Genomic DNA, 121896 nt, shown 5'->3' with positions numbered 1-121896 from the left:
TCCTTGGGTCAACTGAGAAAATAGTCAAGCTAATTACTTACTGTGTCTTATGGTTCAGATGGGAAACTCTAGTTGAGAAAGGCAGTCCCTGATACACAATCTCAGTATTTTTATAATATACATTTTTTAACGAGTGCATAATACCATCAACCAACACCGGAATCAGGAATCACAGGTTAATTCAACCATTCAGATCTCAACACTGGCTCTAGACTTCTTGAGCTAGAATTGAGGGGAGGAGAATAAAGGACATGTGTACTCTGAAAAACTCCCCAAAGGATTTTAATGAGAGCACCACTGTTCGACATCCTTATCAACCTCTCCCTCATCTCCACCCTGTCTAGACAGCCTCTAGGGTTCTTCCCATTGACAGCAGTCTGTGAGGCATCTAACTGGATGACTGTCAAGCCTAATATAAGAGTGTTGTGTAGGGCTTTCCCCAGGAGTAGTAAAGGCAATGAGTTTAATGAAGGCAGAGTTAAGGGGAACTTTCAAGAGCACTTGGTTCATCTATGGATGAACAGAAGTCTGGGATGTTAGGCACGTACGTATAAGGTTTCTAAATTAAAGAGAAGTTAGAATAAGCAGATAATCAGACAATCTTATCCAGAGCATTTCTACAGAGTTTGGAAGTTACGAGTGAGGTGAAGTAGAGGGAAGCAATGGCAAGCATGTTTTGGTTACTAAATTTGAAGTATAATATTAGTGACTGTCCCATAATTTTAGAATTTGGAAGGTTGTATGGAGAATTCTAGCTTAGTCTTGCAGGCAGGTCAAGGAGCAATATAAAGAAAGGAACTAATTACTGTCTTCTATGTGTTCAAATATTAAATCATTAACAAATATTTATTAAGAGGCAGAGACTACATTAGATTTTAGGGATATAACTGTTAACAAAACCTTCTTGGTCCCTGTCCATAGAGAGTTTGCTTAGAGTCTAATGAAGAGGACAGCTAATATGCCTTTACAACAAGGTTGATAGGAACGGTGCTGGGGGATCTGGAAGCATGATGTGACCTGGGGTCATTCACATGTGCACATGGGGAGTGTGGGGGCAGAAGGCTTTCTAGAATCCTCAGGATGTATGAACATTATCCAGGTAGCAAGGTGGATAAGGTGGGGTTGGAGACTTGAGAAGATGCAGTGGAGGGAGGCAGGAGAGCACTTGGGTCATCAAAGAAATGGAGAGTAGCACAGTCTTGTGGGTGTATGTTTTGGAGAGTGAGAAGCCATTGTTTGGGGAGGTGATGAGAGAGGAGTTGAAGACTAAGAAGAGACTAAATAATATATGACTTTGGAAAGATCCCTTGAGAATTATGGTCATCATCCCAGAGTTGGGATTCTTAAATTTTTGTGCCACAGGCCCCTTCAGCAGTCTGATGAAGCCTATGAACTCCTGCAAAGAATAATATTTTTAGTTGAATAAAAGAAAATACATGAGATTAAATGGAAAAGCAACCACAGTGAGATGCAGATATCAAAATATTAAAACCAACTTTGTGATATAGTGATACAAGTGCCTCTTTGTTAATGGCATTAAATAGGCTCTAGCAGTGGGTCTGATGACAATTTCAAAATTGTGCTTAGCATAAGAAATATTTCGAGATAATTGTAACAACTCTAATGTGAGAAAAAGGTGCGGGTTATGGTTTGTTGCCTTTATTCATAATTGAAGGAAATTCTAAGTTTCAGTTAGAAGTCTGTGAAAACTCTTTTGCCATCCAAACTCATGAGTACCCCAGGTAAGAACTGCTAATCCAGAGCACCAGAAACCATTTGAAGGTTATAAACAGAGGGTAAAATGATCTATTTTTTTTGAGTAGGCTTCACACACCCAGCGTGGAGCCCAATGTGGGGCTTGAACTCACGACCCTGAGATCAAGACCTGAGCTGAGATCAAGAGTGGGACTGAGCCACCTAGGCACCCCCCTGATTTATTTTATTTATTTATTTTTATTTTTATTAACATTTTTTTAATGTTTATTATTCTTGAGAGAGGGAGAGACAGGGCTGGAGTGGGGGAGAGAGAGGAGACACAGAATCTGAAGCAGGCTTCAGGCTCTGAGCTATCAGCACAGAACCTAACATGAGGCTTGAACTCACGAGCCATGAGATCATGATCTGAGCCCAAGTAGGACACTTAACTGACTGAGCCACCCGGGTGCCCCTCCCTGCCCCCAACCCCCAATTTATTTTAAACAGAGCTGTCTGCCTACATAGGAAGCTGCATGGAGTTGTTTGTTGTATTTAAGGATGTTGCAGAGAATGTCCTTACTCATGTTTTTCTAGCGTCCTCTTTGTGAGGACTCTGGTGGAAATGTTTTTACAGTGGTAGCTACACAGCTGTATGGGCTTGTCAGAAAAGGGTGAATTTTACTATATTATACTTCAATAAGCCAGACTAAAAAATGCAGTCAAATCAATGAATGCTCATGGTCAATTTGAAAAAAAAAAAAAAGTATCTGTGAAAAATTGGAGTGTGCACAGAGGCAGTTTGCTAAGTCCAGACTACACTTATCTGCTGTTGGAATATAGCTCTGATTGGTTTGACCTCTACTCTGTTCCTTCTTCTGCAGGGAGTTCTTGGGTCTCCTGAACATGTAAAGAAAAATCCCTTGGGTTTGCCAGAAGCATACTCATTCTTTATGGGTCTCTGGGGGGTCTTCCTTGCCACCTGAAGACTTTGAGGAAATCCACTGACAGCTGCTTTCTTTCAACATTATAGACAAAGGCATTGATATTTGGGACAATTGGTCAAAATGAGTCTACATGAAAAAGAATTTGCAAAGGGTTTAGCAAAATGGACGTCTGTGATTGGTCTGGGATGGGTGAAGGGAGAAGTGAAAATGTGATTCAATATTTAAAAAATAAATCTACACTTTGTTTCATTAAATGCTACTTATTTGCTGCCGCCAGTTGTGAAAAAAAATTTTTTTGAGGGAGGATTTGTTGGAAGTGTGGTCTAAATTCCCTTCCCATTCATTGCACTTCACCTCATGTGGCACACACCTTGCCCTGAACTAAACAGGGATATCCAGGAATACCTTGCCAAAATCCTGTTACTCTCACAAACATGATTTCTGGAATGTAAGACTCACACTCTTGGGAACTAATTCTATACTGGGATCAAGAGCTTGGTTTTGATTTTCTGAACCGAAAACAGGCACTTGTTGAACTCTTATTCTTACTACATTGCCTCTGTTTCTATTATAGGGAGCAAACTACAGATGTCCTTGCATTATCTACCCTCAAATAACAATGATGGTTGAGATCATACATGAGACCTTGGCATTCTGCTACCAGGCTCTATATTGGGCAGTTTCTAAAAATTTTGCTGAATAAGAGTGCGTAATACTTTTAATACATTCCAGGGAATGAAAAGCTTCTGAAACCTTTTTTAGCTTCTAAATCCAATTGTTTAAGAGTATTTCCAGGTAGATTTCCTGGAGATTACTTCTTTAAGGTTTACGATGGTTTACTCTAATGTTGCTGCCAATTGATATATTTGAATTTCAGAAAATGGGGCTTATGGAAGAGAGACTGGGAGAATGCACCTCAAGTTAGCCTGATGGTCTTCCATCCAATAGACACCTTGACCATAAGAGTACTATTCAGGAGCTTGCATAGGAATAAGGGAACTGGCCTTGGGGCAGGTGCAGAGCTTGCCTCTCAAAGAACAATATAAGATCCAGTCGGGCGCATGTGAGTGGGTATAAAGGATGAAATTGGTAAGATGGACTCTCTTTAAGAGAGAATACAGGTTATATTAAAACCTTTTTTTTTTTCTTCTTTGTAACCTTTTCCATTACACATTAGCCTCTCTCTGTGTGGCTTGCCTCAGGAATAAAAGGTGGGCAGAAGAAGTTACAGAGAGATCCTCCAGAGGGAATGGTCATCTCTGATTCTGCAGTCAGACCTCACCTTGAACACCAGCAACAAGATTTTTTGTAGTTGGTCATGGCAGATGTCTTGGTATTGTGACTTCCTCACCTGGTTCAACAACTTCCCTAGGGCTTATAGACATAGAGACCTCTCCAGGTCTTGGGTATTGGGGGATCCTGCATTAGTAACTAAGGGCAGTATCTGGGCAATGTCACCACTAAAGCAAGGCAAGGATCAGAAAAGATCTGCAGCTTATATACTTGTATTAGCATCCAGTAAAACCCCTCTCCTCCCTCATCACCGGAGAAAACTGAAGGGATGGAACTTCTCTTCATCCTAAACTGCTTTCCCAGACTCAAGTTGGATTCATGGGACTGGAGACTCAGAGCTGGAAAGGATCATAGGACTCACCTAGTCCAAGCCCTTCTAGAGCCCTTGTTTCATGAGATTTTTACCTCTGTACCTACTTTCAGTGCAATTTACCTGAGAATACCACCAGAGAATGATACTGAATTCCTTCCCCTAAGGAGAGGTCGTCCCCGGCAGTGGTACCAACAGCTGTAAACCCCAAAGTTGGGACAGTATTGACATGGCAATCACGAGGCTTCATAATTCATTCCAGGACACCCTGTGAATTGCTGTTGTTCGTGTCCCACCGTTCCTTCCATCTGGTATCTATTGTGACGACTCTTACCTGCCAGAACTCAGGACATTAGCTTATTTGGCTTTTCTCTTAGGCCTTCTTGCTGGTTTTTGACTGATGTAGGTGTGACTCTATCATTCTTGACCTATTCTGAAATCTTTTTTTCTTTTTTTTTTTTTAAAGATTTTATTTTTAAGTAATTCTACATCCAATGTGGGACTCAAACTCACAACCCCAAGATCAAGAGTCACATGCTCTTCTGACTGAGACAGCAAGGTGCCTCTATTCTGAAATCTACTTAATCCTTCTGGAGCCAAAATCATAAGTAACATGTGAGAAAAAAATCAGAAATGAAACAAATATATACAAACGAGTCTTTTGTTAATGTTATACTAACAGTGGTTTCTTCAAGTGTCTTATCTTGCAAGTTTATCTGAAGCATTGGTTTTTAGCATTCCAATCAAAACATTCCCAATTGGTGGTGTCATGCCAGTGAAAGGAGAGCTTCAGACTTCAACCATTTCCTGGAAACTGGTCTATACAAAGCTGAAGAAATAAGATATGATTGTTGGCAAAGATCAGTCTTTAAGCTTTTTCATTTGCTTCCTTCTTTTGAGTGTCAAGGGTTTATCCTGTCATTCAGCAGAATATGGAGACTTCATCTAAAATTGGAAAATGAAAATGATTTTTGAGGAAACTATTAGTTTTGCAAATAAGCCATAATTTCTTAGGTAAACAGTCTCTTATCTACTATATACATCATAATATTTCTACTAATTAACTACTAAGTATTTACAAATTTCATCCCACAAAAATGTAATGAGAAAATGCTTGTAAAGTGTAGCAAAAGTTCTCTTATAGCTAAATGATTTAAGACAACTAACACTGAAATAAGCTGTCAGAGGGGACTATGGATTTTCCATCCCTGGAAATCTTCAAGAGAAGGACTAAAACTCACTTGATTTATAACCTGTGTAGAGGAGTAATATTTTCTACCCCAAAATGTGTCTTTTTAGCATGTGGATTATTTTAGGATGATGATGATTATTATTTTTTTAATGTTTATTTATTTTTGAGAGAGACAGAGACAGAATGCTAGTGGGTTAGGGGCAGAGAGAGAGGGAGACACAGAATCCGAAGCAGGCTCCAGGCTCCGAGCCGTCAGCACAGAGCCCGATGTGGGGCTCGAACTCACAGAGCTATGAGATCATGACCTGAGCTGAAGTCAGACGCTCAGCCGACTGAGTCACCCAGGTGCCCCTAGGATGATTATTTTTAAGAAACAAAAGGCTCAGGAAGAAACTTTGACTTTCCGCCTGTCTAAAAGCATTTAGATAGAGGAACTGGTCCAGGAAGGGAGCTATCACCATAGATAACTACAGTATAATATGAACTAGGTATGGTAGACAGGGAGGAATGAACACTTTGTTTGTTAAAATTCTTCTCTGTGTCCCATCGTTTCCGTATGGTCCAGCAAACATTTACTTATGAAATGTTTACTCTTTTTCATCTTCCTGTGAATTGTCTTCATTCCTTTGAAGTCCCATACTCCTAGCCCCTTTTCCTTGGCTCAGAATGGCATATAAGCCTCAAGTGTCTGACTGTGAGCCTCAAATTCTAATGGCCTCTCTCTTAGTACTTCATTTAGTTAGTAATTATTTGGCTTTCTCCTATTCATCCGTTTCATGTCAATTTAATTCTTAGATTAGCCAAATGAATCTTGATGGGTAAAGTAAAAATTTTTCTCCCAACACCAGATAGAAATCTCGTGGGGCTCAGGGTCTCTCCAAGATTCTATTATTCTAGTATGTTCATCCGTATGTAAATTGGGGGTTTGAATCACCTGATGGTATTGAGGAGCAATAATAGATAAAATGCATCCTAAATCACATTTCGCATTTAAGATTGTGACTCACTTCTCAGGAGGGTATTATTATGCTGCTATTGATTGTAATTCATATACTACTTGAAGACTAATGTAAGTGACAATTAATCAAGAAGAATTGGAATTTGTGATGCGTGAACTAAAATAAATATTGACCAGTGACCAATGGTGAAAGTAGAGACAAAGAGAACAAGAGTGAGGCACAGGAATACTTCACCCTTTAGTGGCTTTTGATGGAAAGAACATAAAGCAGTTCAAATGAGGGAAGGTGTCTGCTTTCAATGCCCATAATGTCAGTGACCCACAGCAACATACAGACACACCCAGTGTTATGCACATGGAATTGTTCCAACAGATGTGTTTTCTCACTTCTCAGGCAGAACTTGAGCCCTTTTGAGTAACAGGTACCACATTTGCTTCATTAGGAGTGCCCCTGACCAGCAATGGAAAAGAAAGGGAACATACTGCAGTTTCAATTGTTGTGGGACTCAGGTTTTCTCTCAGCACTGCATATACACTTGGAGACATGGGAAGAAGATCTGTTGGAGAATGTGGCTCAGTTGAATCACTTCGGCTTAAAGAGATAACAAAGTACATATTGAAAAGGATTAAATGGCACTCATTTCTAGGGCTTCATCTATTTGTGACATGGAGATGCCTAATTCATTGTTTGAAATGAGAGCACTCAGCCTATTATGGAATATACAGCATATAGAAGGGCAACTTTATAATTCCAGTTATGGTAGACTATGGAGCATTCTGAAGAGTCGCTTTATGTATTAAAGAAAATGGGACATTGAGCATTGAAATGCTTTATTGTCAGGTATATGTACTCTGCTCTATCCTTCAATTTCCTGTAGAAAACCTTAGTTTTTAAAAAATAAATTCAATAATAGATATTTTACATGTGGCTAAGGTTACTTACATTGTTGAAATGGGGATAAATACAGATGGAACATAACCTTTGTCCCCCCTTTCTGTTGGTCTTGAGACTAGAAAAGAAAGGCAGGATAAAATGTTACCAATATTATTGATAAAATTATTAAAGAGTCTAGAAAAATATAAGTAATGTTAAAAAGAAGAGAGATAATATGATTGTTTAGCGATTCACAAAAATTTTTAGCTGAATAGATGAAACAGTATTTTAGAGAACCTGAAATGTGCCAGAAGAGAAAAACAAATCTCTTGATAGGCCTAATCTGACTTTGCATATTACTGTCTCCAAAATGCATGGGAAAAATTGAGAGTGAGCTATATTACCTATCTTCTATCTTCTATGTTATGTTTAAGTTTGATTGTAAAGACTGATTTATTTGTGTGCTGGAGGGATTTAAGGTAACTCTAGGGCAGCAGCAAGTCACCATCTAGGAGTTAACAACTGCAGGATATTTCACAAGATGGTGCTCGTAGATTTAGTGGCTATCCATGAACATTGTAATGGATCATATACGCTTTTATTAGAGACACAGAATGGTGAACTTACATTACAGTTACACAGCTAATTTTATTTATGTCCTGTCATGTATTTAACAAATATTTACCAATTGCTTATTTTGATCAGGTGTTATTTAAGCCCCTTTGCAACCAGGAAAGGCAGGCATGTCAAGACTTGTTATTGGTAGGCCAGCAGTAGTGGGGAATGAAGCACAGACCCCTTTGTCCCCTCCCTGCCAAATAACCATACAATCTGAGTTGTGCGATGATAGTAGGTAAAAAATATAAAGCTTGTAAACCCCAGGCTTCTTTTGCAGAAAACAAACTCGCCTAACTTGTGACAGCTTTCTAATCATTACTTCCTCATTATTTTTCTTCTCCCAAAGTCATAGAGGTGAAGTCAGCACCACTTCTATTTTAGGAAGGAGAAAACTCAAACTCTACAAGTGGCTGTAAGAGGCCACCATGCCATGGTTAAGTCCTGTCACAACTATTGATTACTAACTACTCTGCTGGAGTTGGACAGCCCCAGCCATCCCTCCTCAGAAACTGACACACTACTTCATTTCTAAGGCTTTGACCTCCATGTACCCCCTAGGTCTTATGATGATCAAAGTAAACATAAAAAGAAGAACTTTGTTTACTCCAGTATGAGGTCATTTTCCAAAATCTGGACAAAACAAGCAAACTGAAAGAAACTAACCTTCGCACGGCTGGGAGCTGTAGTGTTTACCGAAGGCTTTGTCTTTGGGAATGTCAGGATAAAGGAACTTCAGAGGGTTTTCAGGAATGTTTTCAGCCATAATAACCTTGTAGTCTCGAAGGATATCAGCAAATGGCAGAGCAGACAACCGGCCTTTATTGTAGGGTTCTACAGAGTGGAATCTCACTTCTCCTGGAAAAACAGAAAGGGTGAAGGACCTCTGGGTGGCTCAGTTGGTTAAGCATCCAGCTCTTGGTTTGGGCCCAGGTCATGATCTCATGGTTCGTGAGATCAAGTCCCACGTCATGCTCTATGCTGACAGTGTGAAACCTGCTTGGGATTCTCACATGCTGCTTCTCTTTCGCCCCTCCCCCATTCTCCCTCTCTCTCTTTCAAAATAAATAAACTTAAAAAAAAAGGGTGGGTGAGGGGAGGAATATTCAGGCTTCTGCAGGGCATTCTTTGCGGACATTCTTCCTACCCACGTTATCTTTATGTCACTGGCTATAAAACAATGCTAGCCCTTTTCTGCAGTGTGGATGGTACATATGGCCATATGATAGAGGACACCCACATAGGCTGTGAAAAATTCACGGTTCTCTCTTCTGGGACAACTGTAACAACTAATATTCAAGCTCACCGAACACATGAAAAACAGAACACACACTACACATTTCTGAAAACTGAAACACCAATAGTCAAAGTGAATACTAACTTCACATGAATAAACAAGAGTAAGCATGTACCATTTTCAGAATGGTCTACCCAGGTGAAAGTTATTCCTCCAAGGTGGCTTTCACTGAACCTTAACAAAAAGGTTCCAGGCATTTTATCCTTTAGCAAGAGTCGTTCCTTCTCTTTGCTAACAAAGCCCATGACATACCTAAAAATAGAACAATGCATAGTTTTATCTGATCAAACACTATGATTTATTACACTTGCATTTATTTCATCCACAAAGAACAGATTTGTACTGAGTGTAATAAAAGTCAATGAAATAGTCTTCTAAGATTAGATATCAGTACTCTGTGAAGACTGTAGGAAACCGAACCATTCCCACCACCCCCCCGACACTAAACATGTTTAAAAAGAAAAGAAAAAGAAGGGAAAAAAAAACCAGCATAAAAATAAGAACCTAATGAACTCTTATGGAAAATAGAACCTGTAACTCACCCATCGATCCAAAGAGGAAGAATGTGTTTCTTAATTAGATCTAATATTGCTTCAAGCCATGTCCAGAAGGTAAATGATTTACCAGGTAAGTGTTCCTAGTGGAATAAAAAAACATGTTAGGACAATGATTATTTCAATGGTAATAATCGAATATTATTTCAAATACTATTTCAATAGTAATTGATATAATAATTCAAGTTTCATTTTTCAATGAAATATTTCCTCTAAGTCAGACAATAGAGATAAAAAAATAACTGCATCCAGGAAACCCTTAAAACCCCAATTATACTATGGAGGCTTAAAAAGAAGCACTACTAAAAAATGATCTAAATGATATTCTTGTTCCCCTGTTTGTACCTTGCAGAACTTGGCCCAGGTGAGATGACCATCATTGTAGCTAGACTGGACTAAAATGAAAGAAAAGAATGAGATTTTTATTAAACAATTGAACTCTTCAGTATGGTGCTCAATTTAGATTTTGCCCAGCCCCTTTCAAGAATTTCTTAGGCACCTGCTATGGGTTTACAGTGTGCTTAATACTAGGAACAGTAAAGATGTAAGATACGAAATTTATCATCTAAGAAAAATTCTTTTTAGTGGAGGAGCTAAGATAGTTTTAGGAAGAGGGTGAGTTTTTAGGACCAGGTCCCCAGTGAATGAATAGGATATAAGTTATCACAGGAGGATGAATAAACCACTCCAGTAGTAAGAATAATGCAGGATGAGGCATAGTGGACATGAACATGGCTTAGGTAGGAGACAGTAAGAGCTGCCTAATGTTGGTTAATAAACATAAATTTATGTAAGTTAGATACAGCCAGATTACCAGGAGTCCTGATTATTGCCATGAAAAGAATGAACTAGAGATCCATTAGGCAATAAGGAGCCTTTGACTACTCTGATCCAGGGAAATGAAAGGATACACAAGTTTCTATCTACATTTTAAAGGAAATTATAACCCACAAGGATAATTTAATAATAATCTGAAAGGGTATGGCCACTATCTGTACTATATATTTAAAAACTTTATTCAGTCAACAAATATTTACTGAATGCCTACTATTGAATTTATAAACTAAAGTTCAAAAAGCATATTTACATTAACTAAATTTTTCAATATTCCCCAAAGGTCTGATTTATTTATTTATTTATTTATTTATTTTTTCAATAGTTCTGATTTATTTAAATACCTATTGATCACATAGTAGGTACAAGTGGCAACCCAGCATCACTTGCCAAATTACACACGATTTCACTGCTGTTGCTCAAATCCATCTTTGGCCCTACTTTAACTAGAAATGCATACAAATCCAATGCTAAATGTGTTCACCCAGACTTGTCAAAATGTAGATATCTTTTGAAATTCTTTTAGAAAAATCTTACACTATAGTCACTATATGAAGTATCAATGACTATTTTGCAAGTTTAAAAAATACTAGTCAAAACTGAAACTTTCTTGATACGGAGGATTAAGTATTGCATGGGTGGCTTTGAATTTCTAGTAAATTCCCTGGTCCTGGAATCAGCTATTGTCCAGTTGCTAATGACCATTGTGATATTAACGTGAAGGATCAAGGCACCATCAAGGCTTCACATCACACTCAGTGGAAATGGCACAGAAACACCCTGGAGACTGGAGAGTGGAATGGAAAGGAAGGGGCTTTGGACCTGGACAGACCTGGCCCGTGTCTTGGCTCTGCTGTGTACTAGCCACGCAGCCATGGCAAGTCACTTAACGTCTGAAACTAAGTACCCTCATCTATAAAATGTAGAAAACAATGAGATACCCTTTCTGAAGAAAGAAAACATAACATTTAGCTCTGTGCCTCACAATATGGTAGACAGTCAATAAATTATGACTATCATTATTATTATTATCGGTAGTAGTAATATCACCTTGTTCTCTAAAATACTTGAGTACCCAAAACAGAGGCCAAGTCTTCTACATCTACCAGCTCTCACCTGTAAGCTTCTCTGCCAACATATTGAGTTGATCTGAGTTAAGGCCACGACCTACATATGATGAAAACTGCCAGCTCATCACTTCCAGGAGTTGACTCAAAGTGGCAGATGGAGGATTATTAAAAAAAACCAAGTTCTGAAATAGAGTTTTTAATGATGATTATATTCATTAATTACATTGAGCACATTATAATTCAATATATAAAGTTCCTGTTTTAAACTCTTCATGCCAATCCAAGTTAATACAGAATATTGTCTCATCTCTCTTGTGCCTTTCATTTTTACTTATTTAGTTTTTTAAAGTTGGGGTATCTTTTGAACTGCTTTTTTTAAAAGGATTTATTTTATTTTTAGAGAGAGAGAGCATTAATGGGGGAGAGGGGCAGAGAGAGAGAGAAAGAGAGAGAGAATCCTAAGCAGGCTCCATGCTCAGCACAGAGCCAGATGCAGGACTCAATCCCACGACCCTGGGATCAGGAATTGAACTGACATCAAGAGTCAGGGGCTTAACCGACAGAGCCACCCAGGTGCACTTCTGTTGTGCTTTTTAATTGAACCAATTTTGTCTTTTCCTAAAGAGTTCCTTAATCTTTGAGTCCAATAACATATATGGCTCCATCTATCCTTGCAAGAATAATTGGGCATCTTTTAAATTTCCATAGACTATGGGCTATCAATTAACTCATATAAGTACTTAACATTGTCCAACAAGTCATCGGACAAATACTCTTTTCTGAACTAATAATCTTAAACAAAACCTATATCAAGTTATTAGTTTATCACGGGTTGGTACAAGTTACACCTTGAACAAACAAAGCATCCCACAGCACAAAAATGGTTAAGTCTCAGGCTAAAGAAGGTGACCCTACACTATGAATTCATAATTCACCTGAGTCCTGTTTTATGGATAATAAAGTAGTCTTTTCTTTTGATCTGGACAGCAGCATCTTCTGTGTGATTAACTGCAAACAAGATTGCTTGTACCAGGAACTGGGTCAACATTAATGAAAGAGAAGACTTTATCTCAGATTACTGGGAAGCAGAAGGTGTGAAAGCCAAAAAAGATGTCCGAAGGAGAGTAGCAGGGCAAGAATTAACTAACCTAGTGCAGTGCGGGGAGAAGGCCTTTGGTGAGCGGGAACTAAGCTGGGCAGCAAGAAAAAGAATCAATCCAACAGATTTCAGAAAATGGGACTGAAAGAAGACACAGCACCCAACACCAACAAAGAGTGGGAGATAGGAAGGGGAGGAATGGCGAGAGAGAGTTTCTGGAAAGGCAGTTTCCCCTGAACCAGAAAATTGTGTCTGGATAAATGACCAAAAAGCATAGAATATAATCAAGGTATAGGAGCTTGGGTTTTGAAGCAGAATAGAATAAAGAAGAGAACCAGAGTTCATTGTTATGCTGAACTCTAAGTAGGCTGTGCATCCAAGTTTTAGGAGCTATATATGATCTGCATCTCCAGATTCCTCATCCAGGAGCAGAGTAGAATCTGGGATGGTCAGGATGACAACTTTGGTGGCTTTCTTACAGAAGAAGGATGCTGAGGAAATCTTAGTGCAACAGTACTGTGCCAAGGACAAAGAAGTGACCCATCTTCCCTCCTACATCCTGGAGTTGAATGAAAAGCTCTGAATATGTGTAGCTTGCAACAGGAAATGGCATTTATTTCCAGGGGTGTAGGCTCTTCTTGGCTTTAAAGACCAGGCGGCTTCTCTAATGAGTCCTGTTCTCACTATTATCCTGAGAGGAAGCGAGGTACCATGTACCCCGTGCAGCCTTCCTCTCTACAGTTTATCTGTTTCCTCTCTACAGTTAATCTGTTTCAGATGCCAGGGCACCGGAGGATGAGAAAGAATAAGGCTGAGTCATTTTCCATGTTGTTTCCTTATTAGGCCCACTTTTAAAAAAGAGAAAGAACACTTAGAGCCAACTCATTATGTCTGTTCTTGTTGCTAGAACCCAAGGTAAAAAAAATTCTTCCCTTAAGAGTGAATATTTGCTTTGAATTAGGAAGAAATGTTATTTACGTTTGACCTATTTTCTCTAGACCTTGGTGGTTTCCAGGACAACAACACTGAGGTTTTGTAAGATGGAGCAAAGGGAAGGGCTGACTCATCTTTTTTGCCACTCCCTTCGCTGGTTGTCTTTATAAGAAGAGCATCTGTTTTGGGCTTGCTTTGTAACTTAGGGCCACTTTTTGATCTATTTTTCAAATAACCACCAGATGGCATTAAAACCCAACTTGAGCCTAGAATGGATTAAATCTATAATCAACCTGAAAATATTTATAATCCGAGGGTAGGTTAGGCAAGATTGGTTAATGTTCTAGTCACTTATTTGGAAGCCAATTTTCTACGTTTGTAGAAAAGTCTCTTTGGAGGTGTGGCCAAAAGTAAGGAGGTAAACACAGCAGTCAGATACTAAATTCTAGACCAAGAAGTCTCCCCAAGCCCAATTAACAGAGCCACAGGATGGGCTTAGAAGTCTCTGTGATGCACATAGTTGGAAGGTGACCAGACCCTCAGAAGAACAAATACCTGTCTGTCAGTTTTGCTAGTTGGAACCTTCCCAGAGTCCAAGCCCATCAGAATATATTGCTTTAAATATAACATGAGAGAGGATTCATACAACTAAGTATATTGGAGTTCTGGAATAAAATAACCCAAAAAGTCATGCCAAATTTCATATATATAGATATATGGATACATATTCAAAATTCATGTCTATCTATCTATCTATCTATCTATCTATATATATCTTTTGATGCATATGGGTTTTATTGACAATAAAACAAATCAAATATAATTAAAGGAGGAGAAATAGGAATAGAGACTCTACCTGGGAATCATTGGTTGACACATTGTACCAAATGATGGATGCCCAAGCATTAGGTAACTGACTGACATTGGAAATCATCACCACAGGTAATGAGCTGGTCTGGTTTAAAAAAAAAAAAAAAAAGCACTGTTATTACAGGTAGTTGCACCTTGCACTGATTTTATACTTGACTCTGTCCCCTGAAGGGCTATCTCAAGGCAGCTCCACTCCTTTAATCCTGGTGTCTACACTGCCTTGGATACTAAAATGACTTGTGAAGGTACGGGCACTTTCTGAGCATGTATGAGTCAAAGTACAGGGATGAATGGAGCCATAGAAACAGGAATTCTTTCAGACTGCTTGGTCAGTTAGGTTCTCCAATATCTTCCCTTGACATCATACAAATATTTATATTTTCTCTTATATATAGACTAAAATGCAGCTAATTAGAGGTTGTGTTGATTTTGCAACTGTCCTCTTAATAAGTTACTTTAAAGAATTTAATTTTAAATTTATCTCTGAAATGGTCAATATATTCAAGTTATGATCTGACAGTCTAATTAATGTCAGTACTAAATATGGGGCGTTTTAACTGCAGAAGATGGAGAGGTGAGCAATTCTGGAGAAACATAGCTGCCTGGTCTGCTGTGGAACTCACCCTAGTAGCACTGGTACAGAGTTTTCAACCTCATGGAATAAACAGGCTTTCACAGATAGTGTGTGGAACCAATCAGCCTACATTAGTCCCTTCCCCATAACAGGTTAGATCTTTGTAGACAGTAAAATACCCAGCTTAAGAGGTCACAGAAATAGAAGTTTAGGGAAAAGAGATGAGGAAGGCATTTATGGAAACATTTTACAAATTTACATTCATCAAGACAACAAAAGAAAGGCAGGACTTTAAAACAATACATCCCACAAATAAGATCGTATCTGGGGTGTGTAAAACCGTGTTTGTTCATTCATGCACTGGTTCGTTCATTTATTCGACAGATGTCGAACAGCTACTATGTGCTAGACATTGAGTAAGTCACTGGTAAGGAGTGACAAAGTCATGATGTCCTGCCTTCAAGTAGCTCAGAGTCAGTCATGTTCAATTTAATCCTCAGAATTTCTTTATTCCTTTTTTGAGCACAACGGTGACTGTTACAAGAGAATCAAATCAATGCACTGTTAAAGTTCCTATCATTTGTCTTTACTCATTACGCTAGAAAAACCTTCCTTCTGAGGGATTTTATGTAAAGGTTAAAATTTTGAAAATACATCACTATGTGACATAGTTTAAGGCTTTCCACTGAGTATTCATGACTCAGAACAGTCCAGAAAACGAACCAGCAAACATGCAATATGGGTAAGAAATTCAATCTGTATCAAATTGATAATGCCCATGAGATTTTATCATTTATATTTAACTAGAATAGTATACATTCTAACAGTAGAATGTTGACTAATTAGTAACTGACATAATGATTTTCCAAAGTAAAACAACAACAAAATAGAGAATGTACTAAAACCTATAAAAGACTCAGCTTTCATCTACAAATGACAACAAATTACTGAAAATATTATTAGCAAAGAGTTAATTGATACCTACCTCTAAATCTATGGTCAGGCCATAGAGGCAGATCTGTGTTTCAAAGGTTATAGAATGAAGCTCTTCAGTCACCATGTGACAGCCCTAAGGAAGAAAGAAGTAAGTTGTTATCTTCCAAATGCATTCCTGCTATCTATTAGTAGGCCTGCTTCTATACAAATTAATACATTCTTGAATGCCCTAAACATTCCCTATTATGGAACATTCCCTTTTATTATTTGAAGAAGTTATTTAGAGTATTATACAGAGTGAGAAATCTTCATTTCCACAAACAGAATGATTTTAAGTCTCCATAACAATTTAACTTCTGACTCAAAATTCCAGCATATTTTTATCAGTTTAAGTGCAGACAAATAATTATTTATTTTTAATTTTTAAAAATTAGTCCTTTCAACTTACAAACTATTAATAAAAGTGAGGCATATGTGTGTATATATAACAGAAACAAGTGAGTATCATAATTAATTTATTTAAAAAGAAAGCAAGATTTCCTTCTGGTTAAACATGGCAGGTGGAAAACATGTATTTTCCTCTGCTCCCTCCAGAAACTGCAATAAGTTTTGTTAACTTTTTAGTAAAGTAAAACTATAATCTAGATGCCCAATGAGAGGTGGGGGAGTATGGAGTGAGGGTGGCAATGAGGGGCAGTGTCTCTCAGAACAAGGGGTTGGAAGCATTGAGGCCCTGAGGCCAGAGAGTGAAGAGGGCTGAACAGGGGAGTAATTTTGAACACATGTAATGAGGTCCCCACCCCTCCCTGTCCCTGGAGTGGGACAGAAGGCTTACTGTCTAGAGTGGATGAATCAGAGGAACTAGAGAGGCTATCTGCATTTCAGATCCAAGGCCAAACTGAGGGAAGGGATAAGATACAATGCAGAAAAGAGGAAGATCCTGTAAAAGTCTATGAAGAAGTCTGTGCCCCTTTCTTTGACATCTCCAGGAAAGACATCTGGGAAGTGGACACGGTCAAGGAGACAACTTACAGACATTGCCTTTGGGGGCCCCCAATAAGACATTCAGGTCCTAATAATCACCCTTAAGTCTACAATTCCCAGCATGCACATAGAGCTTCCAGACTTTTAGTGCCTTTCTCCTAAATAGCAAACATTTGACAATCACCAAACATGACAAAACCTGTTACATGAATATTGATACAAAAATCAACAAGAAAGAACTCAGAGAAAAGAGATACTGCAAAAAAGCAAATGAAGAGTTTACAAAAAATGTATCAGGGTCAGTTTTATACATTAGCTTAACAAATAAATGGCATAAGAATGGGGCAAATCAACCAATCATAATGGGTGGACATCAGTTGGATACTGATTTGCACAAACCAACTGTAAAAAGATCTTTTTGAGAAAATGGAGAAATTTGAATAATGGAGTTTTATTAAGGAAAGATTTTAAGAAATTGCCATTTTTTTTTTTGTTTTTTTTGTGTGTTAAGTGTACTGTGGTTAAGGTTTTTAAAAACCTCTTATCCAGAAGTTTTGCCTACCAAAATATCAATGAGTAAGATGTTATCTTATCTGGAATTTAAGTACTCCAGAAAAAAAAGTGTGCATATAGGGGGAAAACAAATGAAATAAGACAGGCAAATGTTAATCATTGTTGAAGTTGAGTGATGTATAAATGGAAGGTTCATTGTATTTCTCTCTCTCCTTTTGTGTGTGTGTGTGTATTCACTAAAAAGCTCTTCAAGATGTTTAAAGCTCTTTATTAATATCCTTAAAGATGTAACAAATGTATTACATCAGTGAAACAAGACTAAGATTCTATCAAAAGGAACATTCAGAAAATAATAATTAATAATTAAAAATATAATAAGAGAAATAGACAAGTCAGCAGAAGGACTGGAAACAAGATGAAAGAAATGTCCCAGAAAGTAAAACAAAAAAAATGAAGAAATTAAAAAAAATAGGATAGAAAAGATAGTAAAGAATTAATACACAAACTCCAATAACAATCTAGCAGAAATTCCAGAAAACTAATAAAGAAAATGGAATAGAAAAAAGATCAAAAGTATAACCCAATGATAACACTCATACACTGCTGATGGGAGTTGGTAACATCACTTTACAGAATAATTTCTCAATATCTAGTAAAGTAGAAAATGCACTTCCTAGGATGATGGTGAAAGGAATTAAAAAAACCCAAAAAATAAAAAAATAATTGTGCACAGAATCATAGGGCAATCAGCCCAAATTAGAGCAAGTGATGGAGGATTCTCAGAGGGCTGTTGCCAAGAAAAAAGAAAAAAACAAAACTCAGATTGAGTTGTTTGGCCATATTGCAAAAAGTTTTCAAGTTTTGAAGAAGGGTTTTGGGCTATTTTAGTGACAGGTACATAAAATAAAGTGATGAAATAAAAAAAATTGAGGCAACTAATAAATCCAGGGAAAATTAAAAGTAATACAAGAATGGAAATACAATTATACTATGATATATGGTCAGCTGTTAATAATTTTTATATACTCATAGTAATGTAAACATTGAATATATTGACTAAGCCAAAATATATTATATAATGATACTGTGGGGGGAAATTTACATGTATGGAGATCTGGTATAAAAGAGCCATAGTTTAACCTTTTATAGAAAGAATTCAGGAGTCAGATATATAATTTAAAAAAAAAATCAAGAAATGGTAGGGGCGTCTGGGTAGTTCAGTCAGTTAAGAGTCCAACTCTTGATTTTCCTCAGGTCATGATCTCACTGTCATGAGATTGAGCCCTGCATTGGGTTCGGTGCCAGGCATGGAGCCTGCTTGAGATTCTCTCTCTCTCTCTTTCTCTTTCTCTCAAAAAATGCTAGTATGATGTTAGTATAATACTTCAACTCAAAAAATGATCACCTCTGAAAAGTGGGTTTAGAGTGGGAAAGAGTGGGACAGAGATTGCTGTTTTCCTTGATGAAATCTTACAGCACCTTGCTATGTTCCCAAGACCAGCAGCACTGTCATATAAAAGCTTGTTAGAAAAACAGGATCTTTGGCCTTATCCTAAGCCTACTGAATCAGATTCTGCATTTTAACAAGAACCTCGGGTGGAATTTGTGAGGCCACGAGTCTCAATGTGCTGTATCCACATTATGTTTAGTCTCAAAAGAGTTGTGGAAAATTTGGAGATGGTATAAAAGCCTTCAACAATTAAAAAAAAAAAAAAAGCCTGTGGGAACCTGTAAACAGAAGTGGAATTATTGAGACTAGAAACTCAGGGTAGGATTGGAGGCAGCAGAATCAGCTTTAGGAGAAATGATCTAATATTAAATATGTATTAATAACAAGTTGGAATCTTCTTGTATTAAGCTTCAAATAATAAAAATAGTTCTAATATGATGATATGAAGGACAATTACATGAAGAAGACTTTATTGACAATGAGGAATGTTAAACTTAGGATTTGTTCCTGAAAAGGAAGCAGAAAGTTAAAGACTCCTCTCTCCCTTGGGTTAGACCCGTGTGATATCTCACATTGTCTTCAGGTAGCTGGATTCATGGGATTGCTTCTTACTGGGTTACTAGAAATTATGTTAATGGAAATTTTGCTTACAAATCCCTTAGACCATCCCTAAAATTACTCCCAGGACATCCAACGCATGAAATAGCTACTTTCCCCCCAAACCTCTCCTGTCTTGAAATAAATAAATTGCTGTTTCTTCGGTTGAGCATGAGATGAAGGAGTCAGGTTGTGTTTAGGCACCAAGTTGAACAAAACCCACATTTTTTAAACAACAGAGAATCTCACTGCCCTATATAGGGTATTTACACTATGCAAACCCTGGGACAAACGAAGAATCCACAATTTCAGGTTCACTAACGGGTGCCTTTCACATTCTCACTAAGTTCAATGGCAGACAGGATGATATAAGCCTGCGTAGAACATTTAAGAGGCTTGAGGCAAGCACAGATGGAGACCCACATACCATATGTCTAAACATTTAACCATTATAAATCAAATTAACAAACTGATATATGATATAGCCTCCTGCCTTGACATCTAACCTTTCATATTACCTAACTGGCCAGGTTTCAACTCCTCAAAGTTCCACTGGAAAATGGTGGCCTGGAGAGAGGTGGGCCAATCTGGACCATTGCCCATTCCCTCCACCCCCACTTCCACCTCTGTGAGAAACCTCACTGACTAGCATGGCCCATTGGCCTCTGCTTGTGCCTAGAAATATTTGCATTGGTGGTGCCATCTGTGCTTGGGACTCTGGGAAAGCACCCTGCCTTGATCCCACAGACATCTTTCTCAGTAGGCGGGGGGGGCACAGCTGGCAGACAGCTAAAGGGAGCCTTTTTGAGTATGAGGTCCTATCCATCCCCTATACTAATAGCCTCTATAGTCTAATTTATACAATTAAATGTAAATATGATATAATTATTCATGATTATAGATGATTTCCTCAGATCTCTGTGTTATGGCACCTGTGTATTCACAATCCGAAGTGTGAGAAACCAGGACTCCACAGACAGAGCAATGACGCTTAGAGTTGTCCATTAACATTGGGAAAAGGCTTCGTGCTTTGGTTATTACTTTACTGAACTGGAATGTAGATGGTGAGAGGTTTCTTCAGTGATTCAAACTAATATCTAATGATTAATTAAAACCTCTGATGCCGTTGTGAGGCATACTGAGAATGAAATCCAGCAAGGAAGCTGACACACAATACACATGACTGGAGAGAAGTGCTCTGACAAAAGGAAGCGTCATTAAATTTCAAAGCTTGCATGGCCATCGGTCAAAGTCTTTATTACTTTATCAGTGTAGTCCAAGCCAGGGACGCTATTCAATTTCACATTCTCAGGGTCTATTCTTTATAGACTGGGGAAAACATTGTGGAGAACGTGCACCATTAATGGCTGTGTTAAAAGCCATCCTAATCAGCTGAGATGATTATGGATTTAAAACATCCATATTTATGATATTTATATTATATGGCACTGAAAATATAAATGGATTGACTTTATTGTACATGTAAAGAAAAGCACACACTGGATAATCTGCTAAGAAACTGGAAAAGTGGCAGAACAGCTTGACCAGGCTCCATCTGGAAAAAAAACACACAACCTCAGGAAAGGTAGGTATAGATGTCACCATATTCTTCTTTTCTCTGCTCAGTGACAAATAATACACCCTGGAAACCTAGTCTATGTTAACAAATAGCTATGGCTTTTGACTTGACAGGAAACCTCCGTTAAGAAAATATGACTGGGATAAAACTAATTTTCACCTAAATTCCTTGCTTATCTCTTAACAAGCCACAGTCTATGATAATGTTTCATGGGGAAGACTACGTGGAATAGAAAACAATCATCCATTCACCTAGAGTGTATTTGTTGACTACCTATCATGTGCTAGACACTGGCTTAGATGCTGGGAAACAATGATAAAAGGGGAAATGATGGTACAATCACAGGAGATACAGACCCCAATCACAGAATCATAAGAAATAGATGGAAAATCTCAGCCTCACATAGTAAAATAAGGGGACTGTGTGAGGGTGCCACATAAAAAGTTAACGTTTTTAGTGTTATCCTTGTACTGACGTCTCTTCTAAAAAGTGTTGCAACTTCTTAAATTGTTCAGAAGGAAATCAACTTCCTGTGACAATGCATGGGCTAGTTGGCGTGTGAGTAGTGGATCTGTGTCTGAGAACCCTGGACCTTGAAAGAACATCTGTTTGGCTATTCTGTTCAATGAAACTCAAGTCACCCAGGCTTTACTAATAGCTTCTTTGTGCTTCATGACTTTCCACCACATAAACAAAATTACCCAACACCTCAGTCTAAGACTAAAACTGTCATCTATCAGTTAAAGCCTACCAACAAAGAGCAAACTCAAGAGACTGCAATTCCAGCTTTCCTGTTCGAACAGTTTCCACATTTCAACAATCACTCTCTAGTCAGCATTTTGCCAGATAAGGACCTCTGGGAAAGTCTCCTTCCTGGGAATGTTTATCGTATAGGGATGAACTGATTCCTTCCAAGTTTGGCCACTTGGGAGGTGATGAAATTGTTTCTTCACAGTGGTTCTTCCAAGGAAAAGAACAAAGGTAGGAGAAAGAAGGAGTAATTGTTAACCTTGATTCTGTGACAGCGTGTCTGCAAATTTCCCAAGGGATGTTGTAAAGTTCCAAAGCAAATTATTGAAATTAAATTCATTTTTTTTCAAAAAAGTAAAGCTCCTACGCCATGTTGCGCTCTTGCAGATTATAGAACCTTAGTCAAAAAAGCTTCAGAAATTGTCTAACTCCAATGGTTTTCAAATGTTTTTTTAACCTTGAAACATATTCTTGAAAAGAAATTTTCCATCTGGGTTCCAGCCTGTAAAATATATAAAACAGAGCTATCTTGACTAAAACAGGGGTGGGGGACCCAGAGCTCCACCGTTCACCCCCCCACCCCCCAAAATCCGGAGGTGACTTCTAAGGTACCTCTCTGGTCCTTTTGGGACGGTATGGGTCTAATGCAACTTCCTCCCTTCACCCAGTCCTATAGCCAGGATCCCTGTACAACCAGACCGATCACCTCTTTTTGGATAATGTGAGTCAAAGAGGCATGGGGGTGCTAGGGAAGCCTGGAGTGGTGCCCCTGGGGAAACTATCATTCATGACATCTTGGTCTGTTCTCAATCATTCAGTAGTCATTCAGTCCAAGTTCTGATAACCACAAAAGCAGAACTGAGGGGCCCCATGTGTGCCCCGTGTGTGTGTGTGTGTGTGTGTGTGTGTGTGTGTGTGTGTCTGTGTGTGTCTGTGTATGCACGCGTGCCTATCAGACAGGGGGTGGGGACATGTGGGGTGGGAGTAGGAACCCGAGATATGTGATCCTATAAGAAGGGCACACACACATGGTGCTTTGAGGTTTCAGGGACCTGGGGCCAGAGAAGGATGTGCTCACGGGCCCTAGAAAAGGAACATCTGCAGCCGAGCACTTTGGCAGTGGGCAGAGAAGGATAAGGATCAGCAGTTTGTCCTGTCAGGTACCATCTTTACAGTCATTTCTCCACTCGTGTAAATACCCGTTCTTTACAAAGGGGCAGCCTGGAGGGCTGATCAGGAAGAGCCATAGCAGACATCTATCGCACAACACAGCACGTCACAGTTGATTCTCACACATACCATGTCATTTGGTCCTCTTAACAACCCTCTAAGTGCAGATCAACATGATGCCCATTTTACAGATTAGGAATTGGGAGTTAGTGAGGGTAAGTGGCTTGAGCCAGGTCAGTTGCCTACAGGGGGCAGACCCCAACATGGTGCTATCTCCATCCCCCCACTGATGCACGTTAAACATAAGGGAGAGGTCAAAAACAACATTTTCTGAGAAAGAATTCTTTTAAATTTCTTCTAAACTTTATAAGGATTCTGGCTGAGGTAGCTACGTGATTTCTGCGTGGGTGGGTACAGTGAGAACAGTAACAGCAGCGGCTGGAGTAGAGAAAGGATGAGATGCTCCTCACACACCTGCAAAGACCTCCCTTCTTGGAATCCCAGCAAACGGAGGGAACATGATGAGGTAAGGGGCAGGAGGAGGACAAAGATCAGTGCCAAGCGATAATGCTTCTCCCAGGGCAGATCTTCCGATCCCAGAGGCAGCATCGCCTAGTGGCCAAGAGCATGGATATGGGAGCAATGCTTTGAATCTTGGCCTGACCGTTCTGTGCCTCAGTTTCCCTAACTAAAATAAGTACACTAATAGCATCTGCTTCATAGCACTGTTGCAAGAATTACATAAATCAATGTCACTGAAGCTCTTAGTGCCCAGTATATAGTAAATGCCACAGGAGGATTTGTTACATAAGTTCTTATCGGGCTGTGAACTCCTGCTGCAGGTGCTCACAGATAAGGAACAACTACTATTTGAAATTTGAAAATGAGGTATCATATCCTACCTTCCTGTTTTCCTGACATTTTGATTACTACAATCTTTGGCCCTATGACTTTATGAACTCCATTTTATCACTAGATCTTCCCCAGGCTCTTTCCTGACTTCCTTTGATCACTCCTACTGCCTGGCCAACCCCTTGGGTTTTTTTTTGTTTTCTTTTTGGCCCATCTTTCTGAGCCCACTTGGTATATTTTGTGACTTCTCAGTTATTCCCGTAGTACATAAAACAACTTTCAGGTCTATGGTTTATTTTAAATGTACCTAGGAGTCATATTACAATTCCATCAACAGGGGGAGCTCAAGGAATAGCTTAAATCAAATTTTCTTGCTCTAGCAAACTTAGGGGGAAAAAAGGAAGAATACAATCATTCTGACACAACAGTACGATTTTGTTATTAATCCAAAAATAAGAGGAAATTCATTCGACATAATATAAGTAGACAGTGTTAATAAGACATTGCTTGGTTATCATACGGTAGTAGATGATATACTTAGATTTCTTCTCTAAGGAAACCGGGGTAAAGATTTTGATTTTACATTTATAAAGATGACAACGTATTGGAGAGTTGACTATTTAGATTTATTTCCATTTGATCTGTTTTACTTAAGAAAAGTTAAGAAGCATTGTGTTTCGTCTATTCACACTTAGCAAGTACTATTCAAGGATGTTATGCTGCTTGAAGTGTTTGCAGCTCGGTCCAGAATTCCAGTGAGATGTGTGAAATAGCTTTTTATTTATAATGTGCTAATGTGGTCAGAACAATAACTCTACTTTCCGGTTTACTAGAATATCCTTAAACTCAAAAGCTCTGCTCCTGTGGTATCTGGGTGGTAGAGACCCGTTTGCAGCTCTGGCTTAAGACAAGGCTTACCCTGGGAGGAAGGCTTAGTTCATCTTTGGTGTGGCTGTAATATTTGGCAAATGCTCTCTAAGCCATTAAGAGAATGAAGAATTTTTGGAAGAGAAAACGTAGTGTATTAAACCTGTTGTGGTCAATCATTGCGGTTTTGCGGGGAGAGCTAGATTGATTGCAGTTGAAAGCTGGATTTTATAAGGTGCTTTCTCCTTTCAAATAATTCAAAGAGATTTCTCATAGAGGCTGTGACTGACTGTAAAGCCAGGAGATTGAATCCATATCAACCACACCAGAGATAAGCCTCACTATTTTACAACTGCATTGTGTAGATGATCTTGCATATGCAGCATCTCTGAACAGAGAGCGTTGGGCATTATACCCTGATCTGTAAGAGGAAAAAATTTTCTCTATCAGATCATTTGCCAAAGGTCACATTTTCAGTCACTGTCAGAATACTCTCAAACCCAGGCTTTCTAATTCCAAATACGTTTTAGTTTTAGTATATTTAGTCCTAGCATCTAGTCCAACAAAACAGATGATCCCCAAGGCCACTTCCAACCCAGGATTTGCCCACTCTGTCATTTACTGACTCAAATGTAAATACTGGAATGGCATCATTTGTTCTGTTAATCAATTTCATCCAGTGGAACACAAACCTGAAGTAAAAAGGCAAGGTAACTGATACCATAAAATAACAGGGCTGTTTTTCACGTCTGATTTTCATATAATATGTCATGAAGTTTGAGACTTAACTCTTATCTGTGGAAAATAAGTGATTTTAAGATGTTTTATAATAAGGGAGAACTGACTAAAGACATTACAGCACACCTGTGAAATGCAATTCAGTGCAGGCACTTTAAGTGATGTTCTCTAGGAGTATTTAAGGTTATAGAAAGCTGTTCACCTTACATTGTTATGTGGGGAAAAAGCAGGTTATGAAACAATGTGTACATATATTGTAAAGTAATAGATACATAGATAAAGATCTAGAATGATGTGAACCAAAATGTTAAGTTTTTCTTTTAAAAGGGTATCATTATATGCAATTTCTATTTTCTCCTCTTTAAGACAAAACTTCTTAGACTGTTTGCACTTATCCAGCTTTACGTTTGTAACCAGAGAAACATGAATTTGACTTTACATAAAACTATAAAGGGCAGTTAAAAAGCTTTGTAAAAATAAGATATTATAGAGTTATTTCCTAAAAATAATTATCTTGTAGAAATCATTTTGTACCTCATTTCCTTTGCTTCCAGCACTGGACTTCATTTCCTTTGGTTGCTTTGCAAAAAAAGGAATAACAGCATTATCAATTAAATATCGAGTCGGTCATACCTATTGGAGTGATTTTCTGGGCCACAATTCTGCTTTCTAGAACAGTAACCCAGATGTCTTCTAATTACGGAAACCTGACACAGGTGCCCAGATTCAACAGAAAGAAGCTGACGGTTTCATCTCATGGGATGTCACTTTAGAAACTTTCACTAAGGGACGTGAGGAAGTTGGCATACTGTTAAGACTATGATTTTCAGCCCACGTTTTGGAAAGAGGAAATCACGCTGGTTTTTTAAAATCTACTCAGCATTCCTTTGTACCTGGAAAGCATCACCTGAGCTAAGCTGCAATGGTTCTCAATCCCTGTGAAACCAACACAGAGGATTGGGAAAACAAACAATGGGAGGTACTATGTGCCACAGGACACAGCAAGCTACTACATGGCGTTAGAGACTCAGGGACACAGAAATATTCATGATATAGATGACTTCATTTTTAAAAAGGCAGACAACAGTTTACATAGTGTCTACAGTCTGATCTCACTTAAAAAGTACATACACAAAAGTTAGAAAAGAATGAAAATGAAAGTAAAGATGTAAGAGTGTTATAAGGTAGTGAGATTACAGATGATTTTTAATTTTTTCATTTTTGCCTCTCTGGTTTTCTACATTTAGTTTTGTATTAAAAAGCAACTAGAAGTTATTATGCGGGGCGCCTGGGTGGCTCGGTTGGGTGAATGTCCGACTTCGGCTTAGGTCATGATCTCACAGTGAGTGAATTCGAGTTCCGCTTTGGGCTCGCTGCTGTGGACGCAGAACCCTTTTCGGATCCTCTGTTCCCCTCACTCTGCCCCTCCCCAGCCTCAAAAATAAAGTTTTTTTTTAAGTTATTATGCAAAAGATAATATATATATAAATGCTTTGTAACTAGAAGAGCACCTTAAAAAGTAAGATTTTATTTTATGTGTTATCTCTCCTGGAGTAAAGACCTAACCACTTTTTTGGTATGTTCCTTGTCCTTTCCACATGACCTGTTTTGAGAGATAGACATCTCTAAGTTAAGGTCTCTTACAGCTTTATTTATTAGCAAACATTGTCCATTATTGAAAATTTCTTAAGAATAGGAAATGAACCTATGTGAAAAGAGTATTAGTTATAAGGATGTATAATACATAACTCCTCCTTACATTTTATTTATTTATCAGTCTCACACTGGAGGGATTCAGTGAAAAAGAAATGTACCCTTCAATAGTACAGACCAAACAAAAACAAAATTAAAAATAAAAGCCAGCATACATTTGTATATGCAGATATCTATTAACCTAAATTTTATCTTTTAGAAATTAGACCCTTTGAAGCTCACTTAGTGGTACCCCAACATTCGGGTGAGGTCCTTTCTAAGTGCTAATCATGAGTATCATGCATCTGGCAAGAAAAGCAGTAGAGTCTTTGGGAATCTAAGAACTATACAAAGAATTAGAAAGAAAGCAGGAAGAGAACTCTAGGTTAAGAGGAAGTGGTATGAACAAGAAGCAGCAGGTTGAGGCTGGGTCAGAAGCTTTCTAGACATGCCAAGGCAAACTCTGTGCAACCGCCAGACCCAGGAACATCCTACCTGCCCACAAGCTACTCTAAAAATGAAAGCACCTTCGGCCAGACATGTTGTTGCTGGATATCATTTCGTGGGGACATTTAAAAAATGAAACCAGGAATTCCTATCCATTACAAGACCAATCATGTCTGTTATTATTTCCAAATATATTGACCAATTGCTGTATATACTCAGGTACTATCTCACCATTTTTGAGAACTTGGACTTCTGAGTTAAGTTACTGTGGTCTTTCTAACATTTTTAATTCTTCAATAATGGCATGTTTTATTTCTCAATGTGGCCCTTAATCTCACATAAGAAATGCCAGAAACCAAAATATATTTAATTATAAAGCCTATTCTTTTTTTTTTTTAGATATTTTTTTAAAGTTTTTATTTATTTTTGAGACAGAGAGAGACAGAGCATGAGCAGGGGAGGGGCAGAGAGAGAGGGAGACACAGAATCTGAAGCAAGCGCCAGGCTCTGAGCTGTCAGCACAGAGCCTGACGCGGGGCTTGAACTCACAGACTGTGAGATCATGACCTGAGCTGAAGTCGGATGCTTAACTGACTGAGCCCCCAGGCGCCCCATATAAGGCCTATTCTTAAGGATGTGTCTGATTTGGGAGGGGGAGTAGCTTGTGTAATTTTACTGTTGAACTCACCAAATGTCGAAATTCTACTGAGAGACTCCCGTTAGAAGATTCTTCAATGGACATGGCTTTGACATGAGTTCCACAAAGAACAAATCTTCGATTGCTAGACAGAAAACCTTAGCTATTTACATGGTCTCAGGTAAAATACATTTATGGGACCATCAAAAAATATATAAAATAAATGTCTTACCTTAGAGTTGAAACGTTCCTGTAAAACCAAGAAGATTCCTTAAAATGAGCTATGTTATGGATCTAGTAAAAACTTTCTTTGATACTTTAGAGAGTAGTATAATATAGTCATAAATTTTCATTTCAAGACTTTATAGTAAAATTTTTTAAAGAAATCTTCATTGGAGTTCTATTAAATGTTTGAACTTCAAAGTCAAATATTTGAAGTACATTGATATGTAATGTTAGAGAAATATATTTAAAAGTTTGAAATAATTCTATAGAATGAGGGAAGTTCTTTTTACAAAGTCTCACATTTTCATGTTTCAAAATGAAATTAGAAACTTACTTGTCAATAGATGCTTTCACCTTTACCTGATAGTTCAGTTCTGGCAATTTTATTAGTAGTCTGGAAAGACACATAAATAAGAATCAGAGCCAAAAATTAAAAGTGCTAAGAGCCTTTTTATATTTAAATATATAAATATATTGAATTTAGGTTATCTTCAGTTATATGTTAGTGTGATTCGTGGTTGAATCACTATATTGTACATCTGAAACTAATATAACACTGTAGGTTAACTATACTGGAATTAAAATAAAGTAAAAATAAATAAAAATAAAAATGTACAATTCCTCTTTAGTTTGTCATGTTACTAATATTGACACCAGCCATTTCCTATCGTATTGACAAACATTTGTGAAGTACTTCCATATTGCTTTAGTTGATATATGTTGGATAATACATTGGCTAGGTCAGAAAAATAGCTATATATTTTGGCTAAAGCTCAAATTTGGGTTAAGTGTATAAATATAAGAAAAACATTCCAGTGTATCAATATGGCTCCATTTTATTCTCATATCATAAAAAAATTGTAAGCTTGGTAAAACTAAAATGTTTTGATGATAACTGTTTTATGGCAAAAAGTCTGAGAAAGACCAGGCCTCTGGGATCTGAAAAATTCCAATTCAAATGTATTTGCAATCTTTAAGTACACTATGTAAGTCCCAGCTAAAATGTTCATAACTTAAAAAGATTTAATTCCAAACAAGTGATTAAAGATCAGAGTAAGAATTCCTTTAATTTCTTCTTCTGGTATCAGATCCTTTATTCTTTTGCTTTTCCCAATCGTTTGAGTCATAACCTCTAATATACCCTCTCTGTGGGTTCAGTCGATTTCAGAGATATTAATCCAATCACTCACTCACTCATCCCAATCATGCACTCATCCCAAAACTCATTCATTCACTCAGCATGTATTGAGCTCCTCATGTATGGCCAGGACAGCCCTAGAAGTGTGGACGTAGCTACACATAAAGGGAAGAGGTCCAGCTAAATATAATAGATGGAATATGGAAAATAGAAATAAGCAACTGATTGGCATTAGAGAAATATAATCATAGATGATAGACAGCTCAAACAAAAGTGTGGGTAGAATGTGACAAAGGCTCCTTAAAAATCCTGCATGAAGCACAGGTTTGGTGTTAGGGTTTGGAATATGATAAGTATGTAGTTGTTAGTAGTGAAGGGTGAGGAGGTCATATGAAATAGGGCAGCAAGTTTTCCCTCTCTGCCTTCCTATCATACTTCAGGAAGGGTCTGATCCACTGTGAGATGCTGATGACTAAAGGGAATCCCATGTCACTGCTCCTTTTGAAATAGGAGGCTGGAATTCTTTGGGAGGGAGGGGTTTTAGGGAAAAAGTTTGAATATTAGTAAAAGATCATCTATCAAGACAGTGAAGAACAGGGTACAGAGAAGGATAGGGAACCAACAGTCAGGTGGAAGAGGAAAGCAGGAACGTTGCTTTCAAATCAGGGACTAATGGTCTAGGCTCCTGGCAATCAGTTCAAACAACATGTAAGGTGATGCCCATTCAGGGAGCTTCTTCCACTCTGAACTCTTGGCTGAGAACATTCCCTAATCATCTCCCTTTTTGTTCCAGAGAGCATCTTAGACTTACCATTTCATCTCTGGGGGTATCTCAAGGAAAAGTAGGATGTCCACCACCCCTCTATCCTATTTCCCTTTAGTGTTACTGTCTTCTGGGTTATAGAAATGTAGGGATGAGGAATGAATGAACAACTTTTGAAAATCATGAAATTTTGAAAGGGAACCTGGCCTCTGCCTTTTGTTCTTGGTTCTTAAGTCTTCCTACAAAATTCACACAAAGGAAATGATTAAGAATTTCAAGTCAGGTATTTAAAATGCAAACTGAAGAAAAATGCCTTCCCTTTAAAAATGGAGTTCTGAGGTGATGGATGTTAACTAAACTTATTGTAGTAATCATTTTGCAACTTATGTAAGACAAGTCGTTACACTGTACATCTTAAACTTCTATAGTGTATGTCAGTTACATCTCAATAGATTTGAAATGAATAAAATAAAATAAAATAAAATAAAATAAAATAAAATAAAAATAAAGTTCCAATAGTGATGTGTGATCAGGGACCCTATTGTGGGGCCTTAAATCACTATCTACCATGGCATCATTACCTCTCGTATGGTAATCAGAGGTGACTTAGTGATTAGGAATTTAAAGCTTGGCGGCCTTGCAGATTGATGCATGATGAAAATCTTTGAAAGTTTGAGTTCGAATTCCTTATTTTAAGTGTCACTAGGGAAAATGATACGTCTTGGTTTCTCATGCTAATGGAAAGGATCAAATGCACAGACAAAGCAGCAATAACACAAAAGTCATATGTCTTTAAATCAGGTACATGGTAAGGATATATTGAAAATTAGAGCATTATGAGTTTTTGTGGAAAATCCTATAAGCTAGCTGCTGGGCAATCACAGGGGAAGAACATACCATCATATTTCATGGGTAAGATATTCAAAGCCTTTCATATTCTGTCCCCAATCTACTCAAGTCTACCTCTCCCTATTTCACATGCTTACAAAACAGACCCAGAAAGTCATTATTTCTGTCGTCTTGCTCTCCTACAATCCCACTGTCCTTCCTGTCTCTGCTCTTCCTGCAAGGTCCTTCCTCATAGGGACCACAAGGCTTTGCTAGCCTCTACCAAGTCAGCCTTTTCAGCCATTAATCCCATGATGCCTGACGTTGGGATTCCACACTGTCATGATAATACCCTTCAGGCCTTCATCATTATTGTCATATTCTTTACAAGCAGGGCCCTCATATTAACATTTCTGAGGGTATCTACCAAAGCTCAGTGCTGGGCATGCAGGAAGTGCTTAATAAAGAAGAGTTGAATGAAAGGCACTATGAGAGAAATGAGTTGTAATTAACGCAGTGGCCAAGGCTCCACAAACAAATGAAACGATAGAGCACATTCTGCCTACCTTAGCTTTACAGTGAACTGAATGAGAGTTTTAAGTACCATCGGTCTCTGAGGGTGGGTTGGCATGCATGGCTGTCGTTCAACCACAAATGAGCTAGATTAAAAGGAAATAAAGCACGTCTTGAAAACATTGAAAATATTGACAGGCTGAAAACCACAGAGAAACAGGATGCTGTCCTCTTAAAAGATCCAAATTTTCTACACTTAGAAGACATTCAAATGTCCATTAAGTTCAAATCTTTCCAAAGATTTCTCATAAATAGTTACCAGGAGATGGAAAAAATGCCTAAAGATTGTCCCTAAATAACAATGGTAAATAATTCTTAATTGTTATACTTGAGTCAAGAATAAAAGTCTATTTTTATCATACTAAACATAAAGGAAAAGTTAATTTCATGCCATCTTTGAACTGGATATTAGAATTTCCGGATATTAGAGTTTTTTTTTAGATGAGCTAATACACATAAACATGGTCTCCACCCTTCATTTCTTGGATATATACTTAAGAAGAAATCATTGAAATCTTGTTTTCTAAAATGTGAAAAATGAACTTCAGCTGGATGATGTGCTTGGCTCATGGAAAATTGAGTCAGCTCTTGGGAGAAGTGTTGAATAAATAGTGAGGAGCAGAAAGGCTTCTGGAACTCTCTGTAGCTTTATTCCCTTTACCCTGAGGCTCACTGTTTAACACTTGCCTACCCCCCCCCCCCCCCCATCACCTTAACACTAAAACCCCAGCCAGGGTGTCCTTACAACCCCACAAGACTGAGGCTTCCATGAGGCATTTAAATGAATAATACTTTACTTACTTCTTAAAAAGGTTGTAGATCAAGAAGGTGACTCTTTCTAGCAGATGGGCTCTTTGCATGGGGATGGGATCCCCTTCATATGTCATTTTAGTTGACTGCTCCTCTAATTTTTCCAATTGCCTTCTGAGTTGGAACAGACTTTCTGCCAACAGTGTAAAGCTATTGAACAACAAATGAAAATCAGCAGATAGTTTTCCCATTTAACAAGCTACCGTTTTAACTATTAAACACACTAGCAAATAATAAATTATTAAATAATTATTCAATTAATACAATCATTTACTTAATTCCATTACAAGTTAGTGACAGTTCTGTATGTTTATTTCCCGATTTAGTTTTTCCTGTAAGATGTATGATGCATGGGAAACGTTTTCAACGTTTTCTCATTTTTACCTATAGTTATAGACATCATTTACAAAATTTTGTCAACATCTGAAACCAAATCCCTTTTAATTTTTTTGTTTACAAGTCTGTTAAACATATATATGTTAAGGATATGGTACTCACTAACGGGTAGAGAAAGAGCAAATTTAAAACTTCAAAAATATATGATATGAAGAGTGTTATGCATAAGAATACTAGAGAAAAAAGACAGTATGAAATGAACTGCCTTCCCCACTCCAGTATGTATTTTTCAAATCCTAAGTATTAGCCAAAAATTATCAGTGTATCTGTCTGGAGAAGGTACATGCTTAGAGTTTTACTCACTATGTGGCGATCTCACCTCAGAAATGGAGGTGGGCTCTTGGGCCTGAAGTTTAAGAAAGAGAGAGGCTGAAATGGATACTGAAGGGACTGTCCACTCCCAAGGAGGCAGGATATCTGGACAGACTTGCTAAGTCTTTCTGGCCCTGACAGCAGCTCTTTCTACTTAGAAGTTTATTCCCCACTTAGTGCTATGAAAAGATCTGTCAACCCCCCACAGAATTTGGTGTAAGCACGTTTATCTGCTAAGTTCTTGATGGCTTCCTTTGTTGTTTATCTTGTTTTCAAAACAAGGGATTACAGTGAGGTTAGGGAATTAAAGCATCTCCCCAAGGAAAATCAGTATGTTTTAAAAAGAGCCCAATTCCTTACTCTTCTTGACAAGTGGGACTGGCAGGGTGCAAGTGGCCCCAGTTATGCCATATCTCCCTTGTATTGCTCTGTACCCTTTGAAAGCAATTTTAGATTTCAACTGAACATTTTCCTTCTTTTTCATTATTTTTTCTAAGTGCTCATTCGATCAGATAATTTTATTTGGCACTGATGAAGAAGAAAGCCCTATCCACATTTTTTTTTCGAATACAAAGGATATCTGTACATGATAGCCTATGTGTATACGGTAGGGGATGCCCTGTTGTATTAGCCGTTTGAGATATTTCATTTAAATACAAAAATAAATCACTTTGTTGAACACACAAAACTAACGTTGAACCCTGACTTCTTAAGATATACATTTAAAAACTAAGATATCTTTTTTTAAGCTTTTGAAGTTAGTGCTTCTTATGTCCTTATAGAAAGCTATATTTATTGCAGGTTTCAAAAATTCACTTGAGTCTTTTAAGATTAATATATTAGATGAGAAAAAGTAAGCATTTCTGATGCATTCTATAGACTTCTATAGATGCTTTGTTTTTGCCCCAAAGGAATAAAATTAAAAACACATAGGGGCGCCTGGGTGGCTCAGTCGGTTAAGCATCCAACTTTGGCTCAGGTCATGATCTTGAGGTCTGTCAGTTCAAGCCCCACGTGGGGCTCTGTGCTGACAGCTCTGAGCCTGGAGCCTGCTTCAGATTCTGTGTCTCCCTCTCTCTCTGCCTCTCCCCTGCTTGCATTCTGTCTGTCTGTCTCTCTCTCAAAAATAAATAAACATTAAAAAAAAACACATATACATCTCTGGCTGAGCTACACTGAAGCTTTGTACTTCCTGTGGTTTTCACTAGAAACTAAAGTCAATTCGTTTTACCAGTTTTGAAGCTGGTCGAGCCCATTGTGGAGCGGTCCTCCAATGCAGGCGATCTGCTGGCGCCTCTTCCAGTCCTGCAGCTCTTCCATCAGCATGCTGTTCATTAACAAGTCTGTTTCATTGACTATTTGTGTCATTTTACTGAGGGCTTCCTAAAAACAAAGGTGGCTACTGAAAAGATTTTCAGGAGACACAACCAAAGTCACTTATAATTCAACCTGTAAAACAATTTGTCTGACCTGGAAGATATAGGCTTGGTTACAATTCTCACTACATACTTTATGGAATACTACCTTATAGTTATCATAGCACTGCCTTTTCAAACTATTAAATTATCACAAATAACATCACAAAGAAAGAAGCATGAGCACAGTTAGCCATCTCATAATGTAATATCATTTAGTGTAAATATATTGAGTTTGTACCTCCTGTGACAATATTGAATCTTCTAGTCATACAGCCATTTCTCCATTATTTAAAAAGACACATTAAATTTATATTCTTATAAATATGTTTATTCATTTATTTTTAAATGCAATGACTAAAATTGGAGTCTTTCTGTATTAGTTTTTATTAGGACTTTATCTGAATTTAGGAAGAAGTATAGCTTTCAAAGGCTTAAGGATTAGAAGTTGTGAATTCCTATCCTGGTTCTGTGACAAGCTATGTGAATTTGGATAAACCACTTAATTTGCTGGAACTTTATATTTTGATCTATACAATCAGGTGAATGGACAGAATTATTTCCAAGGTTCCTTCTGTCCTTAAAATCTTATTTCTGAAGTAGAATAAGATAGCATGCATAAAACATATAGTATAGATTCATTATGCATAAAAGCATTAAGCTTATCTTGGATTAAATACTTGCATGCTTAAAATCTGATATCTAACTGTTAAAGTTTATAATTTAGGGTGAAAATAAATTTTACATTTATCTGTGCTCACACAAATTCCTGCACAAAAAACGAAGCCAAACTTTTAGAAATAAACTCTTGACTTATCAGTAACAGCTCAGATTTCAATGCATTTATTTTCAAGGAGAGATAGAAAGTTGAAATAGAAATGTTTCCCTTTTTAAAAAAATATTTCATTTTGTCAGAAAGGAGTTCTTCCTCTCCGTGAAAGGAGGTTAGATTGAATACGCTCAGTTGTCAATGAACTATCCTGAAATCTAAGAAATTACTTAGCATGAGGTCATTTTTCAGAGTAGAAACTGGAACATTGATTTTTCTATTAAAATTTTAGTAGTCATCAAATAATATTTTAATTATACATGTGTAGGAGAACCCACATCAGCATATTAAGTACAGAAACTAAGACAGTCATGTCTGAAATAGTGGCAAATAAAAATTGGGTAAAACATTCACCTTGAAATTAATGGTAGCTACAGTAAATGTACAGCATAAGCAAGATAAATAAACTCGCAAGAGGTCCAACTTTGTGAACTTAGCAAGAGAAGCATGGCAAACAGCATGGCACTTTTTCTAGAAACACTGCCATCTATTCATTCAGCTTAAATAGAACTGAAGGAATCCAAGAGTTTGATTCTTTTCAGTAGAATCAAATACAGGGAAAGGAGAAAAACGGGCAAAAGGCCAAATTAAAGTTCTTCACTAACCTTTCTCTTGAAGTCGAGACTGTTAAGCATTTCTTGCAGAGTCAAAACTTCCTGATTCATTAGGGCATTGTTCTTGTCCCCCTGATCTGTGAAGGAAAAGAGATGAGATGTGGAGTCCACTCCAAGGCAAAGGTCTCTGTCCTGAAAGCTACATCTGCTGCAATTCCCATCCTTAAGTCTTAAGATACAGAAGCCTAATGCGACTGTTAGAGATGAGCATGAAACTAAGTCCCTATCTGCTCATTTGCCAGGAAGGATCACCACCAAGTAAGCCAGTGAGCTCTCTATCATACAGACCTTGACGGAAGACCATTCTTCACACCCTGTTCCTTTTTGGGGCAGAGAGAGAGGTAAAAAAGTTTTTGAAATGTATTCCTTTTTAAGATACCTCTACATTGATAGTAACCCTAGCTGGTTGGCGTAAGTGGGAAAGGGGCCTGTCTTTGTGCCCATTAATCATATTTGACTCCTCCTGATGTCTTTACCCATCTGCCTCACTCTACTTGATACCCAGGAATTATGGAAAACTGCCTGAAGAGTTGCAGTTTTACCTACTTAGTCTCATGAACTAATAACAATGAAGTCCTTTGCTTTCCTTTTTGTCCTTTGCAGAATGGGCTTGCCTCACAGTAAAACTAGAAGCAGGAAAGAGTTACAAATTAAGAAAAATCTCTGACTGAAAAAAACCTGAGATGGTTTATCCTCTTAAATGGGAGATGTGCAATAAACGTTGTATTATTTAACTTGAACATTAAACTTTATTGGTATAGAGCAAGTGGTTATTTATAGTAACTGCTCTTGTGGTGAAAAGTGAAGGGTGGAAATGCCAATCTGACCTGTGTGATTGTGAAAAAGAGGCCCCAAAACAACGTGGGGCCCAATTTCTCTACAAAATAGCACTGACCTCCAGGAAATCATTCTTGGTTGTATTCACAAATTCGCTAACTCCTAGATCCCACATGTAGCAAAATCTTGCTTCTACAGCATTTTATTAACTCAAAATTCATTAGCTAATACTTTTCAGTCTTCACCAGCAAGATATAACTTGTGTTCATGTGTCTTTCATTTCACTTAAAACATTTCATTTCACCGGGTTCATGGGTGGCTCAGTTCAGCTAAGTGTCTGACTTTCCAGCTCAGGTCATGATCTTGTGCTTCATGAGTTTGAACCTGCATTGGGCTCTGCGCTGACAGCTTGGAGACTGGAGCCTGCTTCGAATTTTGTGTCTCCCTCCCTCTCTGCCCTTCCCCTGCCCGCGCTTTCTCTCTCTCTCTTTCTCTCAAAAATAAATAAACATTAAAAAAAACCATTTCATTTCACTTATAATCAACAAAGTGAATACTTGTTGATTTAAGTGATAGAATGATCAATTTGATTCTTCGTAATGCTCGTGAAGCACTGATAATATCAATATAACTCTAATTGTAATATGCTAAGATCAAAGCAATTCTATCGTTTAATGTATTTTGTTACATTCTACTTCTTTTTTAACAACTTTTTTTTAATTAAGTGGGCTTCATGCCCAACCTGGGGCTTGAACTCATGACTCTGACATCAACAGTCACATGCTCTACCTATTGAGCCACCCAGATGCCTCTACATTCTACTGCTTAAATTGGTGACTCACATATGAGATTTGGGATGAGACTGCATTCAATGGGCTGGAATGCTTGATTAAATTTGTATTTCTAAACCTTTTTAGGATCATGGACCCCTTTGATAATCTGATGAAATGCATGTTTGTGCCATTTTTTTCTGAAGGGAAAAATTATACATATAAGCAACTATGACTATTTTAAACATGACGTCATAGGAGCCAACACATCCTGAAGATGCCAGGAGAACACGTCACTTGTCACCTATGCCAAACAAGATTCCTATCCGAATATCTTTGCTTTTAAATCTTAGATGACAGTTAAGCATTTGGTCACAGTCATCCATAGTTCCTTCCAGAAGTTTTAAGCTAACATCTCAGTAGTTAAAAATGCTTCAGTAAATAAAAGATTTCTATCCGATTTGTTTTGAAAAATTATTTGAAAATAATTTCAGAATTACAAAAGAGTTGCGACAATAGTACAATTTCCATCTGTTCTTTATCCAGCTCCCTCTAATATCTTACATAAGTGTAGTACAATTACCAAAGCCTGCAAATTGTTTGGTACATCTGATTAGCTAATCTAGACCTAATTGGAATTTCCTCAGTTGTCCCACTAATGGCAGCACGCTTCGAATGATCAATCCGTTGTTACTTGTAAATTTTAGACCTTATAAATATTCTCATTCTTTCATTGCTTTTTTTCCTTTCCATTTTTTAAAAAACATCTAATTGTAAACAAACTCGGTGTTTAATCACAGAGATAATCAAATAATTGCAGTGTTCTTACATTCTGACATTCATACAATTATTGAAATTATGTCTTTGAAGATTTTTTATGATACAGGGAAATATTTAAATTAAAACTTCAGTTTAAAATGCAATACACAAAACTGTGTATTATTATTATTTTTGCAAATAAATAGATATGTATGTATTTGAATATATAGGGAAAAGGCTGGAAGGAAATATACTAACATTTTGACAGTGTTTATCTATAGATGGTGGAATTTTGTATGATCTTTAATTTTTTAATGCTTTTGTCTACTTCCCAAATTTCCTACAGTGAATCACATTTCTACTTACAATTAAAAACAATTTTTTTTTAAAGGAGGCTCTACGCCCTAGGTGGAGTTTGAACTCATGACCCTGAGATCAAGAGCCTCATGCTCTATTCACTCAGCCAGGCAGGCACCCTATATTTCTACTTACAACTTAAGAAATTATATTTAAAACATTCATTTAGGGATGATATTAGTAATTTCCTGATAATGCTAGGAACTATTATTACTTTTCTTAGTTGTGATAATGATATTTTGATTCTGATTTCTCTTGAGCTGTATAATTTACTTTGAATTGGTTGGTATACACACACACACACACACACACACACACACAGACACTCACACACAGAGAAAGAGAAAGAGGGAAAAGGAGGAAGCAAAATACTCTCCTGCACTCTCTCTTCAAAACAAAAACAAAAGCACTTCACTCAGGGAAGTAGATCAATTTATCAATTTTGTCAGTAAAGAAGAAGTCCTAGTCATGTTGTCTTTATGTCCCTAGGTCGAACTATAGACAAAATAAAAACTTACCCATTGTCTGAATTGTTTTATACCTGTAGTCAAATTCATCTTGCAGGTCTTCTAAATATTTGGTGTCTTGTTCTGTCATCTTTTTACAAAAGAAAACATAGTCTGTTGTTACATGTAAGCACATCAGGGAAATATCATCATCAGTATTTCAAAATACACTATTTGGGGCTTCAGTCATGTCCTAGACGAAGTGTGTACAATCTACATTTCTAAAGAGCTAATTCCCATGAAGTTTGAATAGCACTGGAAGAACCAGACAAAATGTTCTCTTCATTTTTTCTTCCTGATTGTTTGAAAATCTTTCAGCATCTTGCCTTTTATCTCTCAGTTCCAAATGATGCTACTAAATAACTTTTTTTTATTATTGGAGAATATGGATACCTTTTCCCTTTTAGTTCCCTACAACTCTGCGCTAATGTATCAGTTATCTTTTCACTGAAAGGCTCTATTCTAATCTGCTGTACTTTATGACAATTCAGCCTACAGTCCCTCTCTGCTTCTTAGAAAAATATCTATGCTTCCTCTATGTCTCCTGTTTGTTTATGTTTCAAGATTTCACTTTGCTTTTCTCCAAACGTGGTGATATCTTTCTGCTCAGACATAATAGGTATTAAGTGCCAAGGTCTGGGCTAATGGTTTTCCTTACATCATCTCATTTGTCCTCACAACAAGCCCGTCGGGGTGGTGGTTATCCTCACTTTTGCAGATGAAGATGCAGACATTACAGATGTGAAGGTTAGAGGCTTAGAATTTGGGGGGCGGGGAGCCCCAGTCTCCAGTACATTGAAGTTGAAAAGTTTCCCCCAAAGAAATCTTTTCTAATATGAACATAGTGTGTGAGAGATAGTTATCTTATTGACAAGTTACCCTATGATTTCTGTATGTACTAGCTTTGGGCACATAAGAAAAAGAAGCACAGTTAGGGCCACCTTGCTAATTTTTCATGAAACACTCACCTGCACACTATTTTTAATGGCAGTCACTTTGTGCTCCACATTCCTCTGCCTTTCTGAAACTGAAGAACTTTGTAAGGATTTCTCCAAAGGTCCCTAGAAAAAAGATGTCTTGAACTTTCAGTGATGTGGATAAAACAAGTTTATAACAAATAACAAATGTAGCATATGTAGCATACTTTGAACTGAGGCTTGGATCAGTATGATACGGAACATTCTACAGCTATTAAAAAGCATGCTTTAGAAAAATATTTAATGACATTTAAAGTAGCACTAAGTTGTTAAGAAAAAGAGCAAATTATAAAAACACCATGTGTTTGTGATCTCTAGTTCTTATATATGCATATGTATGTAGAAATATATGGATATATGCATAGACATGTGAACTTAAGTACACACACTAAAATGTTATCAGTATATAAGTGAAGTTACGGATGAGTTTATGGCTTAAACTTTTTTTCCTAACATTCTACAACAGACCTATTGTTACTTTCGAAATTCTATAAAATGAATACATGTAATTTAAAAATGAGTATAGTGGCTACGTTAAGTTGGACTTAAATTCAGAATTAGGGATGTTGAATCTGCTGGGATGAGATTTACTTTTACACCGGAACAAAAGGGAGCTCACTAAAGAATATCTGAAACTGTTAGCCTAGTTCAACAGAAAGGTGCTAACCAACTTTTCCAAGCACCATTTCTTGGCCATTCAAATAATCTAACATTGAGTGTTCCTCAGATATAAAGAAACTGAGTGTGTTCCTTTGGTATCAAAGTATACAGATACCCAGAGATGAGAGAACATCAGCAACCCGTTTACCTTATAGCTGGGCCAGGAGCTACGGTTAGAAAGGCTGATGACCTGACCAAGCAAATCGGGTGGAACCTCAAGTAGAGCCGATGCGGTTGGCTGGCAGTCAAGTGTTCTTTCAACTACACCACATTCTTCAGATTGGAAAATATTTATAAAGTTCCTTCTCTCTCATTTTGTCTTCAGTTATTTCTCTCTGTCTCTCACTCTCTCTCTATCTATAGATCCATCCAGATATTTGTATATTGGTTTGAAGGTTTGAAATTTACAACAGTGCTTCTTTTATGGTAGCATGTGGCACCATGCTGTGGCATGCATCTGGGAGATTATTTGTAGCTTCTAATTCGACTGATATCTGACATTTGAAGAGAACAACACACACACACACACACACACACACACACACACACACTACAATGACTAGAGATAAGAGGGATATAGAAAAGCAGAGATGAGGATATATAAGAATATCATATAATAGTAGTCATAGAACCTTAATTTTTACCCAATTATGAATCAAGCTATATTTACTTTAGCAGCACTATACTTTAGATTTTAAATTAAATAAAAATGATACTGCCCTTCTTCATCTAAGAAAGAAGAAATTGTTAAAATTTCATCCTTCTCCCAAAACAACCATAACCTGACAATAGTTAAATCTAAAAATTCTTAACAGTTCCAAAAAAAGATACTTTTCTTGGGCTTTTAAAAATAAATATAGTGGTGTGATTTACTAAATTATGGAGGATGTCATTTAGAAAACTGATTACTTACATATTCTTTCCTTTTTATAAGGATTAACTGAAAAAGTATGCCCAAGGGCTTCATTCTTTCCTCTATGAGTCTTGGTTGAGGGCTCTGAATTCATTCAGGATAGGGTGATAAAATAGAATCTAAAAAATGGCAGGTGCAAAGTACATTGAAACAATCCACAAGCAAGTATTTGTGGAGTTTCTAAAAGATAAAGTTTTTGCTTGTGGAGTAGTTTTGGACTTTTGGGGTAGGAAATTGGGAGATATAGAAGGTTTTGAGCAACATCAATCCCTAAGGATAAACACGCTGAGGGAAGCAAAATCCAAATGGTAGTTAGGAATTCAACTAGGAGATAGTTAACTATATTCCCCAACTGGTGTTTTAAGATCGTGAATCAGAGGGTGACCAATGGAAACAGAGAAGAATGTATAGATAGGTTTCCAGAAACAAACTCTAGACGGAGGAGGTAATTATCTCAGTATGGAGGCAGGGACAAAGAACTACTCAAAAATGATCCTATGACCTTGATTCCAAGTGATCGGAAGGATGGTTGGCACCATTAGCATAGGTAGAAGGAGCTGGATGGGAAGAAGATAAGAATTTATCTGTTTCAGAAAAATTGAGTTCAAGGTGATAACAAGATCACAAGCTCAGAAAATATTACCTGAACGGGCATGTTGGCTGCAGCCAATATCCTCCTCTCTTCCCTTAAGCAGTTTGAAATGACCACAGCTACATGCATTGGATTTCCATGAAATTTTCCCTGAAAAAAGTGAGCAAAAACAACATAAAAGCTTAAATGTATACATCGTAAGGAAACATCACTACTTGCAAATCAAAAATAACCTTTCATTAAATATAGGAAATGACTTGGGATTTATTTCAACAATTTGCCCTAAAGCCACAGAAACTTATATTGTGAATGAAACTCCTATGTAGCATATTGCTGTGTCCTCAAAAATCATTTTTAATAATTAAAGAGTTCTTGAACACTTCTGTAGGAAAGGCTCTGAACACACACTCAGGAGGTTCCGTTTATTTTATGCGTAAGATAAGTTTTAGGTAAAAGAGTTACTTCTTCGCAAATTATTATGAACCAGGTGGTCCCAGCTGTTCACTTGTTAACTCTGTACTTTATGGTATGCTTCAAGCATTCTTCGGTCCAAGCCTTTCATGTCGACTGGCTTATAACCGTGAGTTTACTAGAGTGGAACTATCACACATTTCAGCAATAATATGTTTTTTAAATATTTATTTATTTTGAGAAAGATAGATTTATTTTGAGAAAATATTTATTTATTTATTTTGAGAGTGAGAGCAAGGGAGGGGCAGAAAGAGACAGAGAGAGGGAGAGCACTCTTGTACCGTCCATACCGAGCCCAACAGGGCGCTCTGTCTCACGAGCTGCAACATCATGACCTGAGCTGAAACCAAGAGCTAGATGCCTAACCAACCGAGCCACCCAGGCGCCCCTTAGCAGTAATACTTTTATCACACCTAAGCATATACTTTTTTATTACCTATGCAGACATTGGCAGCTGGCAGTCTGTGGGTTTAATTCAGCCACTAGGTATGTTGTGTAAGTTCAAATATTGTAATCCCTCCGGGGGAAATGTGTGCCAGATTGTCCACCACTGAGAAATCCAGGCACTGATTTACCTCACTTGCCAGGGCCCTGCAGGGGTCTGAGATGTCTTGATTTATAGAACTATCTGCAACAACACCATTATTTTAGGAGTGTTAAACTTCTTTGTTACGAGGACTTTTCCAAGCCAGGGTTAACAGGATGCTTAATAAATGTAGAAAAGTATTTAGTTTCCCTCCACCCTCCTCTCTGAAGGAGGTGATAATTATCTATGAAACGGTCAAAAGGTCAATAACAGAAAAAAAAAAAACAGAATAACGACCCATAAAGTGGAAAATTGGCGATTAATCAAAAGTAAGATTATGCAGATTGATAAACCAAAGGATCTTTCAAGGAAAGAAATGAGGTTGTAAACATTTTTATGACCTTCACTGCTGCCATAACTTTATTAGGTGATGCACATCAGTTGGGACTTTTATTTGTAAACCTAGGGTAAACACCAAGTTTCTGAGTTCCTGCTCTTCCATATTCTACAACCTGCAAAAACCTTTCTTCCCTCTTAAATAAGAAAGCTCCAAAAGAAAAAAAAAAAAAAACAAAAATAAACTGACAACAGCCCATAAGGTAAAGAAATGAAAATGATTCTATTTCTTTAGCAAACATACCAAATTTCCCATTTCTGCATGCTGACAATTTCAGACAGTCTCTAGTTAGAAATTTGCTCCTGTTGTTAATTTTCCTATCTATTGATTTTTTTCCAAATAACTCCTGTTCAACTTCCCAAGAAAGATAATGCTTTCTCATTTTGCCTTTAATTTTTAAGTATTCTGGTTTTAAAAATAGAGGGCTTCTTCTTCTAGGGCTCATTTGGAGGCTCTGTTATTTATGTAAACTTGAAAACTCTTCCCAAGATCTGGAGTTCTGCTAAGACCCTGAGAATCACCATTATTTGTCTTTGTTTTTCTCACCCTTATGGGAGCTTTCCCGTGATCATTCAGATACTATCTTTCAACATTTCTCAGCTCTGTTGTGTACATTTTCATTTTCCTTTCCTGCTTGAACTATTTTACCTTCCCTTTCAGATTCAACTTCCCCTCACGTCTTACAAGGTTAAACTGTTTATTTTTCTCCCTTAGTTAAAGAGAGCACAGCATCACCATTGTTTTCATCTAGCCTATCTTTTCACTTTTCCTTCTGCATTTTTCTAACTTAGTCCTTCACTTAACTGTATGAGACAAAAATGTCTCATGGAAAATTGATCACTACAGATTCAAAACCAAATTAGTGCTTTTTATTTTGGTAAATATCAATGATGTACTCCTGTTCATCTTTCAGTTACCACGTGTATGAACCTTAAAAAAAAAGAAAAAAGAAAAGCAATCAAAACCGAAACCAAACGCAACCCAAACAAAACAAAATAAAAAACATCCCTGTGTTGGTGGGAGGAAGGAAGGAAGATAACGCCAGAGAGAGAAAACTGCCCATTTGCTATTGGGTGTGTGTCTGTCTTATATATGGGTAGCACATTATCTTCTGCCCTGTGGCTGTGCTTTCATAAGTGCCAATGAATAGAAGTATTTATTTTGGTGAAATCAAACTTATTAGTTCTTCCCTTTATGATTAATGCTTTTTATGACTTAGGAAGTTTTTCCCTAACCTGAAGTCATGGAGGTTTTTTCCCTGTTACCTTTTTATCGTATTGTTTTTCACTGTAATTCTCTTGGAGCTCGTTAGTAATGAGAGGTCCTTTTCACATTTTTCTATGTGGGTACCCAGTTCTGACAATATTTACTGACTTCTTTCCTCCACTGTGCTCTGCTGGGTTGAGTCTCATACATCAAGTGTCCACATGCGGGTGGGTTTGCTTCTGGACTCCATTCCATCTAGGATTCTACCTATCTCTGTTTTATCAACCAGCTATCTTAATTACTAGAGCTTTATAATAAGTTTCGACGTCAAGCAAAATAGGTTTCTTTGCATTTCCATATAAATTTTAGAACCAGCTTGTCTGCCTGCAGTCACGCACATGATCATGTTGAGAATTTAAATGTTGCTAAATCTTTAGATACATTTGGGAAGCTTGGCATCTTTATAATTGTGTTCTAATCCATTTATTTAGGTCTTCTTTAATGTCTCTCCATTAAGCATTATAATTATCTATGGAGATCTTACACATTGTTTTGTTAGGTTTATTTCTATATAACTGGTATTTTTGATAATAGAATAAATTATATCTTTCTTTCCTAATTATTTTTGCTGGTATGTAGAAATATATTTGACTTGCATATATTGATTTTGAATCTAGCAACTTAGCAAAAATCTTATTGACTCTAATAATGTGTGTTATTTTTAACTTTTAATGTTTATTTATTTTTGAGAGAGAGACAGAGTGCGAGCAGGAGAGGGGCAGAGAGACAGGGAGACACAGAATTGGAAGCAGGTTCCAAGCTCTGAGCTGTCAGCACAGAACCAGACGCGGGGCTCAAACTCACAAACCGTGAGATCATGACCTGAGCCTAAGTCTGACACTTAACTGACTTGGTCACCCAGGCACCCCTCTAATAATGTATTTTTAATATCTCTTAACAATTTCTAGCAATTGATCTGTAAACTCTCTCAGATTTTCTACATACACAAATCATATCTTATGTGAATGTTGATAACATTTTTCTCCCTTTTCTATCATTTAACTTCCATCAGGATTTTACCTTCATCCTACGTCTTGTTTAGAAATAAATGTTTTGGTTAATTTCCAAGCATAGGGGTTTTCTACTTCTCTGGGGTTTTTTTTTCCCACTCATTTTCTATAGATTAAAAAATTCTAATCAGAGTAGATGCTCTGAGTGACTTTAACCACTTAAAATTTGCTGAGACTTGCTTTGTGGCCCAGCAGATGAACCTTCTGTAAGTGTCCCGTATGAGCTTGTGGGGAATGTGAAGTCTGCATGCAGTGCAAATGTCTTACACAGGTTCATTAGCCCAATGTGTGTCAGTTGTTTTGTTCAGATTTCTGCATCTCTGTTGATTTTTTTTCTGATTAATTTAACCAGTTATTGAAAGAGGCATGTTAAAATCTATCTTGTGGATTGTTCTCCCTAGGGTTCTCTCACACACATTCAGACGTATTATATACTAGTGAGTCAATCCTGCCATTTCTGTGAACTGAACTTTAATGATGCGTTTAGCTTTGAGGCAAAAATATAAACTATGACATAATGCTTTTTATCACTTGGAAATTTTATTTTATCCTTATTGAAAGAACTCTGGATTTATTTCTATAGAGATATAAATATTTAAAATCACATATCAGCACTGTGCATATATAAAAAGGGTATTACATGTGAAGTAAATTGGTTAATGTATTCCTAAAACTTCTTCACATACTTAGAATTCAAATTTTCTGAATCTCTTTTCAACTTAGTCCCATTGGCATTCATATTATTCCATAAAATAATGTCCTCTGGGACATCAGGAATGTTGGTGATGCAGCATTTCTTTAAAGTGTGCACAGCTACTGTCTCCATTCTGTAAGTTTTGACGCTAGCACTTTCTTGATCTTACCAGAAGGTCTGAATAGAAAACCTTCAAACAAGAACCAGGACTCACATTCCTTCTGCAAATGGTCCTTAAATGGTTAGTTGACTGAAACATTGAGGGGTTGTAGCGGCCTGGTCATGCCATCTTTATTAACAACCATATCACTATGCTTTTAGGTGGAATTATTCTTTATTCAGAAACATGTCCATAAAATCATTGAGGACAAGAATATATAGTAGGTTCCTGGATGTCTATTCCAGAAGCCTACTAAGCAGTCCTCTATCAGCTGGACTTTCATCTATATTTTTTTGGTCCACTCAATAATATCTTTTTGTTCCTTCTCTCAAGATTTTATTTAAATTCAAGTTAGTTAAATATAGAGTATAGTGGTTTCAGGAGTAGAATTTAGGGGTTCATCACTGACCTATAACACCCAGGGCTCATCACAACAAGTACCCTCCTTAATGCCCATCCCAATAATGTCTTTGAAGAAGTTCTTATTCTTAGACATTGTTTAAATTAAATTAAATACGGCAGTAACTTCAGCAATTGGCAGGTATAAGATTACAGTGACACACTGCTTGTCATAATCCAAACTCATACTCTTGATCCCTTTTGCACTGACAGTGTAATTTTAAGTCTCATCAAAGAAAACAAATTCCCCATCCCAGGCATTACCTATTTGATTAAACACGTATTGAACTTTTTCCTCAATGGCATCATGCTGGAAGTTAAGTGCATTGTGTTCCAAATCAGCAGGAAGTTTCTGATAAATAGATACTATGCATCTTAAAGATTGTTCCATGCAATGCATGATTTGTTTACTCTAGTTTGCTATTGCACTGGTATTTCATTCCTCTATTGTGAGGAATTTGGCAATTTCTCTTCCCACTGTTGCTTTGTGTATGATAGGCAGTCCTTTTGCACGAATCTCAAAAACAAAATGTAACACAACTTCTTTTACCTGTGTGCATCTTCCTTTGGTTCATCCTGTAAAGCACTTTACTGTTACTTTCCATGGAAATATGGAATTTAGGATCATCCATCCAGTGACAAATAATTTGCTTAACAAATATCACATTTATACCCTGCTGACTTGTTCCCAACCCATTTTGCATAAATGAAAGCTATTTGTTTCAATCCTAAATCAGTATTATACTGATGATGCTTTAAGCAGCAATTAAACTCAACATATGCTATGCCAACAGTGCACATAATTCAACTGAAGTGACAACAACGCGAATAGCTATGACCGACTTTCATATCACAGGCAATGACAATGACATTGTGTTTGCCACCTGACAACCGTAATTAAGAGATGCTACTGATTATAAGATGCATTTTCATTTCAGAGATTAAAATGCTGAAAAAAGGTATTTTAGGATTAATGAATATGCTGTTTTATTCTTTTTGCTACTTTATGCCAAATTCTTTGGCTTTCCTTCAAATTCCTCTTCTCCAGCCCTTCCATTTAATTTCTAATTTTGACTTGTCACTTAAAAGTGACTAGTTAATCTGCTTGTTTTCTCCCAAATGGTCCAAGGAGTACCACAATCAGAGGTAAAGGATATGAGAAGTCTTGCTCAAAATAATCTCCTCCATTCAGGTGGCACAGAATCTGAGATTTCACAACTAGACATTCATTCACTCCTTTGAGTTCTTTCTCCAAGGATCCCCTTTAAAATGCAAACACATGAGGAAGAGTTAACACTACATTTAATTAATTGCCTCTGCATTGTGAAAGAAGAATTGGATATTGTTTTCTGGCTGCAGTCAATGACTTGGCAACTACAGGATGAAAATAATGAGTCTCAGGTCAAATAAAGGGGGAAATTTCATGGGAGCCTGGAAAGAGGGAGGCAGTAGGAATGAAAGGGGATGTAGGATTCTGAAGAAACATGTAATCAACAACTGTCTGAGCCTGGGTTCCTCCAAAAGCTAACCCTGCAATAAGAATTTGAGTGCAAAATGTATAATTGAGAGTTGATCCCCAAAAACAGTTATGGGAGGGGGATAAGTGAGACAAAGAAAAGGTATCCAGTAAACCAGGTGTTATCAAGCCATTGGCTAAGATGGGTTAGGAACCAGTGGAGAGAGCAGGTGACAGAGCTATCTACCCAAGGGCTTTGGGAACTGGAGCATTTTTACACCAACTCTTATCTTCATTAGCCCTGAAGCAAAAAGAAAAAAAATATATGTGTGTATATATACAGATGCTAGCACTTATCACTCCACTAGATTGAACTGAAATGATGGGGCCCAAGGGGATATGGGTAGGGCACCCCTTGGTTCTGCTATACCAGCTCTTCTTCTAACCTCAATTAGAGAAATTTTGACTTCTCATTGTTTTTAACTACCTATAACCATACTGCACTCAAATGTTGATATTTCCTCTTTTATGGTATCTCTGGGATATGAAGCAGTTGTCTCCAATTATGGAGTCAAATGTTTTCATTCACACTTTTATTGGCAATCTGCAATCTACTGCACACTTCTGGTTGCCAATGAGCTCTTTCCCCTTTTATCATCCCAAATAGTGCTCTTAAATCATTTTTATCCTTGCCTCTTACCAGTGCCAAACACAGTGGCCTGTTTCTACTTGACAACATGTTCTCAGCTTCAGCCTTTTCCTATTTCCTTCTCTTTGTTCTGGGCACATGATTTTTCTTAATAGCTTCTACCTAGTATTTTCTCACTAGAATCATAAGAACATGTCTATGGCAGAAAAATCCCAATCAATTTGAAGAGCTGACTTAGTTGTCTTAAGGCTGATTAGGATGTAGAAGGATCACTCTAATAGATTTAAAAAGCAGTTATCTTCCAGGATAATTAAAACAACCATGAGATACCACTACACAGCTATTGGAAAGGTTAAATCCAAAACACAGACCACACCAAATACTGAAGAGGATGTGGCACAACAGGAACTTTCAAATGGTACAGCTACTTTGGAAGATAGTTTGGCAGCTTCTTACAAAGTTAAACATACTCCCACCATATGATCCAGCAATCATACTCCTATTTACCCAAATGAATTAAAAACTTAGGCTCACACAATGTGGAGGATAAGATTAGGAATTGCCTGGGCTTACACCAATGGGTTAACAACGCATAAAGAAATACAAAGCCATAAAATGTTCACACCTGAGTTTGGGTAAACCAGATTGGCACCCAAGAATATGGGGGTGCAAAGGCACCCCAAGAATAGGGAGGCACAAAGACACCCCGAAATAGAGAGGGGGTGAAGAGCCCCAGAATAGACAGGGAGAGGCAAAGGCCTAAAGTAGGAATGGTGCAAAGGTACCAAATACATAGGTATATGAAATAAACAAGATTAGATATTCAGGGTGGAAGCACCCCCAATTTAGTACTGTAGCAGAAAGCTACTTTCACAGGAGAATAGGGCCAGGTTAGGTAAATTGGTGAATTGGACTATGGACAGCTGTGCTGCAGGCAAGCAGCCCAGAGCGAAGATGGTTAACAAAAGAAAAGGTGCCTTATTAACCCTGAGGTTACTCTCCCTATCTGTCTCATCCCCTAGGCTAGCTAAGATAAACAGAGGTGCTGCCTCATGTCCTCTGTAAACAACATTACTCCCCAACGGCCTGGCGCCCAGATTTTGTTTTGTATTGACCCAAACCCCAAACACTGTATGTCTTCAAAACCCTCCTCTTCCTTCATGCCACCAAGTTAATGTTCACAGTTTCTTTGTCTCTTTGTGCATGCCCATCACGTTTGTAAGCCTTCTGATCTGAATAAATATGGGGCAAGGACCCTTATTCAGGGCTCTTGTCTTTTCCCAGACATTAGTCATTTCTCGCTTTCAATCCTGCATCCCGCTCTCTTGCTAGACAAGAGAGAACTTTAGACCCAGAGTCTACGACAACACAAAAGCCATGATACGATGGGGTGTCTGGGTGGCTCAGTCAGTTAAACCTCCCACTTCCGCTCAGGTCATGATCTCATGGCTCATGGGTTCGAGCGCTGAGTCAGGCTCTGTGCAGACAGCTCAGAGCCTGGAGCCTGCTTCAGGTTTATGTTTCCCTCTCTCTCTCTGCCTCTCCCCTATTCGGACTCTGTCTGTCTCTCTCTCAAAAATAAATAAACATTGAGAAAATAATTTTTAAAAAATTTTAAAAAAGCCAGGATATGAATGTTTATAGCAACTTTATTCAAATTATCAAAACTTGGAAGCAACTGAGACGTCTTTCAGTAGGTGAATGGATAAACATAATGTGGTACATCTATACGATAGAATATTATTCAGTGATAAAATGAAATGAGGTATCAAGTTATGCAAAGAGAAAACTTAAAGCCATTGCTAAATGAAATAAGCCAATATAAAAAGGCTAGGTACTGTAAGGCAAAACTATGGAGACAGTAAAAGAATCAGTGTTTGCTAGGTGTTGCGGGGGTAGGAAGGGAGGGAGGGAGGAATGAAGAACAGATGGAACACAGGATTTTTAGGGTGGTGAAACTTTTCTGTATGAGACTGTAATGGTGGCTACATGATATTATGTGTTTATCAAAATTCACAGAACTATGGAACACAAAGAATGAATCCTAAAATAAACTATAGACTTTCTTTAATAGTAATGTATTACTGATTCATCAGTTGTAATGAATGTGCCACACTGAATGCAAGCTGCTAACGACAGGGGAAACGCACTGACATGGGGGAGGGGAGGCTAAGGGAGTAGATGGGAAATCTCTGTACTTTCCACTCAGTTTTTCTGTAAACTTAAGACTGTTCTAAAAAAAATCAAGTCTATTTTTTAAATTGTCGTATTGAAGTCACAGGTCTCACACATCCTTATGCTATTTCTTTTGCCGGGAATGAACAAAAGCAAATGAATAGAGTGGCTTGCCTCTCCTGTTCAGTTAGCTTTATTTTTTAATTTTTTTAAAGCTTATTTATTTATTTTGAGAGAGGGGGAAGGGCAGAGAGAGAATCCCAAGCAGGCTCGGTGCTGTCCGCGCAGAGCCTGACTCGGGGCTTGGTCCCACGAACCCAACTGTGAGATCATGACCTGAGCCGAAATCAAGAGTCTGATGCTTAACCAACTGAGTCACCCAGGCACTCCCTTGTTTAGTTAGTTTTAAATCCTCTAATCACCACAAAGAGTTTCTTGATGAAAGAGAGGTGAGGTACAGATTCTCCATGGATGGAAATGATTAATGCCTTATTTCTATTTATGCTGATAATAATGCATCCATCTTAAAATCCAGTAGCTAAAAATTAGCTGCAGGTATATATAGCTTGTCTTAGCTTACTCTTTTAAATGAAAAGAAAACACTTCTTAAAGGAATCAAGTATGTCTTCTATAAACTCTGAGTATATTTCCTAAACTATGTTCTATGTCTGTGAAGGCTCGACTCATCCTGGACAATTGACTCTGTGAAGCTGCCTGAGAACTCTCTAAGAAACTGAGGGGAACTGGGTTTGTGACGGTGGCTGTGTGACCTTAGGCAAGTCGCCTTTTAACCTTTATTACTTTAATTGTCCTATTAGTTGGGGAAATAATGCTTGCCACTCATCACAGAGTCACAGTGAGGAGCATGGCAGACATTTGAGAAAGAGCTTTGTAATCTGTAAAGCACTCTGTAAACATAAGGAGTTTTCTTTGTTACCTCCTGGGGGTGTTAGGAGAGCTGAAAGCTCATAATGGCAAGTCACAGAAGATAAAAATCTTCCTATTAATAGGTTTCACAGAAAGGAACAAAAAAACTATTATAAAGGCAATGAAGACTGAGCTATGTTCTAGGAAGTATATTTACATGAATATAAAGCCCTAGAAAAAGGAAGACTATGTATTTGGGGCTTTCAACACATCAGACAGGAGGGACTTCCTTGTCTTTTCTTTAGGACTAACTTGTGCATGCACACAAACACACTAAAAGCTGCTTTGAATTAAAAAAAATTAACCCACAAGCTCGGAATTAGAAATAATAATAATATAGTGCTTTCACCTCAGCATAATTCATATAATCTTTGGAAGAAAATAACTAATATTACACTTTCTATGCATAGAAATAAAACCTGGAATGAACACATCACACTCTCATTAATGGTTCTCCTTGGGGAAATGGGATTGGGAGGAATGGAAATTTTACTTTTCCCCAATTCTTTGGTATTAGAAGTTTTAAAATAATTAAGCATGTGGAACTTTTATGATTAAAACAAAACAAGAAGTGACAGATTACACGTATATACTTCATATCAGATCTTTCTCTTTGCTTTGTTTCAGCAAAGGTTTTTGTAGAAGATGAATGTTGGCTTTGAAACTTTGTCATTCAGTGAAAAGAGGAAGAAAGAGTTGGAGACTAGTTAAATCATTAGGATGACTAAAATTCAATGCTCTTTGGTAATTCACAGCCCTGTAATTAAGAGATAAATGAACTGCTTAATTCAGAATGACAGGAAGAACACAAGGTAAATGTTAACAAACTCCACTTACTATTTACATGTTTGAACATAACAATAATGGAGCATGCGCGTTACTGAATACCGATTACATGCAGGGTGCTTTATACAATTTGTTTTTAATGCTGACAATAGCCTGCAACGCACATATTAGGAAGCCCAGGGCTTAAATTATTTGTGAAAAGTCATGGAACTGGGAAGTTAGAGAGAAGAAACTCTTCAAATTGGGTGTATTTTATTCAATAAACGATGACCTTTCTAAATCATTGCTGCCTTTAAAAAAAATGCATTCCTTCTTTATTTAGCCAAACCCCTTGAGCCACAGCTGCATTTTGTTTTATTTTCCCTGGAAATTAGAATAGTTTCTTTGATAAATCTGTTCAAGGACTAACCATTCTTCATGAAACCTCAAGACAGCTGCCATGGTGAAAACAAACCAACCAACAGAAAATGAGCCTGTGTTTGGTTACAAGATTATTAAATGACTTCCTGAGACAACTGGGGCCTTAATACCTGAGGCAGTTATACTTGCTTTTGGTAGAGGTAATCTGCCATGGACCCTGGGTGTCCCTGCATGATCTGGCTGGATATGGCAACAGTGCAAGGCCCTGACAATTCTGTTACTCATCTCATTTTTCAGAGTCGTATTTGTAGCAGGCAACCTTAATGAGGTAAAGGCTCCCTCAGCTAAAGAGCAGGCTTGATTCTCTACCTATAAAAACAGTAAATTCTTCAAGTTCACTGTTCTTCCCCTGTAACGCCCGATGGGATCCTCACCCAGGATGAGCACTATCATTGGTAGTGAGGCTGCCTTGGGGAGGCTTGAACCATGAAAGCTGTCCCCTGAGTGGGTTCATACCCACGCTGACTCTCCAGCTTTCTGTGTAGTAGGACACATCTTTTATTGATGGTAAAGGAGTCAGGGTCCTGTGCTTATGTCTGTTGGGATCCTTTGGTCACCCTTTTACCACTACTCTTGTGATAACAAGGAGACATCATTATCATAATTAAAGAGTATTTAGACAAGAGTATAAAGACAGGAAAATGGAGTATTAAATGTAAATCTTGGTAAAGAAGGTATACACACATCTCTCCTACTGATGATATAACTGTATGTACAGTAAAAAAAAAAACCCAAGAGACTCTAATAAAAAATGCTAGAAGGAATAAACAAGATGACATTTTTTTTTCTACAATGGCAATAACCATTTAGAACTAGACATGGGGAAAACGTTACAATCAGAATAATACGAAAAATAATTTTTAAAACAGGAATACATTTAACAAGAAAGGTGCAAGTCATATGAAAGGCATTGAACCAGAGTCATATTGAAGACTTTGAACAAGATCTAAGAGGGCATAAACTAAAAACATAACACAGAACAAACAGAGTTCCAGGATGTGACACATAGTATCATAAAAATTTTAATTGGCCCAAAATGAATACATATATTTAATGCAGTTGAAGTTAAGACTCCCAAGAGTTGCTTCCAGAGGGTTTGGGTTGAAGGGAAGAGTCAATGATGTCCACAAGAAAGAAATCCTGTACAACAGTTAAGAAATGACAAAGGCTAATTTTTCAGTGCTTAGCATATGCCAGGGAATTTTCCAAGTGTTCTATGTTTTGCTCCAGTTAATCTTCATAACAACTGTTTGTGACAAATATTATCATCCCAATTTATCAGATAGGTAAACTAAGATATAGAGATGTTAACTGACTTGAAATCAGGATTCAATTTGACACCAGAGTGTGTGTTTGCAATCAATTAACCACCAGATCATTGTCTCCAAGTTGGGGGAAGGAAGGCTTGTCATACTAGGTTTCGACATACACTATGACTTGTAGTATATGTCTAACTCATAAGTATACTTTATAATCAATAATATTGACATATAGCTAATCAGCGGAGCATAACAGAGAGTGGTGGAGAATTATCATATGAGAAAATTAACATAGAAAGCTGGTATTTCAGTTCAGTAGGATTATTAAAAAAAATCTTGCTGGTATACTTGTCTATCAATCCAGAAGAATTGGATTTCTCTAAGAATTCTATCTAGATGAAAGACTGAATTTTTAAAAAATGTTCGAATAAAATTTAGGAAAACTTGTATAATTTAAGAGTTGGGAGACTTTTAGCCAATGGCAAGATCCCCAGAAACTATATGAAAAAGATGGATTTTTCACTACCTTTAAATATTTTTTGTATGGAAAAAGATGTCATAAATCCAAAAGGCATATTAGACTAAGGAAAATATCAACTCATGTGATAGTTATGTACTGTGAAAGATATTTTTAAAAATATTTAAACATTTTTTATTGATGTGTAATAACCAGTGTTATATTAGTTTCAGGTGTGTAGTATAGTGATTCATCAATTCTATACATTATTCAGTGTTCATCATGATAGGTGCACTCTACTCCCCTTTATTTCATACCACCCCCCCCCCCCCCACCTCTCCTTTGGCAACCACCAGTTTATTCTTTGTATTTAACAGTCTGTTTTTTTGGGAGGGGGTTGGTCTTTCTTTTTTTCTTTGTTCACTTGTTTTGTTTCTTAAATTCACATATGAGTGAAATCATATGGTATTTGTCCTTCTTTGTCTGACTAACTTCACTTAACGTTATACCCTCTAGGCCCATCCATGTTCTTGCAAATGGCAAGAGCTCATTCGTTTTTATGGCTGGGCAATATTCCATTGTAAGTATATACACCACATCGTCTTTATCCATTCATCTATGGATGGACACTTGGGTTGTTTCCATATCTTGGCTATTGTAAAGAATGCTATAATAAACATAGAGGTGCCTACATCTTTTTGAATTTAGTATTTTCATTTTCTTTGGGTAAATACTCAGTAGTTCAATTACTGGGTTATATTGTACTTCTAATTTTAATTTTTTGAGGAACCTCCTCACTGTTTTCCATTGTGGCTGCACCAAATTACATTCCCAGTAACAGTGCATGAGGGTTCCTTTTTCTCCACATCCTCACCAACTCTAGTGAGGTGATATCTCATTGCAGTTTTGATTTGTATTTCCCTGGTAATTAGTTATGTTGAGCATCTTTTCATGTGTCTGTTGGCCATTTGCATATTTTCTTTAGAAAAATGTCTACTCAGGTCCTCTGCCCATTTTTAAATTGGATTATTTTTTTGTTTGGTGTGGAGTTCTGTAAGTTCTTCATCTATTTTGGATATTAATCCTTTATCAGATTTATGATTTGCAAGTATCTTCTTCCATTCAGTAGGTTGCTTTGTTGATGGTTTCCTTTGCTGTGCAAAAGCTTCTTATTTTGATGTAATCCTAATAGTTCAGTTTCTCTTTGTTTTCCTTGCCTTGGGAAACCTATCTAAAAAAAGGTTTCTACAGCTGATGCCAAAGAAATTACTGCCTATGTTCTCTTCTTGGAATTATATGGTTTCAGGTCTCACATTTAGGCCTTTATTTTTATTTTTGTGTGTGGTGTAAGAAAGTGGTCCAGTTTCATTCTTTTGCGTGTAGCTGTCCAGTTTTCCCAGCACCATTTATTGAAGAGATTATCTTTTCTCCACTCTATATTTTTGCCTCCTTTGTCACAGATTAATTGACCATAGAAGCATGGGTTTATTTCTAATATATAAAGAATCCTTTGGTATTGATGAGAAATCCCAATAGAAGAAAGTAAATAGGAGATTGACAAAAGAGCACATTCTAACAACCAATAAATGTGAGAAAGGATCCCCAGCCTCAGTCAGAGAAAAGCCAATTTAAGATAGAAAGAGAGATATTATTTCTCAACAATCAGGTAAGCCAGAATGAAAAGGAATGAAAATACCTACTGCTAATGGAGACATGAGGGAGAGGCTCCTCAGACACTTTACTGATGAAAATGTACATTCTACAACCTATTTGGAAAGCAACCTGACACTATCTCCTAAAATTTAAAGTACTTATAGCTTTGACTACTAAGCCCATTTCTAGGAATCTATCCCATAAAAGTAAGAGCACTAGCCCATAAGGATGCGTGTACAAGGTTGTTTGTTACAACACTGTTTATGATAGAGAAAAATTGGTGGTGAAGTGCTTGCTCACCCAGCAGGAATGGTTTAATAAACTGTGGCACGTCCACTCCACAGACCATTTGCTACCATAAAATCTAGAGATTTCTGTGATGTGAAATTTGGAAAGCAGAGAAATGAGAGCTAAAACTTCATGTTTGTAAATGACAAAATCTTGACTTCTCCATTTACAAAATTCCACAAATACACATAATATATCTGGGGATAAATTGAACATTTTCCCATGTTATTTAAGTAATCAGGTATAGGTACGGAAGAGCACACGTTGGTTAACAATGATATCTTGGGGGGTGATGGCGTGGATAGAGATAAGGGGAAAAAGAGAAAAAGTTTACGATAAAAAGCAGCATGTATCATACCTAATTTATGGTAAATTATATGAGTGTGTATGCAGTAAAAGCATGAAAAGGCAGTGACAAAAATGTTCACAGTGGCTTTCTGATTTTGGTGGAATTTCAGGGGATTTTTAGTTTCTTCTTAGACTTTTCATTATTTGATTTTTACAAAGTTTTGTGTTATTAAGCAATTGGAAAAACATTTTAAAGCCATTTTCATAACAAAGATTCCACTCGTAAAAACTTTTTTATTAATTTACATATTGTGCAAAAAATCAGAAAAGTAGAACTCCTAAAGCGAGAAATGGAAAAATCATTCCAATCTGAAGAAATAAAATCATTCTCTGAAGATTGTTGACATTTACAAAGCAACCATCAAAGTGTCCCTGTACATTTTCCATTGAACAAAAGTCTGAAATCTATTTTGAAGTGCAACAGAAGTATTAATACAAACTATCCAGCAACTGAGAGAAATGGAAACTGAAAAACTGCTAATAGTTCATAAATAGTGGAAAGTGAGTCCCAAATGGCCCATCACTCAACCATGAGCATGAAGCCAGGTCGCAGATCCAGTGATCTGAATGAATCCTAATGTTGGTTTGCAGATACCCAGGGTGACATTCAAAGTGATCTTTAGTCTGGCCTAAAATGCAAATCACAGAAACATGTTTATACTTAAAGTATCTTTCTTCTCCCAGGGTACCTCTAGAAAAGATGCTAACTAGGTAAAATTTGTTCCTCGGGTGATAGAACCTTTGAAGCTGACCAGCTCTGGCTTCCCATGACTATTTCCACTTTCAGCTTCCATCAAAATGTATTATCTTATTCCCTTAGCTCCTTGCTCATTTAGAGCTAATTAAATATTGTCACCTCTTTCTCCTACTATCTTGGATGCAACATCTTATCAGGCTGTATGGGTTTATTACCTCAGGGTCATGATCACTTGACATGCTGAACCAGCAGCATTTGAACATGGCCTTTGTGGAGGCATGGTTTACCCAGAAGAATATCCTGGAAAGTCCTCAGGATTTGGGGTCAGAAGTCAGAGTTTTACCCCAGCCCTGCTATTAACTATAACATTAATTAAAAAAAAAAAGCAATGTTACCTCTCTGAGCCTTGATTTCCTCCCATATAAAATCTGTACCTTTTCTCTTCTATATTGTGAGAATCAAGTGGGATGTTTGTAAGATCACAGTCAATCATTAAACAAAGGTCAGTTATGTTTTTCTCTGATTGAAGAGGCAAAAATACCCTTTGAAGAAAATTTTCAAATGGAAAAATCACTAAGAAAATAATACCACCCATAATCACAAGATCTGGAGATGACTGATGTTAATGTTTTGGGGTACCCATTTAGTTTCTTTTCTTTGTATATATATTCACATATGTTTTACACACACTTTCAAAAATAAAATTCAGAGCACATCCTATATATCATTATGTATCTGTTCTTCCATTTAATGTATAATTATAATGTTTTTAAAACATTTACAACATCATTTTAGAGATGTTAAATGGTTACTCTAGTCCTAGCCTGATTTATTTAATAAATTCTCCACTGTTGGCATTTAGATTATTTACAATTTTCGCCATTAAAATGATGTGATATATTGTTAAACAAACTTCATTAAATTATAGCATTTAGATCTTATTCATTTGTTTTTGCCTACTTGATAGGTCAGAAACTAAGAAAGGTGTATTAAAGTGTCTCACCGCTACTTGATTTGTCTCATCCCTTCTAGTGTTTATTATATTTTTTGCCTCACATGTTGATTCGAAATGATCTGTTGCACACTGATCTGTGAACGGTATTTGTTCACTTGAAATTGCCTCTTACGGTCGTATCATATTTATCCTGGTTATTGCTTTTGGGCTGGAGTTTGGCACTAACAACCTCATAACCATCATGAGGATTAAATGAGATGTTATATGTCCTTAGTACTAAACAAATGTCAGCTATTATATCTCATTTCTATTTTATGATGTTATTATAACATCATATATAGTGACCGCGCCTTCTTTTTGTCTGCATTTGCCTGATATATCTTTGCCTTGCTTTTTACTTTTAACTTTTCCAGCACCTCGTTTTATGGGTTGCTTGTTAACAGCATGTTACTGAATTTTCTGTTTTGATTCTAAGTGAGAATCTTTTTATTTTTGTATTTTTTAATGTTTATTTATCCAGTGAGTTTATTTATCCTTTCCTGTGTTCAACACAAATTTAATTCTACCCCAGTTTCTCTTTTGACCTCCTGAGAAATCCTCCCTATCTTAGGTACCATCTCCTTCTTTTCATATAATGCTTTTGAATTTTTAATTTCAATCTACTTGCCTCTGTCAGTCTTTGAGATCCATAGTCTTAAACCTTGGTTGCTCTCCATAGAGACAGAGCAACTGTTTCTTAGTATAGGAGCAGATGTTTGAAAAGGAAAGGTAAAAGCAGATCTGGTACTATTTTCAGGAAAAAGGCCTGCTATACCCAGTGGTCTTTGTTTTTGTTTTTGTTTTGTTTTGCTTTTTTGTTTAGGCTCCTCACAAGTTACATTGAGAAAATAAAGATAAAAGACATATTTAAATCCCCATGTAATAAATAAATTGATAAAATTTATATAAAAGACATATTTAAATCCCATATAATAAGTAGGGAGTTTTTGGGGGTTCATCACAAGTTCCACAGGTAAAATATACATAAGACATATTCAAATCCCTATATAATAAATACATTTTAAAATGGTTCTTAAAATCTAACATCGTGATGTATAACCAGCTAAAATCCAATTCTTCTCACTACCTGTTCTACCATTACCATCCTTGTTTAGTTTGGCTAAACACCACAGCCAGAGTGACCTTGTTAAAATCAAACCACTCCTCCACCAAAGCCATCCAGTGGTTCTCATTTCAAACTAAAAGCCAAAGTCTTTATACCTTCTGACCCAAGCCAAAGTCATGAGTAGATGGCACACGCTTCATACATCATATTCATGCTGACATGCTCTTTAAAAGAAAAAAAGATAGTTCATATAGCTATGACTCCCTTCTTCCAGTTGATCATAAATACACTGGATTATTGGAAATAACATTCTTTGTCTTCCAGATTATAAATCTAATCCCTATCCACAGAATAAAATATGTAAAAGTATATGTAGGAAAAGTATACATGGAAATACAAAAAATCATCCCTAATTTTACCTACCACAGAGAAGCATCAATAATATTTTCATGCCTTTCCTTCCAAGTTTTTAAAATTATTTTTTAAATATATACAGTATGATATAAAATTGATATGTAAATTTGTATTCCACAGTTTTCACTTAATAAATAACACACCAGGATTATTTTTCCATGTCCTTAAACAGTCTTCAAAAACATGGTGTTAAATAAACGTACACGACTCAGTTATCTGCCTAGGCACAATCTGTGGAAACATTTCCCTCTTATGGACATTTGGGTTGTTCCTGATTTTTAAATATAGTATTTAATGATCCTTGCTAGTAGACGTGAACTGACAATAAGTAACCCCTAACTTCTGGAGTGGGATTTTGTTGGCATCAGCAGCGTGGGCTTGTAAGGGTCTGAGATTGGAGGTGGTATCACTGAACTTTCTGTGAAAACTGCAGAAGAAAGAGCAGGATAAACACCCTCAATCAGCTTTCTGTTCCTAAGGAGTTTTGGTCAGGTCATTACAGCCTCAATTGACTCATCAGTAACATTAGGAGTTGGAGTAAAAGGTGTTAGAATTCTAGCTCTCTTAATTTTTGTTTTGCTATCAATCTGTCTCAAGCCAAAAATAATTAGCCATCCATCAGAACACAGATATTACAAAAGAACTTGTAACCCTTAAGGGTCTCATTTGTGCTTTTGCGGTTTTGTTGGCAAATAAATCACTTGCTGGGAACTTTTCCAACTTGGCAGAGCAAAAGACAAATCAAAACACATGCCTAATTCTGTTTAAGTTTCACGGTTTAGTGGCTGCTTAGAAAAAAAACATTAAAACGTGTCCAATTCAAGGAGCTTTCTGGAAAAAAAAAATGTGTATGAGTCAACAAATCATTTTAGGCAAAGCAAACATACATCCTTCAGGGCCAGAGCCAGATTGCCTCCCTGTGACACCTGTGCCTGTGGCCTGCATTCGAATTAGGCCAGATCCCGTTAAGAATAGCAGGGTATGTGGAAAAATCTCATTTTTATGGGGGAGCCTTCCTGGAATCCTCCAGGTGAGAAAGACAGGGAAGCCTACACAAGGATGCTGCTGCCTGAAAAAGCGACATGTTCAGTGCTTGGTGATACACCTAGAGCATCAGTCAAGTGATACTGAAGTTGACATTCAGAATTAAATTTACAGAATTCAAATACTTCTAAACATTTAACCTCATCAGTAGAAACCTATGATTGGACAAAATAAATATAGGTTTTTATTTTATTTATTTATTTATTTATTTATTTATTTATTGTCCAGGGAGGTCAGTAAGATGAATACTGTTTAAAAGCTTCAGAGATTCACGTTCTTGTTCTTTGAGCCCTTTGGTGTGATAGTCCTCCTTTTATCCCCAGGGTTAAACTTCGTGAGTTGACCTCAGTATGTGCGGGAAACATGTTTATGGGCCAAAACCCACCAAATCATCTTCTTTCTTCTTTATGATTGTCCTGCCTGTACTAATCTTTTTTTTTTTTTTTTAAATATTTATTTTTTAGAGAGGGACAGAGACAGACTGTGAGCATGGAAAGGGGAGAGAGAGGAGACACAGAATCCGAAGCAGGCTCCAGTATCCGAGCTGTCGGCACCAAGCCCGATGCGGGGCTAGAACCCACGAACCATGAGATCGTGACCTGAGCCCAAGTCGACAGGTAACCGACTGAGCCACCCGGGTGCCCCTGCCTGTTACTAATCTTAAAGAAACATGTCCTTTATACTCAGTTCTAGATAACCATACTATTTATTAAATAATATTTACTGAGGGCTTCCTGAGTGCCAGGCACCACGCTTTTACGAATTTTGTCATCTAGCTCTCTAACAGCACAGTGATAAATACTGCGCAGTACTCTCGCTCTCTCCATTTGATGTGAAGATAAGGAAAGCAGGGAGCAGAGGGAAGAAGTCACTTGCCAGAAGTCACTTAGGCAGTAAATCAGAGCCAGGATGCAAACTAGATAGTCTGATTCATGAACACATGTGCATGTAAACATTAGGTTATTACTATCTTTTTTCCAGAGAGAGAGAGAGAGCGGGGTCGGGGGTGGGGTGGTGAGGGGCAGAGGGAGACAGACAGAATCATGCAGGCTCAACACTCAGTGCGCTGCCTGACACAGAACTTGATCCCATGACCCTGGGATCATGACCTGAGCTGAAATTAAGAGTTGGATGCTCAACCAACTAAGCCACCCCAGAGCTCCTTATGCTATTATTTTTAAATTTCCATTTCTACGATTTGGTTTTGATGTGATATTTTTCCTTAAGTTCATTGTGTGTGGCTTCAGTTTACCCAGACTAAGTGGAAGTATTCAAGGCATGATTTCTTTCTTTCTTTTTCTTTTTTTGTTTTTATGGTTGTAATACAGATTATTACCACCCCTTCCTGCTGTTCTAATGTATGGTCACAGGAAGAGAATCACAATGACATCTCTGGTTTTTCAGCAAGTATTTATTATGTGGGGAAGTCCCCCAAATTTCTGCAGGCTGAAGAGCCCCAATTTCTATAGAATGTTTCTTTGTTAATGACCATATTTTACAAAAAGAGGTAATTTCCATGTTCTCTGAAAACAGTGATTATGATTTATGAAGCACGCCAAGGATGAAATAAAGAGATTACTCACTGTTTAACTTACATAGACATAAAAAATCAGGGAACTTATTTAGAAAGAAGTAGAACACATGACTATAAAAGTAATAATAGTTACGGTATTGTTCTAGATAAATATCCTTTTGGAAACATGTTTTTTCACCTACACACAGTGATACTTTGAGAAACACGTTCAGAAATGATTTTGGAGTGTTAGGACAGGTAAATCAAATATGAAATGAAGAGGACGGGGGCGGTGTGGGAGGAAGAGGGACAGGTGAAATATTGCTTATTTCACTTCAACTCATGCATGCACGTTATATAAAGCTAAACAGATGAATTTTTTTCTTACTTAAAAAAGGAAATCTTCTGGTCAGCATCAGCAAAATAGGGGTGGTGAATAGGTTAGAGGGAGAGAAAACAAGCCTGTGCCCTGGAGCCATGATTCTGTGGTCAGACCTGACAGGTTTAAACCAGCCGAAAGGTCACAGCCAAAACAAGCCCCGTTCACTGATGGAAACTCCCCTAAAATTCTAAAACACTGGGTAGTTGCCCTTAAAAAATTTGATAGAGATTCACTAACAAAATCATTTTTCTTAATTGAATTTTCCATGTATACTAAACCATGTGGAAAAATAAAACTGCATGCGTGACAAATCTCTTTCCACTTGGCAAAAACAGAAACCTCTTGGTTTCAAATGGAAAATTACCAAATATTAGCTTTGTTTACTTTCCTATTTATCAAAACCACTCTGTTTATCTGAATAATTCACACACTGACAAGCCTTAGCAAGTACCTGGTGTGCACCAAGTACTTTCGCTGATTTTCTGTGGTTCTCACGGAGTCCCTGGGAGGCAGGTGCAATTGTCCCCATTTTACAAATAAAGAACTGAGGCTGAAAGGAAATTCTAGTCGTTTTGACGAAAATTCTTCGAGCTTTTCATAGGCACATAAAATATGATCAAATATTGTTTAAAGAGAAGGAGGGGAGCCAGAATGCTTCCATTTGGATAGCTAAGAGGAAGAGGCCTCCTTCAGTCTTCTACACAACAAAGATCTACTGAACACCTTCTATGTGAGAAGTTCTGTGTGTGGTTTGTCTCTCCACACTCCGGTCCCATTTAGTTCTCTTCCAGATAGTTCGGTTAGACAGGTACTATGAATTACTAGCTCGCAGATGGGAGAACTGTGCATTCTTGAAGCGAGGTGGCCTCCCTGGGCCATTTACCTTGTTAGAGGCCAACCTGGAACTCAAGCCAGGTTTGACCACCCCGCCAGAAGTCTTCTGTAATAGTGGAAGGAACAGTTTAGACACATTAGCTGTTTTTTAATTTTTAAATCGCATTGGATTTCTCTTATTCCAGTGCTTCTTAAAATGTTTTCATCCCCTTATTTCCCATGCCGCACTCCATCTTTCGAAAGCAACCCCACTGTTGGCTTTTGGAGTCACTTAGAGTTCTGACTCTGGCTTTTGTTTTTGGCCTCCCACGTCTGTGAGGGGAAGGCAGCAAGACAAGGCACAGATGACGGAGGCCTAGGACACACAGCGCATGTACACTTCTCACCAAACAAACCATCGCTGGGCAGTGGCCTGACTGCAGACCCGGAAACTGTGCTGGAGCGAACCTGCTGATTTTGGAAACGATGTTGCCATTTTCTCTTTCTCACTCAACATGGTCAAGTTTCTATGTTTTTAAAGACTCACAAGGGTCTCTTGATGGACTACCTGGAAACTTACTCGGGCTTCTCACAATAGCAAGGTATCTGGTTTACTAATGGAGGGTGTACCAACCCTCTAGCTACACTAACTGGTCCTTAATAAGATGTTACATTTCCCAGTGGGTTCCATTCACAGAGAAAGGCCACAAAAATCAAACCCTTGGTTCCCAACCTGCTCTGTCACCTCCCACAAAGGCTCTAACCACCGCACCATCTAACAAAGCCCTGTGCAACGCCAGTCACACCACTGCCTCAAGCCCCAGGAAAAACTCCTTCGTGATTCTCATGGGAACAAGGTCAGGAAAAAATTCCTTCCAGTCCTCGGTCTGCACAGCCATGGATTTGTTTTGATGCCAATGCTAGGAAGAAAAAGTCTCCTTTGGGCATTTATTCAACAAATATCCCAGTGACAGGTTCATGCCTGGCTCTGTCATAGATGCTAGTAAAAAAAGTGTTTGCAAAGTGCTGAAAAGGAATGGGTAAAAGCCCTTATACTTCCTGGGAGCCTGAAGAAGTCTTAAGGAAAAAGGCCTTGGGAGGGGCAGGAGGAGGAAAATACCATTTATCAATATCTTCTATGTACCATGTACTCTCAAATACCTTCTTACTTAAAGCCCAACACAGCCTTCCTCCTTGTTCTCAGGGCGACTGGGGCTCATGGGAGCCAGATTCCAGCCCATTTCACTGACATCCACGGGCTTTCTGCCACACAATCTGGAGCTAGGTGTCATATGGGTTGCAATCTGCAAGTCCGAAAAAAGAGTCACCTGTCTTTCTTTAAAGTATTCTTTCATGGTATAAATGTACCTAACATGGAAGAAATCACTGACCACTTACAACTGTTTGGCCAAAGAAAAGATGTATGAATTTCAGTGGCTGTATCACGGAGAGAGTTTTTATGGTTTATAGCACCACGTTGGATTACTTTGATTTGAAATAGTATTTCAATTTTAGAACTTTACATATAGAATGCAAAAATATAGATTTGATATGCATGCATTCAAGGAGAAAATTTCAAAACTAACTTATGGCTTTAAAAAATTGGAGTGGTATTACACCCGGGATACAATTCTTATCCATTCTCTCCTCTCCCCTATCTCAACTCCCTATGTCATTCCTTTTCAATTTAGATACCTACTTCATATTTCAAGAAAACGTGTACAATAAAGTATTAAAATAAATATAAATTAAGTAACGGAATACTACCAAATTTATGAATGTGATTGGTGTTTTTACTTCTTCCACATTCTAGAGTATAGAGAATTGATAAAAATTATCATAAATAAACAAGTTTCAGTACATCCATACAATGGAATACTACTCAGGAACAAAAAGGAATGAACTGTTGATGCATGCAGAAATATGGATATATCTCAAAATAATTATGCCGAGTGAAGAACCCAGTTAAAAAGGAGTGCAAAATGTAGAATTCTATTTATGTTGAAATTCTAGAAAATGCAAACTAATTTTTAATGAGCAAAAGCAGATCAGTGGTTGCTTGGGGGTGGACCCAGGACAGGGAGGGGTGGGAGGAACAGATTACAAAGTGGCCCAAAGAAACTTTTAAGGGTGACGGATATGTTCATTATCTTGATTGTGGTAATGGTTTCATGGGTGGATACTTATGCCAAAACTTGCCAAGTTGTACACTTTAAATAGGTGTTTATTGTATATCATCCTACTTCGATACAGTTGTTAAAATGATCATAAACTGTATTTTTTTTTCAGAGAAATATAAAGATAAAATTTGGAGAAATTATCTACATGTGTATATTTGGGATGCAGGCTCTAGATTCAGAAAAAGTGAGATTGTGTCTTAGTTCTGTCACCTCTTAGCTATGTAACCTTGGTAAACCTCAGTTTTCTCATCTGTAAAATGGAGGAAACAGCAGTAATGACCTCACAGAGTTGTTTTGAGGATTAAATGACCTAATGAAAGCAGTTAGCACACCACACCCAGCATCCACTGAGTGCTCACCATTATTCTAAGATGTACACATGCATATGTATGGATATATGCATATGTATATATTTTTTACATAAACAGATAACGTGGCATAATCTATGTGCAGTGGAGGATGATGAGCTCCAAAGGAACAATCAATCAATCTGTGAAAAATGAAGCTTTTGTTATCACTGTGACCTCTTTTCCATTTTATTTTTAACAACTAGGTGAGGAAGTCTTATTATTACCACCATTCTCCAGCTAAGAAAATTGAAGCAGAGGGAGAGTAAGGTCAACCAGCTAATAAGCGGTAGAACCGGAAGTGGAATACAAGACACTGGGCTTCAGGGCTGTTCACACAAACCATGGGAAGAAAAGTTAAGGTCATTTCTCAAGGGTAGTTAATAATTATTCTGTGACTCAGCTTAGACACACACTTTCTAGTCTCATAGTAGAGCAAATAGTAAGAAAAAGAATCTTTCTGCCCTACACCCCTATGCCAGTTCCCTGGGCTCCCTCCCATGAAGGCCGTTGCCATGGTTCTCGGGTGCTCTGGCCATCTTCCCACAACTCAAGTGTGTGGGCAAAGGATGCCCACAGATTCCCCAGCCCAGGCTTTTATGTCTCCGCAGACTGCTTTCCTATCACTGTGCCTTTGCATACACAGTTTTGCCCACCTGTAACACCTGCCCACACCTTTGTTTCTGAAGGTCCTACCCACACACTTACAGCCAGTGACATTACTGATGCCACCCACTCATTTGTTTGTTTAGTCCATAAATTTGTACTGAACAATTATCTCCAGACACTGATCTGCGTGCTGAGAAACAAACAAACATCATTTCCTCCATCTTTCCCTTTTTTTGAATCTGAGCCTCTCTTTTAGTATCTACATTGTAGTTGTTCCTTTACCCCTGAGGGTTATGGTAGGGGCACAGAGCAGAGCCTGAGGCATGGGAGACAAAACTTATTCAAGATGCATTGAATTTAAGAGAAGGGAAATGCTGAATTCATACAACAAAAATTTTTTTTGATATAAATAATACTCAGACACTTAAACAAGGTAACCAAATCTGAGTAAGGCTGACCTGGTTTAAGAAAATCTAGGAAATTTTTGGCCTCACAGGGAGATGCAGGAAGGCAACAGGTGCCACCAGAGCCAACTTTTGCCTTTTGTTGTCATTTGGAGGATGACAATGGTAATTTGTCCATTGGTAAACAGAGGAAGTTTACCCAAGGACAGCAGAGAATGTTATAGTTTTTTAAAATAGAAAAAGCGATTTATATAGAGAAAATGTTTCCAGACATATCATTTTGACAGGCTTCTCCCTTCTGCTCAAAACTACCATAGACAGGAGGAGGTTTCCCTTGAATTTCTAGCTATCAAATCTGATGTTTAAATACATCATTTCTTAAGAAAGCTGTGGTCTGAGCAAAGGTGTGACATACAGGAAGCTGCTGTTATAATTTAGTCCAGGACACAATTGTTTTATAACTTAGGCACCTCTTCAGACTTAGTTTACTTAATTGAATTACGATAGAGATGGGGGGATAATTATCAATGAAAGTAATGAAAACCTCCAACCTTAACTGTTGTTGTACTCAATGTTAAGCTGCTAATATAATTTTTAAAGCTGAAGAAAACATAAAACTTAGAAAAATGTATAGCCTGAAGTCTTACCAAAGTCATGGTAAATGGGACCATATGCCAAGAGAACGTTCGTTTCCCTAAAAAACACATTCTGCTGGTTATTTGTTGCATATGTATGCATTATGTCTAAGGTCTTTTCCATGACTAAAATGTTATTTCTCTAAGATACATAAACATAGTGTAATAAACAAATCATGTAGTAGACTCTGTAGACAGTATAGAGAGTGGAGAAACCAAAAGAAGAAACAATTCATCAAAAAGAAGCATTTAAGAATAGTTTCTCTCTTACTGTTCTATTCTCACCTCCTCCATAATGTTGAACAGGAAATCACAACTCTCAGTTGCATAATTCGTGTTTTCCATTCTCTGTGTATTTTTCAGCTGAACATTTATTAGAAATATGAAGTCAGTTCTAGTGAGAATGCCATCGCAACATACGTCATCACATGTGACATCACTTCCATTTGCAGTCAAAGCCTGGGGCTCTCCTGCCACAGTATTTCACCTGCCATAGGGTCATTGCAGGTGATCATGCCCCTTAAGGGGTACAGAGATTAGGAGATGCCTTAGGAGTTAGGAGACAGTAAATATGAAAATTGAAGAGGATGACATTTTGCTTCCAATTCAGTTTGGTAGCCATGTAGTGTTTTGTGGGGCCGGTGGAAAGGTTGATTCCCACCCTCATTGGCAAAATTTCATGTGTCTGCATATCTGTGTTGTCATCATTGCGACTGTTATTTTTTTGTTCCCAGAACTGATGTGCTGATGTGCACTAGTCTGTGTGCTTGAAAACGTAAATTTATTGATTTCCCCCTCTATATTCCATATTTTGATTTTATGTTTTGACAGCAAGCATGGAAATGCATTATTTTTATAAACAGAGAAAATGTTTATCTGGTTTTCAATTCCACCAACACTTATGGAGAACCCCGCTGTATGCCAGAGATTATGCTAGGTATTAGAGGTCCAAATTGAATGAAATCTAATTCCACCTGCAGGTGAATTCATCAAAAATCAGCTCACCAGGAGCCCATTTGTCAAAGTGATTCCTGGCTGTTTTGCTCTCAGAAACTCACAATCTAATACAAAACGTAGATGTGTAAGCAGCCATGAGATGGCTGCTTTCTTAGCAGTGTGAACACAGCTATTGTTCAAAGCTCAGAGAAGAAAATTATTCCTCTTTGGGGTTAGGAACTGATCCAATGCAAAAGTGTGACTTGATCTGGGCTCTGAAGGAGGAGTTGGATTTAATCTGTGTTTTGTCCTTTAGGTTTTTTGTTTTTTGTTTTTTGTTTTTTTGCTTTTGTTTTTGTTTTTTTGTTTTTTCCCATGACTTCAAGCAGGGAGACAGAAAGGATATTTTTTTAAAGGCCAGTTTGAATTCTAGATTTCCTTCCAGACTAAGCACAAAGGTCTTCCTTTCACTTATGTGCTTTCACCTAGTGCTTATAAGAATTCCTAAAAGTATTTGAACACAGCCACCTCCTCCACACAGGACTCACTGAAGCAAAAAAGCGCATCTCCATTCTTCCAGCTCCTGGTCTGTTGGTCAAGCCATTTCCAAGATATGTATATACGGGCCTGAAGGTGGGTGGGCTTACAAGTTCTGACCTCAGCAACGCACTCCAACTGCCTCTGTTATTTGTACCCTTCTTCTAAGCAGTGCCCTACTAGCTGGTGGCCATATTGTCCCTCATGATGTCAGTCAGGTTTATAAACAATACTGACCCAAATGGTCAAGAAACTGGATGTATCTCAGCTGAGGAAAGTTAGGGCTCACAGGCAGATAAGAAATTAAGGAAAACCAAGGCAGCTATTAGAGCATATGATGACTGAATGTGACCTACCAGAAAGCAACCTGGGCAGTCTAGCAACAGGACACACAGCTTTCTAAGGGCAGTCTCCCACGTGTCCCTCTGCTTGGTGCATTCCTGCAGGCTACACCCTGTCAGTTATGCTTGAACACTTTGAAAGTTCTACTGCTTTGGAAACTTCCGCTTTGGTTTTGTGCTTGATGCTGCTTTATCAGGCTCCCCCAAAGGCCTCTTCTACTGTGTCTCATTTGGTCCTTTTTCATCTGTGCACAGAATGCAAACTTTCAGTAGCTTACAGCTCCATGTTACCCGTAAGGATCTTAGGCTGCATTTAGTATTTTGGACTCTGGGCTAGCACATGACCTCAGGCCTCAGAATTATCAACTTCCTACCAATGCCCAGATAATGAAGAAACTCTTACTAAGTTAGGGATCTCCTTATATATGTGACACCAGAAGTATAGTAATCAACATACACCAGCTCTTGGAGGTCTGAAAGCGTGCTCTGGTTTTACATGCTAGGTTTTTTTTGTTGCCTAGCCAAGCAGGGCTACATGAAAAGGTCAGATAAGGTTGTGTCTATTATACAGGGCTGCTCAATACTTGCAGGAGTAAGGGATTAGTCCACTGGGACTGATGAACCTGAGTTCAGGAAACCCATGGTTCAAATGAACTTTATGGTCATGGAAAAGACTTTGAATGCTTCTGGATCGTCAGTAAAACTTCATTTGCTTGGATGTACTCTGCTCATAACATGAAACCCTTTGGTACAACCATCACCGACAGAACGGAAATCTTTATGGTTCCCTTTTATTGTTTCCATTCTCAAGGTGAAGCAAAGGTCACATGTGCCCTTCGTCCACTGGTGCTGACAACAGGGAAACCGTTTGATGACGCAATGCCTTTAGAACTATGATCCGGTACCACCCTTCTCTACAGGATCATAGAGCATCCATTACATTCCAAGCTGGGCTCACATGCCCTCATGAGCTGGCCTTGTCGCTCTACAATTACTCTGCAATCTAAAGTTTACATAAAGAAGAATCACCTCAGCCGTAATAAAAAATAGCCTAATGAAAGTTGAGAAATGTTACTTCAGGTTAGAAAGAAATAACCCTGAGTAGCCTACAAAATTATCTTCTAATAACATAATTGTAGATTCACATTCCATTAGAAGGAATAACCTCATAGAAAAGGTTTTTTTTAAGCACATTGTATTCAATTTGGACAAACGTGGCATGTTTTGAAAATGGTCCGTGCTGGTTAACTTTCATAGTTAAAACAGGACACCACTGGAGACTACTCACAAACTCAGCTTCAGTGCAATTATTTATTTAACTTCCACCTTGTAGGTCACCCACATCACGAGGGCAGTGTCCCCAACATGAACAGTGCTCCTGACAGAGAAACTCCTCAATGCATACTTGCTGAGGATTGAATGACTGAATAAATGAAAATAAAGTTACTCAAACATCTCACAAATGACACGAGATTTGAGGGAGATAGTAAATAAATCTCTGGGAATCCATTACTTCCTCTAGAAACTCAAATATCCCCTCCTCTTAAAATAGCAAAGAATAATGAAATACATGTGAGATCTACACAAGGTGGTTTTTTTTGTTTTTTTTTTTTGTTTTTTGCATGACTTCAGACAATGAGTCTCAGTCTTAGCTATACATTAGAATCATCCAAGAAGCTTAAAAAAAAATCCCAATTGAAACAGAATCCCTGGGGTGGGGCTGAGCATGGCTCATTTTTAAATGTGTGTCTGATGATTCTAATAAGCAGACAATGTTGAGAACATCGGTGGAGAGGTACTCTTTTCCAAACTTGTCTGATCATAAGAACCACTTGGGTTGCTCAGTCCACAGCCATCCCTGAGTGGTAGCAAAGATTTTTAATCTTTGCCATTTTGGAAGATAAAAAGAGACCTCTGTTTTGACAGAGCAACACTCGTTTCTAATTCTTTAAGGCTGTGTGACTTCAAATTTCACCTTCTATAGAGTTGCCATTGTTTCTAATTTAGTGTCAACACAAAAGTAATTTATTGCAGGATTATTTTCCAGGCTATCCTGGGGCATTTCTTTTTGTCCTGAAATAATACTTCTCCAGCTTTCATTAGACTATATCTTTATTACTGTAAGTCGATTCTCATCTATCTAAAGTAATTGCAGCGTGTGATTAAGTGTCAGGATGAGCTGTTTGAACATCGAGGGCCGTAGGAGTGCAGAGGGAAAGAAATCGATGTGAATTTTCATGACAAGTAGAAAGGACTAGGGCTGGAGCTTGGTGGATGCTAGGAGGCCAGAAGAGCTGTCCTGGGAAGAGGGTACAGCAAGTCAGAAGCAAAGGGTCTATTCTAGGGATATGAAATACCCATATTCTAAATCCACCGTTGTTCCCTTTTCTTCTGATGCTCCTGCCTGGGATGCACCTGTCCTTTGTAAAGTCTCTGACCCTATCTCTCCTGTCCATATTCCCAAACCCTATCCTGGACCTGATCAATTAGAATTGGAAGTGTGGGGCGGGGGGGGGGGGGAGGTGCTCAAAATCTACATTTTTAACGAGTTCCCAAAGTGATTTTTATAATGAAACATTAACTTAGGGGGATGAATCTACCCAGTTCAAGAGAAAGACAGATGGGACAGAATGTCCCCTAAAGAGAACCAAATGCAACAAACCAGCGCTTATGTCCAAATAAATCAGATATACCATTTTTCATTTATCAAACTGGCAAAGATTAAAACACTTTGCACCACTCAGTGCTGATGATGGAATGAGCTTTTACACACTGCTGGTGGGAATGTGAATTGGTACATTATGAAAGGACAATTTGGCAATCCTTATCAAAGCCTTAACATTTTTCATACTCTTTGACATAGTAATTCCACTTTTAGAAATTTATCCTAAGGCTGTAGTCTCAACCTTGGCAATTTATCAAAATCACTTGTGAAGCTCTTATGAACTACAAATTTCTGGGTCCCATCCCTTGGAGATTCTGATTCCATAGATTTGGGGTGAGGTCTGGGAATCTGGGTTTTCAAAATGCTGATGTAATTTGGGCTTATTTTTCAAATTTCAAGTAATAAAAAAGTTTAAAAAATTGGTGAGAGGGGCACTTGGATGGCTCAGTTGGTTGAGCGTCCGACTTTGGCTCAGGTCATGATCTTGCGGTTTGTGAGTTCAAGCCCCACATCTGGCTCTCTGCTGTCAGCGAGGAGCTTGCTTCGGATCCTCTGTCCCCTCCCTCTCTACACTTCCCCTCTGGCTCTCTCTCAAAAATAAACAAAATATTTTTAAAAAAATTGGTGAGAGCCCCTATCATCTTCCACTTTCTCCCCTCACTCCCTGTGTGTAATCAGACTGGGCATATTTTTCTATGTTTTTCCATTCGATAACATACATTATGGTCATCCTTACATTTCAAGATATACAGATCTAATATCTTAATAGTTATTGCATACACTGAAATAATTCAATGTATTTAGCCATTTGTTGTTATAAATAACAGAAACAATGAACATTCTTGTATGGATATCCTTCTCTTTACCTGTGTGAGAATTTCTGTAGGAAAAATATTCAGAAATGGAACTACTGAGTCACATTAAACTTTGTGGATACTGACAAATTACTTTGCAAGCTGGTTTTGCCAAAGTAGCAGCCATACCTAACTGTCCACTAAAACTCCTTCTTCCTCTCTGGTAGGAGGCAGTAAGTCCTTGGCAGGGCAAGTGGCAGCCCATTCATAGATTACATTTCTTAGCATTCCTTGCATGGTTCAGGAGGCACACAACTAGTTTTTCCTAATGGAAAGCAGAGACAGTGTGTCATTTCTAGGCTGAGGGATCCCAGATATGGGTGTGACTTCATGCTCTTTCTCTTTATCTCCTAGCTATGAAGACATCCAGTCCCCTTTGGAACAGCTGAGCCACTCTATGGAAGGAACTTGGGCCCTTGAATCAGAATGAAAAGGAAAAGAATAAGGTCTTCTTACCCACGGGATAGCCAAACATTAGACTGTTATGTGCAAGATAAATAAAATCCTATTGTCTGTTGTTTAATAGAGTAACTAGTGTTATCCTCATTAACATGCCAGTTTACATTCATGTCAACAGTTGGTATCTGTATTAAAAACAACTCTACAAGTGATTTTGATGCATGGAGTTAAGACCCACTGTCTTAACAGAATAATCATAAATATGAATGAGCTTTTAACAATAGATATGTGCACTTCATTTGTTTATATTGGTGAAGAGCAGGAAAAATTAATAAATGCCCAATTAATAGGTGAATACAAATGATGCTGAAAAAGAATATTAATGGCATAGAATGCCGTCCCATGGTTGGTTGATCATTTAAGTAAATGCATTAAGCTTAGGGAAGAGGTAAGTAAAACAATAATAATTTTTAAAATAGTTAAAACATAGATGTAAGTAGGGGCATGTGGGTGGCTTTGTTGGTTAAGGGTCCAACTCTTGTTTTTTTTTAAGTTTATTTATTTATTTGAGAGAGACAGAGACAGTGCGAATAGGGGAAGGGCAGAGAGAGAGGGAAAGAGAAAGAATTCCAAGCATCCTCTCCACTGCCAGCACAGAGCCCAACGCAGAGCCCAACACGGGGCTCTAACTCAAGAAACCGTAAGATCATGACCTGAGCCAAAACCAAGAGTCCATGCTTGACTGACTGAGCCACCCAGGTGCCCTAAGGATCCAACTCAGTTCAGGTCATGATCCCAGGGGCATAGAATCAAGCCCTGTGATGGGCTCTGTGCTGACAGTGTGGAGCCTGCTCGGGATTCTCCCTCTCTCCCTCTCTTTCTTCCTCTCCCATGCTTGTGCTCTCCCTCAAAATAAATAAATAAACAGTAAAAAAAAAAAAAAATATATATATATATATATAAAGCATATATATATGTAGAAATATCAGCAGGAAATATACAAAAATGTTAACAGTGGGATGGGATTGCAAATGAATTTTTAAAGATGGGATTACAGATGAAAGTTTTCCTTTTTATTTATTTTTGATTTTCTGAACTTCCTTTATTGGATACATATCATCTTTGTAATAAGAAATAAAGTTATTTAAAGATCCATTGGTATGATATTAAACTGCATTAGCAAAAAGATATAACCTAAGGAACTCAGATAAACCATCTAAATGGATTTGTGTGGTTTGAGGCTCAATAACATATGAAAGTTGGCTACTTCTGGGAGGAGACCTGAAACCAATGTGGTTCACATGCTTATTAAAAGGACTTATGTAGAGCAGTTTACCAACAAGCACATGCTTGTTAATTCATTGGCAAGATTGGAAATCAAGACCTATATGTGGAGCTAAAAAGAGTTATAGACAGCTACAGACATAGGAAATTGATAGTCCCCCAAATACAGTTTCTGTTTTCTAATGCACAAAGAACTAGTTTTTAGAAATGAGAAGCAGATGTTCTTCCATTCACTGATAAATTCTTTCAATTGCTGGTAAGTGAACAATGGGAAAATGGGTATAATTAACAGCACAGTGACAAAAGAGACTTTTTCTGATGACCATGTTGGTAAGGCTTTGGAAAGGCTCTGAAGTCTGTTCATGCAATACCTTTCCCTAGAGATTTTAAATAACAGGAAACAGATTGAGGTGGTTCAGCTGTGGTTTTAAAACCCAAAAGATCGGACACTGAGGTGGGGGGCAGGGGAGGGGCTTCTTTGCTCTTTGACTTCTTGCTTGTAGATGAGAATGCAGGAGGGGAGAATGAGTGGTGTTAGATACCAATTATAGCACTTAAACATGACAAACAAAAGTTAGATGTGAGGTTTTAAATTTCGTTAGGCTTACAAAGATGAAATAGAGCAAGAGCGAGAAACTAAAGGCCCATTTCTGCAGGACTGATTAAATTACTGTACATCCATAAGATGTGAAAGACCTATATAAGAACACTGGAAAACCTTGCTGAGAGAAAGTAAAGACCTAAATAAATGAGTGTTTCATGTGGTTACCAGAGACAGGCAGGGGTAATGTGGAACGGGAGACGTGGGTCAAAGGGTACAAAGTTGCAGTTATGTAGGATGATTAAGCTTAGAGATTGAATGGGCAGTATGATGACTATAATTAATAATACTGTACTGAATATTGGAAATATGCTGAGGGAGCAGATCTCAGGTGCTCTTATCACACAAAACTGGCAATATATAAGGAAATGATATGTTAATTACCTTGACTGTAGTATCTCATTTCATTACGTGCAAGTATATCAAATCACCGTGTTGTACACCTTAAATATACACAATTTAAAATATATATATATAATATACAAAATTAGAAAACTAGACTGTGTGTTTGTATCCCATTTGGGAACTCAGCTTCGGAGCACAAGAGAAGAGGTAACAGTTCCAACTCATTTTATAAAGTTGGTATAACCTTGAAATCAGAACGAGACAAGGACCGTAAAAGAAAAGGATATATTTGCAAGTAGATGAGAATCTTATATAGAATATTAGCAAATGATTCGGCAGAATGAAAAAACCAAAAAGTTTATCTCAGGAACATAACAATGGTTCAAGATAAGAAAAATCTGTGTCACACACCTAAGTGTGGATTAAAGGAGATAAGTATAGAATTATCTTAATAGGTGCAGAAAATTCATTGGATAAAATGTGGTAGTCATCAAAATTTCTAAAAACCTCTGTAAACCAGGATTATAAGGGAATTTCCTTAACATCATAAACTTACAGCAAGCATTATCTTAATAAAACATTTCATCTGTTATGACTGCTTCACTTTGATATAGGAATGAAATTCTTAACTGATAAGAGAAGAAAAAGAAATAAGCATAAAACTTGGAAGAGAACTAAGTCTTTCCTTATTTGCAGATATGATCCTCTGGAGAAAATAAAAGAGAATCTGCACTAAGTTGGAATCAATAAGACAGTTCAGAAAGATTTGTATTCAAACATCAGTAGTATTCCCACAGACTACCAGTAATCACATAAAAGAATGTAATAGAAAAAAATACCACTCAAAATATCAATAATGTGTAACAAAAATCTAGGGTTTTTTTTACATTACCATGACTTGTTTATTTTATAATAATTCATATTTATTAATTTACTCTATAGGAAGTTTCTACCTTTTGACCCAAATTACTAAGTTTTTTTTTTTTTTTAATTACAGTGTAGTTAACATACAGTGCTAAATTAGTTTCAGGTGTACAATATAGGAATACAACAGTTCCGTGCATTGCTTGGTGCTCATGAAGACAAGTGCAGTCCTAATCGCCTTCACCTATTTTACCCATCCCCCCTCACCTCCTCTCTGGTAACCGTCTATTTGTTCTCTATAGTTAAGTGTCTGTTTTTTGGCTTTTCTCTCTCTTTTTTTCCCCTTTGTTTATTTTGCTTCTTAAATTCCACCTAAGAGTGAAATCATATGGTATTTGTCTGTCTCTGACTGGTTTATTTCGCTTAGCATCATACTCTCTAGCTCCATCTATGCTGTTGCAAATGGCAAGACTTCATTCTTTTTTTATGGCTGAATAATATTCCATTGTGTGTATATAGTATGGCATATATATATGCATATATATATATATACATTATATATATATATATATATATATATATATGCACAAATACCACATCTTTATCCATACATTTATCGATGCACATTTGGGTTGCTTCTATAGTTTGGCTATTTGTAAATAATTCTGCAATAAACATCGGGGTTTATATATCTCTAGGGATAAATTTAAGAAAAGATATGCTATAATTTTATGGGGAGGATTTAAAAACAGCATTGAAGAACACAGAAGACCTGAATAAATGTATAGTTGACCTTTGAACACATGGGTTTGAACTGCTTGGGACCACTTATATGCAGGGTTTTTTTTTCAATAAATATAATGGAAAACTTTTTGGAGATTTGCAACAATTTGACAAAGCTTGCAGATGAGCCATGTAGTCTAAAAGTATCTAAAAATCCATATAGCCTAAAAGTATCTAAAAAATTAAGAAAAGTATTTTTAGGAAGTTCTGATTTCAACAAGAAAATCTCATCATCTGAATTTCACTGATGTGCTCTAAATTACAATAATGACATGGCATTTGTTCCATTTAGTTAGGGATACTCATTGAAAAAAAGGCATTGATCACATTTGTAATGTCAGCTTAACTCTTCATTTATTAAACAAGACACTGAGCCCTAGTATGTGCTGGGCTCTGTGTTAAGCACTGGAGATGCAAAGACGAATGTGCTCAAGGAGCTCTCAGTCTTGTGGAAGAGACAGTTAAGTATGTAGATGTAATAGTTCCAGTTACCTCCCATTAACTTCCTACTGCATTCCACTTAGAACTGATCAAACTCATCTTGCTAGCCCACTTCCTTCCCCAAACCTAATCTTCATTGTGTATCAACATCCACATAGTAACCCAAACAAAAACCCTCAGTCATCTCTTATTTCTCGCTCTCGCACATTTCATATCTATTCACTCATCACATGCCCAAACTTTTACCAAATTACCTCACAATTGCAGCACATTATCCCCCGTTCTCATTGTCACTGCCCAGCATCCAATTTCCTTTCCCTTTAACTATTGCAATTATGTCCAAATAGGTCTCCATGCCCCTGTTTTCACCTAAGCCACACTATCCTCCACATTGTTCCTGTCAAGTCTCTGTCTCTATCTCTATCTTTTTCTCTAGGAAGGCTTGTTATTGTTCAGGAAAAGAAATACAAGAATCTAAGAAGATGTGATGAGCTGATGATGTGCTGAGCTACAGAAAACCAATGAGATATTAAGTTTTTCCAAAATAAATCCTGACAGATATGAGGTGAGTTATGAGAACCTGGTAAGTATGAAAGGCAGCTAGCCACTTCTGTTTCTCACCTCTGTATCTTTCTACTGAGACAGAGATCACAGATTAGATGATAGAAAAGAGGAACCTTCTTGAAAACAGATAGATAAAAGGGTCGTCTCATTTTTTAGCCACCAACATACTTGTTGGCTACTTGTACCACATTAGCACCTCATTGTACACATAGGAACTCACTCAGCAGTGGCAGTGAGATCTATGTTCCCCGCCAAAGTAGCCAATCAGAGAATTATGGTAATAGAGCGTTGAAGATCAACTGTGTGCCAAGTACTGGTCTCCAGATCCTCATTTTTTGGGAGAAGTAGAGGGGAGAGAGAGGTTTCAACTGGGCAAATCTTTTGTCCTTTGGTCATCTCTGGAGAAAGTAAGTAAGACAAGTTTGGTGGGTGCCTGGTGGCTTGGCGAGAAAGGCAACTTCTTTCCCAATCCTGAACATCTCATTGATAAGTTAAAATGGATGCCCTTAATGTGATTTGGATCAGTTAAAGGCAGTCACTCAATGCCTATGTACTGAAATGAGTTATCTACTGAGTTCAGATATCTACTTGATCATGATTCAGTCAAACCACAATTTTAAATATAAACAGAAATTAGTTTCTAGATGACAACTGGTTTCTAACTTGTTGACAGGTGGATTTGGTTTTGCTCCAATTTTTATGCTTTTGTTTATTAAACCAACTTCCACAAAATGTACATAAAAGCGTTTTGAAAGCAAATGTTTAAGGTAACAAGTCTTATGAACTGTTCTTGGTTTTGGTTAAGTATCTTTTTGGAAAGCTTCCAGATCACAACAGATTCGGATCAGTACTGACAGCTTTCCTATAGGCCTTCTTCTTCATATGATAGGGACAACTAAAATAGAAAACATTTAAAAAGGAAAAACTACTGGCAGAATGACACAATTCTCCTACTTTTAAGGTGAATATCTGCTCAATTTTTTCTTTGCAACCGCCATGACCCTCCTAGCAAATGAAACCAATGGATACTAAAGTCAACATGGACTCTAAACATCTTCATATCCTCTTTTTCAACTAACATCTGTGTCTCTACTCACTTTCCCAATGGCATGGGTGTCTCAATGGTGTCGCTCTGGGGTTGACAGCCCCTCTATAAGCTTCTGTTATAGTCTGTCAGGCCAACAGGTTCAGAGGCCACATCAGGATGTGTGGAGTTTCCATGTTGGTTCCTGGGCAGATTATGTGGGCTTCCTGTTTCCCAAACCAAGAGTTGGACCTGACTTTCCATCATATGAATAGTTGAGGGTTTTTTTTTTCCTTCAGTGCCCTACAGCTAGTTTTGTGTTAAGAAAATTAAAATGTATTCAATTTCTGGCTCAGTTCTCTAAATTCAAATAATTTAAGGAGAGGGAATATAGTGGGTGGAATGAGGAAAGAAAAAAATTTCAACCTTAGGAGACTTTTCTAATATTCCTTTGCCTATAGCAAATAAGGGGCAGGTTGTCCTACAGAGAAAACTAGCTCTGGATAGGTTTTCAATAAAAACACATATTCACACCACACTTTGGCTTAAAAACTATCGATTGCTCCCCATTGCCAAAGTCCAAACTGCCTAGCATGGCGTTCAAGATCGTCATATAACCCCATTTTAATGCTTTAGGTGTCTAGATTGTTTGCAAGATAGGCATTCTCTTACTATGTTCCCACTCTTGCTTTTCTTCTCTGTACATGACTCCCTTACTTCCCTTCTCTTCACAGTCCCAAATCATCCTTCCAAAATCAGCTCAAATGCTTCCAGTTCTGACAATTATGATTGTATATACTTCTACCATGGTGCTTACCCCACCACATCATAAACATTTGCTCTTTTGTCTCCATTTTAAATTGCAAACTTTTTGAACATCAGGGTTTTATCTATGTCCTTTTCACCTTGTATGCTCAATAGAGCCTGATGTTAAAATCCATATGATGAAACCCATATTCAGTCAACAAATATCTATGGAGTAGATACCCAGTATAGCCCAAAGCAAATTATATAAGCCTACTTTAAGAAATCCAAATCGTCATTTGTTGTTTTTTTTTTAATTTTTTAATGTTTATTTATTTATTTATTTATTTCAATATATGAAATTTATTGTCAAATTGGTTTCCATACAACACCCAGTGCTCATCCCAAAAGGTGCCCTCCTCAATACCTGTCACCCACCCTCCCCTCCCTCCCACCCCCCATCAACCCTCAGTTTGTTCTCAGTTTTTAAGAGTCTCTTATGCTTTGGCTCTCTCCCACTCTAACCTCTTTTTTTTTTTCCTTCCCTTCCCCCATGGGTTTCTGTTAAGTTTCTCAGGATCCACATAAGAGTGAAAACATATGGTATCTGTCTTTCTCTGTATGGCTTATTTCACTTAACATCACACTCTCCAGTTCCATCCACGTTGCTACAAAGGGCCAGATTTCATTCTTTCTCACTGCCATGTAGTACTCCATTGTGTATATAAGCCACAATTTCTTTATCCATTCATCAGTTGATGGACATTTGGGCTCTTTCCATCATTTGGCTATTGTTGAGAGTGCTGCTATAAACATTGGGGTACAAATGCCCCTATCCAAATCGTCATTTGGACACAAAATAATTATTGCATAAAGAAGCTCTGGACTCTGGCATAAACTTCAAAGAGAATCAGAATTCAGAGAAAAGACAAATCACAATGGACTCATGCGATAAACTGTTAGAAAAGACAGTAAGAAAGGAGAACAATCCAAGCAACCTTGGATAAGATAAGAGAAAGGTTTGGAGGAATATAGACAAAACGCTTCAAGACTGAAACTTCAGGTGGGTGGGATCTTGAGTTGATCACACTGGATTCCAGGTTTGTGTTGATGTGCACAGGGCAAGGAATGGCAAAGCACACCTTCTGGTGACTATCCCAAATTATGCAGCAAACAAAATCTTGAGAAGTAATTCATGTGCCATCTTAAATAGCACAATAGGTAGGGGTGCCTGGGTGGCTCTGTCAGCTAAGTGTCCAACTTCGGCTCAGGTCATGATCTTACAGCTTGTGAGTTCAAGCCCCACGTTGGAGTCTCTGCTCTCACTGCAGAGTCCACTTCCGATCCTCTGTCCCCCTCCCTGCCCCTCTCCTGTTAACATTCTCTCTCAAAAATAAAATAAACATTAAAAAAATATTTTAAACAGCACAACAGGCAGGTCTCTGAGCCTATGAAATAGAAGCATTGTGATACCAGCATCCGGCCATTATCTCAGATGAAAGCAGATTTAGGGTGTGTGTGTTGTGTGTGGGGGTGGTACTTGGGGAAATAACTGTGGAGTGAATGACAAACAGGCTGCAGCTCATGAGCTGCAAGGTGATGTGAAGGACTGAACCCTCCACTCAGCTCTTTCAGAGTTAACACAGTGGCGATACAGGGTTGTTTTCAGGTCATAGGTTGAGGTCACCCCTTCCCTTCCCTTCTCTTTATATGTGGTCTACAGACGGGAAGGAAGAGGAGTGAACTAAGAAAGCAGCATGCGTTAAAGGGGAAGATCTGGCAAATTCAGAGTGGACCCGTAGTTAAAGTGGCTTTTTTTTCCTCCCTTTATATTGCAAAAATATTTTGAATCCTCCATCTTGTCATGTTAAAAACCTCACTGCACCTGATCCTCAGGCCCACAATAGGACTTCTGCAGACTAGGCAAGAAGGAACCCACCATCTACTCAACTTTCGAGGAGCTTTTAGCTCCAGCGCATATTTTTGTTGGGGCAAACCCGCATGAGAAACCCTCTGAGAAAGAGGCCACCATGATGCAAAGAATAGAACTTGTGAGGTGTGGGTTACACTTGTAAGCACCCCCTCACCCACAGGGTTTAAAACTCTCACTAACAGAATCGTTCTCCCGGTGGGTGAAAAATGCTCTGTGGGTGGTGGGATTACTAACCACAGAGTTAACGCCAAAACCCTGAACACATTTTTTCTATCATCAGACAAGATTGCTGCTGCCTTCTTTCCCTTACCTCGCTAACACTCATTTTTGAGGAAGGCCCATGGAAGCTCCTGTAAGTTAAAAAACAAAACATAGGAGGTGTGAATTGTTTAGACTATAAGCTTCATGACTTCCTCCAATAGTATCCCTAGTGCTTGAAATGGGATTGGTAACACAGTAAGAACTCATTCAATATGCATTGACCAAATAATAAGATTGTCATAGAATATTTACAAAAGGCATACCCCAGTACAAAGTGAGGTAGGAAGTATGAAAAGGAAGAGATGAATTCATTTACTGGTTACCAAATGGCAACAAAAAGAAAACCACACCATAAAATTTCAAGATGAAAAATGGTAAGTGGATCAAAGAAAGGTATTTTAAATTGTTTTTTTAAAGTTTAGTCCACCAATATTGCCTTATATCTAGGCTCCTCACAGCATATTAACAAATACATAAAGCCAAAGCTTCTGAAGTTTAGAAGTGGTGATAAATCCACCATAATAGAAAAAGATTTCAATATGTTGATTTAAAAAAAAAATCAGTGAATTTTCTAATAGGTCTCTCCAACTTCCTCTTGACTCAGAACAGTTCATTTAGCAGCCAGAGTGAGCTTTTTAAAACAGAGATTAATTCATGTTACACCCCCGTTCAAACTTGCCAATGGATTCCCATTTCATTCAGAATAAGACTAAGACTCTTGGTCAAGATCCCCAAACTTCTCTACAAAACAGCCCCAGCACACCTATTTGATCTCATCATCTTTTGTTATTTCATATTTTTAGATGAATCCTGTAAAATTCACAATTTCTTTAATAATTGATGAGTTTTGTACACTTAACAGACATTATTTGGATTTTTTTCTGATATTTCATTTTGTGCTTTCAATTTTTTTTTTTACAGATTCTAAATATTTATTTTTCTATTACTTCAATTTCTTCTGCACTCTATTTTCATTTGTTGTCGTGGTACTTTTGAAATTTTACCATGCATGCTTAACATCTGTGTTTAATTTCCATTAGTAGTGTCTGCATGGTGAACTTTTAAATTTGTATAATAACTTAGCTGGGTATAGAATTTTAAGTTGGTGGGTATTGTACTTCAGCTCTGTGAAGAAATTATTCTACTCTTCTTTCATTTCTGTTTTAAATTGGGCTTTGAGGTTATCTCTCATTTCTGTGTAGGTAATATATTTGTTCTCTCTTGCTACTTTTGGGAACTTCTCTTTCTGATGTCCTGCATGCTTGGGAATCTGAATTTTAAGAATCCAAGAATGTATTATAGTACCCAGTGTAGTTCCTATTTACAGCGATGTTTTATAGTTAAAATTTTTTTTTTGATTCTAGAATTTCTTTTAATGTGATAAGCTTGCCTATGCAATTAAAAGCCTGTTATATTTGGGGCAACTAGGTGGCTCAGTAAGTTAAGCATCCAACTTCAGCTCAGGTCATGAACTCACAGTTTGTGGGTTCAAGCCCCACATCGGGCTCTGTGCTGATAGCTCAGAGCCTGGAGCCTGCTTCAGATTCTGTGTCTCCCTCTCTCTCTGTCCCCACCCCAATCATGCTCTATCTCTGTCTCTCAAAAATTAATAAATGTTAAAAAGCTTTTTTAAAAAGTCTGTTATATTTTATCTAGTATTTCTATATATTTTTAGTGGGATGGTTTTTTAAGTTCATTTAGAAATTATAAGTCCATACTGAAATTATGAACTATTTCAATATGAACAGTAAAAGCACTACATATGAAAGTACATAAAAAGTACCTCTCAAAAAGGTATAGAGTTAAATTCATTTATAAGAAAAAAAAAGAAAGTTTCAACATAAATAAAGCACTTGAATAAAAAGTTAGAAAAGAACAAAAAAATAAGCTGAAGAAATAAGACGGATACACCACCAGATTGATATGTGGTATATAACCACTACAAGTATGTACAACGATATGGAGCCAGAACTCTTACTCTGTTGGGAGAGTGTAAACCAGTATCACCATTTTGGAAAACAATTCTGGCATTATAGTTCAATTAAAGATGTGTATACTCTGTGATTCAGCCATGCCACTACTAGTTATCTATCCTAGAGAGTTTCATGCACATTTCAAGCACCAAAGAGCACACACAAGAATATTCAGACCAACATTGTTTGAAATAGTGAAGAGTGAATAGTGAATAGAAAAAACCCAAATGCTCATCAATAGTAAAATGGATAAACTGTGATATATTCACACAATGGAATACTACATAGCAATGAAAACAAATAAACTACTGTGACACACATCAACATGGATGGATCTTAGGAACCATGTTAAGTGAAGAAGGAAAATTATGAAGAATAAATACACTTGATCACATTTATGTAAGTTTCAGTAACTTGGAAACATATATTATGTTGTTTAGGGACGCTGACCTATGTGGTAAAACCATAACAAAAAGGAAGAGACTGACAAGTGCAAAATTTAGATTTAGTGGTTACTCTGGATGGAGAGAGAGCAAAGTGGAGTTACAGAGGGGGCACAGGAGACTTCCAAGATTCTGGTAACCACCAGGCCTTTTATCCACATATGTATGTATAGACATCTGGAATGACACTCATCAAATATTAATATAGTTAAATGTAGGCAGTGGATTTTGAATTATTTCCTATTTTTTTTTGCATTTTTTTCCTGTACTACTTCAATTTTTTATAACAAATATGCACCATTTAAATTTTTTAAAATGTCATTCTGAAGGAGACAGAGAGGAAGGTTGTTATAGCTATGTGTCAGGCACTGTTGTAAGCACCTTGCATTTTTTTTTCATGTTTATTTATTTTTGAGAGGGAGAGAGAGACAGAGTGTGAGCAGGGGAGGGGCAGAAAGAGAGGGAGACACAGAATCTGAAGCAGGCTCCAGGCTCTGAGCTGGTAGTACAGAGCTCCACGCGGGGCTCAAACTCACAAACTGTGAGATCATGACCTGAGCTGAGGTTGGATGCTCAACTGACTGAGTCACCCAGGTGCCTCAGAAGGTTGTTGTAGATTATTTGTGTCTTCCCAAATTCGTATGTTGAATTCCTAACCCCTAATGTGAGGCTGTTAGGAGGTGGAGCCTTTGGGAGGTGATTAGTTCATAAGGGCAGAGCCCTCATGATAGAATTAGCACCTTTATAAAAGAAAACCTAGGCGTGCCTGGGTGGTTCCGTTGGTTAAGCATCAGCCTCAGCGCTGACAGCAAGGAACCTGCTTGGGGTTCTCTGTCTCCCTCTTTGTGCTTCTCCCCCTACTTGCTCTCTCTCTCTCTCTCTCTTAAAATAAATGAATAAACATTACAAAAAGCCAGAGAGTTCCCTCCTCACTTGCACCATGTGAGGCCCAGGGAAAAGACAGCAGCCTCTGAACCAGGAAGCTGAATCAGACACCGAATCTGCTGGCCCCTTAAACTTCCTTGCCTCCAGAACTGTGAGAAATAAATGTCCCAGAAAAAGACACAGTGAGGGAGATGAATAAGGAAAAGAGCCCTGCGGGAGACAGCCCAAGAACAAAGATCCAGCAATCAAGCTTCTAGGTCTTTACCCAAATGTGTTGAGAAGTCATGCCCACACAAAAATTTGCACATGAATGTTAATATCAGTTTTATTTGTAATCGCCAAAATTGGATCAACAAACTATAGTATATCCATACAAGGGAATATCATTCAGCAATAAAAAGAAATGAGCTATCAAACTACAGAGAGACATGGAGGAAACTTAAAAGCACATTACTAAGTGAAAGAAGCCCATCTGAAGAGTCTGTATACTGTATGATTCCAACTATATGACAGTCTGGAAAATGCATAACTAGAGAAAAATTTAAAAGATCGGTGGTTGAGGCGCCTGGGTGGCTCAGTTGGTTAAGTGTCTGACTCTCAGTTTTGGCTCAGGTCATGATCTCACGATTTCGTGAGTTTGAGCCCTGTGTCGGGCTCTGTACTGACAGTGCAGAGCCTGCTTGGGATTCTCTCTCTCTCCCTCTCTCTCTGCCCCTCCCAGGCTCATGCTGTCTCCGTTTCTCTCAAAATAAATAAATAAATAAATAAATAAATAACTCTAAAAAAAAGATCAGTGGTTTCCAGGGGTTTGGGATAAGGGAGGGAAGGATGAACTAATAGAGCAGAGATTTTAGGACAGTAAAACTGAAATGGTGGATACATGACATTATGCATTTGTCAAAACCCATAGAACTGGCCAACATAAAAAGCAAACCCTCACGTAATCTCGGACCGTAAGTTAATAGTAACATATCACAATAGGTTCATCAAATGTACTAAGTGTACTACACCAATCCAAGATGTTATAATAGGGGAAATGGGGAGAGGCAGGTAGAGAGGGAGTATGTACTTTCTGCTCAACTTTTCTGTAAACCCAAAACTGCTCTAAAAAAAGTCTAAAAAAAAAAAAGGCCCAAGAACATGGTGAAGCATTCTTGAAATATCTAAGGCAGGTATTTGTTTTTAGCAAATCCTGACCTTACCACATTCTTTACAATTTTTTTAATGCTTCTAACACCCCTGGGGTCCGTACCAGTGTGATTCTGCTCACACTACTGAGGAAACTGAGGCCAGAGAGTGTAAACTTCTTGCCCTGGGCCATGCAGCAAGTAAGTCACAGAGTCAAGATGCAACCTGGGACAGTCCTTGCTCCTGGCCTTGACCTGAAACTGCTTTCCCGCTAAAGGGGCTAAGGTGAGCTGGACATCAGTGTTCAACTGCTTCCCATCTCAGAGGAAATTAAAATATGGAAACTGGAGACCTCAGCTGCTCTGTAAAGAACTAAAATAAATCTGCCTTATACTTGTTTAATTCTCCTGGAACTGTATCATCTGTGCTTTTTTGCTATAATTGTTTAAACGGATTGTATTTGAAATATCAGAGGATGAAAATGTTCAAACCAGATAAGCACAGTGTCAACAGTGTTTTGATAGGAGGTTTTTTTCTCTTTTAATTCTTGGGGAAGCAGGGGATATTGTTCTCTCAAAAAGACTTGTCAAAAACAAAAACAAAAAAGAAACCATAGTGGGAATGTGATACATTAGAAAGAAACATTAAATGCAGGTTTAAGTCTACAACCATAGTTGACAATGTTCTTTATTGCTATTTTTTACTGTATTCTGAATTAATGCAAATACCCAATAAGTATCACTTATAAAAGGAAGGAAAGAGCAAGTGTTTTGTCAATTCAAAATATCTTAACCAACCCAACTGTTTTTTGAGTTCCTAGTTTGTAGTAGAACCACAGTGGGTACCAGAGGGAGAAGAGAGGCCAAAAAAGGAGGTCAGGCTTTTACTTCAAAGAGCTTGTGACCTGCTTAGACACATCCAGCACAGAAGAGATGCTGGTTATCTTGCCACCTGTGCTCCATGAAGGATGAGAATAAGGGCTAAGGTGGTGAAGATTTCCTTGGTGCACTGGGACATCCATAGGTCCTCCAGGAACCACTGGAAACTGGGCTGCAGTAAGAGGGATGGTTTTGCATTCCTGGCCATGGTATAGTCATGAGCGAAGGCTCCGAGTCTTTCGAGAGTGAGTTTGGTGTGTTTAGGAACAAGGAGATTTATTCTTCTGAGACAGGAATGTTGAGGAGCTTGGAGCAGTTTGTTGGGAAGGGTCTACAGAGAGAAGATGCTGGAAGGCCAGTGACATACGCAGAAGAGTTTGTGCTTGAGTCGAAATGTGAACGGGAGTTATTGCAGGTTCTTGAATTCCCTCGAAATCTTATCTCCACCCTCCAAAAAAGATGGCCTTTAAATTTACTCTTCATTTATGCTAAGAAAATCCTGTTCTTTTTCTAACAACAACAAAAACCCTTTATTGGAAGCCTATTTATTGTGCCAGAATAAAAACTCCCATATTCTTTACAATCCCAAAAAGTAAATAAAGATCATACTCATTTACATGAAAAGATGTGAGAATTCAGAAAGATTAAGTGATTGCCCAAGGTCACATTTTGAGAATTTCAAATTTCAGAATTTCCAAAGACCATGCCTCAACCATTTTATCCATCTATGTCCCTCTAGCAAAGTGACCTGTAGGACCTTTGCTTCTAGACCAGATAAATGTTATTGATACACACACACACACACACACACACACACACACACACACTACACATACACATTTTGATTTTAGGCTTTAGGGGTCACTCTGTCACAACTGCTCAACAGTGCCACTGCAGTGCAAAAGCAGCCATAGTCGATATGTAAATGAATGAGCATGGCTATTTCCACTAAAATATAAAAATTTGAATTTCACAGAATTTCCATGTCACAAACTTATTAATATTTTTAATTCTTTGTCAACCACTTAAAAATGTAACAACCATTCTTAGTCATGGGCTCTCCAAAGAAGCAGTGACCACATTTGACTTGTGGGTAATGGTATGCCCACCTCTGTTTTAGGCTTATTGATTACAGCACTAAGCTAATGAAGCCAAGGTTAACTGTCTTATCTCTGTAAGAGATTGTTTGCTTTATGCTGTGGCAAATCCTGTTTTGTTGGCAACAAGCTATTTTCCTACCTAAGCCGAGTGTCTTGCAAATTTGTAGGGCATTACAAGGGCAAAATTGCAATCCAAACAATAGGAAAAACAATGTATATGCCCTTCCTACAAGCGTTAATAACTTCCAGCACATTTTTCTTATAGCCTAGATGAAATTTTCTAAAAACGTATTCATCGGAACTTTGGGATTTTAAGAATGCTTCACTGAAAAACGGCACATGCATTTTTCATGTTGTTTAATACATTGTATAGACACTCAGGAAATATTACAGCAGTTCACATTAAGAGTTTGTTATGTGTGTTAGCACCTCTGGGTTTAACTCACTATTAGCCTGCCTTTAATTCTTTAGATCCCTGTTTCACTCCCTTCATTCATTCATACCTTTAATCAACAAATAGTACACACCTGCTATATATCCAGTCTTGTGATGGGCACTGGGAATTCAAAGGTGAATACTAAACTCCACAGTTTTGGGGAGAAGACAAACACATATTTGCCTGGGTGAGCCTTTGGAGAGCTAGAGGCTAGAAAGCCAGAGATAGGGGTTAGAGAGTACCAAGGAATGCTTTTGGAGGAGGTGAGATTTGAACCAAATCTGAAAAGATACATACAACCACGATACCTCTATCTATAAATGAGAACAATACTAACTAAATTGTTACATAAGAGAGAAAGGCAAGGGAGGACTGGGGGAGAGCCATGAACCTATTGTCTTTCAAATCCTTGTTCCGGGGAGTGTCAAATTTGAACATAACTAGTAAATAGTCACATGCGAATCACACACACCCTCCCACTTATAGTGTATTTCAGATTCAGAATTTCATGAAAAACACACATTAGTTAAAATGTAAAATGGTAAGAGAATTCAAATTTTCCCTCTTAAATCTGAATTGAAAATAATATTATAAGGGTACATATATTTTTTTTAGCTGAATTTAAGACACAGAAATCCAAATATTTTTGAAAAAGTAGAATGCATTCTCACCTGGAGGACTTTCCTAATTCTTTTTAGATTGTGTATCAAGAGCAGATTTTTCTCTTTGGAAACGCGACCTAACTGTTCATCCAGTTGTATTAACAAGTTTTGAAGAAGAATTGTTGCCATGGTTTCATTGTTGGAAGCCGCCTCCCTAAAAAACAAAAGTGTTATTAGTCAGCAGGAAACAACGTCCAGTAAAATGTCTACTTCTTTACCATACTAGTTTTAAAGAGAGATAAATGTATTCCACAGTGATAAACATTTAAAAGCTTTTAAAACTTAAATTTTACACATCCAAGTATACTCAACGTCACTAATCATTGGGAGATGCAAATCAAAATGTGAGCTACCATTTCATACCTATTAAATGGATGGCTATTATTGAAAACCCAAAATAACAAGTGTTGGTGGGGATGTGGAGAAACTGGGGCCCTTGCACATTGCTGGTGGAAATGGAAAACAGGATGGAGATTTTTCAAAACATAAGCATAAATTACATACAGCAATTCCGCTTCTGGGTAGATACCCAAAAGAATTGAAAGCAGGAATTTGAACGGATATTTGTACATCAGTGTTTGCATCAGCTTTAGCCACAATAGCCAAAAGGTAGAAACGACTCAAATGTTGGTTGACAGATGAATAACCCAACAAAATGTGGCTTATATATACGATAGAATGTTATTCAGCCTTAAAAAGAGAAGGAAATTCTGATATATGCTACATGAATGAACCTTGAAAAAACATGTGACATGACATACATCAGCCACGAAAGGACAAATATTGTGCAATTACACTTACATAAAGTACCTAGAGTAGTATATTCAGAGAGACAGAAAATAGAATGGTGGTTGATAAGTCTGGGCTACAGAGAATGAAGAGTAGTTGTTTAATGAGGACAGAGTTTCAGTTAGGGAAGATGAAAAAGTTCTGGAGATGGATGGTGGTGATTGTTGTACAGCCACATAAGTATACCGAATGCCACAAAATTGTATACCTACAAATGGTTAAAATGGTAAATGTCATGTATATTTTCTCACAATAAAAAAGAGAACTATTCAAAGCAAAAAAAAAAAAAATAACTGTACAAGGTAAACAGAGCTTTAAAGAATGATTGTAAAACATAATAAAAAACAATTATTTACATGGAGTCTGTGTTGAAAATTGATGTAAACAATAGTTTTATTCCTTGGCCGTTTAATAGTTAGGAATTACTGGGATTGGGCTTACCAAAAAACCCAATGCACTAGAAGCATTAAATTTTCATCTACAACAGATGAAACCAGAAAAGATGATGATTTTCTTCCTCAGAGGAAGCTTTCCAAATCCTTGATGAAAAATATGCATCTACTCAGTCAAAAAAAGATCATAGAATAAATCCACATGGATACAGCATAAGGCATTTGTATATCAACCTCTCGGGAAAATACAACAATGTTTGGTCCTACCAGTCTTGATTTTCAATCCACTGAGCCAACAGATGTCGAATTTCCATAGGAAAGTTGTCATCGTAGAATTGATCTACTTGCTCCAAAAATTTGATTTCTAATTGTTGGACTTGATTCCACTGAGACATGCTATAAATGAAGGGTAAAATTAAAGTTTACAAATGTTAGTAACTGTGGCACATGTGTTTTTTTCCCCTTAGATTTCAGACAAAGACGATGTTGTCCATTAGTTAAGTAACCGGTGAAAAAATTTTCTTTCACAGTCACCTTATTTAAGAAAACAGTAAAGAGAAAATGCTTTCAATCCAAAGATAAAAGCAATTCTCAGCTTTTTCCCAAGTCATCTCTAATGCACGGAACATGATTCTTTCTCTTTTCCCAAACCATGTCCTGCTTTGCTCTAACAGGAACTCCAGAATTTTCTCCAGAAAGATTTCATTCCCTGTCAACACTCCTCACCTTATCCCCATTCTGTCCTGCAAATCTGTGTTCTCAGCAAGCTCACTTCCTCCCTCTGCACTCTTGACTTTGAGCAGCCTGGGGCAAATAACATACTTAACTGCACCTTCGAAGACCTTCTTAGGGCTTTCTACATGAGGAGTACCCAATAAAAGCTTCCTGCGTGTCGAACTGCCCAGTCCTTTTTCTTTTATTTCAGATTTGTCTGGCTTCCAGAGTCAGCTTCCTATTCCCAGACTTCTGATCAAATTTGGTCGCAGCTTTTATGAAGAGCTTCATGTATGCATTTTCATGGGCTCTAATTCTTCCAGTTCAAAATATCTGTGAACCAATGCATGTTTATATTTCTCTGTTTGATGATACACTATGAATGGGCAGAGCTTTTAAGGTCTACTTTTAATTCACCTCTGATGTACCACTGACAGTGGTTAAACCCTCAGGTTGTTTAAGGAGGAAGAAACCACACTTGAGATGTATGTGGCAGCCCGTCACAAAACAAAAGTATGTTTCCCTATGTTATCCTACGCTGGCCAGTTTAGAACCTTTAGACATTTCCTAACTCAGGGAGATTAATATGACGTCTTGAAGTTATAGTACTTTACTTGCTCCAAAGTCAAAAGTTCTGATTGTTTTATCGGCAATTTTAGATCAAGGAACAAAACTTCCACATGATTAACCACCATAATATTTCGGCCTATCTTGTAGGTAAGTTTTCCTTTTGCTCACCGAAGGTCACAATAATAAATTTCATGTATTTCATACACATATTCCTCAGGTTTCAAATGGAACAATTCAAATTCAGATTCCCTGATCTAAATGTATAGAAGAATGTTTTTCTAAAAGAAACTGGCAAAAGAAATAATGTTTTATTTTCATATCACTTTGTGTCTTGAAGACCTTTACACGCACAATTGTAGGCACGTTGTGGGGACTCAGTAAGTGCTTGTTAAATGCAGAGTGAGTGGCAATCCTGATTTTGTCATGAATAGGGAAGGTGGATAGTAAGTTTGACCCCAACTTTAAAAATGACAAACATCTGAGGAACAAGTAGGCAAAATGACCCCTGCCTAAGATGCACAGCTCCTAAGGACGGATCTGAGGTTGTCTTTGCAGATGCTGGGCATATATACACACACCACACAAAACTGGGATGTTTGGTCCCATGCCACAGTGCCATTGTCCTGCTACATCCCTGTTTTATTCTAGTTAATGGTGAGAGCACAGGAGCTGAAAATGCCATTACAATCTGTTTTCTAACTAAGAATTAACTGGACTGAACTGACCCCAAAGTCAGAAAAATTACTCCTAGGACCCGGGTCCACCTTCCTGAGAGCTGAACTTAAGGGTTCAGCTGAACCTGAAGGGCTGAAGAAGGGAAGGATAAGGTGTGTGGTCCGAGGACCCTCTTCTCTGTTGCAGCCTCTAGAAATGCCTTTACTCATTCTCCCCTCCTTTGCTTTCACTCTCTAAGCGCTAAGTCTCCCATCACAAGAAAACTATAGAACATTTCTTTTGAAAACTGAGCGCCTCTCGATTCTCTTGAATGTCTGGCCCTAGATAAAGGGGCATTTTGTCGCGCTGTCTGGGGGCTAATAGTGCCACGCTGGCTCCGTGACACATAGCTTGCAAAGGAGATGACATGTCCGAAAATACCCCCTCTCATCAAAGCCACAGCCACTGGCCAGCCTAGCTCCAGACTTTTCTCTGAAACCCGTGTACTCAGTCTAATGTCAGACATTATAGCTCAGAGAAGCTGGTTAAGAAAGAGAAGGGGGGCTCACTTTCAGCACTCCGCGAGGACACACCTCCGCATCAGCCACCACGGTCCCTCCCGCCGTGCAGATGTGCGGGCTGAGCTCCCGAGTCTCGCGCACAGACCTGCGCGGGAGCGCATCTTTGCCTCGTGGAGTCGGACGCTGTTCAGAAGAACCCATCCTCACACCAGTTAAAGTGAAGTGAACTGTCACACCACCAAGTGCACAGCCCCGGCGGCATTCTGCATAAGCATTTCCTGACCCGCGCTCCTCCGGAGAAGCAACTCCAAGGTGCGATCTGCCTACTTACCTGGCTCTCTCAGCCCAGGCCCCAGGCGGTGCCAAAGTCCAAAGTCAGAATCGCCCCTCACAGTCCCCAGGACAAAGCCGCTGACGCCATTGTCAGTAGGGGATTTGCATTTCTCCTCCCACTTGAGGCTTTCCTGTGCGTCAGTGGTAGAGTCTCTGGGACTTTACTTGAGTCGGTTCCCACCCACTCTCTATTCTAGAAATGCTAAAGAACAGAAACAATCAGGCTGGAGCCCCTCTGCAGGGCGCCTTCTCTTTATCTACACCCCCCCCCCCCCCCCCCCCCCCGGCCCGCCATCATTCCTGCGACTGCAGGTGGTCTGAGGGTGTGTGAGTAGGTGGAGTTACGCGCAATCATTTTCCTCAGGGGGGTCCCATACATCTGAGACCCCTGCAGACTTCTCTGGAGCTAAATTCCTGGCTTCCTGGCTTCCTCCTTTGAGGCTCCACACTCACCCTGGTGAGCCAGCCCCTGGGATGGAAGGGGTGCCAGGACCGAAATATCAAACTCCTAGACTTCACTGTGCTCCAATTCCAGCAGGGTCTGCTCACTAGGAAGAAGACAACCTCACCCAAAGGTTTGGGCCAGCTCCTGTGTGGGCCACTCATGCCCGCCGTCACTAGTCCAGGATTCTCCTTCCCACTTGCCAGGTAGCCCTGTTCCTGGTCACCGTGGTATGCTTTTCTCCCTTTGTGACATGGGCCTATTCTAGAATCACAGAGCTGGAGGGAGCTTTGGTCTCATCTGATTCTAACACCTCTTTCATATCTGGAGAGACTGAGGCCCAGAGAGGTGACAGGAGTTATTCAATGAGTTAGCTTCTGAGCCTGGATAAGAGGCCAGGGGTTCCATTCCCTCCTTGGTGGTCTTTTTATTTCATCTTCTCCAGGCTAGATGTTAACCCTCAGCACACACGAGTTCTATGAACGTTCAGGCAAATAAAGACAGAAATAAAGGAAGATAGACCGAACAAGGCAGAAAGAATGACTCGGTTTGCTTACGCCTGAGCCTACAGCAATACACCAAAGTAAAAGGCCTGCTTCCTCACTCCTGGACCAGCCATCACACATGTGCACTGCCCCGGATGCTCCTCTCCCAGGTGACATTATCAGGTGCTTTAAATTCACTGCCCCTCTCCCTCCCTCATACACAAAAAGTCAGTCAACTCTAAAGTCATACTCTCTACATCACTCTACTCTGATCAGGTAGGCCTGGTCTTGGCTGCTTGCTTCCTGGGCAGTTTCTGGGAGCTTCCACTACTCTGTCTGCACCCGAAGAAAGTGCCTAATTGAGGGTATTCCAATAAGCTAAGGAGCAAAGTCTGGTTTGCTCTGGGGAAGCAGTCACTGCCTTTAGGAAAAAGTCCAAATTCTTGGTACTCGAAGTGCTGTACAGTTTGGTCCCAACCTATCCGGAAACTCCCCTCCCCCTCCTCCTCCCCCTACTCCCTACCCAGAAGCCTGAGATCTGAGGCAGACTAGTCTGTTCTGCTCCCTAGATTAACCTCTCCTATTTCTGTATTGATTCAGCGTTGATTCTCCTTTCAATGGCAGCTTCCTTCCCCAATTTGTGTAAATTTTTAAACATTTAATTTTAATTCCAGTGTAATTAACATACAGTGTTATATTACTTTCAGGTGTTCCATAAAGCAATTCGGTGAGTCCATATATTACTCAGTGCTCATCAAGGTAAGTGTGCTTCCAACCCCTTTACCTATTCACCCATCCCTGCACCCACCTCCCCTCTGGGAACCATCAACTTATTGTCTATAGTTGAGAGTCTGTTTTTTGGTTTGTCCTTTTTTTTTTTTTTCTTCTTTTTTTTAAGATCCTGTCCCTGGTAAAGATTTCACTGTTGACTCCATCTCACAGCCATTTTCCCTTGCTCTGAATTCTCATCACACTTCTCATACAAACTAGCACTTTCCAAGAAAAAAATGAAATGCAAGCCAAGTGTTTAAATTTTCTAGTAGCCACATTGAAAAAGGTAAAAGGAACAGGCAAAATTAATTTCAAGCATGTAAATAATCCAATAATACAGAATATCAACATTTTTCAATATAAAAATATTAATGAGATACTTTGCATTCCTTATTTCATACTAAATCTCCAAAGTCTGGTGTGCAATTGACATTTTCAGGAAATCTCCATTTGGACAAGGCACACTTCAAGTGCTAGTCTCCATTTGGATAGCCTCATGTGGCTAGCGGCTACCCTATTGGACAGCGCAGATCTAGACCACTCATTTAACACTTTTCACTTCCTGCCTTTTACTGTTAGTCATACTGGTTTTGTGTGTCTTTATTCAACTGTTGAGTGCCTGCTATACAAAACAGACTTTGTTCTCTTCTTCCTTTTAAGGACCTCACTCCAGGACTCCCTCAGCAGCTTTCAAACTGATCTTATGACACACTTATCCTCTTAAAATTGTTGACAACTCCAAAGAATTTCGGTGTTATTATTATGTATTAAATTCCTATTTACTGTATTAAAATTTAACCTGAGAACAAAATTAAAATGTTTATTCGTGGGAAATAAACCTATTATGTGTTAAACTTTTTTAAATATTTATTTATTTATTTATTTATTTATTTATTTATTTATTTAGATTGGGGGAAGGGCAGAGAAAGAGGGAGAGAGAGAATCCCAAACAGGCTCTATACAGTCAGCGCAGAGCCAGATGTGTGTCTCCATCCCATGAACCATGAGACCATGACCTGAGCTGAAAACAAGAGTCAGACTCTTAACTGACTGAGCCACCCAGGCCCCTGTGTTAAATGTTTTTAAAATTAAAAACAAGTATATTTCCAATATAAAAAAAAAATAGTGAGGGGGCACCTGGCTGGCTCGGTCAGTGGAGCATGCAATTTGTTGATCTCGGGGTTGTGTGTTTGAGCCCCATGTTCGGTGTAGAGATTACTTAAAATTAAATCTTTAAGGGATCCCTGGGTGGTTCAGTCATTGAGCATCTGACTTCAACTCAGGTCATGATTTCACAGTTCATGAGTTCGAGCCCTACATCTGGCTCACTGCTGTCAGCTCGGAGCCTGCTTCGGATCCTCTGTACCCCCCCGTCAGCCTTTCCCCTGCTTGTTCTGTCTCTCTCTCTCTCAAAATAAAATAAGCATTTAAAAATATTTAAAAAAAATAAAATCTTTCAAAAATTAGTGAGAATGAGTGGCATTGATTTACATTTTGAAAATCTGTAATGTATGGCTTGAGAAAAGACGGCTGGATTCTTATATCTGCTTTTGCATTTTATCTTTTGCAAGATATTGTTTTGGTTGATGTATTTGAAGAAAAACTGGACTCGCACAGTTATGTAATTGGAAAAGGAACAGCATTTTAATAGCCTTTTCAGATAAGGTGGATATCCTTCTTTGATGCCACAAAACTCAACAAGTGGTAATTTTTTAAGGATTGGTTGCACTGTGGGATGTGAAACTCTATCAACCAACTTTACATATACTGTTACGTGAAAATCTGTTAATATATCTTCTAGTTCAAATAGAACTTTACTCACACATGATTTTGTAATATCACACATTAGTTATTTGGAAAACATGAGTCCACTAAATTACACATCCTGTAAATGCTGACACACTTCATCATACAAATCAAAATCATATTAGCTAATACCACCACTGATCTCATTAGAAAAGTATTTATTTTTGAGGGAGAGAGAGAAAGCACGCGCCTGTGCATGCACAAGTAGGGGAAGGGCAGAGAGAGAGAGAGAGGGAACACAGAATCCAAAGCAGGTTACAGGCTCCGAACCCGTAAACTGTGGGATCGTGACCTGAGCTGAAGTTGGATGCTCAACCGACTGAGCCACCCAGGTGCCCCTGGAAAGGTATTTTTAAGTATTGGGAAGTTGTAAGGTTCATAGCAAGGATACAAGTTTTCCAAATTCTAGTTTTTGCTTGAGAACTCTAATTTTATTATTGGAAACAGACATTGCCAATTGTTTTCCCTGAAATGACGGTCACACTTTGTTCATTTTCAGGATAATGTGTTCCAAATACCCTAGTTTGAACAACCACTTGTCAAGTCATTCTTCCAAGTAGAAATGATGTTCTATGACAATCACACAAGTGCTTTGCCTTGAGACGATCATCATGCCTTAACATGTGTACTTCTCATTCTATGACAGAATATTAAGGAGACATTAATTTAAAATTTAATAAAATTAATTTTCCCACTTTACTGGGAACATTATTAAGTCAAACTGGTATTTAAACATTTTTAAGTGTTTGGTGCTAAAGAGTACAATGACTTCTAGAATAATACGGCATCACTGCCTTGGTTCATGCTAAGGCACTGGCATTACCCACCATTGCTTTGGTACCATCAGTGCCAATGTCAACAGAGTGAAAAAGTAAAACATTATTGTTATAAAAAGTTTTATTTTCAGATTTCCTTAAAAAAAAAAAAGTCTTGCCCACCATATCCTATCTACCATAGTCAGTTTACCCAGTAGTATATTATGAGGGAATCTGCCCAAATGAACGCTTTATTTCTTGGTTAAAGCATCTGCCTTAAACCTCTGTTTGCCTTCCTGTTTCATGAACTGAGCCAGGCTTCTGAGAACAGATTCTTGATGTCTACTTCTTTCTTAGAATCAAGTCTAAATAGCCACGTCACAGTATTTTGGCCCTACATCTACCCTGGCTTCATCATTCCCAGAGAGCCGGGGAAGAGAAAGAAAACCAAACAAAAGCACCCTAAAGTGAAATCCCTAGTTTACCAAACTCAAAGGCCACCACAGATTCCACTCCCCCATATAATTGATGCCTCAATTGTCCTACTTAGAAGCCCCACTTCTAATTTTTTTCTTGCCCCATCTTAACAGGGAGATATCAGATTATACACTTGCAGAAAAATAGATTCTAGTTCTGATTGTGCCACTTCCGAGCTGTACAAAGTCAGATCAGCTACCTAATGTCTCTGAGCCCGAAACTCTCTGTAAAAATGGGGATATTATATCCCACATGGAATTGCTGGGAAGATTCAAAGATCTAATAGAAGGAATGAGATGAGAGAAAACACTCAACAATAGCTACTATTAATAGAATAATAATAACCAAGTTGTGAGGAACTTCGAAAGTTATTAGGTTAAGCCTCCTCCTTCCCTTCTCTCCTACTGTATAGATGGGGTTTCAAATGGAGATGAAGAGAGATCAGGTGAGGTGGGCAGGTTCACATGCGTGTATCAGAGTCAGAGAGAATTCAGCCAGTTCTTCTTGACTGCTTTTTCTACCATGTCTAAGTAGAGCTGCTTGTTTAGGAGTTAGCAAGAGAAGAGAAGGGGTTATCACTGTCCCTGCTGCAAGTTATAACCCAGATCCACCTTCTCTCAATTTTTGTACAAAGAATAAAACATTTGTTGGTTTTCATTTTTGTGGAAGCACCTTCCCTGTCCTGCCCAAGCTTCTCTAACGTGTCCTAGGAAAACCAGTGTGAGTTAGAGTTTGATGTTGGAGAGAGGGCACATGGGCATACAGAAGGACATACTGAGTCTTCAAATGAGTGGTACAGCAAAGATAACTGGGACAAGGCAGTCTGGTGTGTATCTTACCAGCTCATCTGTATGCAGTTTCCTCAAGCTCCATCAGAATAGGGACAATGTCTCTCATACAAAAGACTTTAAATACCTACCTTCTTAGTTTGCTCAAGTCCAGTTTCCAATGACTGTGCTCCCTCTACTGCCATCTCAGGAGCATTACAATTTATAAAGGACAACATTCTTTCCAATAATAATAGGACTTTTTCAGCTATAACTGCATGCAAGACAAAGTGCTGAGATTTACATGCATAATTTACCCAATTGTCAAATGCCCCATAGTATTAAGTATCATTCTTATTTCCAATTGACAAAGAAATTAGGCTTAATGAGGCTCGAGGACCTGGTCAACGGTAATCAGATGGTAAGGTGCGGGTTCTGGAGTCAAACTTAGGACTCTCTGGCTCCAGAAACATTTGTGACCATTTGTCTTTGCTAAAAATCTTATCTGCTCGTACAAGAAAAGTAATAAATTTCTCAGAAACCTATTGAGGAAGTTAGTTGAAGGATCTAAACACAAGTTCCAAAATAGAGAGGCTCATTGTAAAGGCTATTAATTAAAGGTGAGGCATATTCTCTGATTTTCCAGCTTTCCCTGGGAACATATGGACAGTTAGCCATGCATTTAAAAGTCATGGGTGTGTCAGGATGGTGGCCACATTGCCAACAGAGTTCCAAATCGTTTAGCAAATTATGTGGCTCTATAACATCTTGTTTCTATTGTACATAAGGTGACTGTTTCTGCTGAGTCACAAATTAGAAAATGAGATCCAACAGAAGGCTAGGATATTTGAAGTATAGACTTGTCCAAAAAAATTCTATGCTTCTGGTCAGTTAAATAACCCTTAACTGCCCTATTCCATTTAATGTATTTTTCATGTGTTGGTCTTTCTCAGAATTGAATATTTAGAGCATCAGACCTAAATGTAATTTTTCTTTGTATTACAGTGCCTGGCATAGAGCAGCTATTTAAGAAATATTTACTGAACTGACAGAGGGCTGAAGGAGTGCCCCTTTACCTTCATCGGTCCTGAGGAGGGCTTTTTCAGAAGACTTGCCTTGTCCAGGCACTTCATTCTCACTAAGGTTGTCACTACCCTTGATAGTTATAATAATATCTCACATTTATAGGTTTATAAATGGTTATATAAAGTTTATATGATGATTTGATGTACATCAATTCTGTCTAAACACCAAGTTGAAGAGGGTAGAGGAGGTTATCTTTCCATCTCTCTCTCAAATATTTTAGGGAGAGGACTATCTTTGCTTAGGAAAAGAATTTGGTTAAGCTGCTTGGGATAGTAAGAAAAAGTGAAAAAGACAGCTAAATATGCTCTATTTAAAGACAAATAGAAACTGGGAATGTGGAGCTGATAGCAGAGAAAAGAAGAAAGGAAGGAAAAGAAAAAGATACAAAGGGAGCTAAAGAGGAGGAGAGAGTGGGAGAGAGAAGAAAACATGGCACAAAACTTGCAAAGAATGAAGGGGCTCAGTATAAAATCTCTGCTGGTGCAATCTAATGACATGGCTAATGATTTATATCAAATTACGTTCTGTCTTTGTTGCATACCTCCTCCTCCCTCCTCAGTCTTCAAGAATGACTGGTATGGTTTTTACTGTGGTCATATTGAAGGAAATGAAAGAAAGAAAGGAGTATTAAAAAGTGTGGTATATCTTTCCATTTACATAAGTCTTATTTGGTTTTTTTCATTAATGTTTTGTATAAAAATCCTAAACAGTTTTTGTTAGATTTATATCAAATTACTTTTTATGGCTTTTAAAATTTCAAATTCCAGTTGTTCATTGCAACTAATTTTTGTATACTGACAGTGTATCCTGTGACCTTGCTAAACTCCTCTATTAGTTACAGAATGTTTTTGTAGATTCTTTGGAATTGTCAGCATACACAATCACATTATCTGTGAATAAAGACTGTTTTTTTCCCCTTTGTAATCCGTATGTCCTTTATTTCTTTTTCTTGTCTTATTACCTTATCTAGTTCTTCCAGTGCATTGTCAAATAGGAGTGATGAGAGAAGACATCTTTGACTTGTTCTTGATCTTTGGAGGAAGGCATTCAGTCTCTTACCATTAAGTACATTAACTGTAAGTTTTTCAAATATACCCTTTAATATATTAAGGGTATAAGGTTAAGGAGTTCACTTCTATTCCTTGTTTTTTTTTTGTTTTTGTTTTTTTCTTTTGATAATTTTTATCATGAATGAATGTGGAAATAGAGGGGTTTTTTTTTTGCATCTGTTGATATGGCCATATGTTTTTTTTCTTGTTTAGTCTGGTAATCTGACGAATTACATTGATTTTCAAATGTTAAACTAGTCTCAGATTCTTGGAATAAACTCCACTTTGTTGTGAGGTATATTCCTTTGTATATATTGCCAGATTTAATTTGCTATTATTTTACAAGGATTTTCAGCTCTATTTTTATGAGATATTGGTCCATAACTTTCTTTTCTTATAATGTCTGTGTTTTATTTCGTTATTAAAGTAATACTGGTCTCAGAATAGGTTAAGAAGTGTTTCCTCCCTTCAATTTTCTAGAAGAGATTATGTAGAGTTTGTATTATTTCTTCCTTAAATTTGAACCATAGATCATGACCTGAGCTGAAGTTGGATGTTTAACCAACTGAGCCACGCAGGTGTCCCCTATTTCTTACTAAAATTTGAAAGAATTCACCAATAAAACTATGTCTCCCTGGAATTTTCTTAGTGGAAAATTTTTACTCCACAAGTTCAATTTCTTTTTTTCTTATTGAGGTATAGCTGGCATATAGCATTATATTAGTTTCAGGTGTACAACATAATGATTTGATATTTGTATATATTGCTAAATGATCATCACAATAAGTTTGGTTAACATTCATCCCCATGAATAGTTACAATTTTTTTTTCTTGCAATGAGGACTTTTAGGATCTACTCTCTCAATTTCTGTATTAGACATAAAACTGTTCTGGATACCTAGTTTGTATCATTCAAAGAGTTTGTTCATCTGTTATATTTGTAGGCATAAAGTTGTTAAAAATATTCTCTTCTTATTATTTTAATTATGATCTATAGTAATGTCACCTCTCTCAATCCTGATATTGGTAATTTGTATCTTTTCTTTTTTCCAGGACAATCTGACTAGAAGTTTATCAATTTTATTGATCTGAAAAAACAAGCTTCAGGTTTCATTGATTCTCTATATTGCTTTTCTGCTTTCTGCTTCATTGATTTCTGCTCTTGCCTTTATTATTTCCTTCTGCTAACTTTGGTTTCAATTTGCTTTTCTTTTTCGTGTGTCTTAAGGTAGAAGCTTAGGTCATTGATTTTTCTAAGATAAACATATATGTTTCCCCTTTCCCATTGCTTTAGCTGTATCCCACAAATTTTGATATATTATAGTTTAATTCTCAGTCATTTTGTTCAAAATACTTTCTCATTTCCCTGTGATTTCTTCTATGATGTATGCATTTGTTTTGTTTTGCTTTAGATCTGTGTCACTTAGTTTCCAAATATTTGGAGACTTTTCTAGATATCTTTTTATTATTTATTTTAACTTAATTCCATTGTGGTTAGAGAATTTTTTTAATTTGAGTTATTTTAAATTTATTGATTCTTTTCTTAGTGACATAATATGGCCTATCTTGGTCAATGTTTAGGGTTCACTTAAAAGAATGTGTTCTCTGTAGCTGTTGGGAGGAGTGTTCTATCAATATCAATTAGGTAAAGTTGGTTGATAGTGGTATTCAACTCTTGTATTTCACTCCAGATTTTCAGCCTATTTCTTCAGCTATTATTATCAGAGAAGTGTCAAAATCTTCAGCCATAATTCTACATTTTCCTCCAGTTCTGTCACATTTTGTTTCATGTATTCTGAGGCTTTATGTTTAGGTGTATAAACATTTAGGATTCTCTTGCCCAATTGATGATTTTTCCCTTCATGATTATGAAATGACCCTTTTTATCTGGGATAAATATTTTTTGCTCTGAAGTCGACTTCATTTGATATTTATATATCCACTTCAGCTTTCTTTGATTCATGTCAGAATGGTATATTCGTTTCCAGATATTTTAATGTATTTATTTTATATTCGAAGTGGGCTTCCCATTGGTAGCGAATAATTCGTCTTGCTTTTTTACTCAATTTGACAATTTCCCCGCTCTGCCTGTTGACAGCATGTACTAAGCGCTACGTGAGCTAAGTTGTTCCCCCCACTCCTCTCTAGTGGTTTTATTCCCCTAACTGTGGGTAGTTCCCTCACACACATGCACTGATCAGTAACTGAAGAATCAAGGGGAGTGTTCAGCAGTCTCCTATCTGGTGCTCTGCCCTGTGAATTTTGGCCATCTTGGTCTCCCCAAATTCTCAACTCTGTCTTCTCATCTTGGGAGACTGCCAGGGTCTGTTTGAGTTCCCGCTTTCTGTGTTGCGTCCTGGAAACGTTCCTCAGAAAATAAGATGGAGCAGAAAGATGTCTCATTTCTTCACTTCTTCCAGGGATCATTCTCTTGCACTGCTTCTGTTTGCCAATGCCTGAAAACCCATTGTTTCGTATGTGTATTTTTTCTTTTTCTGTTAAGGGAGGAGGATAAACCGACCCCTGGAAGGGCTGCCAGATTTAATAAAACAAGACTCTCAGTTAAATCTGAATGTCAAATCAACAGCAAGTACTTGTTTAGTATATGTATGACCCATAGTTATAGTATAAGTATGCCTGAAATTCAAATTTAATGGGTCTTCTTGGATTTTATCTGGCAACCCTAATCCCTGTTCAATCCATCATGTTCAAAGCAGAAGTCCCCAGATGCTCTTTTAAGTGCCAGAGCTATATACTTGTTTGGAAATCCATTCAATTCAGTATGAAATATTTACTGAACTGCTACGGCGTGCTTATCACAATGAGAATGATTCTAGGTCAGAATCTTCTTGAAGATACATCACATTGGCAGAGAAGACAAAATAAGCATACGAAACTATAAGTGCTCAGTTGACCTACAATACTAAGCACAAATGTCACAGGAATTCAGAAAAGTTAAAGGCTAAAATGAACCGAAGAAGTCCGAAAATACGGAGATGTGGTTAACAGAAAGAGTGAAAAATTAAAGAATTGTATTCGGTCAGGGGAAAGGGCAAGGATGTTCTACCTGCCTAAAGAAGGTAAGACTGGCAGCCTTCCAGAGAGTGAGGAAAACAACCTGAACAAAAGATGCTTTGGGCAAGTCATGATAAACAAGGTTAATTGGTACCAGGACATTTAGGAACAGTTGTTCTGTTTGTTCATTGCACAAGGGAGCCCGGTTGGGAGGATGAGTGAGGACTGAAGTCTGAACTGCTCCAGTTCCCAGGACATGAGCCTCTATGCAGGGCCTCATCCAATGAGAGAAAGGGACGCTTTTTTCTAATGCTAAGCTGCTTTGTGGGACATTTAAGGTCCTAGGTGGGAACTTCGGTATCTCCCTTTTGAGTAGTCACAGTACGTCTATACCTGTGACCCAGATTCTCCCATGTTGGAATCACTGTGAGGAAAAGTGGGTGGAGATGTTACAAGGCGCAGCATCTCTGAGCTACAAACATTGTTCTACTGGGCTACTGTGGAATAAAAAGAGTGGGAAGGGACAAAATAAAATTTAATTTCATAGTTTGAAGGAGCAAAGTAGGTAAGCAAGATTGGAGCTGATAGGGTTTTGGATAGAACCCCTCTGAAGTTCAACATCAGCGCTGTGTAGTCTGTCTATTAGCAGAAGGTTATCCAATGAAGAATGGCCCTAAATCCAGTGCTGTAAATTCAAAGGCCTCCTGGAACGGGTAGTTAATGGACTTGTGGAGAACCTTTCTAACAGGCACCTGAAAATCTTTTTTCTCTGGAAAACCTTTCAGGAGGAGCTGCAAATCAAGACTTTTAGGGAAAATGGAATCTCAATTTTGGCATAATTTTTAAAATGTAGACCCCTCTATGTATATCTCACAAAGCACAGTGTAGACTTACACTGTTCCGAACAGATAATGCAGATCCGTAGACGTGAATGCTACTGGTGCGCTTTCTCTGTTCTAAAGCAGTATTTCCGGGGAGCCTGGGTGGCTCAGTCCATTGAGCGTCCAACTCTCGATTTCGGCTCAGGTCATGACCCCAGGGTCATGAGATCAAGCCCTGCGTCTGGCTCCACACTGAGCTTAGAGCCTAAGAGTCTCTCTCTTTCTCTCTCCATCTCTCCCCCCTTCTCTCTTTCAAATAAAATAAATAAATAAATAAATAAATAAATAAATAAATAAATAATAAAATAAAAATAAAGCTGTGTTTCCTAGCTCTAACCATGGTACACACTAGCTCCATGACCTCCCCCAAAAAAGAAGAGAAAGAGAAGGGGGAAACAGAGGAGAACCAAGGCAGACATTACTCTATATATCAAGACAGGATGAATGCAAATATTTTGGAAGCCGTAAACCACAACAACTACTTCCTTTTCTCTCCTCATTTCATCAGTTTGATCTTCTTAAAAGGATGAGGCAACCCAATGCAGACTTAACTGGTTGGAACAATAGGCTCATGTTCAGTTTTATCACCCACATTTCATACTAGTATCCCTGTCTGGAAACTCTGAGGGTTTTTATTACTCATCTCTACGGAAAAAGCCTCTATAAGATCTTCACCAGCTTGGAAATCCTTGATACAAGAAAAAAAAATCCCCAAAGCAAATAACCACCTGTAACAAATAAATGATTTGTGAAAAAAATGTCATTGGAAGGGTGAATCATTCTTTCTTACATATATAGAAATTATCAAGGACTGTGCAGTCAAAAATGAAGAATTGTTGGGGCTCCGGGGTTGCTTAGTCAGTTAAGTGCCTGACCGGCTCAGGTCATGATGTCACGGTTCGTGGGTTTGAGCCCCGAGTCGGGCTGTGTGCTGACAGCTTAGAGCCTGGAGCCTGCTTCAGATTCTGTGTCTCCCTCTCTCTGCCCCTCCCCGACTCACGCTGTCTTTCTCTGTCTCAAAAAAAATAAACATTTGAAAAAATTTTGTAAAAAGTGAAGAATTGCTATCTTCTTTCTCTGAAGAATTGTTCGACTTCTCAAATCGTTGCTGATGAGGGGGCAATAAATGCATGTCTTACCTTTTCGGCTACTGCCTGGGTCGATCCTTCTGTGTGGACTACCAAGTTCCTGCTTAGTTTTATACTCTATTAGAGCAAAGGGGGAAAGTCTAACACAAAACTAACAACACAGTTTTTAATGGAAAAGTGCTATTTTAAGGACAGCCAGTCCTATCACATAAAGCTGTCTATATTGGTCAAGTTGTAAAGGTTTTCTTTTCCTTAGTTTGAAGGCTAGAACCTTAACTGAGCACCAGAGGGTACTCTTCTCACAGGGAAGCCAACTGGCAGGGAGATGAAAAATGAAGGCTTCTGAGTTTCCTTCACATGTAAAACAGATGAATGTTATTCTCTAGGCTTTTCTCATTCGGGATTGTGTAATGGCCTTGACCCTGACATATCATGGTGTTTACAGAATTAATAAACTAGGCCCCACGAACTTGCTCTGTGGCTCTGGCGAGGGTATGGGATAGTGCTTTACACCAGGATGGATGTAGGGGGAAGGAGAGGGGAATGTGAACAATAATACTTAGGTCAAACGATTACAGAGATTTATTCCTGGTTTTGCTTAACTCGAATACCTGAATGGTGACATTGTTAGATTCATATCTAGGTGAGATCTGAGCCAGGAATTTGGTCAATTGAGATAAAACCTTTCTCTGCACTGTATTTATTTAGGGTTGTCAAGTTTACACAGAGTGGTAATGCCAAGGTATCAAGGATCTCTTGCCTTTCCATAACACTTTCCATAGCACTCCCCAAGATATATCATCAGAGTAAAGGTGGTGTACTTGTTACACAAATGCACCTTCGAGACAAGTCCTCTCGTTGTCCCCTCCAGATAAGTGACCACTTTTAAATCCTCTTTTTGGAAATTCTAGAGCCACTACTGCTTATTGGCTGGTTGACTGGCTGCTTTTTTCAGAGAATGTTCTCTAATAACCCAATTCACTTTTTATATAAAGGCAAGGTCTCTGCATTCACTACCTTATTTGCTACAGGGAGTAGAAAAATTTGCAAGGAAATCACAAGAGAAGTATTAATCTTTAACAAATGTTGTTATGATATAAATGATTAATAATCATTCATTACACAAAATAACATCCATTCTCAAATCCTGACATCCGTGGTAATGTACTGAAAAGCTATCCTTTCAAACTTCCTTTTCAGCCACATTCAATCTGCAGATTCTCTCGGGGTGGAAAAGCTGGTCATGTGTGGTCGTATCAGATGTAACGTGAAACTTGACGTGATTGCATAGTGGTAACTTGGACCAGAAGCGCATTGTCGTCTTGCCCACACTCTGCAATACTGCCTCATTGTAAACAAGATGTCTGGCTTACTTGGGACATCCTTTCAAAATGTTTAAACTAAAATAAAAGCTGACATCATAGGGGAAGTCTGTATTCCCCGTGTATTTCTAACTTTGTATGCCATTCCCAGAGAAAGCCACTGGATGTTGCTTAACGATGATAACAATGGATCACATACAGTGGTTGGCAAAGGGAAAAAAAAAAACAATTAGTCATCCAGTCAACTCATCTTCCCGGCAAAGGGCAGAATACTTAGATAGGGAACCTAACACTCTATTTAAGGCAAATGGCCAAGTATTAAGAACTACACTGACATCGTTGTCTCCTCTAGCAAAACTGACCGAGCACCGAATCTGTGTTAGTTGGCTGCACCCATGCCCTACTTGATTCCTTAAATGGAAGGTTCCAGTACAGTGCTGCTCTTTTCTTTGGAGATAGCCAATAGAGTAAATGTTGTCTGGTGGAAGGTAATTAACTCTTATAAATGATGCCTGTGCAAAACTGAAGGTCAGGTTACTACAGAGAATACCTTGACAAGCCAAGGCCAACACAGAGGAAAAGTCCTGGAGAGTCCTCCTCTCTGGAGAGTTTATCACCTTTGCTGTGAACTGTATTGTGTAAACTCTGGCTCAGAAAGGGCTATTGTTTCAGCCTTGCTTATTCACCTGATTGAGTTTATTCAAAAGCACAGCTGAAATGCGTGGTTTCTCACCCTGAGACTTTGGTTTTTATACTAATTGGAGAGTCTACCTTGTTCCTAGGTATATTTTGTTTTAAGCTCAACTGTATAGGTAATTCAGATTCTCAAAGTAGATTTTTTGTAATATTTGAGGGTGGGAGCCTAGAACTATCCAGAATGGCTGCCAGATGCCGATTTCACTTTGGGCTTTGTTGTGAAGAACATAGAAGTCTCCATCCAGCAATGTTTTATTCCTCATTGTGACCCAGGCTCTTGGGCCCATGGTGGGACCCCAGTCAGGGCACTCAATCTCTCTGGCTCTCTCTTTGGAATGCTGAGTGGTAAGGACCATGTAAGCCACTTTCAGTGGCCTCTTCTATCTATGGAAGATGTTACTGAATAAAGACAACATGTGTCCCCGGTTCTAGTTGTATCCATAACCCTGGACCCCTGGACCTCCCAGTTAGCCTCGGACACCTAGTTCCTTTTTTTTTTCCTTAAGCAACTTGGGAGTTGAACTTCTATCAGAAGCAGCCAGTTTTTGCCTGATTGGTAGAGTATCAATATAGTACCACACTATGGACTAGAAATAAGGACAGAGAACCCAGAAAGAGAACGGGAAACAGACAGTAGATTGTTTTTAAAGAAGCTGTATTCAAAGTTACAAGGAGTGTGACTTACTTCACAGTGAACTCGCTGAATTGGTTGACGTTTTGCAGGGTTACATCTGTTACTCTTTAACATTTCATGGAGGACTGAGGAAGTGCCAGCACACTGGGAAAAGAGCCAACATGAAATGGTTGTATAATAAAAGGGAAAAAGGTTGAGTTCTGAAAGTTAAAGACCGGTAAGCTCAAGTTCTATAGCAAGGGGAAGAAATGCCACAGTGAATGATGTGAGTAGAACGAGGTATTGACTTTACATGAACTACGTTTTCCCCCCACGCCAATCTAATATTTTAATCTATTGACAAACTAGGGGCAAATTATAGCTGGGTGTCAGACCTGGAGCTGGTGGTGCAAATCCCACAGCCCAGCCAGAGAGGCCACGAGAAGACTGAGAATTCCAGGTCAGAGGAATGCAGATAGAGACCAGAACTGGGGACATATTTGTGCCAGGGGTCTAGAACCAAGATTAAGACAATCTAAGATGCCATGCCGTTTTCTGTCCCTTAAAAAATTGCATTTTCAAGCATGGGCCTATGAAGATTGTTCCTTTGAGAATAAAGAGCCGTCACCAGGTGACTGCTTTGCACGTTGTTAATTATTCATGTGTCACTCATTCACTCGCTCATTCACCAAACACTTATTAAATGCCTTGTTTTTGAAAGGTACCTTAATAGGTGTAAGAAAATAAAAATGATGAACAGTTGGTGAGGTTTCTCCCCAGTGACAACAGCTGCATCAGGGAGCATTTGGATTATGATCTCATCAGTACAAACTGTTCTATTTTAAAAATTACCAAACTAAGTCAATTACTTTTTCCTCTACTTTGAAAATTTGATACAAGATAGGACAAAAATTCAAAAAAAAAATAATGTTTCAAACAGCTCTTTTCATCACAACTTGGCTCCTTTTTAACTTAAAAAAATTTTTTTTAATTTATTCATTTTTGAGAGATAGAGTGCAAGTGGAAGGAGGGGTGGAGAGAGAGGGAGACACAGAATCCCAAGCAGGCTCCAGGCTCCGAGCTGTCAGCACAGAGCCTGACGTGAGATCGAACCCATGAACCACGACATCACGACCTGAGCCGAAGTCAGACGCCTAACTGACTGAACCATCCAGGTGCACCTCCTTTTTAACTTTTTTTAAACTTACAGTTTAAAGTATGGTTCCACCCTTGTCTGTAGGTCCCAGATTTCTAATTTTTTTTTAACTTACTGCTTTATACAGTTTCAATATGTTGCTAACTAGTACCCTGTTCCTACCAACTAAAAGTGCCATCTTTCATCTGCAACTTTGTTTTTTTCACAGTCAGAAGCAAAACAAACATGAAACAAAACATATGGGGAAAAGATTATTTCAGACTTTTCACTGTTCACTTCTATTTTTACTTTTCTCATAAATCAGTAAACTGTTATTCTTCCAAGCATGTTTCTACATCACTCATTTTCTGGGGCTTTTCATTCCTCTATATGTTCTTTTGCATAATAACTCATTAAATAAATCTCATTTACAGATCTCTGACAAGCTTGTATATCTTGAACTCTCATGTTTCATTATGAACTTGATGTAAAACATCCAGTTTGAATACATTTTAAGCTGTTACTAAATAATTTCCTTATACCTGAATACAGGTGTCTGTAAGATAAGTCAGCGGGTGGTTTATTTATTCATCTATTAATTCAGTAAATTACTGAGAACCAGCAGAAACAATGAGCTGCATTAAGTTAAAACCAGGTGGAAAGTCAACTTGGTCAAGACATGTCCCTGCCATCAAATTTGATCCCAATTGCTGGAAGAGACAAATGTTAACATTGAACAAAAATACCTCAAAACAGGTAATTTGCGACTTGTATCGGGTAATTTGAACAAACCAAGGAAGGCTGGGTGGAGATAAACCCTAAATGGTGGTTGGGATTTTTTTTTTTTTTAAGTAAGCATCACACCCAGCATGGAGCCCAATGTGGAGCTTGAACTCACAACCCTGAGATCAAGACCTGAACTGAGATCAAGAGTCAGACGCTTAACCAACTGAGCCACCCAGCTGCCCTGAGATTTTTGAGAAGGGCTTGGAAAAGACATCATAAGTGAAGAGGAATGTGTCAGTATAAAGTGAATAGACAAGAAAACACTGTGTTCGGGCAAGGTAAAGCAAGGCACATCAGCAGAAGCTAAAGCTCCATATTAGCAAGTAGAAGATAAAGCCAGCGAGCAGTGAGCGTTGTGGTGTTTTGAATGTCAAACTCATGAATTTGGAGGATTTCTATGGCCCAGTTGTCCTCCCCTAACTTCGTTCTCAGCCACTCCAACCCGTCCTTAAAACTTTTGCCAAAGTGAATCTCCTAAAAGATAAAGTTAACATATAGCCCCTCTGTTGAAGACTTTTCAGTGGGTTTCTTAAGCCCGCTCAAGAATGGGTATCTATGAGACTGTTCACAGCTGAGCAACAAAATGAAGGCTCCCTCTGGCTGAACTTGGCCCGTTAGGGTCCCCTGTGACCCTGTCTGGGATTGTAGGTAGCTGGGTAAATGAGACCACTCTTTAGCCCAAGCAATCGTCTCAGACAAAGATGGACAAGGGCCCTACAACCCATCATGTCATGGCAAACAGGCCAAGAGAGCTCTCCAGGAGCTGAGCTCCTGGGACACTTATGCCACGGAACTGGATATCGTTAGCCTCACTGAACCCAAACGGACCTTTGCATAACTATGTCAAATTCACATTGTCAATGCATTTAATTTCAGTGAAACATCCATTCTATTGAATTTATGTTGTTTATTTGAATTTTAGAGATTATATTTTCATTATAATTTGACTTTAAAAATTTGTGTTGTACGTGTTGGAAAGTAGAGGTGGGTGTATGTCTTAAACGAATTTTTGTCTAGTTTTATATGTGCACACTTAAGTAACATTATGATAAAAATAATTTAAGTAAACAGTGAATTTTACATAATCATTTTACTTTAAAGGAGTTGTGTATGTTATCCAAATAGGGAACATAGCATTATCTCATTTGGTCTTAAAATAATCCCTGCAAGATAGTTATCACTATCTGCATATTATAGATGAGGAGACAGAGAGTGAGAGGGTCCAAGTAACTTAGGCAAAGTGGTGATTTTAACCCATCTCTGTTTGATGTCATTTCCTCAGCGCACACAGATTCAAAAGTCACCTTCAGGGACATGAGAGTAAAATTTGGGAATGAGGGTTTCTAAGACATAGAAGCAGAAAAGTACAAGAACTTAGACTCATCCACAAAACCGATTTCTAGGCTGCATCGCTTCAAGAGAAAACTATGGATTACAGTCTCATTAAGCAAGGAATTCTGTTGGATGACTTCATTTCTTCTCTTACCCACTGAATTCTGATTGCTTAACAGATTTCGACTCCCCAAACATTTCAGTTTCGAGAGCTAAGTTGAAACAGTGAAGAATTCTTTGACATTTGGAAGGAAATGCCTTTTATAGCGATAGGTGCCTATTTCCCCAAACACCAAAAGCAGACTTCAAACACCATCCCCGTGGCTGCTCTTTTCTGTCCACGTCTCTTTCAAAAACAAGTAACAGCAGCAACCAAAACCCAACAAAATTGGCTCTAGCCTGCTTGGAGTTGAAGCCAGATCTGTTCTTGGTTTCCCAAGCCAAAGTGGGAGATGTAGTTAGTTAAGTTCTAAGCCCTTCACAGTGCTAAAGAACAATGGAGTGAGAGTTTCAAAATTAAAACCATGCGTTCAGTAGTAAACAGCTCCAACTGGTGCTTGATTACTAACTAGATGTTCTATTTCTGACATGATTTGAGCAAACACAGGAAACCTCATAGGCGTGGATGGAGAGATGTTTTCCCTTTCAGGACAAAAAAGAGCAACATCGGATGGAGTTATGATCATCGTGATTCTTTTTTATAATTAAAAAAAAATACTTATTTATTTTTGAGAGAGAGAGAGGCAAAGAGAGAGGGAAACAGAATCCGAAGCAGGCTTCAGGCTCTGAGCTGTCAGCACAGAGCCAGACACGGGGCTCGAACCCACAAACCGGGAGATCATGACCTGAGCTAAAGTCAGATGCTCAACCAACTGAGCCACCCAGGTGCCCCTGATCTTTGTGATTCTGGACACCATCAAAAGCCAATGGCTTTGAAGGGGTTCTCATTTTTATGGCCTCAGAGGGAGCCCTTTTCTTTCCCAGGAGTCCTCTCCAGAGGGAGAGGCTGTGTAGAGTTTTCCTGAAGGTAATGAATGTCAGCACATTGCCAGCTAGGCCACGTGTTCCTTTCTTATCAAATGAAACTGACCTTTCTGACCCAGCATGCTCTCCTTATTCATCACTGTGATTAATTTCAAGTTCATGGTGATGCAGGTTTCTAGATGAATTGCATGGTTCACTCCAGATGGTAAATATGTACCTCTGGCATCTCCTCACCCTTCTGGAGAGGTCATGTGCTAGCATACAAGAACGAAGGCTTTTAAAATAGTTGGCTTACACTCAGATCTGCACCCTACAAAACACTCTGCCCAGACTAGTCTCTGTCCTTTCAGCTGGCAGAGATCTTCCCCTTCCTACTCATTTTCCATTAAATGCCAAGCGACTCAAGGGAGTTATGAGCAAAATGAAAATGTTTAGCACATAATTCAAGATTTTAAGGTTGTTTTTTTTTCAGCCAGTGGAAGAACTAGGACTCATGAGAATTCTCGAATTGACATTCACTAGGCCCCAAAATCATGCTTATCCTCTAGAAATTTCCAAGTTAATTTTCCTGATGCATGCTACTGCATTTCCTCTAGCGAGCGAAAATCTTGTTCCGTTGGTCATCACTGTCAACAGGGACAAAATATGCAAAACAGATTTTACATATTTATACAAAATTTGCTGGTCAGAAATTGCTCTATGTATATTCATTTCTGCATCAGGAGGATAGTTTCAACATCGATTGTACTCAGAGTTTCCCCCCGCAAGCTTTGTTGGAGGCTATAAGTGGTTCAGGTCATGGAGAATAAGTTAATTCACATTTCTGTCTTCTCCCTTTTCAAAATTAAGTTTTCATATCTAGGCATTTTCTTAGGATTCCAAATAAAAAGGAAGGAGATTGTTCTTATGTGCATCTGGGCAGTTCAAATACCTACATGGACGAGTGGCTGCTTCAGCCCATCTGTCGTCTTTGCAGCCCACAACCATCACCTCCAGAAGCCTCTGCTGAGGTTTCCATGGAGCTTTGGGAAAAACCTGATTGGAGCCTGTAGAGGATCTGTGGATATAAACGTGGCCGAAGACAAGACACTGACAATCTGGGAGCAGAGTGTGGGGATGCAGAGACCTACCTAGGGCTGGCCCACCCGCCCGGGACGCCCCGGTTCTGTAGCTGTTGCTCACCTATTACACGCCACTCCTCAAATTCACTGACAACACACCCACTGAGTGCCTCTGAGATCAGTGGGAAAGAGTCCTTGTCTTCAAAGAGCTTGCGGTCTAATGGGGAAAGTAGGAGCTTTGTAATAAGCTAACCATGTCTGAAGGAGGCGAAAAGACACCAGGGAGGTGATTTTTGAGCTAGGTTTTGAAGGCCGAGTGTGAGATTGCTACAAACAAAAGAGGGAACCGCATGTACAAAGACGAGGGGCTGATCTGCTCGGAAGGGGTATGAGATCTTCGGGGGCGGGGTGGTCCTCGTAGAGGTGGCAAGGCAGGTTGGCCAGATCAGGAAGGCCTGTGGTTTCATACAGAGAGGAAGAGGTGGGGTGAATAGCCATAGTGTTGAGAATAGACCCAGGCGGGTGGGTTTTAGAGGGAGAGAGGCCAGGTTGAGGGTTTTGCCGTAGTCTCAGCAGGTGTTCATGATGGCTGGGAATAAGGCAGTGGCAACAGGATGAGAAGGGAAAAAGCCACTTCAGAGATTGTTTTTGAGGCAGAGATTGGATGTCAATGAGTGAGAAATCCACAGAGGTTTCTAGTTTGGGGGAGTAAGCTGATGGCAGCCATTCTGAAAGGGGCTTCTCTCTCACTCACACACGCTCTCTCTGTCCGTTTGTCTCTCCCAGTCCTCTCTCTTTCTCCACCTCTGTTCCATCTCTTTGTCTACTCCTGTTGTTCCCTGTGATATTCCTTCTCTGTCTTTGTCTTTCATTCTCTTGTGGTGCCGGCTTCTCTCTGCATATCAGCTCTGCTCTCCTCTGTAACGACCAACTTCTTCACTATCCACATGTGCTCTGCTCCTTGGTAACTTCAGATGACAAGTCCCTTTGACATTGCATAACCCTGCTCAGTCCAATTAAATTCTGTCACTTTCCATTGCACTGCTCATTATAAAGTTCATTCCATTTTCCTTCATTCAAATTTGCAATAGAATCTAATTAGACCAGCTCTTCTTTCTATGCTAGCCCAGAGAGTCTTTGGTCCTGGACGCTTCTCAGAACCACCTAAAGGGCTTAAAAAAAGTACAGTGCATGGGTCCACCCTAGGCCCACTGAATCAGAATCTTTAGAGATGTAATGCATAGCATGCGCATTTGCTTTAAAGTTCTGCTGGTGATGCTGATGTACAAATAGGACTGAATCCACTGCCTTACGTGACAAGTCATGAATCATAATTCATAGCACAGACCTTGGCTCAGGGGCTCGTAACGATTCCAGTTTCAACTGGAGGGGGTCGGTGGAGTGGCCTGGAGGGTCACACTATGCAAACATGGCCATCCAGGGGTTGTGAGTAGGGAGAGCCTCTTAGAATAGCCTGTGGTCATACAGACGCCATGAAATGTGTTTGCTAAATTGGTCTTGTGAGGGGTAAAATGTGAAAGCATGCATTTGCAGTGACTTCCCATGGGTTCTGTGGTAGGATGCAGAGGAGGGGCCCCTAGTCTCGATGGGAGGAGTATGGGATAAGGAGGTGACTCCTAAGTTGAAGCTTGGGGGAACACTAGCAATTCATCTGCTGAAGAAGATGAGAAATGGGACCACAGGCAGATGAGAATAGTGTATTCAAAGCAAAGAGATTTTTGTGCAGAATGGCATTATAAATTCGTACTTCGAGCGTCCGTGGCCACCCTTCCTAGACACATGGTAAAAAGCTCAGAAAACTCCTTAATTTCTTTGTCCTGGAGGTCTGTTACGTTCCTGGCAGAACTTGTAGAGATAGTCAATCCAGAATGGGGTGCACTATAAGGGGGGCGTGAGAAACTAGACTGGAGAGGTACGCAAGGGCTCCATTGTGAAGCTTCATGGTCACTTTAGTAGAACACTAGCTACCATTTATCAAGCAACTACATGCCAGGCACTTTATGTACATTACTTCCTTTCATCCTCCCAGAACTCAAAACGTCAGGATTTTTACACTCATGTTATACACCTGGAAACAGAGGCTCAAGTAGCTCAAATCTACTTGTCACAGTCACAAAGCTAGAAAACAGCAGAGCTGGAATCTGACCAAGTCCTCAGCCTTAAAGTGTAAAAAAGGGAGGGGAGGAATGCTGTATTTAGAAATGAAAGAAAAAGAAATATTTATATGTATAAGATATTGCATAATGGGGTCATTTCAGCCCTCAAATGGTTTAAAATATTCATAATCATATCTGTATGGGTAAATGTTATAAATACTCTGAATCTCATATTTTTGGTCTTTTCAAACACCCTAGCAAGATAGAGAATATTTTCATTAAGCAAAACCTGGTGTGTACACCCAGAATGCAAAGTAAGTAAATAAAAGGGAAGTTGTGCAGGGTACTTGGAAGAGGGAGATCAATGAGGAGCCAGCGTCCTTCCATCTCCCCTGTCAACTACTTTCCCTAAATTCACGAACTCCATGGCTCTAGCCTATAGCCCACAATAATTTCTAGAATCTTGAACATTTTTCTACATACCGTTCAAGCCTGTGGATCCAGGAAGCAATCAAATATCGTGTGCGGGTGACAGAGTGTACCTTTGCCAAGGTGGAATGGTGTGGCTGTGCGGGAAGGCTCTGGCCACCTGGTAGACCCACTCCTGTGTTGTCACGGGTGCTCCTATGACCTAGACGAGGGCAGAACCAATCATGGACTTGATTTAGTGCCCACTACTAGGACAGCCATCTTTTCTCAGAGCCGCAGAAACAAACAGTGAGCTTAAATCCTGTTTTGGATGAGAACTCACCAAGACTGTCCTTGGTGAAGTCCCCAGTTAGCCACAGCACATGATAAAGTCACCCAGGGCAATGTCCCATTGCTGGTCCTCTTTGCTTGTTTTAAGATTCTTCTCAAGGAGGAAGCATGCTAAAGTAATTCACACATGTTTAAATGTAAATTATTTTATATGGCCAGCACAAGCCACCCCTAAATCCTTGTTCCTTTTGGGAAGTAAAGAAGTTTTAAGCACAGCACCCTATGGTGACTGGTGTCCTGAGGAGTCTCTGAGGGAGTGGAATTTTAGCACCCAAACTGAGAGAGTCCTAGGAAAACAAGACAAATTGGCCACCTTCTAAACCCACCATACCACAAAACTTTAAGTGTTAACTGACCACACTTAGGGCCAGATACTGCTTTGGAGTTCACAGACAACAAATTACTTTTATGTATATTAAATGTGCTCTTTAACAACCAAGTCAAAACATTTGTCTTGCGAACTCAACAAATACATTCATTGTCTCAATGTAAAGAAATAACTATAATCCAATTAAATATGCTTGAATATTCACTTATTATTGGTGATGGTTAATTTCATGTGTCCACTTGTCTAGGTCACAGAATCCATATATTTGGTCAAACATTGTTCTAGATGTTTTCATGAAGGTATTTTGGATGAGATTAACATTTAAATTAATAGGCTTTGAGTAAAGCATACTACTCTCCCTAGTGGGGGTGGGCCTCGTCCAATCAGTTGAAGGCCTTACAAATAAAAAGGACATATACCCTCTGATAAAAAAGAAATTTTGCCAACAGACTGCCTTTGGACTCAAACTGCAATTCTCCCTTGGGTCTCTACCCTGCCAGCCTACCCCACAGATTTTGAACTTGTATCTCCACAGTTATGTGAACCAATTCCTTAAAAGAATTATCTCCTCTCTCTCTCTCTATCTCTCTGTCTCTCTCTCACACACACACATGCACACACACACACGCGCGCACACACACACACACACACACACACACACATATCCTATTGGTTTTGTTTCTCTGGAGACCCCTAACAATGTACTGTTAATGCAGCATTTAAGTCATCTTTTCCAAATAATTAGTTTTACAATTACTAGAAACTAATAACCTGATAATGTTGTTTGTTTGAACCTTTATAAATTCAGAGGTATTTTCTAGCATTGCCCTAAAATCTTGTAGCAACTGCTCTTCATTCCATAAGTATTTATTGAGTCCTCCCATAGCTCATCACACATCTTTGTATTTTGAATACAAAACTAGCCTACTACCTAAGCAAAAACTGTGGGGGTGCTGTGTAGGGAGATCCTTTACAGACACCCAGCTTAGGTCACTGAATCTTGACTTGTCACATAGACTGAATTAATCTGGACTCTGGGTTTATTGTCTTTACTGAGTCCCAAGAATAGTCCTTTCCATGGCTATCTGAATCTCAATCCAGTGGTTTATCAGTGGAGACATTCCAATCCTGAACAAAGCTCTAGTCTGTCCTCTTCTTCAATTCAGATTTCAAGCACTCATTGATGTCTGTGTGGGGGGGTGTGGCTCTGTGTATATGCATATCCACACAAAACATTTGAGTTCTTATTTAACACAAACTGTGCAACGGTCTTCTCATTTTCTTTATTCTGCCTCCTGGTTCTAAGGCAGCTGATCTTGTTAACAAGAGGTCTGTTCTTCCCTCAGTGACTGCATTTCTTGGAGAAAACTTGGTGAGCAAGTATCTGCCCCACTGCACATCAAGGACGTTCCAGACTTTGAGCCAGTTTATACCCTCAGGGCAGCACGTGCAGGCTCTTCTTGCTTTTCTTAGAACCAACGTTGGAATCAAGAACTGGCTCTTGAATTACTCCCAGCTGCCGGTATTCACCCTCCCCTGATCTGTGCTTCCCTAGTTATGCTTTACCATGAAATACTGTTTGGACTGGTTTCATAGAAACACCTTGATTCTTCCCTCGATGACGGTAAGCATTGTGACAGAGTCTGAGGGTATGAGTGATGATGGCAACAGGGTAGCTGTCATTTCACACGCAGCCCAAAGAAGAGGGAAGGAGAGGCTGTCATGATCCTTTTCTTGGGCTGCTCAGATCTGATATCCTGACTTTATTAACCATATGATAATAAGTTCTTACTTTTCCCATAAGGAAAAAAATACAAGTTCAGGTCTTTAAGGTAATGGCCCATTGCAATCCCTTAAAAGGCTTAACGAAGGTTAGCAAATCAAGCTATAGCCTTTGCGGCTGCAGCTGATCCCAGGGCAGCACAGATACTGGTGAGTCACGGTGTCCTTAACACCCATTCTAGATTTTCCTTATCTTTGACAAACATTTTGATCTGGCTCAGTTGCGTGCCCCATGTGGTGACAGAGACCTTCACCCCTGAGGGGTTTCAGCCCTGAGTTGTTAGTCTTATTTAATCATTCTTGATGCAACTTCCGTTAATAGAGATTATTAGACTCAGTAATAAGAGAAGACCAAGAGAAGCCCCAGGGAATCCCCTGGGTTCTAGATAGACACACCTGCGTGTAGCAGCAGCCCTCATTCTTCAAGGGAATCATCATTGATCATGCCTTCCAGCACAGGGACTCCTTTTGTTGCCTGTAGGTTCACTGACATAGGGAGCCCAAAGTGGCCAGATGGCAGTTGTAGCCCCCAGTTCAGTGAAACTTATGGCAGAAGAGTTCCTGCCCTGAGATCTAAGACCTCTAAACTAGCAGAGACTAAGTTTGTGGAGATGAGAGTCTCAAATTCTGCAATTGTATCTGTGAGTCACTTGGATTTGTGGTGAAACAGAGTTAATCCTATTTCATATGGGTTGACAATCTATCTATCTATCTATCTATCTATCATCTATGTATCTATCTGATCAATTACACCAGGAAGGACTATACCCCAAGCCCACAAGGCGTTGTCCCTTTGCTGGTACCTTAGCTGAGACTTCTACAGGCCATTCCACTATTCTATCAAGGTGGATGCTTCTGAGCGATGAAATACATGCTAAAACTAGTGAACTACACAGTCATGAGCCTGGTATTACACTTCCTTTGCTGTAAAATAAGTCCTTTACTCTGAGCAAATGTCATTTATCTGTGAGTAGGTCAGACATTTTGTAGGTCCTTAGATGGTAGTGTTTGCAGAGTTACTGTGGGCAGGAAGGCAAACCTGTCTCCAGAGTATCATTTCAGGTAAGTATGAATCACTGATTTTACTAAGGGATCTGATGTAACTGACCTGCTACTAGCTGACTGGCAGGTCTTTCCAAGACTGAGGCCGTGTCAAATGCTCAACGTCATTCTCTGATCCTGGAAGTAGAGAATTCAGTAGCAGCAGGAGCTAGATCTGCCTTAGTGAGAGGGAGCCCATGGGTTTTGATCCATGCTTAGTTTCCATCTGTGGCACCATGGCTTCATGGCCCCATGGCAAACAAAAGCACTAGATTACTCAGTAAGCA

The 121896-nt window shown here is 38.4% G+C and overlaps 1 protein-coding gene across 1 annotated transcript; it reads right to left on the bottom strand.

Moving 5' to 3' along the window:
* Positions 1–4887: 4887 nt before the first annotated feature.
* On the bottom strand, positions 4888–118289 carry STAT4 (signal transducer and activator of transcription 4). Its single transcript, XM_019462523.2, has 25 exons — positions 118183–118289; positions 110357–110449; positions 92507–92635; positions 91068–91212; positions 42590–42688; positions 40365–40457; positions 39409–39487; positions 36219–36304; positions 34601–34752; positions 32653–32811; positions 31845–31937; positions 28884–28943; positions 28557–28574; positions 28376–28469; positions 26083–26127; positions 16098–16181; positions 14525–14623; positions 11683–11818; positions 10078–10127; positions 9721–9815; positions 9294–9430; positions 8548–8739; positions 7336–7402; positions 6876–6984; positions 4888–5187 (listed from the first exon to the last, which is right to left on the bottom strand). The coding sequence occupies exons 3-25, from the start codon at positions 92632–92634 to the stop codon at positions 5161–5163; spliced, it is 2247 nt and encodes a 748-aa protein (XP_019318068.1). The 5' UTR covers position 92635; positions 110357–110449; positions 118183–118289; the 3' UTR covers positions 4888–5160.
* Between the last annotated feature and the right edge of the window lie 3607 nt (positions 118290–121896).

This window comes from Panthera pardus, unplaced genomic scaffold (assembly GCF_024362965.1).
Source record: "Panthera pardus isolate Hobbes unplaced genomic scaffold, ASM2436296v1 HiC_scaffold_10, whole genome shotgun sequence".
NCBI classification, from domain to species: Eukaryota; Metazoa; Chordata; class Mammalia; order Carnivora; family Felidae; genus Panthera; species Panthera pardus.
The sequence above is the reverse complement of the archived record's forward strand: the minus strand, read 5'-3'. Positions and strand labels throughout refer to the sequence as shown.

Bases quoted from the DNA above. Each gene is read 5' to 3' on its own strand.
- STAT4 (XM_019462523.2), bottom strand. From the start codon at position 92,634: ATGTCTCAGTGGAATCAAGTCCAACAATTAGAAATCAAATTTTTGGAG. The intron at 40,458-42,589 runs GTAATATTTTCT...TCTTTTTTCTAG, and splicing joins CAGCCAACATGCCCGTTCAG to GGACCTTTGGAGAAATCCTT. The intron at 10,128-11,682 runs GTGAGAGCTGGT...CTTTCATTTTAG, and splicing joins GTTGGCAGAGAAGCTTACAG to TCCAGTCTAGCTACAATGAT.